The sequence below is a fragment of the Perognathus longimembris genome, chromosome 6 (genome assembly GCF_023159225.1).
Source record: "Perognathus longimembris pacificus isolate PPM17 chromosome 6, ASM2315922v1, whole genome shotgun sequence".
Lineage (NCBI taxonomy): Eukaryota > Metazoa > Chordata > Mammalia > Rodentia > Heteromyidae > Perognathus > Perognathus longimembris.
Genome location: NC_063166.1, coordinates 26,775,332 through 26,919,510, shown reverse-complemented (window position 1 = coordinate 26,919,510; position 144,179 = coordinate 26,775,332). Strand labels below are relative to the sequence as shown.

At 45.0% G+C, this 144,179-nt stretch overlaps 1 protein-coding gene, 1 long non-coding RNA gene and 1 other non-coding gene across 3 annotated transcripts; 1 reads left to right on the top strand and 2 right to left on the bottom strand.

The window, feature by feature from the left end:
- Positions 1–24,848: 24,848 nt before the first annotated feature.
- Gfod1 (glucose-fructose oxidoreductase domain containing 1) lies at positions 24,849–120,472 on the bottom strand. Its single transcript, XM_048348450.1, has 2 exons — positions 119,503–120,472; positions 24,849–26,017 (listed from the first exon to the last, which is right to left on the bottom strand). The coding sequence occupies exons 1-2, from the start codon at positions 119,753–119,755 to the stop codon at positions 25,098–25,100; spliced, it is 1,173 nt and encodes a 390-aa protein (XP_048204407.1). The 5' UTR covers positions 119,756–120,472; the 3' UTR covers positions 24,849–25,097.
- On the bottom strand, positions 89,022–105,107 carry LOC125353018. Its single transcript, XR_007211235.1, has 3 exons — positions 105,096–105,107; positions 98,595–98,599; positions 89,022–89,503 (listed from the first exon to the last, which is right to left on the bottom strand). It is a non-coding gene; the product is annotated as an uncharacterized LOC125353018 (long non-coding RNA).
- Positions 120,473–128,119: 7,647 nt separating the features above from the next.
- LOC125354078 lies at positions 128,120–128,226 on the top strand. Its single transcript, XR_007211460.1, has one exon. It is a non-coding gene; the product is annotated as a U6 spliceosomal RNA (small nuclear RNA).
- Positions 128,227–144,179: the final 15,953 nt, after the last annotated feature.

Here is a 144,179-nt window from a genome sequence, read left to right as displayed (position 1 = left end):
CCCCAGGCTGTCCAAAAAATAATAATTTTTAAAGTCACTACTTGTGGCCAGTTGTTCCTTACTACTTGTGAATTTACTGCCCTCTGGTGGATAACTTCTTATTAAGCAATGGGACTATTTGTAGTGCTAAGGATAGAATCAAATCTCAAGGTAAAAGGGCTTCCATTCACAAGTGCTGCTTAGCGTTACTGGAGGACAATGCAAGTGTCTGTCCACATAATGTGGTTCACCAGCATGCACGTCTCATTTCAACTTCTTTCCTTCTGATGATCCTATATGGTTAATGCCATTTTCTTAGTTTGAGATTCTCTCCCCTATTAGAGTCACTATTCGTTTCTTGCCACTACTAGAGCCAGGAGTTTTAGAAGGATGAATGCATTCAATCATACTGATGGGTTGTTTATGTGTTTACCAGATCCTTCCCAGCAACTACGATTTGATAGGAAGGGAAGTTGTGACGGAAGAGAACTGGAAACATTTATTCTTTCCACAAATAGTTGAGTGTCTACTGTGCCAAACATTGGAAAGACTCCCCACTCTCAAGGAGCTTAGAAAGACAAGTTAATACAGTTTGAATGTTCCCTATTGTGAGATTGAGTAATTGGGGCTAAATGGAGCCATAAAGGTGGAACCCTGGATGGTGGTGTCATAGGAAAAGGAGAGACTAGAACTGAGGTCCTTCTTGCCATGTGGTGCTTGATACCAGGCCAGGACTCTGCAGAGAGCCCCATCAACAGATACAGCCACACAGTCGTGGTCCTATCTTCCAGGGTGAGAGTCAAATACACCGTTTCATTGTAGATTGTGCAGTTCAATTACAGCCACAGAACATGGCTTAGACCAAGTGATCCTGCAACCCACACAGACCCCTGATGGATGCATTAATGTATATAAAAAGTTGTTATATCAGATCAAAGGACAATTCCTCCAACCTGGAAAGGGGGAGGGTCACAGAAAATGAGAAAGAACCATACTTCAGCCATTTTTGCTTTATTTTATTTTTCAGGTAGGGTCTCACTTCTCCCCAGGCCAGCCTCAGATCACAGTCCTCCTACTTCTTTTCCTTGTAGTGGGATTACAAGTTTGAACCACTGTGCCCAGCTTGTTTGTTTGCTTGTTTTTTAATCTGAGTTCTCTCACTTTTTTGCCCAGGCTAACCTTAAACTGTAATCATTATATCTCCAGCTCCCATGTATCTGGGATTGCAGTCATGAGACACTGCACCTAGCCCCATAAAGCATTTTTTGTTGCTTTTATCATTAGCGCACGATGCCTGCACCAGTAGTTTGATGAACCAAGGGCCGTGCAGAAGAACTTCTTCCAGGGTTTAGCAAGAGGGAGTTAGAAGAGGTAAAATGTATGTCCTTGGTTTGGTTCTCAGAGCACAGAGCTATCCCCCATATTACAGTTTAGAGGTGGCTTTGGTACCAGGCATGGTGGCACACACCTGTAATTCCAGCTACTTGGGAGGGGAAGGTAGGAGAATAGAATTTTGAGGCTGCCCAGGAAAAACTTGAAACCCTATATTAAAAATACACTAACAGCTAAAATGTTGTAGATGTGGCTCATGTTAAAAGAGTGCTTGCTAGGCAAGCATGAGGTCTTGAGTTCAATCCCCAGTTCTGACAGAGAAAAAAATGTCAAAGAAAAAAGATGTAGGCTTGGTAGGCATAAGCTTTTTCCTTCTTTTTTGTGGTGCTGCAGATTGAATCTATAGCTAAGTGCTCTAACAACTGAGCTATATCCTATTCCCAAGCATAAGCTGCTGGATTTGTTGTTGTTTTAATTAGGATACATTCATTATTCAAAGATGTTTATTTGTGGCATTTCTACACATCTATATAATGGGTCAACCTCTATCACTCTCTTATCCCATCCCCCATTAAAACAATTTCAGTAGGTTTTATTGTTCTATTTTCATACAAGGCATAAGTTTTTCTAGGAAGAAAAAGTCCGTCTCGGCTGGCAATGTGGGGAGCTGGGAGGAGATGACCACAGGACACTTCTGTTTAGAGTCTTAGTGTTCAACTAATGTTCATGTAACCCCACTCTGATCCAGGGTCTTTTCTAAGAGCTTGTGGATGCTGGGAATGTGGCCTAGTGGCAAGAGTGCTTGCCTCTAAGAGCTTGTGGTGTTTCCAAGGGAGTGAATATATAGAAAGTACGATAAAATGTCCCTGCTATATAAATCATATATCCCAGCAAGGCAAGAAGACAACAAGCAGTGCACATAACATGTATACATTCATTATTTTAGAAGAAGAAAGATGCTGATTGGGAGTTGGGGGGCTGAAGTTATGTACCTGTTGATTCAAAGAATGATAAGAGGCCACTACATTAGGAGTGGAGTGACAGCAGTAGAAATAGCAAGTCATATCAGTCAGTGAGAAAACTCAAGCCATTTCTCTGGGTGACCTGGGAAGTTTTGAACAGAGAATTATGAGATGAGTGACTCCTATTTTCAAGGAACTACACTGGTGGCTCTGCTGAGAATAAGCTTCAGGGACTGATAGGTCAAAGCTGGAATGTATATTAGGAAAATCATGGACATTGGAGCTAGGGATGATAGTGATGACTTGGACCAAGGGTGACAAGTGTCAGAGATACAGTTTTTCTTTTTTGCCAGTCCTGGGGCTTGAACTCAGGGCCAGGGCACTGTCCTTGAGCTTCTTTTACTCAAGGCTAGCACTCTACCACTTGAGCCACATCTCGACATCTGGCTTTTTCTGTTTATGTGTTATTGAGGAATCGAACCCATGGCTTCATGCATGCTAGGCAAGCACTCTACCACTAAACCACCTTCCCAGTCCCTAGATACAATTTTCAAGTCAACTGCCATTTCTCCACAAACTAAGTGCAGTATGAGAGAAAATGGGATTCAGAAATGACATGTAGTACTGGCGCCTGCGTAACAGGTGGCAAACAGAGCCAGTGAGTGAGCACCAGTTCATCTTTGGGCATCGGAGTGGAAATGCCCAGCACCTGTGGGTCACAAACCCTGGAGTTGCCTCCAAGTCTACGCGAACCTCTTGTTGTCTCTATCATACTAGTAAAGCTGGCTCTGTAAGCATTTGGCATGATGTAAAGCATTTTCAGCTGAGTGCACAGAACAGACTCGGCAGGGGGGAAGGGCTTCTGTTCCTGACCCAGTGTTGGTAGGCCATACGGTGTGGTGTCTGCAGTTCCCAGCTCCTGAGTGGACTACAGCAAGCAGGGCAAGGCACTTGCTTGTGGATGGTTTCCTTGTGTGGCTTTGTAGCAAGTTCTGAGTTGCAGCACTAACCTGCTGACAGCCTGAGGTCAGTTCTCAGTCCCGCCAGGGCAACAGCCCAGGGAACTGCATCCCAGGAGCCAAAGCGGCTCTTTCTCCCGCCAGGTTTGGCACTCAGTCCTGGAGAGTAAGTGGGGAAGCCAGATTCCAGATTAGCATTCACAGGTGCTCTCTCTTAGCTGGGCGTGGGGGGGGGGGGGGGCTGTGACTGCTCCCCCACACTCCTGTATTCTTCAGTATTTGCTTTTTTCTCTAATCGCTGCTGGCAGGTCCTCTATAACCCCAATCCCCTCTTATATCAAACTGCCCATGTTCAAATGAATAGGAAGTCCCTGTCCCTCGATTAAACTCTGGCATGGGGCCCAGCAGAGCATAAAAAGTGGAGAGCCATCAGCAACTAAAGGCTGCTTAGAGGCATGGGGTCACCAGTATGTAAAGATAAAGAATAGAGGAAGCTTCGAATGAATTGAATCCCTTAAGAGATTCTCCTGAAAACCCAGGGTTTTTGTTCGTTTTGTTTAGCAGCCCTGTGGTTAGAATTCAGGGCCTTGCACTTGCCAGGCAGGTACTCTACCACTTGAGTTCTGCCTTCCACCCAATGGAAACCAAGCTTTAACCATGGATTGGAGAGAGAATAACCAGCTATGTGGAAAGAAAGGAGACAGAAAACTGAACACCAGTGACCATGAGAGAACCTATAAGGAATGTGATCAATTGACATTATGTAGGCAGACTCAATAGGCTGCTTTCTGTAGGACTCCTTGCTTACTAGGGTTGGTCTGTCGTTAGCCAATGGGGTGAAGTCTCAAGTGTGAATGATGGGCCAGGGCAGTCCCAGCATCTGCATGGCATGCCAGCTGGACTGATTGGTTTCACTGTGACCTAGGGTCTGTTCATTGTAGAATTGTAGAGTGGGATTGACACCTAAGTAACCCTGACAGGATTTCAAGATGTACATATTGTAAAACCAAAGGGTGAAGTTGTCTTGACAGCTACCCTGTCTTATCAGAGTTGAACAGCAGCTACCATTTAAAATATCCTCTCAGCTAAATAGACTGGTACATAATAAATTATATAGGACTCTAGGCATTCACATACAGTGAGACACAAGGAGGATACTCTTAGGGGAGGAATATAAAGGTGTAATGCCTATGTGCATCTGATCATATAAAATAATATTTATCAAAGTGAACTTCAGGAAATGGAAACAAGAGGGTGTTTTTTTTTTAATTTTTTGTCAGTAGCAGGGCTTAAACTCTGGGCCTGCGTGCTGTCCCTGAGCTCTTCAGCTCAAGGCTAGTGCTCTACTAATTGAACCACTGCACGACTTCCAGTTTTCTGGTGGTTAATTGATGATAAGAGTCTCACAGACTTTCCTGCCTGGGTTGGCTTTGAATCGAGATACTCAGATCTCAGCCTCCTGAATAGTTAGGACTACAGGCGTGAGCCACTTGTTGCTCAGCAAAAGCAGCGATTTTATTTTGGTGGTGGTGGTCTTGTTTGTTCATTTGTCTCACTTTGGGAAGGTAAGAGGAGACACAGAAATGGAGGGACAAAGGGTGAACTGATGCAGCAGTGGTACTCACTAGACACTACATTGAAAATGAACTACACGGGGCTGGGAATATGGCCTAGTGGCAAGAGTGCTTGACTTGTATACTTGAAGCCCTAGGTTCGATTCCCCAGCACCACATATATAGAAAACAGCCAGAGTGGTGCTGTGGCTCAAGTGGCAGAGTGCTAGCCTTGAGCAAAGAGAAACCAGGGACAGTGCTCAGGCCCTGAGTCCAAGGCCCAGGACTGGCAAAAAAAAAAAAAAAAAAAAAAAAAAAAAAGAAAGAAAGAAAATGAACTACACAACTTATGAGTGAGTATGGGGGGAGAAACTGGAAGAGCACAAAGGAAGAGTGACTTTGTCCAAAAAGAAGTATACTTGCCTGACTTATGTAACTATACATCATCTTTATAATAAAAATAAAATAAAAAATAAAATATCCTCTCAGAAATTTAATGAAGTGAAGGCTCTTTTTTTTAAAAAAAAATCTATTTAGTCATAATAGAATTAGTGTGTGTCCTCTGCATGCCAAATACTTCAGTGTATCTCTGAGAAACTACCATACAGCTCCCTGGGACTGCAGAGCTGGCGTCCAGAATGTCTAGCCAGAAGCTAGGAAAGAACACACAGAGAAAACAGGGACGACCACCTGGATCCAAACACAGCGGCTCCCCCAGATGGAAAGCACAGCTGTTGTTTCTGGCAGCCTCATTGGGGTCTCCTAAATTCATGCTGGGAGAGGAGTCAGAAGGCCTTGCCCTCCTGGCCCAGAGGGACTGCTCAGTGGCTGCTGGAGCACATCTCCAGAGAAGACATGCTCTGCAGTTGGAAAACTGGGGCTGCATTGGGCAGAAGTAGGGAAGGCCAGACAGCACCCTGACAGCTGATGTCCCCGAGTGACCAGGACCATGACAAAATGCTTGACTGTGTTTTCTGGCAAGCTCCTGGGTTCCTTTGTTGGGTTTTCTCTTTTTAATTCTAAAGGGATTTCTAGACAGGCTTACTAGTATGGTGGACACAATATCAATACCAAACAACTTGCCACCTTCTGATTCTACTCTTGTTGAGGGCTACAGGAGAACATTGAATCTTAATTTGTGGTGTTGTTGTTGGTGTTGTTGTTGTTTTAGAGAAGTAGAAAATAAGTGCCCAAAAGAAAAAGAGTAAGCTGAATGCTAGCAGTTCATGCCTGTAATCCTAGCTGCTCAGGAGACTGAGATCTGAGGATCACAGTTCATAGCTAGCTCAGACAGGAAAATCTATCAAACTCTATCTATAATTAACTGCCCCCAAAAGCCAGAAGTGGAGCTGTGACTCAAGTGGTAGGGCATTAGACTTGAACAAAAATGCTCAGGGACAGTGCCCAGGCCCTGAGTTCAAGCCCTAGGGCTGGCACACAAAAAGATAAATAAATAAAAAGAGTGAGCAACTGCCTCAGTAGACCTATTTGCCATTTGGCAAACACTGAAACACTGGAGTTAATTGTTTGGAGGTAGGGTGGGGCAAAAGTGGGGGGGGGGGAGGGAAGCTGTGTCCTAGCAGGTGAGATGTATAGACTCAGCCATAGGCCGATTACTGCACTGGTCTTAGGGCCAAAAAGAAAAGAGGAGTTCGGAAGGGGGTATGCTGGGACTAGGTGGAAATAGTGAATGACCTTGAACGTGGAGAAAAGTCTATCTCCTGAGATAGGTGCTGGATGCCCACTGGGACACTTTAGAGCACAGGAATATGAGTCATTGTTACAGCTTCATTCTGACATCTGTTTGTCTAAGTGCTAACTCCCTTCAGGCTCAGCTTCTATTTGTAAATATCAGAAAAACACAAAATTGACCTGCTCATATTTTCTGCACGTACTCGAGGGAGAAAAATCAACATTCACCATTTTATACTAAAGACAAGTTCAGACTTTTTTTTTAACACTCTTAGAAGCAAAATATTTATTTTTCTGGTAAAGACTTTAAGAGACCATTCCCAGGCTTTCTAACTTGAGGAAAGATGGGACAGTTAGTCTCATTCCATGTGATAGTTGTGGCTGCTGAGGATCAGAAAGAGATGATTTGATTTCTCCAGACTCTTGCAGCCTGGAAGGGGCCTGTGGGTGAGAAATCCACCTCCCCTCTCCTGTGCTGTCATCCCGCATGGAACTTCCCATCTTGGCTGAAGAACAGAACTGATAAATTACCATATGGAATGCGCCCTCTCTGTGCTGGGGAGGAGATGAGATTGTTCTGTGGGTCCTCACAAGGCTGGGCAACTCTGCACAAGCTCCACCTAAGTGGATCTTAAACCCTTCTCTGGGTATGGAAACCACCTGGGGGGCTAATTGAGCTTCAGTCAAGTGAACTCAGAACCTCTGGGGTGACATGAGAGTTTCTGCTGATTCTAAAATGTACCCAAGGCTGAGAGCCACTTTCTAGAATAGTCTTCTTAACAAGGGCCAGCTAGAGGGCAAACGATCCCGATGAGGGGGAGGTGGGGTGCAGAGAGCGTCCTCTGAGGCTGTGCCTACAGCTGGCCTCACACGCTCATGGAGGACTTGGTGGGCCCACCGCAGCCTTTCTGCTTCCACGGGTCTGAGAATCTGCGTTTTTCAGAAGCTTCCCCAGTGCTGTGTGCTTTTGCTGCTGCTCCAGGAGCCAGGTAAATTCAAATTACACTTGTCTAGACCCTGATTGAAAGTCTCTTGTCTCCTCTGGCAACTGGGGTTGTGCAGATGGGAGAAGTCGTTTGGCTTAAGCATCTCAGCTTGACCTCAGAGCAATGGCATTGGGTGGGACATGTGGTAGCCCTGCCCCACCCTGCAGTGGCTGAATAAAAGAGCTGGTTCTCTCCACTCCCCGGATTCCATTTTTAGAAGACAAGCCAACCCATCACTAGGCCCAGCAAGCCCAGCTGGCTCAAGGGAATGATGTGTGCGCATCCTGTAAAGGGGAACTTGGGACGTAGCTCATAAAGCACAAGCACAGAGCATTGTAAGAGGGGAATGTGCTGGCTGCTAAATGGTGATTGCATTTGTGATATGCTTTCTGGATGGTTCAGAGAAGTGCTTGGCTATTTTATAATGGCTGTCAGGTAAAAAGAAAACTAGAAATCATATCCATGAACTTAGGAGATAAACACAAAGCCAGGCCTCACCCAAATCTATGCATACTTGGATGAAACGTTGCTGTGTTGCTGGATGCAGTGGCGTGGTATAACACTGCGAGGAAAGGCATTAGGAAACTTGTAGATCTCCAGTGGGAAAGTTCTGAGACAGATCCTCCCAGATTCCATGTGGTTTCCCGGACTGGCAGTGGCCACAGTCTGGATTCCATCATAATAGGCCCATGTGTGACTATGGCGTCCATAGTGGGCCAGTCGCCAGGGCAATTCCTCTGGGGCTCCTCAGTGAGAGCCAGCTGAGTGAGATCAGAGTAAAGCTGCCTGTGATTGTGTTGGTGATATGTTGTGGATCAGCCTTTGTTCTCTCAGAACCTGATCTGCTCCCGGGTCTGTAGGTCACACAGCAACACTGAACGGTACAGATTAGACCACCTGGTGCTGGATCGCAGGGGATTTAACTTATCTGAACATATCACTGGTGAAAGGGCCTTTTCTAAGCCCTTTATCTGGGTCAAGGATGGAGAAGTGCCACTAAAGAGAGTACAAGGCATCCTTAACAGGTGTGGGGTGAGGGGAAATCAGTTTCCACGCAGACTTCTGCTATCATAGACTGTGGGCCTTTGTGGCCAGGCTTGAATGGCTTCACAAGCCCTGGCCTCATTTCTGCAGCCCTTTTAGAGCTGAGGATGAAAGGCGTTCAGAGCTGGAGAGGATTCTGTCCTCATGGACGACAAGGGCTGTCAGTGATAATAAGCTATCTTCTGACCCCTGACAGGCCTAGCAAAGAGCCCTTTCATGCACTAAAACTGTGCCAATAGCCACCTGGGTAAAGGATAGGATTCATTGGGATTCAGAAATACAAGTCCTGCTTTTGCTTTTAGGTTTTCCCAGAATAAGAGGGCTCTGTTGTCAAGGCTCAAATTGTCAGACTAGCTGACCTGTAAATGGCCAGCAGGGGGCGCTATAATTCAGTTGTGCTTTTATATATGTAACAAAATCTATCATTTTTAACGTCTTTCAATGTACAGTTCAGTGGCATATTCAGGACATGAATATTACAGTGAATTTTTAATGAGAATCTTAAAATATGCTTCTCTCAACATCATTGTGTTTATAAGGTCGAGTCTCATATGTACAATGTATAATGATCAACTCAGAAAATCTCCATTTTCTTTGGGAACATTCAAATATCTACTGTGAAATGTTCAGTTCACTGTTGTTAACCATAGTTACTACTGTGCTATATTCAACATTAGACGTTATTCATCTTGTCCAACTGCACCTGTTTACCTAACTCCATCCTTACGTTCATACCATCCCCAGGCTCAGATAACCATTATCTTCATCTGTAACACTTTGAGATCAGCATGTTCTCATTCACATATAAGTAAGAACATATGCTACTAGTTTCCATACATGACTTACTTGGACATCACACTGTTTTCTAGTTCTGTTCAAGTTTTGGCAGTCGAATTTTATTCCTCTCTTAGTTCTAATGTTCTATTGTATACATGTATCACATTTCCTTTTTCAGTTCATCCATTGAGGGACACCTAGGTTGATGACTGTCTTATCTATTGTGCATAATGCTATTATAAACATAAGTACAGATGTTTCTTCAACATACAGATAGCTGGGATTTGGATCTGGAATATCCTGAGTATTAAGATTTGGTCTCCACCTGTGGCTCTATTGGGAGATGGTGGAAACTTCAGTACATCAAACCTAGAAAGGCCTTCAAGTTATTGGTAGGTTGTCCTCCCAAGGGATTGTGGGACCTCGACTGCTTTTCAGTCATGGGGGGAGGAGTTCTGCTCTACTTCATTCCTCTCCTTTCCCATCATGCTATGCTGCCTTCCCTGTAGGTCTATGAAGAGTGGGGCCAACTCACTATAGACAGTAACTTGTGAAAATGTGAGCCAAAATAACCCTCCTCTTCTCATAAGTTAATTACCTCCAGTATTTGTGACAGTTACAGATGGTTATGTACTGATTTTTATTTCTTCTGGATATATATTCAGAAGTTGGAGTGCTGGATCACAACAAAGTCCTATTTCTAGTGTTTTGAGGACCCTCAATCCTATTTTCCACAACAGGATTTGCGAGTTTCCTTTCTCCAGTCCCCACTGATCTTTGTTGCTGTTTGTACCTGGTCATAGCTCTTCTAACAGGAGATGATGTCTTGATGAGGGTTTTTGCATTACCCTGATGATTAGTGATGTTGAGTATTTTCTCACACACCTGTTGGCTCATTGTATATCTTCTTTTGAAAAATGTCTATTGAAGTCAGTTTCCTACTTTTAAGTCAGATGAGGTGTTTATTTCTTATATATTCTGGATATTATTCCTTATTGGATGTATACTTTGTGAATATGTTCTCCCATTTTGTGTGTTGTTTCTTCACTTTTTTTTGGCTATATGCAACTCTTTGATGTAATCCCATTTGTCAATATTCGCCTGTGCTTTTGGAGTCAGATGAAGATAAATCTTTGAGCCAAATGGCTCATATCTATTAATCCTAGTTGGTATTGTGGCTCCAGGTCAAGGCCCAGGCACTGTCGTTTTGCTTTTTTTGCTTAAGGCTCCCACTGGATCCACAGCTCCATTCTGGCCTTTTGTTGGTTAATTAGAGAAATGATTGTCACTAGTTTCAAACTTGACTAGTTTCAAACTATGATTCTTAGATCTCCGTCTCCAGAGTAGCTCAGATTACAGGCATGAGCCACTGACGCCACAAATTTGTGTTCTATGACCTTACCAACTTTATCAAGTATAATAGTTTTTGGATGTTTCTGTATATAAAAGATTGTATCATCTGTAAACAGAGATAATTTGCTCTCTTCCTTTCCTAATTGGATATCCTTTATTTTTTACTGGCACCTCTAAGACTTCAATACTGTATTGAATTACAATAGTGAAAGCAGACATCCTTGTCTTCTTCCAGATCTTAGAAAAAAAAACTCAGCCTGTTCTCATTTGCTATAAATATTTTATTTGTTGTATTGAGCTTTTATTGTGATGTATGTTCTTTCTATTTCTAAATTTTGATGGGTTTTTTTTGAGTTCTTGAAAGTTATTGAATACTTTTTCTGCATTTATTGAGCTAATCATATGTATTTTGTCCTTCATTCTGTTGACATGCTGTATCTCGTGTGTTGATTTGGGTCTGGTGCTGGTGGTTTTAATTTCTTAATCCTCACCACTTATGAGGCTGAGAATGAGAGGATTGTGGTTCAAGGCCAACCAGAGTGGAACATTTCTTTTTTTTTTTTTTTTGCCAGTCCTGGGGCTTGAACTCAGGGCCTGAGCACTGCCCCTGGCTTCCTTTTGCTCAACACTAGCACTGTGTCTTGAGACACAGTGCCACTTCCGGCTTTTTCTGTTTATGTGGTGCTGAGGAATTGAACCCAGGGCTTCACGCATGCTAGGCAAGCACTCTACTGCTGAGCCACATTCCCAGCCCCAGAAAATTTCTAAGATACCTTCTCAATCCATAGCTGAGTATGGCTGAGGCTGGAAGGATGGAGGCTTCAGGCCAGTCAGGACAGAAAAGTCTGAGACTCCATCCCCACAGAAGTAGCTGGGTGTGGTGACACAAATCTATCATCTCAGCAATGGCAGAAAAGCCTACGGGGTGAATTGAGGACAAGTGCATGGGAAAAGGGAGCAAGAACCTAGCACCAAAGATAACTGGCGAAAACTGGGGCTAGAAATGTGGCTCTGTGGTATAGTACCAGCCTAACAAGTGCATTCTCCTGAGTTCAAATCCAAGTACCACCAGCAAAAAAAAAAAAAAAAAAAAAAAAGAATTGGTTTGCATAGGTGGAACTGTTCTTGCTTCCCAGGATAATTCTCAGTTGATCATAATGTATGGTCTTTTTGACATACTGTTGAATTTGATTTGCTACTGTTTTATTGAGAATATTTGCATCTATGTTGCTCAACTATATTTTTTGTTCTGTGCTTGTCTGGTTTTGTTAACAGGGCAATACTAACCTCAGAGAAAGAATTTGGAAAGGTTCCTTCTCTTTTCAGTTCTTTGGAATTGTTTGAAAATAATTGGTGTTCTCCTTTAAGGGTTTGGTAAAATTCAGCAGTAAAGCTATCCAGCCCTGGACTTTTCTTGCTATGAGTATGCTCAGGTTTTTTAGACTCATTATGATTCAATCTTGGTAGGCTATTGTGTGTCTGGACATCCATTTTTCTAAGTTTTCCAATTTGGTATACAGTTTGTGATAGTCCTCAATGATTCTTTGTATGTTTATGGTATATTGTTGTATATATGATTTAATGTCTCATTTTTTTTCATTTCTGATTTTATTTGGATCTGTTTCTTTATTGGTTAGTTTAGACAATAGCTTGTTAATTTTTTTGTATGTGTGCTGATACTGGAGCTTGAGCTCTGGGCCTGGGCATTGTCTCTGCTTTTTCACTCAAGGCTAGAGCTCTACCATTTGGGCCACAGCTATGCTTCAGGTTTGGGGAGTCTCTTCAGGGCTGGGAATGTGGCTTAGCGATAGAGTGTTTGCCTAGCATGCATGAAGCCCTGGGTTCGATTCCTTAGCACCACATAAACAGAAAAAGCTGGAAGTGGCTCTGTGGCTCAAGTGGTAGAGTGCTAACCTTGATCAAAAGGAAGCCAAGGACAGTGCTCAAGCCCTGAGTTCAAGCCCCAGGACTGGCAAAAAAAAAAAGTCTCTTCAGAGCTCAGTCTCTTGAGTTGTTAAAATTATAGGCTTGAGCCCTGGGCACTTGGCTGCTTGTTTGTTTTTTAAAGCAGTTTTTTAATTTATCTTTTATATTTTTTTCAATTTCTGTTTTGCTTATTTATTCTCTGATCTTTATTTCCTCCTACTAATTTTGGGTTTAACTTGCTCTTGCTTTCCTATTTTCCTGGGTTGCATCATCGGGTGCTTTATTTTGAAATCTTTTTCTTTCCTCCTTTGGTTTTTGGAGGTTAAACTCAGGGTTTCAAGCTTAGTAGTCAGGCACTCTACCACTTGAGCACATCATGCTCACCCCTTTGTTGTTTAGTTATTTGGGGATAGGGTCTCTAGTTTATGTTAGACCCCCCTAGATCACAGTCTTATTTGAGCTTCAAGTATAGCTGGGATAATAGGCACATGATGGCCACCACATTCAGCTATTCATTGAGATAACCTCTCACAAACTTTTTATTCTGGCTAGCCTAGAACCATGATCCTCCTAATATCACCATCTGAGAAGTTCTGATCACAGGAGTAAATACCACCCTTGGCTTAATAATAGGTTTCATTGTGACGTGTGTGTGTGTGTGTGTGTGTGTGTGTGTGTGTGTGTATGTGTATGTATGGTTTTTTTTGTTTGTTTTTTTGCCAGTCCTGGGGCTTAAACTCAGGGCCTGAGCACTGTCCCTGGCTTCTTTTTTGCTCAAGGTTAGTACTCTACTACTCAAGCCCCAGCGCCACTTCTGGCTTCTTCTATATATGTGGTGCTGAGGAATTGAACCCAGGGCTTCATGTATACAAGGCAAGCACTCTACCACTAAGCCATATTCCCAGCCCCTCATTGTGATATTTTTATACACCCATATAACATACTTTTATAAGATTTCACTTTTAAAAAAATAGATGGTGATTTTTGTTACAAAACAAGATAAGACTGCCTAAGATACACTCTATGCTAGAAAATGTTCTTTGTGCATATGAGAATGTGTATTTTACAGCTGTTGAATGAAATGTCCTGTAAAGGACTGGCCTGTTTATTCTATGGTATTGTTATATATGGTATTAAAGGTCCAAAATACTGAACTAGTGCCTGCCTTTAGATCTAATAATGTGTCCTCTATGAAGTTGGGTGTTTTGACACTGAGTACATATATATTTATATAACTGTGAGTTCTGCTTGTTGATTTGACCCATTGGCCATGATCTAGTGATCTTCTTTGCTTTTATTTTTACTTATGACCTTTTTGTCTCACATAAGCACTTGCTCACTTTCTGTTTCCATTTGTGGGGAGCCTTATTTCCTTCCCTTCATGGCTGTCCTAGGACTTTACTGGTGACATGAGTTTGCTATAGGCAGCATGACACTGGATCATTATCTTTTTGTCCATTCAGTAGATTTTTACTTATGGGATTTCACCCATTTACATTCAAAGTTATTGTTATTGAATATAGATACACTGTCATTTTTTCTTATTAATTATTTTATATACCTTGTATTCCTTTTCTCCTCTCTTATTCATCTTTATTCTTTGGTGGTATTTATCTTGATAGTATTTGGTTCTCTTCTTGTAATTAATTTGAATTTTGAAACAAATTTCTCTCCATAAGTCCTTAAAATGAGGTTGATCTGAAATGTCTATGTGTAAACATGTTAAATCATAAAGAGGAAAACAAGTTGAAGAATAGTGTGGGTAGTAAACATAATGTTAGGGTCTGAGCTTGGACAATGTCAACACGAGAATATAAATCATTGGGGGTTATCTCTAGAAAATGGGAAGGAAAGTCTAGGATGAAAAGGGTTTTAAATTGCACTGTATATATCCTGTACAGTTTGGGTTATTTAATATATATTTATATTTGCATTTTTATTTTTCCTACTTGAAAGGGGAAGAAGAGGAGACAGAGGAGGAGGCAGAGGAGGAGGAGGAAGAAGAGGAAGGAAGGAGGAGGAGAAGGAAGGAGGAGGAGAAGGAAGGAGGAGGAGAGGAGAAAAAAAGGAAAAGGAGGAGGAGGAGAGGAGGAAGAAGAAGAAGAGGAAGAAAGGAGGAGGAGGAGGAGGAGGAGGAAGAGGAGGAGGAGGAGGAAGAGGAGGAGGAGGAGGAAATGGTGGTCATTCTATTTAATCTCCTGGAATAATCGTTGGAATTTGGAATTCATGTTTGGATTCATTTTCCATCTGAAATGGACTCAGATGGTATGCAACAGTGCCCCATACCTACTTCTACTGAGATAGTACCTTTGATTCTCACACAGCAAGTTGTGGAAAATGGAAGGGTGTTGAGTGCATGAAGATGTCAGCTTTGGGAGATCTTCAAGTAGAAAAAGCAGCAAGAAAAGAGGATGGGATCCCAGGTATTCTAGGGTCTTAGGGATGGTGCTTCCCCCCCCCCACCCCCCCACTACACAGTGGTTGACATTGGGAAATTCCCAGCAAATGCCAACAGCTTGATAGCCTTGAACAGACATGGAAGTGAGTCAGCCAGGAATTTTAAGTTCCTGTAAGAATTCCTCCCTCATTCCTCCTCATTCTGCCATCCTCCTCCTCATTCAAGCTGTTCCCAGACTCTGATTAAGGCCTGTCAGCCCCTATTGCAGAAATCGTTCCATCTCATGCCACACTTACTTATCTTCACAACAACTTTCCATGGCTTAAAGGCAAAGCTAGCTCTCTGGCCTTTTCACCGTTCTCTTTCACTCTTCTATTTTTATCCTTGGCATGAACTACCACCTCTGCCACTGCCTCCCTCCCCTTGCTGACCCCCAGGTCCTTCTCTTTCTCCCTAGTGCCTTCCTCCACCATCTCTATGATTTAGTGCTTCACAGCCAGATAAAAATACAGCAAGTTTGATGGGGGCGGGGGATGGGGGCTAACTCTGATTCTATTCTTGTAGCAGAAACCTGAATGTCAAATTCAGGTACCTCAGCCCAGCCCACTGAAGAGCTAGCCTCATCTGCTGGCTGACACAACCCATACATCACCTTGGAGTACAGAGGGGCTCTGGGCTCCCTCCCTGTCCTGGGATTTCATTAGCCATTAATGCCTTTTGATCTCTTGTTTCTGGGGAATCTGGAATGGTTCTCCAATTCCCAAGGGATCTTGAGAACAGGCTTACCTTGACCTCATTAAGACTCTTACCTGAGAGAGAGAGAGAGTGACGGGGTGGTGGTAGGGGGATGTTAAAGACTAAGCCTGCACCTCTGGGCTTTTCACACATGGCCTATCCATCAGCTTCTGTCACACAAGGCCTCCATAGAGATCTTCCTTCCCAGGGCCCCAATAGCCAATGACAAGTGGATCAGAGAAGATGAGGCATATAGATTCCAGGTTGTGATTCTAAGACAGGGCCTCCTCAGTGACCAAAAGTGAACTCAGCTTCATGTAGGCAGGCCATCCATTACCTACAGGCTCTGCATCTGTAGATCCAATAGACCACCAAGTGAAAATATCCAGAATAAGAATTGCTTCTGTACTGAACATGTGCAGTCTTGTCTCCTCCTCCTCATTCCCTCTGGGGATGGGGAACTTCTGGTCTGTGGGCCATATAAGGCTGGTGAAATCATTTAGTGCTCCATGGAACAGATAAGGATTCTTTTTGGCTTCCTATTGGCTATCTGCAGCCATTTTCGTGGACTGATGACTTTGTATGGCCTATGATGGTTTTATAAATAACCAAACAACACTTATGACACTCTTTGATATAGTTCCAACCCTAAAAGTATAACAACTATAAACAAAGTGTTTCCATGGTTTCAGATATTGTAAGTCCTCTAGAGATGCTTTAAAGTGTATGGGGAGATATGTGTAGGTTCTTAGGCCATTTTTTTTTTTTTGCCAGTCCTGGGCCTTGAATTCAGGGCCTGAACACGGTCCCTGGCTCCTTTTTGCTCAAGGCTAGCACTCTGCCACTTGAGCCACAGCACCACTTCGGCTTTTTCTATATATGTGATGCTGAGGAATCGAACCCAGGGCTTCATGTATATGAGGCAAGCACTCGTGCCACTAGGCCATATTCCCAGCCCTTAGGCCAATTTATATAAGGGATCTGAGCATCTATCGATTTTTCTATGTATAGAGGATCCTGGAATGACTATAATTGCTTCATTTTCACAGATAGTTAGAGGAAAAAATATTTGATTTGATCCAAGGTGACATAATTTGAATGAACTAGGAGAGAAAAGTATTTCCAAGGCATTTTAGAGGAAGCCCAACAACTAACTAAATATGGTGCCATTTATCATGAAGCCCTGTGGTTGGGCCACAGTAATGTTCCGTCAGATGTCATAGCTCAAGTCATCTCTCAGGAATTTTCTCAGCAGATGTAGACTCAGAGATAAGATTCAAAAAGAAGCCCAAACTTGAATAGACAGGACAAACCATTTTGGATGGTTTCAACTTACATTTGTCTTCTGTAGTGGCTTTGGCTCAAGTGAGCTCCACACTGTTGTTGCTCAGCACTGACTCTGGAGTGATGGGCCTTTTTCCTCTACCCTTCTTGGACAGCCCTGTAGTAGGAGCTGGGACAGAGCCAAAGGGTATCTAGGCAAAGGGCTCTTCTCTGCTTAGGCAAGAATAAGGTGACTGTGAGTCAAGGAAATAGAATCTGACTACTAAAAATGAAATGTTTTTAATTCTATTTCTATAAAAAAAATTCTGCACACTTTGTACATAGGTAACTCATTCTTGGAAAAAAATGTGGTAGTTATCTTTTTATAAACAATCACTGACTTGTAACAAATAGGTGCAAAAATGCCTGAGAGAAAAGCTGCAGGAAATGAACCTGGAAGGTTCTGTGGGTTTAGAGGATGAGTGAATGGACAGGCGTGGGAGGATACACAGAAATCTCATTTGAGTAGCAAAGAACAACCAGAAGATTTTTGCTGTGCATCTGTGGCTCTTCCATTTAGGCAGTAGTTCAGAATGCATTCAGAGATTCAACATGGTGCTGATCCCATTTCATGGCTTAGTAGGGTAGTACCGATTCCATATTCTTTATCAGAAATGCTTGGGACCCAATGAAGTTTAGATTTGGGCAACATTTTTTTTTAATTTTGCTATACAGAAAATGGATTGAGCAGCCCTAATCTGAAAATCCAAAGTCTTGAGCTGCTCCAAAATCCAAAACCTTTTTGTCAGTCATGGGCACTGTCCCTTAGCTTTTTCACTGAAGGCTACCCTCAACCACTTTGAGTCACAGTGCCGCTTTCAGTTTTCTAGTGGTTAACTGGAGATAAGAGTCTCACAGACCTAACTGTCTGGGCTAGCTTTGAACAGCAATCCTCATATCTCAGCCTCCTGAGTGACTAGGGTAACAGGTGTGAACCACTAGTGCTGAGCTTTCAAAACCTTTTAAACATTATAGTGGCATGCAAAAATTTTCACATTTCTGAGCATTCTGGATTTCAGATTCTCAGATTTAAGAATGTTGAGCCTGCATAACTTCCATTTACCAAGCAAGAAATAGGCCTGAGGTGAAAGGAATCAGTATTTGCAAAAAGAAACCCAAACCTATGAAGAACAACTTACTGCTAGGTTGAAAATGTACAGGAGATTGGCGACCTCCATTGTGTAGTTGGTTCCCAGGTAACTTTGCTGAAACAGAAGAATGGAATCCTGTCTCAGCAATGGATCCTATTTGGACCCATGGTATTTCTAGCTTTGATAAGACACTCCTGTCTCACCTTTTGTCTTGCCTTAGGATGAGGGGTGAGAAAATGTTACATGTACATGGTACTAACCTTGTGTGGACACAGTGATTTATTGCATTCTCAATGACTATCAGGAACTGCTCATGAAGAAGTGAACAATAAGATTGCTGGTTTGGTGGAACTATGTCTTCTTATTCTTACCTAAGCAAAGAGCAGGCATGGTGCAGAAAAAATGCTTGTGTGTATTAGATAAGCAGAAAGTGGAAAGCAAGGGACAACCCAACCATGAGACCCCCATGCTGTGCACACATGAAGCTGAACTCAGTCCATATTGGCCGCCCTCTTGACCACTGCCAAGAAGGAAGCAAAGATAGTCTTTTAAGTGTCCAGTGACTCTGGAAGGTCTTTCAGAAGTTGGTGCGATAGAACCCAGGGTATATGTGGCTTCAAAGGGCCTATAAGAACCACAAAATCATTTGGTACGTGACTAGACAGACACGCATGCTTTTCATTGGCTGTGGCCATCTGCCTATATTGATAATTTTGTGTGGCCTGCAGATGAGTATCTAATTGGTCCTTTGCAGAAAGAGATACCCCATCCCTTGGAATAATATTCAAATAGAAAATGCTCCCTGGTCATAAAACGGTATCATCTTTCTAAATTAGCTTCTCCTCCCCCCTCCCTCCTTCCCCCTCTCTCCTGGGCACACACACACGTACACGTACACACATTTGCTCATGTACTCCAAGAAGCCTTATACAAGTTATTTTCCCTCGATTTCAACATTTCCAAACTGACGATTTGGATGAGATGCCCCTAAAGTGTCTCCAATGCTCACATGCAATAATCTCCAATTAAGTGGAATGTCAATTGATTCCCGAGGTTCAAGTTCTGGGTGCTGCTGACACATGACCATCTCCCCCTCTCCAGTATACTCCTTTCCTACTTCAAATCCATCCAACACACTGGGCAGGAAGTAAATCATGAGCATCTGAGTGTAGAATAAAAAAAGAGACTGAGCTAAAGTGTATCTTCTTTGAAGCCTTTATTTGCCATCTTTATCCCACCAACACAAATTGTGGTGAGCAGCCAGAAGCTGCATTTGAGTAGCACAGGGCACTGATGAGTGAAGTGAATCCCTGGCCCTGAGCATCACATGGGTAACCAAGGTTACCAAGAGCAGGGGGGCGGAGACCAGCAGACCCTGTGCAGCTGGAGCTTAGCAGAGAGGGCCGCCTCCCAGCTCCCACAGTAGTTTGGCCTTTAAGAACAGTTGCATTCACCCCATCCCCATACTTTTTTCTCTTTTTTTGTTTTGCTTTGATAATAAAAACAGAAAACCAAAGCCTTCTATAATTTATAATCTATTTTTACTATCTACATTATATATAAAATATAGACTCTGTTGTATAACACACATCTTTTCCCCCTTGATAAATAACTTTAAAATATCTAGTATACATGCCTTGACTTTATATATATATATATAGGTTTGGTTTTATACATATACATTACATATACCCAGGTTTTGTAAAATACAATAAATATATAATTGACAAACCAACTAATGCAATTTTGGTTAAAAAAAAAAGACTGCTCACACACATACACAAAACAAATGAAGTACTACAAAAGCACCAGGCAGCAACAGAAAGCCATAATTGCTAGAAATTTCTCCCTCCCCTGGGCAAGGCACAGGGCAGAATAAAGGAGTGGGTCAGGTCATGAACTTATGTTCTCGATCCTAGGATTAGACTCAGGATCACATATAAGTCATTGCATTTATGAGGAGAAACCAATGGGCTCAATCAGAAATTTAGCCCTTGTGGTGGCTGCAAGGGACAGCAGAGCTGGATGGGGCAGGAGAGACAGTGACGCTGTGACTCCAGGGTCACTGTGTGCTCTCTGCTATACCTGCCCAGGCGAGCTTTGATTGTTGCACTAAGCATTAAGCGCTTTGCATATAGCATGTTCTTTTTATCACTCTACTCACTGCTGGTGTAAACAGAAGGGCTGCAGCAGATTCAAGAGTATTCAGTAGTGCAATACTTCAGGAGCTAGAAGAGAGAGCTGGCTGCTTTGCTAGCCGCTCTTAAGGGCCCCAGCAAATAAGGACTATGATGCAGGGGAGAAAAAGGCCAGTAGGCTACCATCTTCTATTCTTACAGTCCTCATTCACAGCCACACTCCCAACATTGCTGGACCCATCACTTTCATGGGTGCACGGGTCTTTTCCGCTGCAGGAGAGAAGTCCCGGCAGCCCTAGCCCATCTGGACTGCCTCCCAATACTCAAAGCTCCCAGTCTGCTGGTTCCTCTGCCCATAGGCAAGCAGCATGGCATTTCCACCACCAACAAACACTATGGGACCACACAGCCGACTTGCACAACTTTTCTTTCATTGCCTCCCTCCCTCTTCCAAGAGGAAACAAATAATGAGGTTCTTGCTAGTTGGTGTTTTTCCAACTGACTCTCCAATGCCATGGCTTCTACCCTGCAAATTCCAGGGCTTTTGGTGGCCAAAGAAAGTAGGCAGTGGGTGGAGTCAGAGGTCTAAACCTAAGGCCTGGTTGGAGCCATGGGGGTAGGAAGGGGGAATAGAAGTAGAGTGGGCATTAGCAAATTCCAAAGATGAACACCTGAATTCATGTCTCACATCCTTGCCACATAAGACAAGAGACCATTGTTCACATTATACTTACAATGGAAAAAAATTTAAACAACTAGTTTTCTAAGTACATTCAAGACATAATTGAGTTTGTTTTAAAAAGAAATTACTTGCCACAGCTCAGAGGATCCAATTTAGGTCAGAATTCTAATTTCAACTCTGTGCTGAGTAAGGCAGTGTAAGACTTTAGAGTCAGAAAACCAAGATGGTACGGTGGTGCCTGTGCCACTTGCCTTCTCTGAGATAAAGAGGAAAGGATTTGACTATCTTATATTATTCTGAAGTCACTTTGGATTGATTCTCTGCCTAAGAATATCACTAGCTGATTTCATCTCCTGTATCCACCAAAGTAAAAGAGATCAGAAACCTGGTTTATAATCCCAGGTTAAATTCAAAAGCTGCCAGCCATGAGACAAGGTAGAGTGCAGAGGAGAGCAGAACAGTACAAATACACACCTCAAACAAATGAACCTTAAGAGCCCCACTCCCTGAGAAAAACAAATTACTTATGTTGTGCTCAACACCTCCTTCTCCGGCCCTCCCCCCACCCCCAAGCAAATTCTAAGGCCATCTAATAATTGGCCAACCATGTTTTGAAAATCCCAGACTCTGAGGGTATTTGCAAAGAAGCTCCATGATATTTCCATTTTGGAAGGGGAAGAAAAATGGACTACTTCTATATGCAGCTCTAATAACTTCCTGGCAGAACAACTATGGCATCCTGTTCAACAGGAACCGTGCTGTCTGTGGTTGAGTGGGTCTCAGTCCTCTCCACACACAGTTGCTTGGTGGGGAACTGATGGCTCCCCCTACAGGGCCCGATAGGGAATGCTTTTTCTGTGGGGCAAGGACGGAAGCAGCACAAATTGTGGTTTGGAGAAGGTTTTGGGATTCAATGGAGCCCACTTTTCCTTACTAGATGGATGGGCCAAGCAACTTTCTTGTGTGTAAAAGGGAATGAGCAAACCCAATACTTTAAGGTGTTCTTTGATGGTTTAAGTGAGAAATTGTACTTAAATTCTCTGTACCCAGTGGATAAGTCTTGGAATGAGCCAAGATAATCCCTAGAGTGTGCAGGCAACAACAGACATGGCATTTGCTTCTAGGAAACTTAGGTGTATTGGAGTATCCAACAATGTAATTTTCCCATTGAGGGAAGAAGTCTTAGAGAAAATGATGGTGGCCACAGGTTCTCCAGAAGAGACCATACTTTCCAAACAACCCAGGAAACCTGGTAAGAGCCTGACCTACATTCTTTGAGAACTTGGACTTTAGGACAGACAACCAGTGGCATCTGCACAATGCTGGTGCTGGGGGGGGGCAGAGATAAGCAAGGGGGAACGGAATGGGAAGGCCTCAATGTGCCAGCTCCTTTAACATCAGGCCTTTGAAACATGTTAAAAGAGGAAGTGGCTGGATCGTTGCTGGGACTCAGACCTTGGTCAGTCAGCAGGTAGCACCCAGTTCTCAGGGTACTAGTCTGAATGAAACAAAGCCCTTTCTATAAGATCTGGCTGGACACTTGAGATTTCAGCTTCACTGTGCATGCTTAGTCAAGGGTAGAAGCCCACCAAAGAAGTCTCTTAATAGTTAAGCAATAAACTACCTAGGTCTTGTCTTCCTCTTGTCCCTACATCTACCTACTACATGCATTACAGTAACATTTGAGTATACTTACTAAGATAGTTTCCCATGCTTCTTTAAAAGAATATATACTCTTCCTATACCCCTCTGGCCTCAAATGCACATTTTTGTTTTAGATCCTGAATATTTATCACAAAACGCAGAGGCCTTTGGAAGGAAAAAAAAATCCTCTCAAGTATCATGGCTAGATACAGAAATATAAAAACCAGACTCCAAGAATACACTATAAATAACTTAGAAAAGTGAGCCCCATGGAGTCTTCTAGTTTGCTTCCTTCATTCCTCATGGCTAGGGGGGAAAAAAAACCCTCAGTTTCCACAAAACTTCTTTCCCAGAGGGCAACTCAGGAGACTGGGAACCCAAGCAGTCTACCATTCGACCCACTGCACAAACTAGTACTGGAAGATGTCCAGTCTATCAACTCTCCATTTTGAACTGAATAGCTATAAATCTGGAGTACTATCCATGAAGTGAGTCAACCAATCAGAACCATATGGGACACCAGGAAGTAGTGTGATTTTCAGCAAATCAATTCCTACTTCTTTGCACTAGAACATGCTCACCATCTCTCCTGGTGTTTGGACCTTCCATGACTGCCACTCTAGCCAGGGCCTTGAGGGTATTGACTCAGGTTGGACAATGGAGAACATGCCCGACTACTGGACTATTTTCACTCATTTCCTACTCTGACATGGGGGGAATAGGCTCTTCCTTTCTACAGCCAGATATTAGAAAATGTTAACTCTTAGTCGCAGGCTAAAGACACTGATTTGACTTCAGGGAGTGGATGATTAAGGCTAGAGTCACAAGGAATAGTCTACCTCCAGCCTTGCAAGTAAGTGCCTTATGGAGGCAGAAAGAGTGGGTAGAAAAGATAATTCCCCCATTTCCAAAACACACTTGGTCTCCTGAGAGCAGACCTGAATGTTTCAAAATGATTTAAGTGGTATTTGACGGCAGCATTTACAAATGTGTGTGTGTCTGTATGTGACTGGCTGTTCCTTTTGGCTGAGCAAACTCTGGGCTTGTGGTTGGTTCTCCATCATGTAAGCTCTGAAAATAGAGTAAAAAGACAAGGCAGACAGGGAGTCAGTCAAAGATACCTTCTACAAGTTGCCTTCTCCACTCTCCACATATCCCTTCAGAGAGAGTTCAGAGGGCTCTGAACTCTAAGTTCACAACACTAACATTTGTTTCTTGTTATGCTTTTGTTTTGCTTAATACCTACTCAAAAGCTTTCATGTGTCAGAATCTGGACATCCAAGACCAATGTGAAGGAATGTGCCTTAACCCTTCTTACAGGAAGAGGCTTCTGCCTGAACAGCCTTCCCTAGGTTGGTGAGCATAGGGATGTTAGAGCCCAAAGCAACTCTGAGGCTACACTCATTTTCCCTTCTGTTTAGGAGCATGCTCTGTCTCTCAGTGCTGGAGGGCAGGCAGCACAGCATTTTGCAGTGGAGCCCATACTGAATGGGGTAGGGGGGTATCAAGGCTGCCTGAAGCACAGGACAGGGCCACCTTGACACTCCAGCCTGGAACCTCTGCCATGCTCCAACTCTCTATTTTTGACAAACCCAAAGGGACAGCTTATATTTCATCTTATTTCCATGAAGTGTGTTTGCTCTCCTTTGGTGAGCCTTCCTTTGCCATTCATGACATTCCCCTAAGGCACCAGGTAAAGGGCTAGGAGCTAGTTACAGCCCTGCTTCCTAAATAAAGGGAGACCATGCTGGAAGCTGTACACTCTGCTGCTAAGTATTCTTCCTGCAGACACTTCAAGTTGAACAAAAATTCACTTCCTGGAACAGGAACTTTCTCAACCCTCCCTCCCTAGACTAGCAAGCTTATGTGGGCAAGTGAGGAAAAGTGGCCTCTCCTAGGGGTATGGGGAGTGGGGAGACTCCCACTGAGCCTGCCATCTGACACAGAGCCTTGACCTTGGAGGCCCATTGGGCTTGCAAGGGAGGCTAAGATGTGTGGGTGGATGAGGTAGGGAGGGAATCCAGCCCCTCCTGGCTTCTCACAGTAAAGCCTAGAAAAGGAGAGGGTGCCAAACCTGCTTCCTCTTCATGCAAAGCCCAATGTGGGGAGTGGGGATTGGGGAAGGAGGAGAATTCAATATTCCCAGGTCCTGAGCTCAGCTCACCCCCACTTTTTGTGTGTAAGGATTCTAGAGTTTAAGCTCAGGGTCTGGGTGCTGTCATTTAGCTTTTTTTTCCACTCTAGCCACAGCTCCTCTTCCAGGTTTTTTGGTGGTTAACTGGAGATAGGAATTTCATGGACCTTCCTAGCTGGCTTTGAACTGCGATCCCCAGATCACAGCCTGCGGAGTAGCTAGGATTACAGGCTTGAGTGATCCACCACCCCACACTCTTGATTGGGATCTTAAGGGGGGGGGGGGTCAGCTTTCCTGATGGCATATAACCCAGCCACCCCCTCCTCCCCTATACACGTCCCCTCATTTGGGCCCCAAGCAGAAGGCCTGACTCCCCCCTCCCCTCAGGTCTAACAGTAGAGGGACATCCTGCTGCGGCGCATGGCCTCGCTGATCAGGTAGGCGGGGCTCAGCTCCGGCTCCTCCTTCATGATGGCGATGTTCTGCCACTCGCCGGTCTGGCTGGACCGCTTGATGGTGTCCACCACGCACAGCGCATAGAGGCAGTCGTCAAAGGTGGCAGCCATGGTGAGGGGCCGCCCGTCCCAAGTGCGCCGATCGTCCTGGTCCTGGAAGGCCTGGCGCACGGCCTGCATCATCTTCACGGTGCCCAGCAGGTAGGGCGAGGGGATGTCGCTGAAGGCCTTCTCGGGCAGCCGGGAGTTGCTCACGGGCGTGGCGTCCTGGAGCAGCAGTTCCTGCTCCGGGGCGCTGTTGCGCTGTCCGTACAGGTCGGTGCCCACGGCCAGCAGGCGGCCGGCTGAGCCCACCACCGTCACGTCCTGCTTGAACTCCCCGGGCACGTTGAAGTTGAGGGTGACCGTGCAGCACACGCCGCCCTCCAGCACCATCTGGAAGGTGCAGAAGTCATCACTGGTGATCTGGCGGATGCCCTTGATGTGGTCCGTCTGCTTGACGAAGGTCTTGAGCAGCCCGTGGACCTTGACGGCCTTCTGGCCGGTGAGGAAGGTGAGCAGGTCGATGATGTAGGTGCCCACCGAGTGCAGGCCGCCGCCGCCCATCAGGTCGTCGCAGCTCCAGTTGTACTTCTTGCCCAGCAGGCTGCCGCTGTGCACCTGCACCTCGCACACCAGCAGCTCGCCCACGTAGCCCTCCTCGATCAGCTGCTTCATGCGCACGAAGGCGGGCAGGAAGCGCAGCACGTTGCCCATGATGCTCATGAGCTTGGGGTAGTAGTGGGCGGCCGACATCATGCGGAAGGCGTCCAGCGGCGTGGCCGTGCGGTCGCAGATGACGTTCTTGCCGATCCCTGCGGGCGGAGCGAGAGCAGCAGGTGAGTGCGGTGCCGGGGGTGGGCGGGGCGCCACACACGGGGCGGGAAGCTGGGCAGTTAGGAACCATACCGTCTAATACCTTATATACAGACATACATCCGCATAAGGCATATGTGTGTGTACATATATGTACACATCCCAACACGCTTCAGTAGTCTCTAAATAGGCAAGCCAAAGTCATTAAACCCTTGGTATGGATTTAAAGAGCTATTCCTTAGGTATATGAATATAGGCCCATATTTTAGAAATAATTGATCATTTAATGATATAAAATACTTCCTTTGGTACTTCTATATAAGTGGAAACAGGGCTGCGGGGTGGCTCATATAAGATATTTAAAAATACTCTCTGGTTATATGTCTACAGTGCTTAGTGAAGTATATACAGTGTGCCGGTGACTCGCACTTTTAATTCTAGCTACTCAGGAGCCTGAGTGAGATCTAAGAATCGTAGTTCAAAGCAAGCCCAAGCAAGGAAATCTCCAATTATTTGCCAGAAGTAGAGCTGAGCTGAAATGGTAGGGTGCCACCTAACCTTGAGCAATAAAGCTAAGGGTCAGTGCCAAGGCACAAAAATAAATGAAATATTTAATTAAGATTATCTTATGTGCAAGGCCTTATATAGGTTTAGATGAGAAATATATACCCTCTATAGAAAGGAGCATGGTATCTGGGTAGAAGCAGAGTGTGTATAAAATCTCAAACCCTTGCCCAAGTGGGTCTGATTGTGAGAAGTTTCTTAATGGTAACTCTGAAGGCCTAGCCCCTCATCCATCCTCCCCTTCCTGCTCATTCCCTGGATTAGATGTGGAGCATTAATCTTGCTTATTTATTTTTCATTCTAGGCCAAGGTTTAATGGTCTTTCTCTTCCCATAAAGATGAGGTGAGGTATTCATCACATGGGAGGAGTGGGCACAGCCTGGCTCCTCTCAGCTCCCTCTGCCTCACGGTGGTTTGTTGCTTTTGGCCAGTGACTCTTGGGCCACATAAGAACTAGACTCCTGTGATGTCCTGTAATGGGTGAATAAATTAGAGCCACAAGATGCCTCTCTGAGAGCCCTTTATGTACTAAGTAGGGTTTGGGTATAGAGCAAACAAAGGATCAAAGGGAATAAGAATGATGGGGAATGGGAAAAACACCTCCACTGGAGCAGTCAACTGGAATCTTTAGAAAACGCACTGGTTTTCCCAGTGCTGTCTCACCCCTGTAATCTAGCTACTCAGGATGCTAAGATCTAAGGATCACCAAGCAGATAAATCTAAGACACTCTCTAACCAGCAAAAAGCCAGAAATGGAGGCATGGCTCACATAATGGAGCATCAGCATTGAGGCCCTGAACCAGCATGAGGACAGAGCAAGAGAATAGGAGGAAAAAGAAGATAGGAGAAGTGGGAGGGGTGGAGAGAAGAGAGGGAGGAGAAATGGGGGAGAGGGAAGAAGGAAGAGATAGAAAATGAGTGGAGAGAGAAGAGGACCTGCCTCACACCTATGGGACTTAAGCTCTGGCCTCTGCCTCCAGGATACCTGATTGCCATCTCCTTATCAGTGGTGCTTTAAGAATTACGAGTTAGGCACTGGTAGTTCACGTTTGTAACCCTAGCTGCTCAGGAGGTGCAGATCTGAGGATCATAAGTCCAAGCTAGCCTGGGCAGTAAAGTCTATGAGCATCTCATCTCTAACCATCAAAAAATCCAGTAGTGAAGCTGTGGCTCAAGTGCCAGCCTTAAGTGAAAAAGCTCTAGTACTGCCCCTCACACACACAATTGTGAAAAACAAAAGGAGAAAAGATCTTGCTGAAACTCTAGAAAATGCAAGAGGAATGTGTACTCTGGTCCATCCTGAAACCCATAGCGGGCCCTATGTAGACATGCTTCTCTGCCTTTGGGCTATTTCTGTATGCAGGGGTCCCCTACAATCTAGTGAGTTCCCCGAGGATAAAGGCTGTCCTTTGCAATTCCTTGTCTTTCCTCTGCTCACAGCTCAGCAAATGCCTCCCTTCCAAGCCTGCTTGGTGGCATCCACACTTCACAGATGAGTTGTGGTGATCCCCTCACACCGAAGGGAACAAATCTCTAGGAATCCATAATGAAATAACCTTAGAAATAGGGCTTCATGCCCAAAGGTGCTTCTAGCTGCATTATTTACTAAAGAAACAACTCTTTGAAAATCTGGGAGTGATTTTATTTTAAATGCCCAGCAATACAAGATAGGTGAAGAAAACTGGAGTTGAGCGCACAAAAGATTCTGAATTGTCTTTCAGGCATCTCTTTCCGGGCTGATCCAGTGAGCAAGATGACTGATGGAATGAATGTACATGAGAGGTCTGACTCCATGATACACTCACTATGAGCTCAACTCCGCTAAAGAGACAAAGGAAAAATGCAGGGTGATACCTCCAATGTTTATAGTGGTTGCTTAGAAGGATTATGACTGATTCAGTAGGACCAGTGGATGGTACCCCAGGGCCTTGCACAACCTAAGCCAAGTAAAAAGTTTTTATCATGGAGTTATATACCACTACCCCTACGATTTTTATTTTCTTCACATTTTTACATAATATCTAGAGTGATGAACAAGATATACTGTACTCATAATGTGACATGTTAAAATCCCTTTGTACAACTAAAGAGAATAAAAATAGATGAGGCAGGAAAAGTCTTTGAAGGATGATTATGCTCATAATGACTAATAGGTCCCAGCCCCCATGGATCTATCCCAGTCCTTGAGCCCTGGAGAGCTGTAAGACCCTGACCTTTGTAAGCAAGCAGATTTCACATTGCTGCTCACGTGGAGTAAAATGTGGTGTCCTTGCTCTAAGGCTGAAGATCAGCACCTTTGGAGCTTCAAGCTTAGCAAAGGTGTTTTTCATAGAAATGTGATGGAGAGGATTAAGCAAGTCTTTGGAATAGGTGGGTCCCACTTCATGCCAAATACATAGAATGTCAAACAGAATATCAGAGGGGGAAGTGTCATGGAGTTCTTTCATGTTTCACCAAGCTCTGGGATTCACAGGGATGGAGAGCAACAGGCCAGCATTCTAGGCACTCATGGATGCTGGCCATCCTCCTGTTTGCTCATCACCTTCCAATTCCCTGAGCAGTCCCTGAACCTAGAAATGGGTGTCATGGGATGTTACCTCATTTTTCCACAAGATGGACACTTGGGTGGGTGGCAGAGAACTCATCGGGACTTCCCTTCTATGTATGGAAAGCTTCAGAATCCTCCTCTGCCTTAGATCGCTTTGCAGAAAGGACACAGCACTTTGGGAAGCCTTTGAGCCTGAAACTTCCTTTTTGCAGTACAAGAACCCCCATCAGTAATTAAAGTCAGAGCTATGCAGTCACAAACATTAAATGAGAGCTAGAAACCTTCCCACCGCCTCATGGGGCTGAAGTTGGGAGCCATGTGAGACAGACAGGAGGACCAAGTTTCACCTGCATGACCAGGGTACTTGCTTATTGTCTGAAGTTTTTAAATGAATGTCAGGGGTTGTCATTCCAGCTGCACAGAATGCGGAGATGGAAGGGTGCCGCTTGAAGCCAGCCAAGGCAAAGTTATTGAGACCTCTGCCTCAACCAAAAGCTGGTGTGGTGTTTGCATGGCAGGAGAAGGGTCATAGAAAGACCCTCTCTGAAAACTAAAGCAGAAAAGGCTGGGGATGTTGCTCAGGTGGTAGAGCACCTGCCTAGCAAACACAAGGCCCTGAAATCAAATCCCAAGGACTGCATCAATCAGTAGTTCAGAAGCAGGTTGGCATACTCCAAAGCCCAATGAGTTTTATGTAACTGAACTAAAAGATCCCTTTAGCCTAGGGGGGATTCAGTCCTCGAGAGGGAATTTCTAAACATGTACCCCTAAAGGCACCTCAGACTGCTGCTCCCCTGAACTCCGGATGTCTACCTGTGGCAGAGTCCTGGTTTCAGTCTCTAACCACCAGGAGATGAGGCTTTTATTGCCCTGATACTCCATGCACAGGCTAGGCAAAAGGTTCTCACAGACAGCTCTCCAAAACAACCCAGAGCTCTCTGCTCTCTGGCACAGTGGGTGCCTTGGCTGCCCCGATCAGCCAGTTCAGCCCTTGGTACCTGAAGGCTGACAACTACTTAGGTACCACAGCTATTTCCTAATAAAATCGCCTGGAAGTTCAAAGCTTCCATCCTGCCAGAGCATTGCACTTACACACTCTATCTCTAACCCTGCTGGGACTCTTCCTGCGGTGCCTCCTGCTTATCCCATGCTCTGACAGCCCCTTATCTTTGGCAAGCCAAGTGGATTTGGTCCTCTGGTGGCGTGCAGCTGTCCGAAAAGACTGGCAAAGCCCCTGAAAGATGGCACATCTGAGAGAACCTGAGTTTCTCCTAGCACACATACAGCCTCTACATTTCAAGCAGGGCGGTCTTTACCTTTATTATATGCTGTCCTTTCAACCTCATAGGCAAAAGGACCAAGAACAAACAAGTGAGAAAAATGAGCTAGTTTAGTAGAGAAGAGCAACCAAGATTTGAATGATTACAGCACGTAAATCTAAAAGGATAATTAGAGAGACCATGCAAATTAAGAGGATGACCAATCAGAGATACTATGAAGGAGGGGACTGTCAAACTCATTTTGTTACCTCTGCCACAGCAGTGACATTTCAGCTGGGTTCTGAAGCAGATGTTTAAGTTTGCCTATTCAGATGTTAGATTATATCCCACTAGAAAAAAAGTGATCCAGTGTTGGGAATGTGGCTTAGCGGTAGAGTGCTTGCCTAGCATGCATGAAGCCCTGGGTTCGATTTCTCAGCACCACATAAACAGATAAAGCCAGAAGTGGGGGCTGGGGATATGGCCTAGTGGCAAGAGTGCTTGCCTCGTATACATGAGGCCCTGGGTTCGATTCCCCAGCACCACATATACAGAAAACGGCCAGAAATGGCGCTGTGGCTCAAGTGGCAGAGTGCTAGCTTTGAGCAAAATGAAGCCAGGGACAGTGCTCAGGCCCTGAGTTCAAGCCCCAAGACTGGCCAAAAAAAAAAAAAAAGCCAGAAGTGGTGCTGTGGCTCAAGTGGTAGAGTGCTAGCCTTGAGCAAAAAGAAGCCAGGGACAGTGCTCAGGCCCTGAGTCCAAGCCCCCAGGACTGGCAAGAAAAAAGAGAAAACAAGGTGCTTAATCTGAGAAATGACATAAAACTGAACTGTTGACAAAAATCTTGTGTTATAGAGTGAAGGAAGGGGTGACACTGTCCAAAAAGAAATGTACTCATTACCTGACTTAGGAAACTAACATCTCTGTACATCACCTTTATAAAAAAAATTAGATTAAGAAAATCTGTGCATATCTTGCAATTTCCTGAGACAGATTCCTTAAGTTCTGAAAAGAATATGGCTCAAGAGAGATTGAGTAGACTGGGGTTTACATTTAAGAAACAAGGAAAGTCCAAGAAACACCCCTGGTATTACAGACAGAAGTGGGTACTGTGTGTGAACAGACAGGTTGTTTGTAACCTTGCTGTGCTGCACCCTGAATGAAAGACTTGGCTTTCCCTCCTCATCTCTTGGAGGTTACAGCACTGGAAGACAGGTAGTGCCTCCATGTAAACTAGAAGTGCCACCATAGAGGTGAAGCCAGATCTTCAGTCCCCACATCTGACAAATATCCCCATCTCAAAAGCAGAGTTCCCGTCATAATGATACAACTTCAAATAGCAATGAACACTTTCTGTGTACCCACGTCCAGCCATAGGGGCTGAGTATCTGCCTCATGGGGTGATATAAACAAACAAACAAAAAAAGGACCATGTCTGTAAATGCTAACACTGCTCTCTCCTTACAGATGGGCCTTGGAGAGGATGAGTACAACTCAATGAGAAATCAAGCTGGACCTTGAACTCGGATCATCTCACTTCTGAGCCTGCCTGGTCTCAAGGTTTTGTTCTTCCTGCCTCTGATGATCCTGTCCTAAGGCTGGCTAGGTTCCTCTGTGTCACCCAGAGCTTCATGCTTCCATTCCTACCAGCTCCACACACCTGTGCTGCATGGCAGAATGCAGGATGCCATGCCAGAGTGCAGGATGCCAGAGGACTCAGGAGAGAGCAGAAACCAGGGCAACTGGGGGTGGGGGCCTCAGGCTCAGCTGGTAACATCCCAAGTCCCAAAGTCACTTAAGTTTCTACCCTGATTTTGAACTTGAGATGGAATTGGGTCAGCTCTTTCGTCACTGCAATGGGCTCTGAAAGAGGTCCCAGCCAATGAAAGGAAGTGAGCAAGGCTGACAGCCATGGCAATTGCAATTAACCTAAAATAAAGGTGAAGGGTTTTTCTAGATCTAGGACCCCTGAAAGCCATCCCCATCCCCCCACCAAGGTCTTTCTGGCCCATCCCCCAGGTCAGAAGCCTGTTCTCCCAGCCGTCTCTGTGTGCAGGAGCTCCTGTGACTTCTATACATTCTCACACTGCTGCATGAACATTTCCTCCCTCAACACTGGCCACTGCTGCCATTACATCCAGGCTTCTGTCCTCTACAGGTACCGCCCAGCTCCCTGGGCCCTTCTACCTATGGCACCTATGGGGCAGGAAAGGGCTGCACAGGCTCAGCTACCTGGGGAGCAAACCACTTGCCCAGGGGGCTTTGTCTCCTGCAGACTTCCCCTGGGCAGGAAAGCAATGCTGCGGTGCTCCCAAATAGCCAAATGATACCTGATACCTCAGGGATCACTACTCTAGGGAGCAGCCCTACTTTTTAATTTGGGGGAGGAGGAAAGGTACTGGGGTTGAACTCAGGAGCTTGTACATGCTGGCAAGCACCCCCCCCCCCGGTTTTTTTTGGCCAGTCCTGGCCTTGAACTCAAAACCTGGGCACTCTCCCTTGGCTTCTTTTGCTCAAGGCTAGCACTCTACCACTTGAGCCACAGAGCCACTTCTGGCCTTTTCAGTTTGTGTGGTACTGAGGAAACAAATCCAGGGCTTAATGCATGCAAGGCAAGCACTCTACCACTAAGCCACATTCCCAGTCCCCCCTATCTCTTTAGCTGTATCCCATCCCTTGTGTTTGTAGTTGCCCTTTAAGTTGGGTCTCATGCTTACTTTGCCCCAGACTGCTCATGTCAAAGTCATCATCCTACCACCTCTCAAGTAACTAGAAATTATAGGTATGCACCACCATACCTGTTGTGGAGAAGCTAAGACCACTTCATGCCTGAATAGGCCAGGATTCAATCCAAGTCAGGTTGACAACTTTCCCCATAGAAGTAGGAACCTCCTGTAATGAAGGGACAAAGGGTGGAATGCTGATCCCTTAGTCCACCAAACTAAGAAGTCCATCAACTAAGAAGGACTGAGCTCCTTAAAAGAAAATGGAAATGGTAGAGCTGGATGTGAGAACACTATTTGGGACTTCAATTCCATTCCCAACCCACACACTTAGCAAGAGGGATGTATAGCATTGCCATCAGCTTGGCTAATCAGGAAAAAAACATATGCTGTGTGGAAGGTAGAGATAGGGAGGGTCATGGCTCAAGGCCCACCCAGGCATAAAGTAAGGGAGACCCTCTTTCAATCAATAGTCTAGGTGTTGTGAATCTAGAATCCTAGCCATGTGAGAGGCATGAGTAGTCTTGAGAAGTGAGGGAAAAAGAGACTATCAAAAAACAAAAACAGCTATACACAGACTGGGGATATGGCTTAAGTGGTAGAGTGCCTGCCTAGCAAGTACAAGGCCTTGAGTTTAAAGAATGAAGGGAAAGGGAGGGAAGAAGGAAGTTCCTATCACACAACCCGGAACAGGAGAAGCTTCCTGTGAAATCCCAAAGCCCCCCACAGTCCCAATAACAAAACTCTAGTACTTTGTTATTAATGGAAGATCAATGCTTCCAAGAGAAACTCCATCATCACTTCAAACCAGGCAACAAAACAAATTAAGGAAAATGCAGGAAACTCCTCAGTGAGTAGGACTCAGGCTTTAGTGAAGTACATTTGCCCAGAAGATACACTGTTTGAAAGCAGGATAAAGCTATCTGTCTTTAGTGTCTCTTGAAAAAAATGGAAAGACCCAGAGACATTGGTTTTTCCCCAGAGCCTGCAATACAATTGGTGGTAGTTGTGTTGTGTCTTCTATCATTAGATCTGTGGTTAGACACGTCTCCACAGTCCCCATGGCTTTGCTGCACTCCTTTTCTTTCCATGGGTACTGTAATATACCAGCACAAACTTAGCAGCTTAAAACAATCCTTGAGTGCTGTTTTTCATCTCTCTAGATCAGGAATTCAGGAGGACTTAATCTTCATGAGGTCATTTTACAAGCCCACTCAGGTTATTGGCTAATTTGAGTGCTATGTGGTTGGAATGACTGAGGCCCTCGCTTCCCCACCAGCTTCAAACTGTGCTGACATCCCTGAATGCCATGTGCCCTGCATTTCTAAAATAAAATGTTATTGTTATTATAAAGGTATTAGGCAGGGGAGTTACTGTTCTATAAGTCAGGTAATTAAGTATGTTGCTTTTTGAACAATGTCACACCTTCCTTCGCTTTCCCCCAATTTCCCCACCTGTCCCTGCCCACAAGCTTCATAGTTCATTTTCCCCTTAGTTTATGCCGATGCCCTGTATTTTTAAGCCAATCACAGATCCTAAAAGTCAAGTCCTACTCACTCCTGCCATCTCTCTGACTTCCTCCTGTGCTGCCAGCTAGAATCCTCCACCACTGCTGAGTTTCCAAGGTTAGATTAGTGTAGCCCAGGTAGTCCTGTTTTTGCCTAAAATTAGTCACAGTAATGACAAGTGTGTGTGTGTGTGTGTGTGTGTGTAAAAGTCATTTTAGAATGGCTTCAGAGAATGAGCCTGCTCATTTGCATCACTTGCCTAGAGCTCTAGAAATTACTCCCACCCTCCAAAAAGGAGGCATCTTGTCTCCAGGACGTGTTAGTACAAGGTCTCTGACTTGTCTGCTTTCTCTTCAAACTTCCTTTGTTTCCAGCTCTTTCAGTCGTTTTTTTTACTCCATCAAAAAGAACATCTCAGTGAGGTACTCCAGGGTTTTAAAACCTATTATTAGCCTCTGTGTTACCAAGGCAATTGTGTCCCCATCTGGTTCTCTCTAGGCAGTAGTAGCAGAAGCAGGTATAGCACAGGGTAGGAAGGGGACAAAATTGCTTCTGTGTGGGAAGTTTCCCGTGCGCTCATGCTAGCACCACACCAGTGCCATTTGTTCTATTTATACAGAATGGGGAAGTTGAGGCTCAGATTCTGATTGCCTAAGACCAAGCAGTGTGGCAGGTCTGGGGTGCACCTCAGTGGTACAATCCCCAAACTATTTCCTATTTTCTAGCTAGAGAAGAGAGCTGCATGGAGATGAAATTGAGAAAAGGTGAGACTGTTAGGTAGATATGGATTTAAAAGTGGCAGACATAACACACAGCTGATAACATGTGTTCCATCACGGGTGCTTCTTGTTCCCATAGTGCCCCGGAATCCGGCTCAACTGCTGCTTATTCCCATAATGCCCTGGGTGTCTGCTCCACCAATGAAAAGAGCCAGGGCAACCCATAGGTAACCAATGGCTCAAATCAGCACAAAGCCCAGGAGGAGGTATGGGAGGAGCCCCATACTCTAATCACCACCCTCCAAGAGGACCCCAATTAGGACTTAATCTTTGGGGCCCCTCTCAGGATGGAGGGCTTTGCTACTTCCTCCCATGGCTTCTCTCCATTCTCTTTCAAATAAACTTACTCTGGATACCTTAAACACTTCCCTGTCTTTTAATTCTTTAATGGACAGAGAAATGAATCCATTCTCTTAGAGCACATCAGTGCTATGTGGGAAGGCTTACTATAAGAAAGCTCAAGCCCTTGGGGTCCCTCTGGGCCACAGGCTTGTGTCTGGGAGGGTCAGGGGTAGGAGGTGTGGGGCAGGTTGACTGTCTAGTTGCACCACACCCCGCTGCATAGGCCAGAGCAACCGGAAGATGCTCACCAGGAAGAACAGTGGCTGGGGAAGCCAAGCCAGCATTGCGGGGACATAGTTCCCACTGCTAAACACAAGAAGTCCTCTGCCAGCTCCAGCCTATGGCAAGCAGGCACCATCCATCATGGCTGAAGGAACCAGAGGTCAGTGGGCTTGCCACACAAACACTTCCACAAAGCAGGGGGCTGAAGGGACCCACCGAGGCTCATTCTTACTTCACCCAGAGCAGCCCAGGAACTATGGTCCTTGGAGGAACAAAACCTACCCATTCTCCCAGCTGTCTTACAAAGAACCAATGGCTCCTCCATCAGCCAGAGGGAATGGGAACAAATGCACCAGCTGTGAGAACCTGGTCTATATCTTTCAACGCAAATAACCAGTACAGTTAGAACAAAGAGAAGCCCCCCCCCCCCACAGCCCCAAGGGAGCCAGATTCCACTTAAGACAGGTGTTGATAATTATTAACACATTGATAATTATTAACACATTTTCCCAGTGCCTTCATCTACATTACCACCACCACCACCACCACCACCACTACCCTTCCCCGCCATGATCCTGTCCCAAGTCTGTGACCTCACTCGGGAAGTGGTAGAGCAAGGTGACCACAGTTGGAAACTGACAGGTAATCCATAGTGTAAATAACTGGGTGTGAGCATCTGTTGGGAGGGGGACTAGGAGGGGCCAGTGGGTAGCAGAGATCTGTCATTTGGAGAAGCTTTCCAGCCTCTGAATCTCCCACACTGTGCTGGGAAACTTCTCATAAGCAAGCCTTGGTGGGAGGCACAGCGTCCCACAGTTAGAACCAAGCCAGTTGCTTGCTTTCCCAGAAGCCTTTTCAGTGCAGGCAAGCGCATACATCTGGCTTGTGAGATTTCTAAACGAGGGAAGAAGGAGCAGATCCACGCTGCAGGAGCAGCAACACCCAGGTTCCTGCACTGCTCTAGTGGCAGTGACACCTAGGAGGGGGCTCCCTGCTCAGCCAGGGCCAGCAACAGAGTCCAGCCACCCAGGAAGGGGTCACTGGGGACATTGGAACTGTCATTCTTCATACCCTTTGTTTTCCAAATCATCTTTCCCAGTCTCCCCTGTACCACATCTGTAAAGAACTAATGTCCTTTCCCAAAATTCCATTCTGAAAAAAGTCAGCCTTGTAGTTTCTGTTGTTGGCAACTGAAATCCTACTCTGATAGGTAGCATAGGTTTCCAAGCTTTCAGATCCCTTTGTGGAGGGCTGATTTGGGCATGGGAGAGCCACTGGGGGCTTATTAGGAAAGCAGCCAAGGACTAGCATGACTGGTTAGGGAAGGAAAAGGGAGGCTAGAGGAATGTGACCAAATTTGCAAGCTCTGAGACATGCACCATAATAGCTAAAAGCTGGAATAATAACACTTGCGCTTAGAGGACAACATAACAGTGGCCCAGCCCTGAAAGTGCTCAGAAATGTGGGCTGAGTTTAGTATCAGATCCAAATAAAAGAACCCAGGTTAGCTCTCAGGGCCACTATAATTCTAAAGAAGTTGGTGGCAGGGAGTTGTGTGACAGTACAGGATTGGTGAGGTCAGCATGCAGAACAAGAAAGGCCCTCAGCCTCTGGGAACTGAGTCCCAAGAAGGCTATAATGGACAGAGCATGCTCCAATACCAAGAAATGCTTGCAGACTGCCAAGGACTCTGCAACCATACAGCACTGGAGCAAATCTGGCTGGAGTTTGGTCACTCATCAGCCTTGCACAAGACTTGGGCCAAGCCAGTGAGGACCTTTCCAATGTCTTAGACACAGTAGATACCACTAAAGGTGTGCCAGATACCAAGAAAAAGGACAGAGGCCCATACTTGGCTTTCTCTATGCCTCATCCAACTTCTTCTCATCAACAACTCCTGAGAAAGGCTTGATGCACCCAGGCTGGGGTGGAAATAATGCAAATATCTCAAATATATTGACTGGCAGGTGCACTTCCCACTACCAAGCACCTGGGAAGGTGCTTTGGATAAATTATCATCTCCCAGAAATCAGGCTGCTGTCCTTCCCATTTCACATGCTGCCAGATTCTGAGGAACCCATGGCCAAACTCATTCCCTGGTAGGTGGTGGTGCCAGGACTCAAACTCATAGAAGATCGACTCCATGTACCTGTGCTGTCTCAAAACAACCCAATGCAGTGTTAAATGCAGTCTGTGAGTGGCTAAACATATCTGCAAAGGAGTAAAGTCATAGTGATGTTGGGATTTTTCTTTGCTTGGGGGAATGGGGAATACCAGCACTGAATTTTGTATTTTCCACTACTAATTCTGCACTCAAAAACGATGGTTCCCAACCTGAGAACCTCAGGACCAGAGGGGCCCAGAGATCCCATTGTGGTTAGCAACAAAACAAGAGGTACAACTGTGGTCCCATGATATTATAATACAAGTAAAAGATCCCTATCACTCAGTGATATCATGGCCTGACACACTTCTCACGATTATGTGATGCTAGTATAACAAAGCTATGTGCCTCCAGTGCATAAAAGTATGGTCTGTGTAATCATGCACAGCTCATACCACTCAGCTGTGGTAGGGAAGGCCTATGTTGCTGCTTTATTTATTTACCATGCTAACCTTTTGACATGGTTAGTAAGTACTCCCACTTATTGAAAATCACATCTATTACCAGTCTTCTATGTTCTGAAGGCAGGCAGGCAGGCAGCCTTACATTCTTTGTGTCTAACAAGTCTTTTAAGAGTGTTGAGCAACTGACCTGGACCATCCACATTTTCATGGGTGCTATGTTCCCACAATGATAGAATGGCCTAGCAATGCAGTTCTCAGAGCACAGCCCTACCATCAAGTCACTCATAACTATATTTTAACTTTGAGATGAACATTGTGATAGTTGACAGCTACCGAACACTACAGAAACTAGCTCAAACAAGTTCATGGTTAGAGTACTGGGCTACACTTAAAACTCCCTTCACAGACATCCTTTTTCTGTGAACTTGAGTTTCTGGAAGTTGCTGTGATTAAAACACAGAGAGGGTGCTGGGACTATGGCCTAGTGGTAAAGTGCTTGCCACGTATACATGAAGCCCTGGGTTCGATTCCTCAGCACTACATATATAGAAAAAGCCGGAAGTGACACCGTGGCTCAAGTGGCAGAGTGCTAGCCTTGAGCAAAAAGAAGCCAGGGACAGTGCTCAGGCCCTGAGTTCAAGCCCCAGGACTGGCAAGAAACAAAGCAAAAACACAGACAGACACACATACACACACACACACAGAAGCCAAGGTGGAAACACAACAAGGGTGGTGATATAGTGTCCTCTGAGATGCCAAGTTTGAAAGCTTTCATTCCAATTAAAATCACTGTGATTATGTAAGAATGAGACTCAAGTACTTACATTCTTTTCTAATTTATATGCTATTTGTTAAGCATTGCTAAATAGTTATTAAGCTATTTGGACCTAATAACTTGCTAAATGAAATTACTGAATCGTTCTCTTGGTTTAGGAGCATCAGGAAAAAACGAAACAAAACTTTGAGACACTCATGGTCACAGTGAATTGAGAGTGGGAACTGGCATTCTAGAACATTCTGCACAGCACCCTCCCCACTACCTCAATGAGAAATTCTTTAAAGCGGGGGGGGGGGCGCATTGGTCAATACTTTGGTTTCTCCTCAACATAATACTTGGGTTTTTTGGCAGAGATTTCTAATACTTGTTGACAATTTACAATAAAAGACAGGTCTGACCACGAGAAGCTCTTTAAGATGAAAGGAGCTCTGAGAAGTCTGAGTGAAGAGAAGGTAGAGAAGATAATTTAAGAGACTCCCAGCTGGGAAGCTGAAATGTGTTAGAATCCAGAATCAGAAGTAAAAGAACCACCTGTTGTGGAGATTTTTAATACAAATGCAGGTAGAGAACAAGGTATAAACCAATTTAAAACCCTCTGCAATTCTCTTTTACCCATGAAGCTGAGGTACTGTTCCACTGAAGTTTGAATGGGCTATCATTTCCTCCATCTAGGTTATTTCTCTCACTCTCAAATGGCAGAAATATAGAGGTCTGGAGGTCAGGAGACAGGCCTCCAGAAAGAAAGGGCTTTCAGGATGCTGGGGAGAGCAAGAGAACTGGCTGGAGGCAGCAGATAAGAGTTTACACAGAAGCCTGCTGCGTTATCTCACAGCTGGAATTCTCTAAAACATCAGAGGTCTGTCTTCTGCATCTGCTGATCCAACAAGCACTGATACATATAACCTAGTTACTTAGCAACTGCTGCAACCCAATGCCAGGGGAGAAGGGAGAAGGTGTAGGCTGGGTGCAAGGATGATGGTCTCATCTCAGGCATGTGCCAATCCTCTAATGTGCTACCTCAAGATAGGACAGCTGGAGAAATCCCACGCAGCCACCTATTCTCACGGGCTCTCATTCTCATTAGCTGCAGATGAGATCAGCAGCCTAAGATCAAGCCACCGAGTATCAGCTTTCTGTTACAATAACAAACACCTGAGATAACTTATAAAGAGAAAGTCTACCAATTTGTCTTATAAAAACAAAACATTGTCAGGGACTGGTGGCTCATGCCTGTAATGCTAACCTATTAGGAAGCTAAGAACTGAGGAATGCAGTTCAAAGCCAGCCTAGGTAGACAAGTCCTTGACTCTTATCTCCAATTAACCAGCAAAAAGTCAGAAATGGAGATATGGCTCAAGTGGCAGAGTGTCAGTCTTGAGCAAAAATGCCAGGCAAGAGCTCAAAGTCCCAAGTTCAAGCACCAGAACCAACATACACGCACACACACAAAGACTGACTGTTGCTTTGGGCCTGTGATAGGAGCACATGGCAAAACACAACTTCATGTCTGGGGTGCGAAAGAGACAGGAGGAGGAAGGGGCTAGGGTCCCTCATTTCCTTTCAAGTGCATGCTCCCAGTGCCTGGGCCCCACTTCTATACCACCTCACGATAAAGCCAAGGACTAGAGACCAGGCCTGAACACATGGGTCTTCGGAGGCCCTCTGGATCCAAAGCACGGCAGCCCCAATCCTCTCTCCTCTCCACAGAGAAAGTACTCATCTCTGTGCAGCCCTCCTTTACATTCCCTCTCCTGCTCTTCCCTCCAAGGCCAGTTTGTAAGACTCAGTCTACCAGCTGCCGAGTGCATTAGAGCAATCACCCATATTACTTCAGACCCCAGTTCACAGGTCTTAGCCCTCTCGGTTCCTTGGTGCCCAGGCCCGCAAGGATTGTGACAGGAGATGTTAGCTTCCTGACAGCCATCCCAAGCCTCCCTTCTTCTGTATATCAAGCAGAGCTAAGGGAGTTTGGGTGGTATATTGGTTTAGCACACAGTGAAGGACCAGAAAAAAGCAGCTGTTTGGAGAGCTGATTCTATGTAGCGCCCAGGCCAGTGCAGAGAAACGTTGACTGCCTTGAGAGAACAAGAGACCATACCCTGCTAGCCAGAGTCAATAGAAACTTCATTCACCTGGGCAGCTGGCAGAGCCTGCTCTTCTCAGCCATGTTCTGCTCTTTTACCGATGAGCCGCAGCTCCTCACAAATCTCTTCTCTCAAATGTGATTTGTTCCATGGCTTTCAACACAAGCACTCCCCTCTGCCCACAGGACCCCTTCAGAGGTTGAGGAGGCAGTACATACAGGCAAGAGGTAAGAACGGCAAGGCAGAGACATTATGCAAACGCCTGTTCCTGTCACTGGTGCTTAAAAGCTGCTTTTGCTGAGAAACATTACAGGGCCCATGAATTAGCGGAGAGCAGGAAACAGCACCTGGACATGCAAACACTTTGCTCCAAATTCAAATAAAAGGGGTTTGGCCATGCTAACTGGCAATCATTTCTCTCAAGGTCCATACTGGGCCATTAATTACACACACACACACACACACACACACACACACACACACACACACTTACTGAACAGAAATTTAATCTTCACCATTGCCTACCATATCATGCTTGAGACTTTCCCACCTTGACCTGATTCTATCTCCCAAAGGACCCTCAAGTTCATACAGGATCTGCCTCCCTGTACATACCCTCCCCCTCATACCTTTGCTCCCTGCCTCTCCAGTTCACCCCCTTCCCAATATGCAACCCAAGTCCCACCTCCTCCAGGGCCCCCTTCCAGAGTTCAACCATGGGGTACCTCTCCTTTTCTACCCTCTGCTGCCATGCCAGTTATGACATTTGGTGAAGCAATTTAGGTAAGCTGCTCGGCACAGTGCCAGAGACATGAAGTGATGAATAAATGCTGTCTATTATGAACTTGAGGATGAGACCCTTTCAACAATTGTACCTAGTTGTTGGTGTCTTCCAATAGCCTGGCACAATCACAACCTTCAATAAATCTTTGTTGCTTTAAGTTAACCCAACAGGAGAAGAAGAAAACAAAGCCAGAGAAAGCTCAAGTAATACTTAGTTATAATTTTCAAAGCATGAAGGGTTATTTCACAAAAGATAGTGAATGTTTTTGCATGCTTCTTTGAAGGTTATTAGGACAGAGATGGAATTGAATTGTAATTATCTTGGGTGGAACTTCTAGATGGTGCCAGAAACACATCAAAAGAGAATGCTGATGAAGGATGCAGGAAAGGGAGCCAGACCAAGGGCTGAGTCCCACAGCTTTGTCATGCACTTGGACTTCAGTTTGTTAGGCTGTAAAATGGGCAAGATTAGGGATGCTAACTTCAGCCAGGTGTGATGGCTCATTTGCAATCCTGAGAGAGGGAGGATTGCAATTCAAGGCCAACCTAGGCAAGATAGTTCATGAGACCCCATCAAAACCATAAAAAAAACACACCTGGATATGGTAATGTGTGCCAGTCATTGATTCAAGCTACATTCAAGCTACAGCATAGATAAGGAGGCCCTGTAGCAGTAACAGATGTGGTCCAACTGGATTCTCCATCTAGGATGGAGTAATGGGTGCTGCCCCAAGACCACCTCCTCCCTCTCTCATGTTCTCAAGTCTGGCGATTTCAAATGCAGCAGTCTGCTGATTCCCAGTTTCACTTGCTATGGTTTCAGTCACTTGTGGTCAATCATTTACCACACCCCAAAATATTAAATGGAAGGTTCCAGAACTTGTTCAGAAGAGTTCAACTGCATGCCATTCTGAGTGGGGTGGGTGAAATCTTGCATCATTTTCCACCAAAATGTGAATCACCTTGCTCATAAAACTCATGAGCCAAATAAAGCTCTTTTCTCTCCTACTGCTGTGTCCCAAGGATTGTGCCATAGTGACACAAAATGGAGTAAAACAATGCGCACTTCAGAAGAGAGTCGGGACAGATTAGAAAGGGAATGAGCACATCCAATGATCAGGACAGCTGTGGTCTTTGGCACTGCCCTCTCCAAAAAGCACAAGATCCGCAATAAAGAGCCTATAAGCCACCAGATAAAACTCATAGCATGGCCATGCCTCACTTAGGGGAATCCTGTTCCTCCTTCCTTGTAATATAAGGAATTCAAGTATTTCACTGGTTTAGTAGTAGGTTCAGAAGCTGGAAAGCCAGGCTTGCTCTGTCCTAGCTGGGTAAGCTCAGGTAAAGGAGTTCCCCTCTCAGGGCTCCCATAAACATTAGCTCCTTCCCCATGAGGCCAAAGAGCCCAGAGCCATCATGATCTCTCTAGTTTTTGTTCCTACTGAACAAACTTCTCAGTGTAAATGTCACAGCCCTCTTGACTCCCATGAGTGAATTCCCAGCAAGGGAAGCTAAAGCCTCTCTTCTCCCCCTTTCCCTTTTCTTTTTTTTTTTTTTTTTTGGCCAGTCCTGGGCCTTGGACTCAGGGCCTGAGCACTGTCCCTGGCTTCCTTTTTGCTCAAGGCTAGCACTCTGCCACTTGAGCCACAGCGCCACTTCTGGCCATTTTCTGTATATGTGGTGCTGGGGAATTGAACCCAGGGCCTCATGTATACGAGGCAAGCTCTCTTGCCACTAGGCCATATCCCCAGCCCCCTTTCCCTTTTCTTTTGACTCCTCACACCAAGAGATTCTCCATCCCACATATCAGCAACACCCCCCAGCCCAAGGCATGCAGGGCTGTGCACTCAAGCACCACCCTGCCTGGATGAGGGACAGGCAGGATGCAGGAATACCATCTCAATATGTCAGCAGCACCTGCCCTTTCCTAGTCTGCAGCAGTGGATTTTAGGATCTGAGAGCCAGGAAGCTGTATGTTCCTCCATGAAGGCCCATCCCAAGTACAAACTAGGCTGAGGAATACAAAGCCCTTCCAGATCATCACACCATCATTTATTGGAGCTGTTCTGTCCTGGATGAGAGCCTCACAGCTAAAAGGCTTCCTTTTTAACTTTCCCCCAAACTTACAGTACTGCCTCCATCTCCTTCCTTCCTTCCATCCTCCCTCCCATGTTACTAGTGGGATTTGAACTAAGGGCCTCACACTCTCCCTTGTTTTTGCTTTTGCTCAAGGCTGGTGCTCTTTCTCTAGAGCCACAGCATATTGCTGGTTAGTTGACAATGAGTCTCATAGACTTTTCTTCCTTCTGAGCTGACTTTGAACCACAGTCTTCAGATTTCAGTTTCCTGAGTATCTAGGATTACAGGTATGAGCCACCAGTGCCTGGCCTGCCTCCATTTTAGAGCTGAGGAAATAGAGACTCCCAGCTCCAATCCCAGAGCTAAGGGCTGTGGGATTTGAACTCGGGTCTGGATACCAATGTTCATCCAAAAGTACCTGTACCCACAGCGCCATGGTGACAAAGATTCTGAGTCTAGGTAGAGCCTGCCTAACAATCAAGGCCCCCCTGACCTCACTTTACTTCTCCCCTTTCAACTTCCACCAAGTTCCTTTGTCCACCTAGTGACCAAAAGAGAAAGACAATGGTTGGGGCATGGTGCACGCCTGTCATCCCAGCAATGCAGGAAGCCTGAGTGAGACTGAGTGTTCAGGCCAGCCCCAGAATAAAAACCAGACACTGTATGTGAAAAACAGCCAGAAAAAAAAAAAAGGCTGGAGCTGTGGCTCAAGTGGTACCTTGGCTGCTTAGCAAGCACAAGTTTCTGAGTTCAAACTGTAGTACTACCAAAAAAAAAGAAGAGGGGTAAGAACTAGAGAAAAGATGACATTAATCAAGATGCCTTATACTTACAAACTGACTTGTTGAATTGAAGCTCCTTCATACAATTACTTAAAGATAATTAAAAAAATAATGAAGAGAAGCCTCAAGTCACATAGAAGGAAGAAACTCTACTGCAGGTGGCCGATGCACCTGGAAAGACCTGTCCCACCTCAGTGTCCTCCAGCCTGGTCCCACAGAGACCAGTTACAAACCATCTTCTCCTCTGCAGGCCAGTCAGCCGTGGTCCAGGGCCACCGCATGTCCTCCAAGCCCGCTGCACTCCTCCTAAAACCATTTACAGCTCCCCTAACAGTGGCTCACATCCCCCACTCTCCCTCCCTTGTAGAAAAGGAGTTTCTAATGTTCTCAGTAACTGAGCTGGTAACTGTACAATGTATTGCCTCTGGTACATACTAAATGTTTGGCTTCTCTCTCCAGTTACTTTGTTCAGAAGGTGTAGGGAAACCTCCCATCCCCTCTCTGCCATCTGCTATTGCAGTCCCTGTAAATGTTTCCTTAGGTGATGGCCAAGGGGTCTTTGTGATCAAATGAAGGATGACAGGGGAGGATTTACCTGGTGGCCTAAATCATAATGCTCCTTATAAGACAGGCGAGATCAGGAAGGGTGACAGCAGACGTCATCATGAAAGAAAGAGTTCAGCGTGAGCTGAGACCAAGGTCACAAGCTTCTGAAGGCTGGAAAAGATAGAGGAATGGGTTCTCCCTGGAAACTTCCAGAAGGAATGCAGCCTGGCCAGCACATTGAGTTTGGACATCTCCCCTCCAGCATTGTCAGGAGAATAAATATGTGTGTGTGTGTGTGTGAGAGAGAGAGAGAGAGAGAGAGAGAGAGAGAGAGACAGACAGACAGAGACAGAGAGAGAGAGAGAGAGAGAGAGAGAGAGAGAGAGAGAACTGCTACTGGGGCTTGGACTTGGGACCTGGGTGTTATTCTTTAGCTTTCTCATTGAATGTAGGCTAGCACTCTGCTACTTGAGCCACAGCCCCACTTCTAGCTTTTTGTTGGCAAACTGGAGATAAGAGCCTTGGATTTGTCTGTCTGGGCTATCTTTGAACCATAACCTTCAGATCTCAGCCTCCTGAATAGCTAGGATTACAAGTGTGAGCCACTGGTGCCAGGAAAAATCTGGATTGTTTTAAGCCACTAACTATACTGTGACAGCTGCCAGAGTAAAATCACACACCTGGGGATGTCTCTGGGCAGGAGCAGTGGTCACAGGTGTGCAGTAAGTCACTCAAAGACTACACCCACAGAGCCACTGAGTGGCCAGATGATAAATGTGCTCAGAGAAGGAACAAGGACACCCAGGAGGGTCATTTAGGGAGCTCAGAGTAGGTGCTGGAAGGAGAGCAGATCTGCCAAGGGCTCCCAGAAGTCCCTGGGATAAAGAAGGGGCACGAGGCTTCAGACTCCTGGCCTCCTCACCATAGGAGAGTAGCCTGCTGTGAGAATATACCTGTCCCCACTTCCACTCCTATTCCCAGCCCTTGGCACCTCTCAGCTACCTGAGAGGGAGCCATATCCTGAAAGGGAAGGGGCCCCAGTGGTATCATAAAACCCAGAGACTAGCTGCAGGGGAGACCCCAGGGCCCTGATACCACCTTGTAGGGCCATCTCCTTCAACCATAAAAAGCAGTGCAAACCAGGAAGGAGGGGAAGGGGCACATCTGGCCAAATGCCAACTCCATTCTAGGGATGATTAGAAGGTGATGGTGGCCCACAGGTCAGGTGTCAGAAATCACACATGGCCCTCATGGCTACTCTCTGGAATAGTCTTTTCACTTATTTATTTCTGGTGCCCTCACAAGGGCTTAAACTCAGAGCCTGGACACTGTCCCTTCGCTTTTTCCACTCAAGGCTAGTGCTCTACCACTTGAGCCACACCTCTACTTCCAGCTTTTTGGTGATTAAGTGGGAGTAAGTGTCTCACAAACTTCCTGCCTAGGCTAGCTTCAAACCCATGATTCTCAGATCTCAGCCTCCTGAGTAGCTAGCATTACAGGTGTGAGCCACCGGTGCCCTTGTGGAGCTTTTTAACTGAAGTCTGAGAGTGAAAGAAAAGCAAATGTTTTCCCTTCTTTCCCTCTTTCCTTCCTTCTTTCTTTTCTTCCTTCTTTCCTTTCTTCCTTCCTTCCTTCCTTCTTTCCTTCCTTCCTTCCTTGCTTCCTTCCTTCCGTTTGGTGCTGGGATTTGAACTCAGTACTAGGCCTCAAGTTCAGGTGCCAGTAATGGCTTGCTAAGCAGCTGCTCTTAGTACTGTACCATTCCCCCCAGCCCATAGGCAAATATTTTTAAATTAAATGTGTTTTATATGAAAAGAGAAACAGGTGCATTTGAAACAAAGGCAAACATTGCATTAATTTTTTAAAAGACATTTCTGAAGATAAGCTATGTCCCCTGCCCAAGACACTCTCCCAGGTCCCCTACAGCCACAATGCCTTTTCTCCATCCTTAGCAGAAACCTTGCCAAGAGAATATTCAAGAAGCAAGCTTTGTGGATGGGAAAAAAGTAAGATGCTAGAGCCTTTTGACTCTTGACACAGCTGTGGACAAGCTGTATGGTGTTAGTGATTAGTGGTGCACAGTGTCTCAGGTTTGCATCAGGCATGTTACTTACTGCTTTGGGTCATCACCTGCAAAATGGAAATGAGAATTCTATTTCACAGGACAGTCATGTACACACACGCCTTGCACAGACAGGCATACCTGGTTTTATGTTTTATTGTGCTTTATTAGTCTTCACAGATACCCACGTTCTTTTACAAATTGCAGATCTGTGGGGCTGGGGATATGGCCTAGTGGCAAGAGTGCCTGCCTCGGATACACGAGGCCCTAGGTTCGATTCCCCAGCACCACATATACAGAAAACGGCCAGAAGCGGCGCTGTGGCTCAAGTGGCAGAGTGCTAGCCTTGAACGGGAAGAAGCCAGGGACAGTGCTCAGGCCCTGAGTCCAAGGCCCAGGACTGGCAAAAAAAAAAAAAAAAAATTGCAGATCTGTGGCAACCCTGCAATGAGAAAATGTGTGCATGCCATTTTGCCAACAGCTCAGACAGTAGCCTTTTTAGCAGTGTGTTTCAACTGAGGTATGTATTACATTTTTATGAACAGCACTACTGCATACTTAGCAGACTACAGATAGAGTGTAAACATAACTTTTCAATGCACTGGGAAACAAAAACTTTGTGAGACTCGCTTTACGGCCACACCTTCTTTATAGCAGGGGAGAGGGCGAATGCTCAATATTTCTAAGGTGCCTGCATTCAGCAGTTAATGCCATGTGACACTGGATCCTAATAAAACTTTCTCACCAAAACCTAGAGTAGCTAGGAAAAGACCAAGAAAATGCTAGTTGGCCTATACAAGTCCCGGGGGGAATTCCTTTTCCAAGTTTTATGCTTTTGAACTACCCCAGCCGAGCATGGTGGCTTATGTCTGTAGTCCTAGCTACTCAGAAGGCTGAGATCAGAAGGACAGTGAGGGCAAAACGTTCATGAGACCTCTCCCTTCTTAACCAATAGCTGTACCCAATGGTACATGCCTATCCTCCTACTACACGGGAGGCTAGGACCAGGAGTTGTGAAACTCCATCTCAATAGAAGAAGCTGGACAGGGTCATATGCACCTCTATCCCAGTGTAAAACAGAAAGACCACCATCCAGGCATGTACAAGGGTATGAGGAGAGTTAGACTCTTTCTCAAAAATACAACCAGTGCAAAAAAAAAAAAGTAAGAGTAAGGGGGAATGTAGTAGAGTCTGCCTGGCAATCACAAGGCCCTGAGTTCAAACCACAGTACTGCCACAAAAAAAAAGTCAAGTCTTGATTAGAGTCATGATTCAGGTATATACACACATTTATCAAATTCATTAAGTTGTACATTAATCACCTCCACATTTCACTATATGTAAATTAACTCATTAAAATTGATTTAAAAATTGTGTATTTGTCCTTAAAGCATTTAGCCCAGAATATGTCAGTGCACAAATTCAACATCCAAGATGCCTACATCAGGCATGTAGTTTTGATTAATGAGCTTCCCAGGACTTACAGAGGAAGTAATTCAGGATCCTTCAGGATCCCTGCTTCGGGGAGGCAGAACCGCAGGCTCTGTGGAGCAATCAGCCCCTCTCAGTCCTGCTCAGCCACTTTTCTCTACTGCCAGCCCCTGCCTCCACCTACAGCAACTTCTGCCACAGAAAGCAGGAGGGTCCTCCGATGCTCTCCAATGACTAAAGCTGCTGGCAACACCAATTGAATTTATGTCTCTTTATTTCTTCTAGCACACATCATAAACCAGTCTCTAACACTGGGCATTTCAAAGAGATGGGCTACATAACTGCTTTGGAAAACAGATTTAAAAAAATAATAACAAGACAAACCACATAGCTTCCCTAGAATTCTATTCCCAGAAATGCACCAAAGGGAAATGAAAACGTACATGATACAAATGGGACAAACACAAATGTTCACAGCGCTTGTATTTGCAGTAACCCTGAAGTGGAAACACTTGAACATCCAACACAGCAAATTGTGACACAGACATGAAATAGAATACTATTTAGCAGTGGAAAAATAAATGAACTATGGAGCAGTGTACACTAATGGGAAGAAATCCCCAAGATATTACACTGAGGGAAGAGAGGTGGATACAACAGGATACATACCATAAGCCTCTATTTATGTAAAACTGTAAAACAGGCAAAAACTGTCAGGTCAGAAACCATATCCATGGTTACCTGCCAGGTGGAGATGGAAAGGGGAAAATGGATTACAAGATTACTCCAGATGCTTTCCAAAAAGATGAAAATATTTATATTTGTGGTATGCTATTCACATACATATTAAAACTTACCAAATGATAAACACCTTTAAAAATAGGTACATTTTGCTATCTGCAAGTGACCTCAACAAAATAATACATTTAAAGTAGAAAAGTTCATAGTTCATGATTTCCACAGTTACTGTAAAGCTACAGCGATGGAAATGGTGTGGCACTGACATAAGGATTCATGGAAGAAAACTGAGTTCAGAAATGAATCCTCACTCTTAGGGTCAACTGATTTTCAACAAGGGTCCCAAGGCAATTCCATGGGGAGAGAGGAGTCTTCAACAAGTAAGAGTCAGGACAAGTAGACATGCATGTGTAACAGAATGAAACCGGATCCCTACCTCACACCATATGCAGACATTAACTCAAGGCCAGATGTGGTGCACATCTATAATTTCAGCTACTCAAGAGGCAGATATTAGGACGATTTGGATGGCAGTTTGTGGCTAATCTGGTCAAAAGTACAAGACCTTGGAAAAACCACAAAGCAAAAGAGCTGGGGTGTGGCTCAAGTGGTATAGCACTTGCCTAGCAAATGAAGTCCTGAGTTCAACCCCCAGTACTGCCAACAAAACAACTAAAGAGGGATCAAAGGCTTAAATACAGATATAAAGAGAGAAATGTTGGAATAAGGAGGTTAGCTGATATTTTATGTGGCTTTCCCCTTTTGGAGAGGCCAATGTGTAGCTCTCCATTCTCCTAAAATCCTCCACAAGGCTATTCAAGAGTTCTTAAAAGCTACTTTGTGCTGAGAAATACTGACACAAAGTAACTGGGGGCAGGATGAACGCTAGGCATCACAGTCTCCTCCATTTTGTACCCATGTCCTTTGTCCTGAACTATTCTCTCCTGCAGTCACTTTGCAGCTATCTTGGAATCCAGGAAGGACTGGATCACCTGCCAGGCATCAATGACTTACTGGAACAAGGCCCTACCTGACCAACCCTGAGATAAGGGATGGTCAGACCACCTCCAGCCTCCTCTGGCCACCTCTGAACCTGCCTGTTACCTAGGAGTATTCTAACTATCCATACCTTCTCAACTACTTCTCCAAATTCTCCCTACTTAACCTAAGGCCTTTGTCTGTGCCCTCAAAGACAGCCAACTATGTACCACAGGGCTGTCATCCTGTGGCCTACCTACCATGTAATACATCCCCCTTCTCTGCTCTTCACCCTGTCTCTTTATTTGTTATGGAGGGACATGTGGAGCTCTTAGAGTTTGGGACTCAGGTATAAATTTCTAGTTTTCAGTTACTCACATACTCACCAATGAGCTGAGTTTCTTTCTATGAAACCAAGGTAATACTGGAGTGGAGAGAGAGAGAGAGAGAGAGAGAGAGAGAGAGAGAGTTTAAAGCAGAGCCTGTGGCTTCCTGGTATGTTGAGGTGGAAATAAAGATTTTTAGGAGTAGTAGATTCTCTGGGAAAGACAGACAAGCTAATACATTAAACATGCAGAGTTAGAGGGACCTCAGCCAGCATACAATGCCAGCCACTGGTGATGGGACAAGTTACAATGTTTTATCAGCTGACAAATGCCACTGCCCTGAGGTCCCTGAACGTACCTGCCTTCAAGAGTCAGCATCTGCTGTGGTGAGACCCACCCAGACCCTTCAGCACCCAGGCAGTCTCTGGGGCAACGCATAAGTCCCTGACATATGGGATGAGGAAACACTTTGGATGCCCCCCCCCCAATTTAGGATCAATACACAACAAACAATGATCAAAAGAGCATGCATTTGTGGAAATAAAGTGTGATCCATCAGGGGAGTAGGGCGAGCAAATAAATTGGAAAGCATACACTAAGTGCAAACTCAAGAACTCTGTACTTCTAAGCCCCACTGTGACTCTATTTGAAAACTTATACCTGTCTTCAAAAGCAGCTTTTTGTGTGTGTGTGCCAATACTAGGGTTTGAACTCAGAGTCTAGGCACTGGTCCCTTAGCTTTTTCAATGGAGGCTGGTGCTCTACCACTTAAGCCACAGCTTTACTTCTGGCTGTTTGATGGTTGCTTGGAGATGACATTCTCCCTGGGCTGGCTATGAGCCATGATCGTGAGTAGCTAAGATTAATAGGTGTGAGCCACTGGCACCCCACTCAGCCCTTTCTCATTATTAGGAAGTCACAAAGTCATGGACTCATCGGATAGTCACCTCCTTAAAATTAAGGGAAAGTGCAGACAGCCAGTAAGATGGAGGGATCTGCTCAGCTTGCCGCCTTTTGCAAGGTGTCTGTCTGGTAAGGATCAAATGAAATCATATGTATGAAAACGCTTTTAAATCCTTGAGATTATGACTGTGGCTTCCAAAATATGTGGGCTTCAACCTCAGTTCTGCCACAAGGAGACTTGATTTATCCTGAGCCTCATGTAAAATGATAGAAAGAAATGTATTTTATAGAACACATTATCTTCTACCTAGTACGTGCAAATGTTTATGAATGAACACCTCATCTGTAACAACATTTGAGATATCTTACATCTGTCATTCAAACCACATCTTGGAAATCCAGCGTACATTCCCACTTTCTCACAGAACATCTCAACATGGATAGCCTCACGGGCTCAGTAGCCACATGTGGTTCCCAGCTACACAGCACAGGAGACAACCAGTGACTCACCAGACAATATGAGGTCTTGAAAGAAGACCTGAGGTTGTGTAGGAAACCAAACCTGTGCATTAGAAACCTGTGCATGAGCAGTGGATTTTCAGGGTCTTAGTCCTCTGATGGTGACCATGGTTATAGGGAAACTTAAGATATAGTACAGTTGTGTCACATGATCTCAGGAAGAAGTAGAGGTAAGGGACCTGGTGTTCAGGGTTTCTATTTGTTTGTTTGTTTGTTGTTGTTGTTGTTGTTTTACCAGTCCTGGGGCTTGAACTAGGGGCCTGGGCACTGTCCCTAAGTTTCTTTTGCTCAAGGCTAGCACTCTACTGCTTGAGCCACAGCTCCACTTCTGGCTTTTTCTGTGTATGTGGTACTGAGGAATCGAACCCAGGGCATCATGCATGCTAGGCAAGTGCTGTACCACTAAGCCACATTCCCAGCCCCTAAGGCTTTTATTTGTACTGTCATCTCTCCTCTATTTTTCACATGATTTGTGGGTGGAGGGAGAAGGGAGATAGGGCAGAATTGAAGTCAAAGAAAAATAGCAGTGGTGTTGAGAGTTTACCATTTCTAATTAAAACTTCAATCTCTAACTCCTTGGTAGTCTAGAGGATCTGGGGCTGGGAAGGGTATGGGAAATAGCAAGGAGGCTAGTTCTTGTCATGTCTGGCCTTCTTTCCCAACTTCCAAGGCAGTATACCCTCCCTCTAGAGAACAGACCTCCCGTCTCTGCTATTCAAGGAATATTCTCTTCTCCCAACTGTGAGATTTTGGGCTTTTTGGCAGGAGGTGGGATGGGCAGGGGTGGAAAAAACTCCTGAATGTTCTCTGAACAAGGAAGCAGTAAAGTACAGACATCTGGCTCTAGGATTTTGCTGGCTCTGGGGACGTCACTGTAAACCCACTAACACTAATTGCTTTCATGTCTGCTCCCGTTTCTAGTGGAAATAAAATGCCTCTCTGGCTAATGGAAAATGAAACACCCGTTTGCTGCTTGTTTACCACATTGCATAAGGGCTCTGTGTACCACCTCTCCTCCTCAAGCCCCTGCCCAAAACCCTTTGAAGGACATCTTGTACTAAGCCTGCAAGAGCTCCACATGTATCAGGGAAGAAGGTCCCAGAAAAGACTTCTTCTAGGACTTGGGGACTCCTGAATCCTAGTCTACACAGATGGGAGAGGGAAACAGAAAAGAAGAGGGAAAAAAAGAGGGGGTAAGAACCCTATTTGTTTTAATCCATGCTTCCAGGAATATTTTGTATATCCTTATTTTATCTTAAACACAAAGACTCAGGGTGACTCACTGACCCTCAACTTCCAAATTCAGCTCCCCTGGCAAAGGCTGAGTAATATAGGTCCATTTGGAATTGGTAATTAAGAAAATAAACTGGGGCTGGGAAGGTGGCTCAGTGGTAGAGTGCTTGCCTAGCATGTATGAAGCCCTGGGTTTGATTCCTTAGTACCACATACACAGAAAAAGCCAGGAGTAGAGCTGTGTGTCAAGTGGTAGAGTTGTTAGCCTTGAGCAAAAGAAGTCCAGCGACAGTGCCCAGGCCCTGAGTTCCGGCCCCAAGACTAGCAAAGAGAAAGAGAAGGAGGGAGGGAGGGAGGGAGAGGGAGGGAGGGAGGGAGGGAGGGAGGGAGGGAGGGAGGGAGGGAGGGAGGGAGGGAGGGAGGGAGGGAGGGAGGGAGGGAGGGAGGGAGGGAGGGAGGGAGGGAGGAGGGAGGGGGGGAAGGAGGGAGGGGGGAGGAGGGGAGGAAGGAAGGAAGGAAGGAAGGAAGGAAGGAAGGAAGGAAGGAAGGAAGGAAGGAAGGAAGGAAGGAAGGAAGGAAAGAAGCAAGGAAAAGAAACTCCTAGTCCACTGGGCCTAATACAGTGGTCCTTGAAATGTTTTATGGCGGAACACTGGGAAGCTTTCATGGGCAGTCCTGTCATAGTGACTGCTTTGATGTTGCAACTATGTTAATTCTTACCACACAAGGTGATAACAACCTCCCAGAGGTCCTTGTCCCTCCTCAATCACTTCTCCCCTCCTTTCCTATTAACAGCATGGCTCATTTTTAGCTGGACCTATGGTTGCAAAGAATCGAAACTACATTGTCCAATTTCCCTTGCAATTATGGGTGGCCATATGACTATGTTCTGGCCAATGGGATATGAGTGCTAGTGCCATGTAAGCTACCCATGGTGCAACTGTCCAATCTTCCTCTTTCCTGTGTGAATACTGCCACAGGAGAAGAAGCTATATGAAACCTTGTAGGCAAGAACAATACCCTAGGGTTGTGGAGCAACATGACAAGATCCTGGATCCTGGATGCCAGGGAGCTATCCAGACTGCTTCCAGAAACACTGCTATTCAAGAGAAAAACTGTGATTTGGGATCTGGATTGCAGTTAGTTGAAATTAAAAAGAAGGAGCACACTCAAAAATAGATTATCTTACCATCTGGCTTTTCCCAGCCTCTAGCTCTCCTCTCCCTGCTCCTCTCACTGATAAAGCATCTGACATCCTTACTAGCTCCTGGGCTGTAGAAACCACGTACTTCTTGTCCTTTTGTGTTTCTACCTCCCTTTGTACACTGTGACTTTAGGGCTGGACACTGTAGGAACAGCTCTCATTGTCTAGACTAGCTTGGGTACTTGGAATAAAGGAGCATAATAAAAACAAAGCCCTTTGTCTAATGTCTTTTAGAGTGCCTTTGACAAACCAACTGTTATCATGGCCAAGAAAATTGTCCAGGATAGCCAAGTTCAAAGAGCTTATCTTAGAATCAAAACCTTCCTCAAAGCAGAGACTGGGTTTTTATGTAAACACTACCTACCTTGTACCCGGCCCTGAGGTTCTAGGTAGCGACATGAGGAAAAACCGAGATCAAATGCAGCTAAGGGCATCAGCTTATTACAACAGGACTGGGTCAGATGGCTTTTCTTGAGTCACTGGATTTCATCAGGAGACAACTGCAAACACAAGCCCTTTGTCTAACGTAGCTTGGTGATGAAATAAATAGGGTGACTCCAACTCCACCACTCTTCTCCCCATGCTCACTACACCCACTTCTGGAGATTGCCTAACCATGGAGCAGAAGTTCACAGAGGATCTCTTTTTGGGTCAGCTCCAAAAGGATGGGAGTACTTGGCTTGGCTCCCAGAAAAACTCAGAGCTAACGAAGGTATGTGAGAACCAACCTTCCCTATTGAACACAGGAGAAAAAAGCGGCCAGCAACCCTGTCAGGAGGCATTGGTCCTCCATATGGAGAGTGTGCAAACTGACATAATCTCCCCAACTCAGGAAAATAGCTGCCTGATCACAATATGACTGGATACAACGTCAATCTGGCAGGCAGAGGTTAATTTCTTTTCCTTTTGAGGGTAGGAGTAGTTTCAATGGTCTTGTGAGAAAAACTCCTTATTCTACCCTGTGGTGTCAGGTGGGAATCTCACAAGAAGTACATTTTTCTGTGAAAACACCATTAATTGGGAAGAAAAGGAGTTTTTCTATGAGTGTTGCTATTCTAGTAAACAGTTGTATTGGGCTGTGAGGGCTTTCCCAACAGACCTGCCGGGGAGAAGCCATGTAAAGGAGCTCAGGTCAGAGCCTAGACTCTGAGTTCAAGTCCCAAAACCTGCACAAAGATAAAACAAGAACCCAAAACTGAACATGTGCTACTTCTTGAAAAGCAATCAAGTTATTCCAAGCTAAACAGAAGTAGACAAAGCCTATATTTCCATGTGAGCCAGGTGAACCCTGAATCCTCATCCATAAAAAATCTCTATAGGTCAAGGGCCTTGGGGGCTGTGCTGGCCATCAGATTATCTCCTATTTATTAAATCTTTTGTTTGCTGTGGCCGTATTTCACTTCGACCCACTAGCCTACTTTTCCTTCAGGGCCTGAGCTGTTGACATGATAACTGACTATAAGCCACGGAGAGAGGCCTCAGTAGAAACTAACCTATGCCACCTGGGTCATAACCAATGTAGGAGCCCAGCCAGTGCCAATTCTAATGGTGCTATCAAGTATAAAACATTTCAAGTATCTTTAATATCTGTCTCCCCCACTCACTCTCTTATTGTAGTGGTGCTGACTCTAGGGGGAGAGAAGCAGCTGTGGGCTTCAGAAATCAACTGAACATCTTCCAGATTCCGTATCTTACCTTTCCTTCTGGGCTTATCACAATTCAGCACTTCATGTGCTCGGAGCATGTTCATGCTCCCAGCCTGCCATGAGGCTACAATGAGCAAGAACAATGAAGGGGTGTGTGTGCAGCTACTCTGAACAAAGCCATGATCAGATCTTCATGGGAGAAGGCCTTGCTTGGGAGTCCTGTCTGCTTGGAGACTTTGTGCTTGGAGGACTGTGACAGGGTTGCCATGATGATAAGCACACCAGTGGTGTTTGCTCAGCACGGTCCTGGCTTTCAGATGGTTTCAGCGGCATTCTCTGTATACATGGAAAACCCATTCCCAACCAAAGTGGGAACGAAATGTTTGCGCAGAGTGCTGAGCTAACCCAGGAAGAGGTCTGACACCCTGGGTGGCCATCATGCCAGCCTTTGCCATTACTACATCTGAAGGTGAGATTTGAGCGCCACTTGTTCTGACACTCTCCTTTGTAAAATGACCAACCCCACGATTTGGTGGAACACTGGACCACAATGCCTTGCCCCTCGTGCTTTCTTGGATAGCATGCGGAAAGAAGGGAGGTGACTTGTCAGTTCTAAAAGTCCACCTGAGGACAGAGACCATGAGGACTAGGACATGTCATAGCTAGGGATCCTTTACCTTGTCACTGTTCTACAATTCTACCTCCTTCAGCTATAATATGTAATGACAAGTAATCAGTGTGTATTCTTCATCCAAAGGGTAAATCAAAAGAAGAGGCCGAACCTGAGAAAAGCCAATAAAATCCTTGTTGACGGATGGTAGCCACACTGACATTTGGCCCCAGCAGGCTAAGGAGCTCCAAATTGGGTATGGTTTATCCCTTACTGTCCTTCCCTAAAGCAAGCCATGGGTGGGCTGAAAAAGAAGCATCCTTCCTTGGCCAGAATAGGGGGAGAGGGGCATCCTCTGAAGCATACCCTCTTTATGCTACTGTTGTACCAGCTCCAGGCCCTGGACCATTAGACAGGCAGGGCTGCCTTCTCAAACATGCCTGCATAAAAGTAACCCTCAGCAAAGCCGAAGGAACCCCCAGGCCTTCCCAAACCAACCTAGTCCAGTCACAGAGCTCAGTCTGGTTCTATCCTTTGTACCAACTAACAGGAAACAATGGTTCTTTAGGAATTAACCCAGAGCAGAAGGTTGCCTGCTAGAAGGAGGCCAATATGAAATGCACAAGATAGCCAAGCACCTGAAATTCTCCCAGAAGCCAGGTCCTGAATTCACCAGATGATGTTTTTCACCTGCCCCATGGTTGTCAAAGCCAATCATTTTTGTCCTCGAAAGAGATAAATGCTTGTTCCCAGAAGCCATTGGAAGACAAGCTGGTTGACCATTTCCAAGCTGGCACTTCTATTTCTCCTCCTCTTCATCATCATCTCCCACTCAGAATTATCATTTAACCAAACAACAAGATTAAATAAATTAGTTACTTAACTTCCTTATATTGGTGTTGCTGTTAGTTTTGTTTTTTAAAATTTTTCCTATGGTACTAGAAATTGAACCCAATGTTTTGCACATATTAGGCAAGTGCTCTACCATTGAGCCACACCCAGCCTGCTCAACATCTACTATAACAGGGCTGGGAATATGGCCTAGTGGCAAAAGCACTTGCCTAGTATACATGAAGCCCTGGGTTCGATTCCTCAGTACCACATATATGGAAAAAGCCAGAAGGGGCGCTGTGGCTCAAGTGGTAGAGTACTAGCCTTGAGCAGAAAGAAGCCAGGGACAGTGCTCAGGCCCTGAGTTCAAGCCCCAGGACTGGCAAAAAAAAAACAAAAAAAAAAAACATCTACTATAACAATGAACTATGTGTTCAATGAGAAGCACATGCCTTTGCTGGTGTAATGATGCTTGCCTATTGGCCCAGATACTTGGGGATTGCTGCAGAAGACTCTCTAGAGGTCAAGATCAATAGTTCAAGGTCAGTATGGGCAAGGCAAGGAGATTTCCTAAAGGAAAAAAAGGATAAAGAAGTACTTGCTAAGTTACTCTACACCGTGATTCTCCCATATCTGAGGGAGATTTATTCCAAGATCCCCAGTAGATGTCTAAGATTCCTGTACAATCTCTACTTGTCCTTTGCATATTCTACATTTATGATAAAAGTTTCATTCCTATATTAGGCACCATACGGCATGGATGCACTAAACAAAGGGGTGAGCCACATCCTGGGTGGGAGAGAACAGTATGGTGTGAGACTTCATCACATACTGAGAATGGTGCACAAGTTAAGACTTAGGAAATGTTTATCTCTGGAATTTCCCACATAATGTTTTTGAACTGCAATTGACTGTAAGGAACCAAAAGTTCAGAAAGTGAACACTGGATCCGGGAGACAACTGTGCTCTAGAATTCTCTTGTACGTCATGTTGGATACTCATTCTTTATCTTCTTCAAATAGTCAAATCCAGGGGAAAAAATTTCAAAGGACCTGACAACAACTCAATGATCCAAATGATTTAAGTCACTCCAAGCATAAAACCAAAAAACAAAAACAAAAAAAGAAACAATGTGTTGGACCCAGGGGCATTTCTCATACTTGCAACAGGAAAAGAATTGGCAGAACACAGGTTCTTTCAAGCACAGCCTGAGTATCAACATCAGTTGCCATGTTATTGTCTAAACAATAATGCATGTCTGGACTGAGAACCTGCTGGGAAAAGATTAAGCAGAAAGTTTAACCCATCCCTTCAATGCACATGCATGCGCATATGCACATAACAGCATGCACGTGAGCACATATTTCAATAATAAAACACAGTCTGGAAACACTGGCCACTTTCACCAATGCACAGATGAATTTCACAATATGGTAATTAATATGTAGTGAGAGGAGAGACATTCTAAAGGTTAACACAGTACATCCTCAGGACCTAGGAGGTAAGGTAAGAAGAGAGAATGGTATCAAGATTATTTAACCTGGTTGTAAGCCCCAGACCTAAACTAAGGTTGTCATTTATGGATGCTGGCCACTCACCCACTCCATAACCTTACATCAAAGCCCCTGCAAGAAACAAGCAAGACTATAAACCACAGGATGAAGAATGGATCAAATAAAGTAAGGCAAGGATGGAGGACACAGAGCTGTCCTGTAGGAGGCTCTCCCATCCAGCTCTCCCACCCAGCTACATGGTAGGAATGACACAAGACTGATCAAACAGGGTCCTTCAGCAGAAAGACACAGAGAACAAGCTGTGTGGGTTTTCTTTTGGGGGTCAGTGGTGGGGCTTGAACTCAGGGCTTACATGCTATCCTGGGCTCTTTTGCTCAAGGTTAGCACTCTACCACTTTGAGCCACAGCTCCACTACTGGTTTTCTGGTGGGTTAGTTGGAGATAAGAGTCTCACAGGTTTTACTGCTCAGGCTGGCTTTGAACTACGATCCTCAGACCTCAGCCTCCTGAATAGCAAGTTTTTCTCACTGCAGCATTTAGTTTGCTCTTCCTCTCAACAAAAGAATCCAGTCACAAATGCATCTTAAACACAATATCATGGTGGAAAAGTAAAGGGTGGCACACAGGAGACCATCCATTCAGACCTGTACTACCACAATGGGCGAGTGGGTGGGGGGTCTCCCAACACCTGGAGTGTTGGTTTTACCAACCTCCTCCACCCCTTATTTCTTATTCATACTCTTCACCTAGAATTATAAGATGCTGAAGCTGACAATGTCTTAGTAATCTACTTGGCCCAGGAATCATATGGAAGTTAAGATCCAGTCCTAACAGCTATGAATAACACCAGCTATGCACAGGGCCAATAGCTGAGCTGCAATGAAAACTCTGATCTCCAAAGACAGGTGCAGAGAGGGCCTTCTCAATGCCTCGGGAGATGTCTCTCAGCCCTATGTACTAATGCTATTGATAATGCAAAACCCTTGGAGGGAGGAAGTGGGACAGGTGTGGAAGCTGCCAGGCGTTCGCCACCCATCCTGCTGATTGTCCCCTCTGCTTCCTCCTCAGGCCATTTGGGAGTCGCAGCAGCAGGTGGTTCCTGGCTTTGTGGGTTGTTGTTTTTTTCCTAAGTTCCCATCCAGCAGAAGGCTTGGCATGGAAGAAAAGAAACAGATGGTTCTTGTACAAATCCAGGTTACCATGTTGGATTTCTACTGTGTTTCCTGTTGAAGTAAGAATGGGGCAAGGGGCTAGGAATATGGCCTTAGTGGGCCTGGGTTTGATCCCAAGCACCACATATATAGAAAACGGCCAGAAGTGGAGCTGTGGCTCAAGTGGCAGAGTGCTAGCCTTGAGCAAAAAGAAGCCAGGGACAGTGCTCAGGCCCTGAGTCCAAGGTCCAGGACTGGCAAAAAAATAAAAGAACTGGGCAAGGAAGATGATATGTGCCAAATGGAAAAGGCGGGTGTCTTTCCAGAAGGAAATCGGTACAGAGATTATTAAAAACTGGGATTGAGACTTGAGGCCAAGAGTCTAGTCTAGAACTTTCTATTCTTCTGTGGGGAGGCAAGGATGCCGAATGCTGACAAGTCTTTCATCAGCTACAGTGTCCCTCCCTAGGTACTGAGTTTTAAAAGCCAACGGCATCTGATCCCCTTACACTGACTGCCCACCAAATGGGTCAACAGCCTCTCTCGACTGCATGGGAACAGGAATCACTGTTCTGTTGCCACCCCTGCCAAGCCAGAGTCAACTTCTTCAAGCAGGACCTCCAGTCATGTCACTGCCAGCTGACAAGCCTCCAAGGGTTCTGCCATCTATGTAAACACAAACTCCAAGTCCTTGTCGGACTTATCAGGGCTGCCAGCCACCACCCTCTCTCCATGAGTCCATTCCCTTCCCACCTGAGCACCTCCTCACTACAGAGGACATAGGGACACATGGATGGATAGATGGACACACACACACACACACACACACACACACACACACACACAAACTACTTTTATGCTTAATACTCCCACCTGCAACTGTTGACTGCAAATATCCCTACATCTTCCTCACTGCCTTCAAAGCTCCATCTTTTCATTAGCATTTCTCTTTCCCCTCCCAGAAGATGTGTGTGAGACTTGGTCTGTTTTGTCTCTGCAGCAGTACCTGGTACCAAGCAGGTGTTTGCTACATACCTTCTGGCTTGCACGGAACTGACCCTATGCCTTGAAATCAGGTCGGCATGAAGGGCACACATCTTCAATGGGAAAACCCATGGCCAGTAGGCTCTCAGGTTTCCTTGCATGCACAGGTTAATGTCAGAATGGAAAACCTCCTATTTTTCCACATAGCCCATTTCTAAAGGGTGACAACTGAGCCTCAGGACACACTACAGAGGAGCCTGGCAGGAGACTGAGAGTAAGGGAAGAGCTGTTGAATTCCCAGAGGTGAAGGGCTCTTACCTCAAGAGTGGCCTAGATTCTCAGGCATCCTTCTGGGGAGGAGCTCAGGCCTACGCCGTCTAGCTCAGCTAGCTTAAGACTGCAATGCTTAGAGGAGTTAGCAGAGGAAGAGAATGACATTGAAAATGGAAAAGCTTTCACAGACCAGGATGGGCATGCTTTCTAATTGCAGTACAATGCCTGGCCTTGCAGCTGATAGAATCCGAATGAAAGTGCGGCTCTCCTTACTTCTAAGTCTGTAGCATAAGCTTTGGTAAGTATTTACCTTAAATCATCAGAACTTTGGATTAGGCAGCCAGCCAATGCCTCTGAGTCTACACCAACAAAGGGCTGCTTTTTCCAGGTCTTTGAGAGGAAGTAGGCATGGCATGTACTCCTTCATGTGGGAAGGGTCTGATGTGGCATTAGAGCAAAGCTGTTATGTGTTTCAAGTGCACTTCTTAAAAATTCCAGGCCTAGTAATTGTGCTTAAAGAATCCACTCTAAACAGGATGTCATAAATCACACAAATGAAAAGATAGTCATCTATGCACTATTTATAACAGGGAATAAAACTCAAAACAATCTAAAACATCTAATATCTACTATGGTGATACTGGTAAAACTCCTACCCCAGTACCTGGCACACAAGGAATCCCCCAACTTCTGATTTTGACAACTGAACAAACGGAATGTGCCACCCACCAGATCTATTCTCTCCACCCCAGTTCCTGTAGTCTGTGTTACATGTCTCCCTCTAAGAAATATGTAACAAATAAAAAAGACCTATTTTGTAATCTAATTGTGTTTTTCAGCATCTATGAGTTTCTGAGTGTTGACTGTGAGTAGAGCAACTGTTCAAATGATCAGGCTAAAGGCCATACTTTTCTCTGGAAGGTCTGAAGGCCTTGAAAGATTTGCTGAGCAACCCTGGACTTTCCCCAGGGCTGCCAATCAAGTAGAAGCAGTAACCTGTGACTGGCAGGACAATGGCCATTCCTTGGACAATAAGCTACAACCCCTTTAAAGGAAGAAATGCATCCAGAGAAGGAGGGAATCTATAGATTGTCCGAAAACTAGGGATTGGTTGGGACCTCTCCCACCCACCTTCCTACCTCTACACCTATACCTACACACACATACACACACACACGCCTAAACACACAAAAATGAGTGTACAGAGACACACACGTGCACATGAATGCACGTGCACACATGCACACACACATACATGCACGCACACATATCTTCTATTTCCTCCAATCTCTAGTTCAGGCTGTCATTCGATCATGAGGCTCTGGTGAGCACAAAATGGACATGAGGCTGACCCAGACAGTGTGTGATGTTGTGAAAATCCCACGTGGAACCCATGGAACACAAGTTGCCCAGCTGAAGCTCTCAGGAGAGAGATGCTGTCCCTGCCCCTGCAGAGAGCTGAAAGGGACCTAAAAATTCACACACACACACACACACACACACACACACACACAGTGTAGAGGAGGAGATGGAGCTTTACCGCTTTACGAAGTGACACTACCTCCACCTGATATCAAGAGTGACTTGCTTGCAGCAGGTCCCGCTACAGCCTTGTAGGCATCTCCTCAGCAAGGGAGTCACTAGTGACATCAGGTGGGTGCAAGGAAAGCAGCAGCAGCCCGTGTTCCTTTGTATTCAGATCATTTCCATCTGGATCAGAAGCTGGGATCACCCAGATACCAGGGGAATAGGGGGGCAGCTCCTTTGTTTAAACAAAAGTCTTTCCTGAGACACAGGGCAAAGCAAGGCAAGAATGCTCAGCAAGAACATTCTCTTAGTGAATGGGGAGAGCCCTGGTGGAAATGCTTTGGCCTGATTTCACAATTCCAGAAACTCGGGGCAGCTTTGCATCGGTGACCAACAGGGACAGAACTATGCTTTTTGTTTGTTTTTCTTAACCACCATTTTTTGGTAATGCTGGGATTTGAATTCAAGGCCTTGCTCTTGTTAGGCAAGCACTGTACTACTCAAGTCATGCCCTCAGCTTTTAGTGCTTTAGATAGGCTTCTCTGCTTTCACCTGGATGGCCTCGGACCACAATCTTCCTATCTCTGCCTCCCAAGTAAAATGAACATGGCAGGCATGCAGAGCATGCCAGGTGCTCAAGGGTGTCAGATTGCCCAACCGTGGGCAATCTGAGGAATATCTTTCAGGGTGTCACACTTCCACGATAAAATGATAAAAAGAAAATCAAGTGTTGTATTTGAGATTAAATCTAAGGTGCCCTGCATGGGACCCAGCATAGGGGGAAAAACCATACAAATACCAGCACCCTGCACCCCAGCATTCACACAGGATCATATTCCCACAGACAGCTGAAACTCATACCTAGGTACACAGAATGGCCACTCCTGAGTAGGACAGGCTGTGATCTGTTTGTTGAACACTTGCTAGGTACAAAGCAGGGGGCTAGTGCTCTTTGACCCAGTGGGTCAAAGTCATATGATGGCAATCTGTCACCCAGGGTAGAGGGGGATCTTTCTGCCATAAAAAATCTCATCTCAATGATTGAGAGTGTGACACACACTCCAGTCTGTTCATCTGTCTTCCTGACTCGATGGGTGTCCTGACTGCCCCTACCCTGGCCACTATCAAATATCACCAGATAAATGAAACATGGTCCCCATGGGGCCACAGCCTTGTCCCCCAGCTCTTTCCAGGAGGAGGAGGAAGAACTGGGACATCTACCCTAAACAGCAACAGGCACAGGCGAGGAAGCACAGTCTGGTTTGCTGTCACTGTCAAGTGGAAAGTCAGCCAGGGACATGACAGGGCTGCTGGAAGCGGGCAATCAGCTGAGATTCCAGCGCTTTGACTTTGGTTCCCTCTTGACTTTGTTGTACTTCCTACAAGTGAGTTCCACAAATACATCAAGGCAAGTCACAGCGCAGCTACCTAGACCTACTGTGCCAGGAAACTACAGAAACAGCCTCCAGTGGGGCTCCCCTGCCCCACCTCACCTGCCCAGTGATTCTACTGCAGCCTGTGCTGTGTCTTCAAGGTCACATGATCACTGGAAAGCAGAGAAGTAGCATCACTACTGAATCTCTGACCTGCCCTGTTTGCACTAAAAACCTTGACTTCTCCATCTTCCTGCAGCCCAAGGCTATGTCTTTTGGGGGTCAGTCCTGGGGCTTGAACTCAAGGCCTGGGCACTGTCCCTGAGCTTCTTTTGCTCAAGGCTAGCACTCTACCACCTGAACCCCAGCTCCACTTATGGATTTTTTTTTAGTGGAAATAAGAGTCTCACACATTTACTTACTGAGGCTGGCTTTGAACTGTGATCTCAGCCTCCTGAGTAACTAGGGTTACAGGTGTAAGCCACTGGTTCTCGGCTCCCTTAGCTTTTTTCCCTTCAAGGCCAGTGTTCTATCATTTGAGCCACAGTTCTACTTCCAGCCCTTTAGTGGTTAATTGGAGATAAGAGTTTCATGAACTTCCCTGTCTGAACTACCTCTGAACTGAGATCCTGAGATCTCAGCCTCCTGAATAGCTAAGATAATAGGCGTGAGCCACTGGGGCCCAGCTCCAAATCCATCCCTTAGAAACCTCGAATGGAGCTCCCCTCCTAGAGAAGGTACATGGATACCCACTGGGGTTCTGTAAGGTCACAGCAGAAGGAAAAAAAAAAAACCTCCTGTGGACCCAGAAACAGTGTTTTGACTCAGTAGGAGAGGCAATTCCTGAGCAAAGTATAGCAGAATGGGGACAAGGAAGCAAGGCCAGATCACAGCTAGCTAAATTCTGACCAGCTTGCTTTCACTTTGCCAATGGCTAGTTGTATCCACTGGGAGAAAGAACATAGCAGGCCTAGTGCCAAGTGGGCTAAATATGAGTCTCCGCTCCTTGTCTCACTACCCGTGTCTAGGCCACGTTCCTTCTCTGACCTTCAGTTTTCTCCTCTGTAAAGCAGGAGAACAGTGTACTCCATAGTTTCTGTGATGAGCAAGAAATACAGTAAATCAGTTTTTATAACCCATAAGGAAGGCGGCAATGGCCTTGATGCTGTGTATCATGAGAACTCACCTTCAAGTTAACAACGGCTCACAACATAGTGAGTTTTCTCAGCTTGACGTATTCATCTTTTCTTTTAAATTTTAAATAACTTTTATGACAGCATAGTATGTTAAATAATTATTAGAAGCCATGTTTTAGGCTAAGCTCTTGAACTGGGCTCCAAGACTAGACTAAAAATTAAGATGAAAACTCTCACACTAAAATTCCATGAAAAAAATCTGTCTCCATCTGTCTGTCTCCCTCTCTCTCTCTCTCTCTCTCTCTCTCTCTCTCTCTCTCTCTCTCACACACACACACACACACACACACACACACACACAGAAAAACACCTGTCATCTAACCTCAACAATCTGGAGAGATAAGAATCAATTTTCTCAAACAGGCCAGTTACCATAAGCATGGATACTGAAGTTCTCTCTACTATATGATCCTGCCAGGAGCCAGAGGCTCATGTCGGAAATCCCATTTCACCTGGGAGGCTGAGATGGGGTGGGTGGAGATTCTGATCCAGCCTGGGCAAAAAAAAAAAAAAAGCAGAGATTCCATTTCCATGGTGGAAACTGGGCTTGGTGACATGTGCCTGTCAACCTAGACAGGAGACTACATACAGGAGGATCACGCTCCAGGTACTTTCTGGGGCAGGAAATCACATTTCCAAGGCCATCCAGAGTCTTCCCAGAGCCCCAGGCATGTGAATTTGGTGTTGTTCAAGCCTTTGAAGATAGATCATATATGCAGAAGGGCTTGACTCTCAGAAAACCCAACAGTGATGCAAAATGTAATATTGACACAGGTGCTCAAGCATGAAAGCAGACAGGAGCTCTGTGAAGTCTTCACACACAATGATAAAAGGCACTGTCATAGTCAATTTTTCTAGTGTTAGTCTGCACTGAATTCACACTAACATTGGGATTCCTTTATTTCACGAGGTAATGTCCCATGGGATGGAACAAGAAGATCTGTTCCCGTTTCTGCTGCCTGCAGCTTTCTTACATTCACACATGTCGATGGATGCACAGTGGGTTATATCTAGATTCTCATGAATCTTTAGCAGGCCCAGGACACCAGGCTGACACTGTCAAATAAGATGCTACACTCTGAGGTCAACTCTACCCAAAGAGAAAAGTGATTGGCTTAAGGGAAAGCTTTGATTGCTCCTTTTTCATAGGGCATCAGGCCAGCCAAGCACTGAAGCCTGAGCTACAGCCACACAATGTTCAAGGATTTACAGGACTGAGCATGATGGCCCTATAGAGAAACAAAGTTCGGATGGAGACAAGCAGCCCTTCCCATCAATCATGGGTGAGCTCAGAGCTCCTTTTCTTCTTAAGTGTCAGAAAGGGAAAGGACAGTCATTCCACTTTGGTTTCTCTGTAGCACCTTTAGGAGGCAGGGGCCCTGTGAAATGCCTCTTAAGCTCACACTGAACTTTTCTGCTCTCATCCTAACATCCCTTTTGACCAAACAGGAGCCTGTGGGTAGCAGGCACTGGGCTCTGTAAAAGGACTAAGATAGTGCTAAGTGTACACTTGTAAGTGGGTTTATTTGAACAGTCTCTAGAACATTCTTTCTGTATAGTAGCTGCTTAATTAATGCACAGACCACAAAAGGACCTCAGAGACTGAAGAGTAGTAGAGTTCTATGTTTTCCTCAGGCTGAAAGATTTGAGGAGCTGCTTATATAAACATCCTGAATAGAAATGTAGTCAAGTGGTGTCCTAAGCCTGGGCACAGCCAAAATACTAGGCTCTTAGAAACAGCTTTTTGCCCAGGGCAATCTAGAAGACACAGAATGGTCCCTCCACCACCCTCCAACAGTGTGTCAGGAATCCAATGGAGTGGGTTGGCAAAAAGCACCTATCTGAAGGAATAGAAGCCGAAAAAGAATACATGTGCAATAAGCACATGTAAACTGTGTTTTCTTTATATTCCTGTATAAGTATGTTATGTACAGGTACATATGTGCTAGAGACCTGTGTGCATATAAATGTAACCAACTGTCTTCTTCAAAAGGGATCATGGTATTTTCTCATCTCAAAAATTCTTTCCAAACTTTGTCACTGCTGATGAGGAGATGGAATCTATTCCCTTCTCCTTAGGTCTCTGTGGCTCTTTGAGACAGATTTAATTTTTTAGCTCACACTTGTAATCCTATGTCAGGATGCTAAGATCTGAGGAGTGCAGTTCAAAGCCAGCCCAAAGTCCCTGAGACTCTTCTCTCCAATTAATCACCAAAATGCTAGAAATGGAGCTATGGCTCAAATGGTAGAACACTAGCCTTGAGCAAAAAAAAGCTCAGACAGTACCAGGCCCTGAGTTCAAACCCTAGGATTGGTACACACACACACACACACACACACACACACACACACACACACACACTGCCCAAACCTTAAGTTCAAGCCCCAGTACCAACACAAAAGGGAAAGAAAGAAATGCAGTCAAGATGACACTATATGACTTGCAAAAAAGTGGCTATGAAGGTATCTTACAGCTTCCAATCTAGAAATGCCTACATTTAGATTCCAGCTATCATGCTCCCACAAAACAGGTGTCCCGGTGAGCAGGTCCCTTCACACAGCTCAACTGAGGTCCCAGGGAAAAGCCAGTATCTACAACACACAAAGGAATAAGCAAAACTATCCCAGGGTCTCAGCTCCTCACCATCTTCCAAACCACCAGAGGATACAGCATTCAGTAGACAAGAGCTATCTCCAACCAAACTTACCCAAACTACCGAGAAGAGAGCTAAGACTGTGAGCATTACTGTTTTCAACCACAAAATTATGATCTGGCTCCTTAGACAGCAACAGATAAGCCAAATAATTGGGCTGGAATAGGGAATAAAGCTCTCTGTGTGGGCCATGTTGGAAAAATTTTGGGAATCACTGAGCTAGACCATCTGCACAAGCAACAAGCCTTATTTATTCATTCATTCATTTACTCCATAAATATTTACAAAGCCTGGCACTGTGCTGGGCATGGTACATCTCATTCATGCATTCACCCAAGCATTTCTCAAAGGGCCAAATTCAGTATTATTCTTGCTTTACAGAGGAGGAAACAGGTGGGCCCTAGATAAGGAGCAGAATCCCAGCCTGGTTCAGGGCAACAGCAGGGCTAGGGAAGATGTGTGACGTTCAGATGAGGAGGTGTGACGAGCAGGGCTGCTTCTGATAGTGACACCAGCTCCCAGGGTTGGGCCTTAAAAATCCTCTAACACAACCCATAACACATCAGATACCAAAAAAGAGAAGTGACATGCCCATGTTTATAAACTAATAAGTAGGAAGGAGAGGAAACAAATCCCAATTCTCCAATGCCCATGCCATTTCTCTACCCACTACACCCAGCACTCTGTGATTTGCCTCAAGGACCCAAGTAATTTTCTTCTAAGAGGAAGAGTCACCATAGTACAGAATGTTGACCATCAAGAATAGACACAATGAGCCAGTGGTAGATCATGCCTGTAATCTATCTTACTCAGGAAGCTAAGATAGAAGGATCTTGTTCAAATCCAGCCCTAGACAGAAAAGTTGAAGAGTCTCTTATCTCCAATTAACCAGCAAAAAGCCAGAAGTGAAGTGTGTGGCTCAAATAGTAGCTGCAACAGCCTAGAGTGAAAAAGCCAAGCAAGAGTTCAAGGCCCTGAGTTTAAACCAGTACCAGTACCAGTACAAAAAAAAAAAAAAAAAAGAATAGAGAATTTCATTAATGTCATGAAAAGTTCCCAAACAGTAATCCAGGACCTAAACATGCATGTGATGACCATTTACACTTAGTTTCTACTAAGTGTGAAACATCACCAACTAAGTGTGAAACATCACCAACTAAGAAGCTGTAATGAGACTCTACCCCTACAGCAACCCCTCCCATTCGCCTGCCTTCCAAACCCAAAGTGTTGTAGAAGCATCTACTTCTCTAGAACCTGTGCTTCCACTGGGATGGTCCATTGATAAACCAACTCTTGCCAGGCATGGGTAGCTCATACCCATAATCCTAGCTACTCAGGAGGCTGAGATCTAAGAAATGCAGTTTGAAGCCAATCCGGGCAGGAAAGTCTATAAGACTCTTATTTCCAATTAACCACCAAAAAGCCAGAAGAGGTAGAGTGCCAGACTTGAACAAATAAAAGCACAGAGATGGTGCCCAGGGGCTGAGTTCAAGCCCCAAGACTAGCATGCATACACATGTATGCACTCACACACATGCACGTGCACACACGCGCGCGCACACACACACACACACACACAGAATTCTTTCCACCCCCAATACTCAAAATCACTATGCAGTATTCTGGCCCTATCCAGAAGATGCTCCCTCCTCTATGAGTAGGCCTCCTTCCTGCCTGGTCCATGCTGTACAGTAGACCATGTCCCTCTGAACCCATCTAAGCAGCAAACATCCAAACCATAAGATACAGGATCCGTCAACAGACAGAAGATGGCCATCACCACACACTGTGTCACTAGATTTCATCCGGTTACATGATGTTTTAAAGAGATAAAAATCTTCTGAAGAAAACACAAAAGAGACCAGGCCAAACTGCAATTTCCAGGTTAACCAATGGTGACACTGCTACCAGTGTGAAACTTCAAGGAAGGAAATGTCAAAAGACAAAGTAACTCCATCCTGCCCCCTCACCCTCCTCTGTCAGGACATCCTCCTGCAGTTTTCCTGTGGCTCTGATATGTCTACACACACACACACACACACACACACACACACACACACACACACACCCTGACCAGGTGGTCCATCAATGTGGCTCTGATATGTCTACACACACACACACACACACACACACACACACACACCCTGACCAGGTGGTCCATCAATGCAACAGCCAATAAGGAGAAAAGGCTGAAAGTACCAACAAACCAAACAGCAAACCCACTTCCCCTCCTGTATTTCTGGTCATTAAATGTTGCCTTATTACTCATGTATACCCACAAGTTAATTAGAAACTTTGCACACACACCCATGAAGCCCTAGCCTACATAGGGAACATATGGCTCACCCCCTCCGGGGGTTTATGTATTCAAGGCTTGGTCCACACACAGCACTATGAGGAGGTGACAGGAACTCTAAAAGATGGGCCTGAGTGGGAGATCTTCCAGCCACTGGGCTCTTGCCTTCCATGGGCATTGGGGGGAGGGGGGACGCAGAGCATAAGCTTCTTCCTTCCTTTCTCTTTCATGTCCTCTCATAAAGTGATGTTTTCTTCCACCATAATGCCCTGGGTCCCTCACCAGAGGCCCCAAAGCAATGGGCCTACCTGATCCTAGACAACACTGATAAATAACATATAATGTGGTTGGATGACTATGGTATGTGTTATATGTGGAAAATAACATGCATTAATAACATATTATCTACCAGTATGGTAAATGTCTCCAGACATTTCCAAATATTTCCTGACTGAACAACCACTGGGCTAACTTGAAGGAGGCTTCCACAAGTGAAAGTCTCCCAAGGGTGCTTTCATAGGAGGCCCACCCTTTGATTCCAATCACCACATGATGCTCTTCCTTTCTCCAGTGCAATCTATCACCTCCAATTGCCTATGACTTCCTCTCTACTGTCCCAACTCGTGTAAGTCAGCCAGCAGACAGATTCATCCATTTAGGCTTTCTGAGTTCCTCCAGCCCACAGAGATTCTTGCTCCTAAAGGTGCTCAGATGAAGATGATTACAAATGTTTTAAGTCTTGTATGTACTGTACCATGCCCTGAATGTTATCGCGGAAAAGCCTAAATAAACCCTCTTCGTTTGCTATAACCTGGCAAAGGTGCCTGCTGTGGGTTATAACAGTTGCCTGGGTAACTTTCCAGTGTCTCAAAGGCCACCTTTGCTATAAACTAATACTCCCAACTTAGACCTGCAGATGGCCAATAGAATCAAATAAAATCAATGGACATCTCTGTCTTCTTAGGGCATTAAAAATACCTAACAGCTGCCATGACCATAAAGACCAGATTGTAAAAGGAATGAAGAGAGGTAGTAATGGGACTTTCTGGATTATTTCACCTATTCCTATAAAAGATGTAGATATTCTATGTCTTTCTCTCTCCCCCCCACCCCCATTTCCTTCCTTCTTTCTCTCCTCCTCTCTCCCCCTCCCCAACAAGACAGACAGACAGACAGACAGACAGACAGACACACACACACACACACACACACACACACACACACGGTGGTGGTGATGGGTTTCTCCAAAAAAAATCAATGCATGGTTTCTTGCATATTCTCCTAGAATACCTATTTTTTTTTTAAATAATCCAAATGGCCAGATGTGAGGGCATAAAACTGTAATCTCAGACTTTGGAGGGTGAAGCAGGTGGATTGTTAGATTGAAGCTTGAGTCACATTGCAAAATTCTGTCTCCAAAAAAAAAAAAAAACAAAGTAAAAATAACCCTAATGGATCATACTCTACATCGGAATTTACATTTCTCTTTTCATCCTTTTTTTTTTTTTTTGGTGTGTGTGGGGGGGGTGGTACTGAGGTTTGAACTCAGGAGTTGTCATGTCCCTCACCTGTGAATCCACATCTTTATTCTTCATCTTAATTTTTCATATTCATTTCACTATAGCTTAGAGATCTTTCAATATCAGCATATGCAAATCTAAATCATGGTTTATAAAACTGCACCAAAACGTTGGATTAATATGATACAGATTATCGAACCCTCTCCCCTACCTTTAGCCACATGGGGGAGCATTGCTCACAATTATCCAATATTATAATGAATGCTTCAATAAACACTTGTGCTCTTGTAGCTCAATAAATTCCCAGAAGGAGATTTGCAGGGGTAAAGGGTGGTGTGATTTTCAGCTTTGACTGCTTTTGCCGAACTCCCAGCCCATACATACTTCATCATTCTAGTGCTTTATTTTCTCCATCTGTAAATTACACATGTTTTCATGAGACCAGGATAAGAGAATGAGACAGGCTGACCCCAGAACACAGGACCAAAATAAAGGCAGTGTCCAAGGGCCAGAAAGTTCCATGCCAAATCCCCATAGTGGCACCAGATTTCTGCTACTATCTCTTCTCCCCAGGCTGTCGCCACATTTCCAGGATGGCAACTCCAGCCTCACCGAGGCTTTATCCTTAACAACGTTCTTCCTCTAATCTTGGCAGATGGACAAGATCCAAGGACTCTCTCATCTCTAAGTCACTTTCTTTTCTTTTTTCTGTGCCAGTACTGGGACTTGAATTCAGCCCCTTAGCTTTTCACTCAAGGCTAACACTCTATCACTTGAGCCACAGCTCCGCTTTTGGATTTAGTGGTTAATTGAAGGTAAGTCTCACAGACTTTTCCTGCATGGGCTGGTTTTGAACTGCGATCCTTAGAATAAATAGGATTACAGACATGAGACACATACTCAGCTTGAAAGTCACTTTAAGTCTCTTCACGTCCCCTTCTTCCCTCCAACACTACACTGTCCAACAGAGCCTTCGGTGCTATTTGAGCTGTCTATCGTGGGACTCCTCAAGCCATGATGTACTTGGAATGGGGCTGAGAAACTGAAAATTTCACCTTTACTTCCCTAATTAACGTAAGTGTCATTAACAAGTGTAAATAGCTCTGTGTGGCTAATGTTGAGCAGAGTAGCTGTAACACTTTGTAAAGTACAGGTGCCGTGTTAGTCCAAATATCTCTCAGTGCACCTGGAAAGGCAAAGCAACCTCCAGTGTCCACATAATGAAGGAGAGTCTGAGTGTATAGCAATGTGGGCACCATGGGCCAAAGTATCCAGCGTGACCTTAAAGGACGTGCTACTGGTTCCTCAAGTCATCTGACAAACATCCACCACAGCTGTGCTGTGCTGAGCACCTAGGGTTAAAGGGAAATAAGACTGAGGGAGAAAGGGATGGAAGGAGGGAGGGAGAGACAGACAGCACATACGGAACACACAAACTAACAAATTGCAGAGAGCAATTTACAAGTACTTTCATATGTTCAGTGGATAAGACATGCAAATACAAATAACAACATGGTCTGTAGGAAGTAGGCTATGTATAGGAAACACTGAAGGGTACCCACTGTCTGAGTAAAGCCACCAACTTAGATTTCAAAGTGCAATTTTGTAGAGTTGAAACTGATAAAGCCAGCCCTGAGCACCCTCCCCCAGCTGGGCCCCACTTGTAACCATTCTTTGAAAACCAGCAATAAAAGATAACTATGTACATCACTGTTACGCATGACCAGGCAGAAAAGAAAGTTCCAGAAGACAATTAAAAAAAAAACATAGAGGAACTGAGGATGGGATAACCTCTTAACAAAGAAATACACTCGGGATCACACATAGCCTTTCACTGTTGCTTAGGACCACTCAATCCCAGTTCCCAAGCCTCAGAGAAAATTCAGTGCCATCAATGTACAATCAGCTCATTTTTTTATTGCTACCTTCAAATAAGTTATACAAAGGAATTTTGATTAAACAAGTCCATTTATGTACAATAAATCTTGATCAGTGTCACCCCGTTCTCCTGGAAAAGTCTGAATTTTAAAACATAAATGGAACTTTATCCAAAATGTTTGAGACCAGAAATTCTCCATGTTTTTCCTTTGTTGGAATATTTATATAAGATTTGACTTGCATAGCAGATGGGAGGCCCTGGGTTCCATCTTCCACCACAAAACAAACCACTCCAAGTCAATGGAGGAGGCAGGATTGGTACCCAGGCCTCTCTAGTCCTAGAATCTGTGGTTGTAACTCTTTGTCCTCTACTACCTTCCAGGCTGAATGAAGAACAGTGGGTGTTGGCAGTCACTAACAATTGTACTGGGAAACCTAAACTAGACCAATCCTACCACTCTAGGCCACCTACCTCTCCCATAAGTTTCTAGATCTTTCCATGAAAGAGTTAACATGATGTCTTCCTATGTGAACTAGTCCACTTCCTAGAAAGCCACCCCCCTCCTGCCTCCGCCCTGGTCCCGTCTTCCAGTGACAGCTTCAAATCCTGCAGCCTTGCCTGGCACTTTTCATTTCTAGAAGACCACAAGTCCAAGCTTCCTCCCATTCCAGGGCTGTCTTGGCCTCCTGGAAGCAATTTTACGAACACATGTTTTCAGAAATCAAAACCAGACATGCCTTCTATTCAGAGAACAGCTTTCAATGTAAACAGCACTTGGGTTATTATCCAAACATCCTAAGTTCATTTCAAGAAACACAGAGCCTTTTAAATACTTTAAAATAAGTGCTGATGTTGTCTTTTACCAAAACGGCCCTGCTGTGTTTAGGTCCTGCTCTGGACACATTCTCTCCTGCTCTTCTCTTCTCCACCCCACAGATAAGAATTGCTTCAATTGTCTGCATGTCTGGGTGGACAGGAGAAAACAGAACAGGGTTGGGCCGGGTATTCTGGTTCCTGCATCTGCTAATCTAAAAGCAATCAGAGTGGAATGAAAAAGCCATGGCACAGCCCTCATCTGCTAGGGTTGATAGGATTTCGTTCTATAACGAGGGCTTAAGGTTAGGTTCTCTCCAGCTCTCTGCTGGGAGGCTAACACAGTGGCTAAGCCCATGGAGGAGAGTGGGTGTCCAAGTATTTTTTATAGATTCATGCACACACACATAACACACACACACACACATATATACATTCTCTCCTTCCCCTCTGTCCTCTCTCCTCTCATCTCTTCTCTCTCCCTCACTCTCCTTCCTTCTCTCCCCTTTGGCTCCAAAGATTCAAACAGGTCCACCATGAACATCTATCTGCTCTTCTTCATTTTGCCATGCTTAGGCTATTACACTATAGCTATGGATTCTGACTTTGTTTCTGAGCTCATGGGATTTGTGATAAAAAAAAAAAAGTTCCCTAGAAAGCACAAATCTGAATTCATCACAAATGACAGATGCCTTTCAAATCAAGTGTGTTCCAGGCCACCAATGAACATATAACCAACAGAAAAGGAGAAAAGATCCCGAGTTTCTGCTTCTCCCCACTCTCATACTTGCTAAAAGTATCCCTTCTTGAACATTGCTAAAACAGATGTTCAGTGTTCTTCCCATACACCCAAGAAGATGAGTGCATAAAGTAACAAAAATTAGCTGGATTCAACCATTCTGCAACATATACATACTCCAAAACAACACACTAGGATCTACCTAGTAACTACTGCCAGTAACATGCAAAGGAGCTAAAAGTGGTAGACTAAAGAGATATCTACACATAGAATAGTATACAGCCTTTGAAAAGAAGGCAATTCTAGCATTTGAGACAACATAGGTGGGCAGACTATAGGACACAACACTGAGTAAAATAAACCAGACACAGAAAGACAATACTGCCTCATCTCATTCCTCTATGGAATCTACCTCTGGAATGGCCAAAGGGTCATTTCCAGAAGCTAGTAGACAAGAGGAGGAGTCTAGAAGAAAAAGGGAGCTATTGATCAAAGGATACAAAGTTTCATACAGACTGGAAGAGTAAGGCTTAATCTCTTGATCTCTTGAACTGCTGGTAACCTATCAGTAATATTACATATTTTGAAATTGTATGAAAAGACTTTTTATGAAAAGCACTGATGACTCACACCTATAATCCTAGATACTCAGGAGGCAGAGATCTAAGGATTATGGTTCAAAACCAGCCCATATTTTAAAAAGTCCCTGAGACTATCCACAAAATAACTGACGAAATATTGGACTGGAGGTGTGATTCAAGTGATAGGGTACCAGCCATGAGTGGAAAAGAAAAAAACAAGCAAGCAAAGTCCTGAGTTCAAGCCTTGGTACTGGCACACACACACACAAAGATTTTTTTTTTAAATAAACATCTGTGGGCTGGGAATGTGACTTAGTCATGGAGTGCTTGCCTAGCATGCATGAAGCCCTAGGTTCGATTGCTCAGTACCACATAAGCAGAAAAAGCCGGAAGTGGTACTGTGGGTCGAGTGGTAGAGTGCTAGCCTTGAGTAAAAGAAGCTCAGGGATAGTGTCCAGGACTGGCAAAACCAAAAAAAATATTTTTTTACCTCAAAAAAAAAAGATAAGGTGGTTAAGTCGATGGACATTTTAGTTTGACTAAATCTTTTTATAATGTACACATAGATCAAAATATCCCATTACACCCCACAAATGCACAATGATATTTGTCAATTAAAAATAAAATGTAAAGGGATATATATATATATATATATATATATATGTCAATTAAAAACAAAATAAAATCTGGGTATGATGCCTCATTTCTCTAATTCTAGCTACTCAAGGGGCTGTAACTTGAAGGAACTGAAGTTTAAAAACAGCCAGGTCATCTCCAAAGTAACCACCAAAAAGCTTGGCTAGAGGCATGACTCAAGTGGTAGAACTCCAGCCAAGCAAGCAAGCACCAAGTCCTGGTACCATCACAAATAAAATAAGTTTTGTAATCTATCTTTTCACTTCGTTGGCTCTATCATAAAAATCAGCCTCTTCAAACTATGAAAGGGAACCTCTCTGGGGAGAAACTTGGTTCAAATACAAATACCAGTTATGCTATATAACAGCACAATGATTATCAGTAACACGGTGGTGACATCTGGCTTCTACACACACTAGCAGAGACCAAACACTGCAAAGGGAGAGTGCCCCAAGCTAATCGAGGGCGACCTAGAGAAATCAGGGAGGAGAAAGTAGTTAGCATTCCGGAGAGAGCACACCAGCTCGAAGCCTTCCAAGCAAATCCTGCCTTCCTCACCGAGCCCCACTTCCCATACAAATATTTGAGCGCGCAGAGCACCACTTCCCATACAAATATTTGAGCGTACAGAGAAGGGTCCGCATCTAAAGATGAGCTCACGATCCAATCCCACCTTTTCCCCTCATCCAAGTAGCCACGGAATGAAAACAATTTAGGGAAATGAGCTCTCTGTATTTCCAGAGGCAAAGGCAAACACATCCTGTCCCCTGGCAACACCTGCTTCTTCCTCTCCAAGCTGCAAGGAGCCATCTCAATGGCTCCTAGGGCTAGTGGGGTGCTGGTGGCTCATGCCTGTCATCCTAGCTACTCAGGAGGCTGAGATCTTAGGATCATGGTTCCAAGCCAGCCCAGGTAGGAAAATCTATGAGAGTCCTATCTTCAGTTAACTCCCCAAAAGCTAGAAGTGGGGCTGTGGATCAAATAGTAGAGTGCTAACCTTCAGTGAATAAAACTAAAACAAGAGTCAGCACTCAAGCCCTATGTTCAAATCCCAGCTCTCTCTCTCTCTCTCTCTCTCTCTCTCTCTCTCTCTCTCTCTCTCTCTGTCTCTCTGCCCCCCATCTCCTCTCTCTCTCTCTCACACAAACACACACACACACACACACTACACACAATCAACGGATGCCACTGTCAAAAAATGTACTCTTTTAACCCCTCTGTACATTTCCTTACAATTTAAAAAATTGTAAATAAAAATCCTATGGCCAAAAAACAGAAGGGAAAGGCATCTGGGTAGTTCTTAACAGGCTTGCTTTCAAAGAGAGAAAGGTCCCTGATTTCTGCAAAAGAAAGAGCTTTACTCCGCAGCAGTAATCATGCTCCAGTCTGGAGGAAGTGGAAACAGATGAATGAATGGCAGGTCTAATCTTTAGGAAACCCGTAGCCTTAGGGCATATGGAATTCAGGCTCCTTGGGCTGGGTTGCATGGTCGGTCTGTCCAACCCTGAGCTGTCAGGATGGCCACTGAAGTGTAGATTTGATCGCTTAATACAACACCCCATCACAAGCCTAATGAAGCACTGTGGTCTTAATGAAAAGATATGCATGGTAACCATATCAGTCATAATGACTGCATATTTTTAAACTGCACAAGGAGATTTTTTTAAGCTGGCTTAATGGCCTTAGACCTATAATCCTAGCTACTTGGGAGGATGAGATCTGAGGACTGCTGTTCAAAGCCAGCCCAGTAGAAAAGCCCTCAAGCTCTATCTCCAAAATAATCGGCAAAATGCTGGACTGGAGGTATGGCTCAAGTGGTAGAGTAACAGCCTGGGTAGCAGAGGAAAAACTGGAGAACATCTATCTGTTCAATCACAAAAGGAGAACAGTGCTGCTGAAAATGACAAAGATGATGAGCAGAGGGAGAGAGGAGGTAAGCCCACCATGCTAGAGTTTGTACCCACCATATATCTACCTTGCTGACACACATATATGTAGTCTTAGCTTAAGGAAACCAGGAACTGGATGCTTACAAAGTCACATTATCAAATGGAATTCATTTCAAATTACCTTTAACACAAGTCTCTCTAGTCCTGGTTTCCTGGAATCCTAAAACCAGTAGCACTGGCCTCCCCAGCAGGATAAGAATGAAGTGCCCCAATGGAGAAGAGTGAGCCTAGTGGTGGGTGACTGATGAGGAAAGGCTGTGACCTCTGATCTAGAGGCTGCTACAGAATGGGAGGACTTGTGAAAAAGCCATTCTGCAAGGAAGCCATGCACAGGACAAGGTGAAGGAGAGATAGGTGGTGGCCTGGGGTCAAACCATTCTGCTGTGGCTACCTGCTAATATCACAGTGCCCCTCCCAGGCATGGCTGGTGGATACTTCAACAGGCAGTGAGTCAAACCCAAACCCAGTGGTCTAGAACAAAGGAAGCCTTAAAAGTAAATAGGGTCCTAAGAAAGACAGGGAAGGGATTCCTGAGGCTTGGCACACACAGCCCTTATCCCCATCAGATTCTTCTCTGCCACCTGCTAGATGCTCAGAGTAGAGTCCCCGTTCCAGCTGTACATATCAAAGATTGGCACATACTTGCTCTTAATCATGGAACCTACATGCTACTACTTTTAACCTACATGTTTAAGAAGATCACTGACTTTGTTATCATTACAGATTTGAGCTAGGGCAAAGGAACACAAACTGGGTGGTTCACACACCAGTTACTAGCTCACAGTTCTGGGATACAAGATCCAGGTATGGGCAGGGTTAGCCCCTGCCAAGCACTTGGGGGAGGATGTGATCCAGGCCTTTCTCTCCTGAGCTTCTGCTGCTGGGCTAGTGACCTTTGCTATGCCTTGGCTTGTAGACACACACCCTCATCTCTGCCTCATTTTCATAGGGGGTGTTGTCTCTGAATGAATGTTGATGTCCACACTTCCTCTTTGGATAAGGGGATCACTCATACTGAAATAGGGTCCACCCTAGTGAACTTAACATGATGACCCCATTTCCAAATAAGATAGGGTAGAACCCTGGTATCAGCAGGTATTTGGCTCCCCAGCAACACCACTACTAGGAAACACTGCACATGCTTAAGACACAGTACTATGGATGCTTGACTCACTTCCCCATAATGCCATTCACCTGCTGCTCACCAGGCTGCCTTTTAGTAAATCTTAGATTTTCACTTTATCATTTCAACTAAGTACATTCACTTTGACCTTGCTTTTGGGGGGGGATGGGAAGGGTGCATTTGCCTTTTGGAGAGGCACAACATTAAGGGTTGGGAAATACTCAGCAGATCACGCAACAATTTAAACACAGCTGACAACAATACAGGCCTGACTGAGTGTTTCTGTGCACCAACTGGGCTGTGTTACATGTGCATGGGAATTTAAAATTGGGGGTCTGGAAGTTTTTTGTTGTTGCTTACTTTTAATCACACTTAGTCAAAACTGCATTTACTAGGGCAGGCTTACTGTGTTTGAAGGAACTGGGGTTTGGTGATGCTGACACCATTTTTATAGAATCAGGGCATAAGAGTCCATGCCAGAAAGGATGTGAGAGAGCCTGGAGTTTCCAAGCTGTGTTATGTGGAGCACCAGCTTTTAAAAGTGTCTTCAAACAGAAGGCTCTGGTCCAGCACACCTAAAGAAAGCTCGAACCCTGCCCTACAGATGTGCTACTCGAACACACATTTCAGAAGTGCCTACTGAAAGTTAGACATGGAGTCTGAATGTGTACAAGTCTCTGAAAAATAAGAGCTGGTGGTGGATGAGCTAACAGGTTTTCTGGGGCTCAGGGAGGAGTAAATGTTCAGTGTACGGTGGTAAGTGTGGTGACTGAGCAGGTCCAGGTCACTGGGCCCAGAGGAGCCTACTCAGCCTTGGGAGAGAAGGGGAAGGGAGTGAAGAAGGCTTGGGGCAGGGAGGGGGAGGAAGGAAAGGGGGAGGGAGGGAGAGTGTGTGTGTATATGCTAACACCTGTGCATGCACATTTTAATGCATTATTCTTTTTTAAAATGTCATTTCTTTTTTTCTTTAATTTTTTTAATTTTATTACCTTTAAGTAGTTGTACAAAGTACAATTCAACATATCAGTTTATGACTACACACATGTCATCCCTTCCATCATCTCTCTCAAGGTTCTCCTTTCTCTTTCCCAACCCCACCCATCCCCTTGGTTTCCTAGTTCCCATTTTCACGCATACACATTGAATACTATGGCCACCTCTCCTCAGTTCATTCATTTACCCGCCCTACCCTTGACCCACTGCCTCAAAGATGTCTCACTGCTTTGTGTTGGGAGCATTGAATTCTTTCCTAGGTAGCAATTTTGATCTACTCAATAGCCAGCCATAGCTACCCCATTGTGCTATAGAACATAAGAAATTCTACCTCCTATTCAACTGCATTGCTGACCCTATTCACCATGGTCTCCCTCCCTCCTTTCCTCCACCCCAGCCTCTGCTAACCACTATTCTACTCAGTACATTTATGTGATCCACATATTTTGTTCCTGCATGTAAATGAGATCCAGAAGAATGTGTGTTTCTGTGACTGGCTTGATTTCACTTACCATCACATCATCCAGTTCTGTGTTGCCACAAATGACAGACTTCATTCTTTTTCTGGTTGAATGAGTTTTAAAGGGTGTGACGGAACATTCCTGGCAAGGCCACTGAGGGAAAGGTACCACGGTGAAAAAGGAAAAGGGGACAGAGGACGGAGCAGACTACATTGACACTCATGTCACATCACGAGCCAGGTTCTGTCCTGCCCAATGATGGACAATGAGGCATCGGGGGAGGAGGTCAGGGAGCAGCCGGAGACACACAGGGGACCCAGCAAAGCTTGGGCTTCACCCTGGGGGGAAGAGAGGGGAGACACAGAAGTATTTACAACAGCTCCCACCCCACCCCCCAAACACGGCCTTATCCGCAGCTTGGTTTCTACAGTTTCACTTACTCATGGTTGGTTGATTGCAGTCCAAAAATATTACATGGAAAATTCCAGAAATAAACAAGTCCTAAATTTTCAGTTGCAATGATGTGACGAAATCTCGCGCCATCCTGCTCCATCCCACCCAGGACATGAATCATCGTTTGTTCCACACATCCACGCTGTGCTCACCAACCGCACCTGGTGGTCTCAGGGAAAGTGAGGACTCCTATTGGTCTTCACTAAATAGGGATATTGTGAGCAATGTGGATAAGGAAATGGAAGTTTCCAGATGCCATAGCAACCCTCAGCCTTCCTCACAAATGCCAAAAAGGGGCAGAAAATCTGCCTCCTCCCTGGCCAGGGCTCACAGTGGCTGCCTGTGACACCCAACACATCACAGTCCTCCATCCTCATCCTCATGAAGAGAAATGCACCCCAGCTCCTTGCAGATCAATCCATGTCACCTAGCTCTAAAATGCCCTGGAATTTATAAACTCTCCACAGCCTGAGAGGGAAGGCTTTAAGCAACCTGGTGGGTAAGGACTTGGCTGTGTTTGTGACACGCTTTGCTCTGAAAGCAGCTGACATTTGTCCCTGCCAACTTCTCCCTACAGCAGGGCTAATTTTAAATGCTGGAATATCAGGAGTGGTAGAGTGACCTTTTCTGCCCTTGGAGGACCAAATACTCATGTACCACAGCAGCCAGGGCCAAATACAAGCAGAAGACAGTTGGAATATCATAAGTTGGAATATCATATATTGAAAACACACTTACTTTTGCTTCCTACCATCCATCCTAGCTCAGCAACATGGCTCACTGTGCAGTGCGTGTGCTGATCTCAGAGCTAACAGGGGGCTCATGCCACTGCCCAGCACTAACCTGAGAAAAAATCCAACTTAAAAACAGTTCCAAGTATATAGCCAGGCATGGTAGTTCATGCTTGTATCCCAGCTACTTGGGAGACTGGGAGGACTGTAATTTGATGCCAGCTCTGCCCACTCCCCAAAGTTAATGAGATCTTATCTCAACAAATAACCTGAGTATAGTGGTATGCTTCTGTAATCTTAGCTACAAAGGAGGCTTAGTAGGATTGTGCACTGAGATTGGCCCCAGACTAAAAGCACAAGATCCTATCTAAAATATAACCTAAAGGAAAAAGGCAGGAAGTGTGTGACTCAAGTGGTAGAACATCTGCCCATAAAGTGCAAGTTGCCCTGAGTTCAAACTCCAGTACTGACAAGAAAAACAAAAATAACAGAAAACCTCTCGATAGGATTTCTACTGAGTGCCTATTGCTTTTGTGCCATGATAAAGTAAAAACTTCATTCAGCTGAACCACCATAAATTTGGCACCATGTGGACTGTCTTTTGGGTTTTTTGTGGCCCACAAAGGGTATGACGGGCCCTGGTGGCTCACGCCTATAATCCTACCTGCTCAGGAGGCTGAGATCTGATGATTATGGTTCAAAGACAGCCCAGCAGGAAAGTTCATGAGACTCTTTACCTCTAATTAACCACCAAAAAGCAAAAGTGGAGCTGTGGCTCAAAATGGGAGAGCACTAACCTTAAGCAAAAAGGGCTCAGAGACAGTACCCTTACTGACTCACAGTTGCTACTCCAGCTGCAAAGCCCCTCCCTTCCCAGAACAGAACTCCAGGGCAACCTAAAGCATTCAGAGGTATGTGGTTCCCAGTTTAAGTTCGCAGACAGTGCAAACATGCTGAGGTCAAGAGCTTGTACTTTCTCCCAGATGACCTTCCTCCCGCAGTAACTTTTCCTAATTTGTATAAGCAAGGGCTTCCTTGACAGAGCTGTGTAGCACATGGAACCACCGATCCATTGGGAATCGCCTTGTCATTCTCCCAAAGCAAGCTAGTAGTCTGCCATATCAGATTCTCGTACTCTAGTTATCTCTGAGATAGCCCTTGCTTTTTTCCCCCAGGCTAGCCTGAAACACAATCTTCCTAACTGCACTTTCCACCACTGCTGGGATGACAGACACAGCCTACTATACCCCACCTTTTCAGTTAAGATAGAGTCTTATAAAGTGTTTGCCAAGGTTTGTCTCAAGTTGCAATCCTCTCAGTCTCTGCCTCTTGTGCAGCTGGATTTACAGGCATGAGCCAGTGCACCCAGCTGGGTGTTCTTCAGCTAAACCCCCACCTACCAGGTGAGAGCACACCACCCCATGTGTCTTAGTCTATTTGGATTTCTATCACAAAATGCTGTAAACTGGGTGGCTTGCCAAGAATAAACAGGGGAGTTCAAGATCAGGGTGTCTGGTGTGGGCTGTGGCCTCATCACCATCTCCTTCTACAGAAAACACAGGGCAGCTCACTGGGACACTAATCTCATGGTTGAGATTAGGCCCTACTCTAATATAATCACATTTGACATATGAATCCTGAAAAGAAACAAACACCCAGACCTTAGCATCCTGGATCCTAACCAGGTCTCGCCAAGCCCATTCGCTTTTAGTCACACTGACAGCCAGCTGCTGGACAGAGGATGGCTGTGGGGGCGCTCTAGTTGAAGGGGATGGAAAGAGACAGGGTGGGAAGAGCAGGGTCCAACAGCTAGGAGGGCTAATAGGAAGTCTGCCCTCAGCAGATTCTCACCTCCAGGCCACATAATGACTGAACACAGGGCCTAGGAGCCAACACAACAGGCACTTGGAAGGTCGATGGTGAGCTAGACGCTACAGAACCCTGGGCACTGTTCTTTTCACTCCTTGGAATTCATGTTCCTTCCCTGTAAGGTATCTATCTGACTGTACTGCCTAATGCTTCTTCCCCCAAACCCCTGGGACCTAACAGGGGTTGCAATACTCCCAGATTTTAGAAAGGCCAGGTGGAGTCACAGAGGCTGAACTCAAGGTCTCATCTCCTGCGGCTTACTGCAGGAAATGCTGTGGATGGGCACATGATGTGGGAAAGGCGGAAACAACAGAGGGCCTCATTATCAGTTCAACACAAGTTGCATGAGCAACTGAGAGTGCATCAAACCTTCTACACAAAGACTCCATTTTTCAGGGGTCTTTTCAGTTGGGTTTTCAGTGCACCCGCCACACCGGGCTGCCTCAAAGCTCATACAAATTCTACAGGTGTGGGACTTTGCAGAGGGCCTGCCCCCTGCTCTCACGGAATCCCATGATGGCTCTGTCTCTCATCAGGCTGTGCGTCCTCCTGCAGCTTGGAGATACCAAAGTGCCGTGAGCAGAGCAAGGCATGAATAAATGTTTAGTAGAGGAACAAGTCTCCCACTCAAGGTAAATTGTTTTTGTTCAGTCTTCAGAACACAATGGATGCTCAAAGATTCTCCAGAGGGCAAAATTATTTAGTCACTTGAAGACTTATAAACCTAAAAATTCAGGCAGTAATGTTCATGCTGCTTTCAAGTCAGCCCCTTCTTTTAAAGTATTTCCAATAAGGCTGTGTTATCATAACATTAAACAACAGGTGAACTAGGAGGGAGCGAGGCAGTGACAGGAGCAAGTCAGACTTAATGATAGCTACACAAGATAAAAGAATAGTTAAGGAGTGATGTATGTGGGCAGGCAAACACATGCACGCTGATATAGCACACACGTACATACCTACACACAGGCACATACACACAAATGCATGTGGGCACATATATCTACATGCACACATACATATATGCCCACACTTATGATCCTGTCGACCATTTTTCTTTCTCTTTTGTTGGTGATAGGGCTTGAACTCAGGGGCTAAGCCCTGTCTGTCCCTAAGCAATTTGTGCTCAAGGCACTTTGAGCCACAGCACCACTTCAAGTTTTCTGGTAGTTAATTAGAGATAAGACTTTCACAGACTTTCCTGCCCTGGCTGGCTTCAAGCCATGATCCTCAGAGCTCAGCCTCCTGAATAGCTAGGATTACAGATTTGAGCCGCCAACACCCAGTTCTATTTTTCTTTTTCATCTGCTCACTTCCTGGCATGGGTATGGGACACGTACACTGCTCAAAGACACAGCAAGTCAGTGGCACCCCTTTCCCTCCTAGGCCCACAGATCCCATAAGTGATGACCTCAGACTCCTCACATAGGAGAGCACAGAACTCTCTCCTGCCCACATTATAAATTGAACTTCTAGTGGAATGTTGATATCCTACCCCCCCCACACACACACACACCAACACCTGTGGCTGCCATTTTACTTGAAAATAAGATTTTTGAGGATGCTAAAATGAAGTCTTAAAGGTGGGCTTGGGCCTTACCCAATACCAAGTTCTTCTACTAAAGGGGGAATTCAGAGGCACATAGATACTGCACTGAGAAGACATGAATAAGCAAGAAGGCAAGGGATGAGGCATGGTGTCCACAGGGTAAGGCACACCACAGAGGGTCGGCAAGCACCAGAGCCGTGGGTGGGGAGGTCCAGAACAGACCCTCTCTCCATCCTCAGAGGGAACAGCCCCCACCAACACCTGCATGTCAGAGGCCTTGGGCCTCTCAAAGTAGAAGAGAATCCATTTCTGTTGTGTAAGCCAGTTGGTTTATGGCTTGTTACATCAGCTCCTGATAATGAATACAAGCCTACCCAGGGCTAAAAAAAAATTTTAAATCAGCAAAAGTAATAAATAAGCCCACAGAAGGCACAGTCCATGACAATAATTGCACCCTTGTTAAGCTCACAAGATATAGGACATTGATGGGTTTTCAGTCCCTGGCGCACCCCCAAATCCTACTTCCTGGCCTTTCACAGTGATTGCTTCTTTTAAAACAAACTGAAAAGAAACCAACAGCCTAAGAGAAGGCACTTTCCAGCTACACACCAGCACTGTGCCTGTGCCAGGGTGTATATGCGCACACGTCTCAGCTGCAGACACCGGCCACTTGGCCACTTTGCAGTCGGTGGCAGGTGTCTGTGATTGGTCCTCCCTGCCCTCCCACTCAGAGAGGACAGACAGACAGCAGCCAGGGACAGATGTCGATGCTTCCAGTCCTGTGGGTAGCCAGGGGCAGGAAGAAGTGGCCCAGAAGGGCATAAGAGCAGGAATTGGGGTAGGGAAGGTATCTTCAGACACAAGGACTTTAGCTTTACTCTCTAGCTTTCACTTAGAGCTCCAGTTTCCCTGATATGAAAAAAAAAAATCCTCAAACCAATGATAAAGGCATCTCAGTGAGATGCCCTGCAGAATCTGGTGCTAGATCTGGTTTCAGTCATCTAAATCCCTCTGCACACAGGTGCCACAGACCTGACACCCCAGCTCCTGTCTGGTAAGTTCCTAGCAGAAGCACTGGCTTTCTGGAGGCTTTGCAGGGAGCAGAAATACACCCAGAGAGGTGCGTGGTGGGTCAGGTTTCTGACCTGATAGGAACTGAGTACTTCGCTTAGGATCAGCTCTTTCAGAAGTCCCTATCACTAAATCACTTTGGTAATTCCAGACGCTGGCCCTTCGAGGGTTTTGTTTCCTGAAAGGAGAGCCCGGCTCAGGCACACAGGAACCCTGAGAAGGGTGCTCAAGGAGAGGCTACCAGGAATGGCAAAGCCACCCGTTGGTAATTTGCAGAAACTAAGGACACAACGACATGTGATTCTATGAGGAAAACCTAGGCTATCTCACCACAGGTTGACAGTTTGACAGGTTGCTCAAGATGAATGTGAAGAGGTATCATTACGCCATAGCGATAGCAAACCAGGGGTCCTGCGGCTGCCCATCAGCCGTGCCCATCACAGGTCACATGCCATCCTCCCTCAACCTAGGCAGTCAATTTAGAAGAGATTAAGCCCAGACACCCATACAGACAGACACATTTGATTGGGGAAAGCACAAAAGGTCAACATGGCTGCGTCACCTGCCTGCACTTGTGTGTCCCATCACCCACACACTGCTTCCCTGCTATCGGGGATCTTAGTTAATCACCCAGAGCATCTTCACCTGAGCTCCGGGACGCTCAGCGTGTAACAGCTGCCTGGTCAGTATCTTCCCAGGGATACAGCCAAATTGATTCAGTTTCTCCTGCTCTCTCAGCACACTCAGACTCCAAGCTTGTGGGAGGCTTCACCACCCACACATAGGCCACAGCTGCTGCGGCGAATGCCAGCTGGGTGTCTTCTAATGTAATTAAATTCCGACACTCCCATCCTGGAATTAGTGTCAGTTCCCACAGGTGTGAGGGTTCAGCCCCAAGACCCCCATTATTACCCCCCTCGCATGTGCACATAATCCCCCATGCGATTTGACCTGTGCTTCTCACTAACCTGCTTGCAATAAGCCAGGACTACAAACAAACAACCCAAAACAATGTTGCTAATTCTACTTCTGGGGGTGGTGGCATACACCTGTAATCCCAGGACTCAGAAAGAGGGAGCAGTAGGATCAAAAGTTCAAAGTCAGCTGGGACTATAGAGACCCAACCTACCTCAATTAACCAATACATCAATAAATAAACAATAAAAACTAGGGTTCCCACAGCCTACCTCCATGGAGTTTAATTAATGTATTTGTATAGCTCACAGAATTCAGGGCAACATTTACGTTTACTGTACGTGTTTATGTGTATGTGGGGGTGTGGGGGGTGTATCTGTGGTATGTATGGTGTATGTATGGTGTGTGTGTGTGTGTGTGTGTGTTGTGTGTGGTGTCCATGGTGTGTGTGGTATGTGTGGTGTATTTGTGTAGTATGTGGGGGGGGTATGGGGTGTGTGTGTGTGTGTGTGTGGTGTGTGATATGTGTATAATGTGTGTGGCGTGTGTGTGGTATGTGTGTTGTATGTGTGGTACATGTCTGGTGTGTGTGGTATGTGTGGTGTGTATGGTACGTGTTGTGTGTGTTGTATGCTGTGGTACATGTGGTGTTTGTGCGTTGTGGTTGGGGTGCTGTTTGGTATGTGTGTGTGTATGTAGTGTGTGGTGTGGTGTATGTGTGATGTGTATGTGGAGTGTGTGTGTTTCTACTACTGAGTTACACCCTCAGCCCTCATTTATTGACTTCAAATTCAGAGAATCCCAGGACACTATTGAATAGAAAAAAGTTCATATGAATTTTCCAGGTGAGAATAAGAAGCCCCAAAGTCACTTTACCATTTTGTAGAAAGCTTTGGGCCACAGCCCTCTCTACTTGGAGATCCCTAAGCAGAGAAGTTGACGATGTCAGTCCAGAGACTCATTCTGCTGACATTCCTGCTCCTCTGGGGTCCCCTAACCAACAGGGCACTTAGAAGCCCACATGGGAAACTCCAAAGATGGAGCTGTCCTCTTGTGCACAGAGAAACACACGGACAATGCTGCCTCTGGCCACAGCTACGCAGAGCAAAGCCCCACATGCCCAGCACAGAAAAGTGGCAAAAACAGCCAGGGGACCATAACCCTCATGCCACCCCCGGCCACTCTCCCTCTTGCAGATCCCAAGTCAGCCTTTTCCAGAAGCAAATGGGAACCTGCCAGGAATCTGAGCAGTGACCTGGACTTTCTGGAAATTTCCAGAGTCTAAAATGGAGCAATGGTAACTAGAAAGCTCTACAACATCCAGAAGTGTGCTCCATAGATAGCAGATATATAGATACAGACAGAGATAGATAGCAGGCACTTTATTATAATAAACATTGGGGAGCCACGATAAATCAACCTGAAACAAGGAAAAATACAACCAAAGAAACTAGCTTCTCTGACCCCACAGGAACACTTCTTCGTGAAGAAGTGCTCAGAGTTACCTGCTGGGTGTTGTTGGCTCATCTGCAATCCTAGCTACTCAGGAAGCTGAGATCTGAGGTTAGAAGTTTGAAGCCAACCCAAACAGAAAACTCTACAAGAATCTATCTCCAGTTACCCAGCAAAAAGCCAGGCTGGAGGGATGATTCAAATGGTAAGGGGCCAGTAGCAAGCAAAGACAAAGTGCAAGACCAGTACTAGAAAAACTAAAGGGGGAGGGAGAAGAAGAGAGGGGAAGGGAGAAGGAAGCAAACACTGACTCAGATAAAAATAAAAAAAAATCACACACCCAGGAAATGATGGAGTTGGGACCAGAGACTGGTCTGAATAAAGCTACACTTGGATGCCTCTCTTCCTAGGCCATAAACATCATTCATTATTAATGGCGCTCAGGTATTTCCTACTGAGTACTATCAGCCATCTGTAATGAATTCCTGCAGCAGGACCAAATCAGGAGGACACCATCATCCTCAGCATAGTTCTAAACCGGACTCCATCATTGTTCTGTGAAAGTAGCTAGGGACCTGTCATTGCAAGATAAATGACTGGCTCGGTTCTTGATTATTTTCTTGGGCTGATCCAGCATCCACTTTCAGTTGAATCCAAGAAGTGTCTTCTCTCAAGGCAAGAGCAGAGGTAGCCAATAAGACTGCAGGAGCTCTGCCTGGAGTCCATGCATCAAATGGTTGCTTTGTTCCTTCTGATCCGCCTAGCCCATCCTGCAAATCTAGAGCCTTCAACTCCTTCCAAAAGGGTGTTTGAACTCAGGACAATTAAAATCCAAATTTAGCTCATTGTCCCTTTGGTCCTATTTCCCTCATTTAGATATTCTAAGCCCCTCTGTGTAATACATCATCTTACAGCCCATTTCCAAACTCCTTTGAACTGAAGGCAGTCAACACTACTTCCCAATGAACTCATCAGGTGATCCTGCTTGGGGGAGCCACATTGACTTTGGTCTCAGCTTCTTTAGCTGTGTGTGTGACCTTTCACCCCTGGCCCACATGCACACTCTTGATTCCAGGTCTGCTACAAAGTGGCACTAATACCTGCATTGTAGGGTTACTGTAAGAATAAAAATGAGATGATATAAAAGGGGCTTCCTGTGGCTGATGTGGTCATTGCCGTCATTACGTCAACCGGTGGGTGGGGGCAGTGATCTCATTTCCCCCTCAGGTAAAAGGAGACGGAAATGAAGAAGCACTTCTGTTTGATTTCTTATAAGAAATTATGGTGGAGGGGGTAACTTGATGAGATGGGTGGGATTGGGAGAGATGGGGAAGAGTGACAGAAGGGGTAACATTAATCAAGAGGCATTGTATTCATAAACTGACATGCTGAATTGAAACCCCTTTGTACATACAACTACTTAAGTTGAAAGAGAGTATTTTAAGAAAAAAGGAAGTGATGATGTGATTATAAGAAAAGCATGAAAGACAGTCATGATGAGAACCAACAGATTAGACCAGTGCCCTTTATCCATGGCAGGAAGAAAGGCATATGCAGGAAGGACCCAGGATTTGTGTCCTATTTTGACAGGATTTGAATGTTCTTGTTCCACCTAAAATTCATGTGCTGGAAACTCCATCTCTGGTGCAAGAGTGTTGGGACCTGGGGTGGTGTTTGGGTCTTAAGAGGCTCTGCCCCCATGAGTGGATTGATACTTCTATAAAACGGGCTTGAGGAGAGAGTACAGATCCGGTCTCTTCTACTCCACGGCCATGTAAGAACACAACATTCATCCTGCCTGTCCTTCCTCCCCCCACCATATGAGGCCAGACAGCCCTCACCACCGAGCAGATGCTAGAGCCTTGACCTTGGCCTTCTCATCCCTTCAGAACTGTGGGAAGTAAGGTTCTGCCTGTGATAAATTCCCCAGGTCTGGCATTCTGTTACTGAAGCACAAAATAGACTAAGATATAGCTTCATCCCTTGGCGTGGGTTGGAGTGTGAGTGTGATGCCTATTTTTTTTTGTCTCCCAAATGGACTCCTTACAAGTAGGAGCCAGGTTATGGATCTATTTTTCATTCCATGGAACAGTATTCTGCATATGGTGGGCCCTCAGTAATGTGGCATCGCTCGCCTGACAAACAAGAACAGCTCCCAGTCTGTCATGTCATTGAGCCAGGGCATCTGGGGAGGAAGGAGGGCACTGATTTCAGAAGAGATGGAACACACATAGGTGCCTGTCCCAGGCTCAGCCCTAAACAGAGCCTCTGTGCTGCCTGAACCATTCAGGCGCCCACATCACCTACCACAGCTGGGACTCCTCCACTATCACCTTGTCACTGTGATCACAGCCCCCGCCCACTAACCAGCTCCAGCAGCCATCAGCCTCTTGCTTTCCATATCCACTGGCAGCAAGTCACATTGTCCACCCACCCCCAGGAGGGCAGCATCACTCTGCCCCCACATCGCCCATGTCTCCTCCAGCAGCTGTTTCCTGTCAGCAAGGTCTGCAAGCCATTGTCTCCTTTATCTGGTGTACCTTGGGGTTCACTCTTCCATCCGCTGACTTAAGTCTATCTCCACCCCTCCACCTTGCCCCACACCAGGCTCAGAAGTTGAGTTCTGCCTCCCTCAGGTCCGGTGTAATCCTGGGTAAGACACTGTGGGGGCCCCACACTCCCCCTCCCTAGCTGAAGGCTCTCATCTGCCTAATAAACTGCCAATAAGCAGGCTGCCAAGAGAAAAGTCAGCCAGCACCACCTGTGGGGACACACAGTAACCCAACACAACTCAGAGATGCCCACTCTGCTTCATAGGGGAGAGGGAAATGTAGGCCATGTTGAGGGGTAGTACATGATTGCTAAAGGAACCGATTATGAATGAAGAATAGACAATAAAATATAAATGGCTGCCCCCCCCCACCTCCCCTGCCATGGCTAATGCTATAATCCTAGATACTCAAGAGGCTGAGATCTGAGGATCAAAATTTGAAGTCAGCCTGGACAGGCAAATCCATGAGACCCTTTTCTCCCATTAACCAGCAAAAAGCCAGAAGTGAAGCTATGGCTCAAGTGGTAGAGCATCAGCCTTTAGTGGTAAAGTCTCTGAGCCAGTGCCCAGGCCCTGAGTTCAAGCTCTGGTACTGAATTTTTTTTTTTGTGTGTGTGTGTGTGTGTGTGTGTGTGTGTGTGTGTGTGTGTGTGTGTATGATTCTCTTTGGAAACTGGAAACTGAATGGGCACAAAGAGCAAACAACAGGTTATAACAAAAGTCTGCTAGTGTGCTAGCCTTCTGTTTTCCTTCCCTGTATGAGGGTTTGTTTTTGGCTGTTTTGAGACAAGCTTCACTAGTTTGGGGTATCATTTTTTTTAACTCTAATAATGCCTAACCTTTGAGTTTCTCCCTCTTTAAGTAGAGACTATGAGCTCCTGAGACTGGCATGGTAAGAGAGAAGGAAGATGCCTGGCACATGGCGAACAGTCCAGTTAACACGAGTTTGTATTTGTGGAGTCAGTTGGTGATTAGAGATGACATATCACACTTTTTTTTTTTTTTGCCAGTCCTGGGCCTTGGACTCAGGGCCTGAGCACTGTCCCTGGCTTCTTTTTGCTCAAGGCTAGCACTCTGCCACTTGAGTCACAGCACCACTTCTGGCCATTTTCTGTATATGTGGTGCTGGGGAATCGAACCCAGGGCTTCAAGTATACAAGGCAAGCACTCTTGCCACTAGGCCATATCCCCAGCCCGACATATCACACTTTTAATGCTATCGTTATACCATTTTCTCAATGCACAGAGAACAGGAAGCACAGACAATCCTTGCTCCTAGCATCTGGGACTTCATACAGACTGCTGATCTTTGTTCCTAACTGCTGAGTATCAATGAGGTAGCATTCTTCCTAGAATTCCTGTCCCACTTTCTCACACCTCCCATCAGAACCAAAATGAATTGTCAGACAGCTGGTTCTCTTCAATGGGTGTTGGGCATCACACCACCGTCAGCGTGGCCTCCGCGATCAATGGTAAAGGCCTGGGAGAAGAAACCAGTCTCGACAAAGTCAAGTACATGAAGACTAAACCACATGCTCTGCCAACCCCCCCTCACTCCCCCCCACCTCCTCCCCCGCCATGCTTAAGGCTGGCTGTCATTACTGGAATTTTTTTGAAAGTGAGAATGAAGTCTTCCCTCCCTTATCCTGTCCTGAGTTCCTTACTGTCCCCAGCCAAATCCTGGGATCCGTGAAATAGTGGTTCTTTTCCAGTTCCAACTGCTGGGATTTAAACAAAGTCTGTCCACCCATCACAGCTCAAACGGAACCACCCTGGATTTACAAACAACAGATACACACACCAAACCAGTCTGATGGTTTAACCTATGCACCCAATTCCCACCATTATCTTCCCTCAGGCTGTTCCACCCTGTCTGCCAGAGAGGTTTGGTCTCCTTGGAGGAGAGATGGCGCAACCTGTGCCAGCCAAACATCTCCACCAGCTCACAGTCAGGCTGTCAATGCACCGTGGGGTGCTGCTTGCCAGCCAAGGTGAGCTGCTAAGATTTCACTAGGTCTCGCAGAGTTTCTATCTACAAACCCCCAGCTCCCATAGGTGAACGAGTGTACAACTTGGGGGAAGTAGTACAACTGAGGGAAGAAGAAAAAGGTTTCCTAAGGAGTGTTTAAGAGTGCAAAGTTGGCCAGGAGGCTCACGCCTATAATCCTAGCTATTCAGGAGGCTGAGATGTAAGGACCACAGTTGGAAGCCAGCCCCAAAGGAAAGACCGTGAGACTCTTATCTCCAATTAACTACTAAAAAACAGAAGTGAAGTTGTGGTTCTAAGTGGTAAAGTGGATAGCCTTGAGCAAAAAAGCTAATGGACAGTGCCCAGGCTCTGAGTTCAAGCTCCATCACCAAAAACAACAAACCAAAGCTGCCAGACTCTGGTGGCTCATGTGTATAACTCAGGACACTGAGATATGAGGATAGAAGTTCAAAGCCATCAGAGACAGGAAAGTCTGTGAGATTCTTATGTCCAATTAACCACCAAAAAGCCAGAAGCAGAGCTCTCGCTCAATCAGTAGTTATTTATCTTGAGTGAAAAAGCTTAAGGACAGTGCATAGGCCAAGTTCAAGCCACACTGCCAGCATGAGGGAGGGAGGGACGAAGGGAAAGGGGGAGAGAGAAAGAGGAGGAGGAGAAGGGAGGGGAGAGGAGAGAGAAGAGAGAGGAGAGGGGAGGGGGAAAGAAAGAAAAAGGGAGGAGAGGGGAAAGGAAAGAGGGAAGAGAAGAAAGAAGGGAGAGGGGGCAATAGGAAAGAAAGGAGAGGGAGGAGGAGAGGGGAGAGGGAAGAGGGAAAAGAGGAGAGAGGAGAGAGACACAAAGCACATTATCTGGAACTCCACCCAAAACACTTATCTATTATCCCTATGAGCCTTCAGCCAGTCTTTACACATACCTCCAAATGAGAAACCAGGCACAGACAATGTCTGTGCAGAGAGCTCTGCTTATAGATGCTGGGGACAGGAGGGTGGAGGCTTAATATCATTTAGCCAAGTGTCAGGGCACAAGTAGAGCAGGAGCCACAATAACATGAAATAAAATTGTGACTCAGCCCCCAATCTCCCCTAGCAGAGTAGATGGGGACATTTTCACAGGCTCAGAGACACCCACGGCAGGGCTGGGCCCATGACTGCTTTAAAGCCCTCCCATCCCATCCTGTGACTCTGATTTCCTGGGTACTGATTTCCCAAAGTCTCCCTCCATTAAGCATGGTGGCATCTTCTCAGCACATCATGGCCACTGAGCTGGCTTCTCTTTAATGAAACAGAGAAGAATGTGCCACAGGGCCTCTTGTATCACAAAAACAGTGTAAGTGCCTGCCCAAAAGCCTGCACTCCGTTTGCTTTTGACACCTCTAGTTTATCTAGTTCCCTACTTTTCGAGGTAAGTGGTTAGAGCTCTACTGGGTCATAATATGAGCTGTGTTTCTTCCCCAGAGTCACAGTTAGAAAAAGTCAGGCCCTGCCCAGTACCTGCCGCATGGCTGCCAGACATCTGGGAGATTTTTGGGGGGTTTTCCCAATGTTCCAGATGACTCAAATCACAAAAGGATGAGGCAGGCACCACACTGGATTCTCGCAGGAGATGATTTTCTACACACTTCTCCCTGCAATCCATTTCCTCTGGGCCCAGAGCCAAGCAACTGGGTTGGGTGGCTCCAGGAACTATCTGCAACTATCTGGGTTCCCCATGCCTGCTAGGACAGACAGAAGGTGAACAGACACATCTACAGCTGGCCCACACTGGGGCTTCTGGGGAGTGTGAAATCCAGCCCTCTGTCCTGAGAGCATAAGGGTAGGACATGCTGACCATGCGCAAGGCCCCCGGTTCAAGGCCCAGCACCCCCACCCCCACACAATGAGGCACCCACACATCATTCTGGTTTCCTTGGGCTACAAGGTCTTACCTTGCCAGCTGCCTTTCCCTTGTCAACTATCTATCTACTCCTCACTGTGATGGTTATTTCTATGTATCTGCTTGGCGAGGCCACCGTAGTGAGGTGTTCAATCAAACAAAGGTTTTTCCTAAATGTTTCAGCACAAGTATTAAGCTAAGATTAATATTCATGGGATGAGAGGGGGGAAAGCTAGGAGAAAGCAAGGGAAGGGGTGACACTGTGCAAAAAGAAAATGTACTTTTTACCTGACTTAGGTAACTATAACTCCTCTGAACATCACCTTTATAATAAGAATAACATTTTTTAAAGATCAATATTTTAGAAACTAATATTCCAGATTTGCAAAATTAAAAGACGCATAATTTAATTTCCAAAATAATGTTTTCTAAGCTTAATAGTACTTATTTTTTTTTTTTGTCAATATTGGGGCTTGAACTCTGGGTCTGGGCACTGTCCCTGAGCTCTTCAGCTCAAGGCTAGCACTTTTACCATTTTGAACTACAGTGCCACTTCCAGTTTTCTGGTGATTAATTGGAGATAAGAGTCTCTCAGATTTTCCTGCCCAGGCTGGCTTTGAACCATGATCCTCGGATCTCAGCCTCCTGAGTAGCCAGGATTACAGGTATGAGTCACCGGCTCCGGCTGCACTTATACTTTTAACAGCTATCAAAGCTCAAAATTCCATTATCATTTTTTGCTACCTTTTATCTCTGTAGAAGTACTCTCCTGTTTTTAAAGTAGTTCTTTATAGTTCTATAGGACCATCTGCTTTATTCACCTAAATGTCTTTCCTCTAGAGTCAGGAAAGGATGATTATGAAGAGCAATGTTAATTCCCATGTAATGAATAAAATCGAGCTGGATCCCAATAGCAGTGGGTAAAATGGAAGTGTTCTTCAAAATCTAGGTGTTAACCTGAGTGTACTGGCTCATCAGTCCTTCTTAAGAGGGAACTTAAAGGCACCTTAGGTACCCTTACTTTAAAGGGCAAGAAATGAATAATTTTAGATTGATAACAGTGCTGCTTAAATTTGAAATAGTGAAGAAAAATAGTTTTCTCAACAATGTGAAATCTGTCTTCTCAAATGTAATCTTAGGAATCTTGCCTGTACACCAGGCCTCTCTGGCCAACAATACTTTTTCTCAGTACAGCAATTCTTCACAGGGCATTGAATGCTGCAGGTTCCACCACTTTAAAAGGACAGAGACAAGCCAGGCACAGGTGACTCACACCTATAATCCTAGCTACTCAGGAGGCTAAGATCTGAGAATGAAGACTCAAAGCCAGCCAGAGCAGGAAAGCCTGTGAGACTCTTACCTCTAATCAGACACAGAAAAGGACAGACTGGCGCTGTGGCTCAAGTGGTAGAGCACTATCCTTGAGCAAAAAGAAGCTCAGAGACAGTGCCCAGGCCAAGAGTTCAAGCTCCAGGAAAAGAGAGACAGACAGAGAGAGATAAATGATCAGTAATGATGTGTGAACTACTACAGACTACCACCTCAAAAAATAAACATCGTGTATGGAAGTCAGAACTTGGAGATTCAGATATTTCTTGCAGTTTTATTTTGAAAGGAATGCTACAACTTAAATGTTTTTTTTCTTTCTCAGATTTATATTAAAAGAAAAGCTAATAAACTATTTTAATTTTTTAAAAGGTTAATATTCATGAGGAAGAAAGATGGCGCCGATGGAATAGGGAGGCATCCCGACTCGCTCCAACGGCATAGTGAGCTGGGAACCCCAACACCCAACACCCCATCAAGAACCCAGCAAAACCAGCAGCCAGAAGCAGTGGAGAAACGCAGGAAAACAAAAAGGAGCAAAAAAGAAGAACCGAAAACCTACACGGAGCCGGAGATTCACCGGGGCACCCTCCCCCCTCCAGCCGACCCTGGCACAAACAGGGTCAGGCTGGGAAAGGGGAACCCGGCGATCGGCAGACAGGCTGCCAGGAGCGCAGAATTCATATAGGGGGAGACCCCACGGACACAAGGCAGGGTGCGGACCAAGACACACCGGCAGCGACGAGAAGTTCGGGTCCACACCGGGTTTGGACAAGGGAACCCAGCGCGGCAGAAATCGGGAACCAGGGAAGCCACCACGACACTTAGCCAACCCCTGGAGGGCCAACGGCGGGCGGCGCGGGACACACACACAAAGCAGCAAAAGTGAGTGCCCTCCCTCCCCCCTCCCCCACCCCTGAGGGAACAAAGAACCCACAAATCAGGCGGGGGAAACCCCCATCAGGCGCTGGGAAGTCAGTTTAGCAGGGGAAGGGCTCAGCAGCACCAACACCCCACAGGTTCCTGAACTGGCAGAACCGGCCCCGCCCCCTTCCCAACAGGGGCCGGGAGACAGCCGGTTGTGCAAACCCCACCTGAGGCGCCTGGACCTCGCAGACTCTTACAACTAAAACCACAGGCGCTGGTGGGCAATACCAGCCCAGCAGGGTCACTTGAGCCTGATCACGTCCCCCCTCCTAACAGCGGAGGTGAGGTCTGAAGGTGCCAAGCCACACCCGGACAGTCGATCCCACTGGGCCCCACACGTACCCCCCCCACACACAACGGACTCGTGGGAGGGCGCAAGCACAACCCAACAACCCAGGACTTGCTCTGGGAGGCATATCCCGCCGAAGTGCCTGTTGCACTGAACGCACAGCGCACAGGAGGGCGGGGCCCCCGGCGACAGCGCCCGCTCTGGTAGGCGTGCCCTGCACTGGTGGGCGGGGACACAGCGACAGCACCTGCTGCCCGTAGACACGTCTACACAGGAGGGAGGGAGGAGCTACAAACCAAACCTGAGAAGCCATCCAGATCTCCAGATGCGCAAATCACAAAGAAACATAACTCAGTTCATCAAAGGGCAAGCCAACTCGCCAGCTCCAAAAAGCAGCACGACTGAAGAGGAGATGGAGACTAAAAAAGCAAATGAGGCCATGTTAACAGGAATGATCGAAAGCGTCAGAAATGAAATCAGAAAACAATTCCAGGAATTTAGAGCGGAAATCTGGAAGGACACCCAGGAAGCCAAGAAAGAAATGGAAGCAAAACTGGATACAATGCAAACCTGCTTTAAAGAAATGGAAGCAAAAATGGATACAATGCAAGCTGCCTTTAAAGAAAATCTCCACATCCTAAGAATTGAAATGCATGAAAAAATAGATTTAAAATACAACTCTTTAAAGGAAGAAATCTCCACGATCAGAGCTGATATGACAACCATAAATAGCTCTCTGACATCCATAAACTCCGCAATTGAAACCATGACACAAAGAGTAGACCATATAGAATCCAGAATCTCTCGCCTGGACGATGAAGCAGCTGACAACAACCAGAAAATGACCACACTCCAAGAAAAGGTGAAGCTTCAGGGAAGACTAATCCAGGAACTAATGGACAAAGACAAGAGATATAATCTGCGCATAATTGGAATAGAAGAAGGAGCCGAATACCAGAGCAGAGGGCTTAATCATGTTCTCAATAAAGTTATTGCAGAAAACTTCCCCAATCTCACAGGGGACCCCATCCAGGTAACCGAAGCCTATAGGACACCTGGCAGGCCAGACCCCAGGAAAGCCACCCCAAGGCACATAATATTCAAGACTTCAGACCTCAAGATTAAAGAGCAAATTCTGAATTCAGCCAAAGCGAAGAAGGAAACTTTTTTCAATGGGAAGAGGATTCGAATAACATCCGACTTATCCACACAAACTTACCAAGCTCGAAGCGAGTGGAAGAACACCATCCAAGTACTCCAGAATAACAATTTACAACCTCGGATCAAATATCCAGCGAAATTGGAGTTCACATTCGAAGGGAGAACCAGATCTTTCCACACCAAAGAGGAGCTAAAGGAGTATGTGAATAAAAAACCAGCCCTACAGCGAATATTAAGAGGGGAACCCCACCCAACAGAGATCGTAAAAGACACACAGACAGAATCAGAAAGAAACTTCAATAGCCAAAGCCCAGCAGAAACACAAGCTCACTAAAGACAAGAAGAAAAAAAAAAAGAAGAAAAAACAGCCCACCAAGAAAATGGAAGGAGAAAAAACACCCTTATCCTTGATCTCTTTAAATATAAATGGTTTAAACTCCCCGATAAAGAGGAGCAGACTGGCAGAATGGATTCGCAAACAAAAAGTTGACATCTGCTGTCTACAAGAGACCCACCTTACAGCAAGGGACAAAAACAGGCTTAGAGTGAAAGGATGGAGCAAGATCTACCAAGCAAATGCATCCACCAAAACGGCAGGTGTAGCCATCCTGATCTCAGACAAGCTTGACTTCTCTTTAAAGTCCACTCAAAAAGACAAAGAAGGACACTACATATTAATACAAGGAAAAATCCAGAATCAAGAAATCACGGTGATAAATGTATACTCACCAAACAAAAGAGGCCCGACATATGTCAAGCAAATTCTCAAAGAATTACAGAGCAAGATAGACGCAAACACAATCATAGTGGGTGACTTTAATACTCCTCTCTCTCCAAGAGACAGATCCAACACTCAGAGGATTAGTAAGGGAGCTGAGGACCTAAATAACACCATTTCCCAAATGGATATAACAGACCTATATAGAACCTTTCACCCCACAGAGACCCAATACACCTTCTTTTCAGCAGCCCATGGATCATATTCCAAAATAGACCACGTCATAGCCCACACAAAGAACCTCAGCAAATACAAAAGTATTGACGTCATCCCATGTATTATATCTGACCACAGTGGATTAAAGGTAACCCTCAACAACAAAGGATACCACAGAGCCTATACACACTCTTGGAGGCTAAACCCCACGCTGCTATCCAACACTTGGGCCACAGATCAAATTAAAGATGAAATCAACGAATTCATAAGCCACAATGACAAAGAAAACACATCACAAAGAAACCTATGGGACACAGCTAAGGCAGTTCTGAGGGGCAAGATCATTGCACTCAGCACCCACATTAAAAGAATGGAAGCAGAGCAGGTGAATACCCTCACGATGAAACTAAAACAACTGGAGAAACAAGAAATGACAGAATCTAAAACGACTAGGAGAGGAGAGATCACAAAGATTAAAGAAGAGATAAATCTGATTGAAAATAGAAAGACCATTCAACAAATAAATAAGACTAAAAGCTGGTTCTTTGAGAAAATAAACAAAATTGACAGACCCCTTGCAAGACTTACAAAAAAAAGAAGAGAAGAGACTCATATTCGTAAAATCAGGGACTCCACAGGAAAAATTACAACAAGTACACACGATATTCAAACAATCATAAGGAGCTATTTCCAAAACCTCTACTCAGCAAAAAACAATAATTCTACAGAAATGGATCAATTCTTAGAGAAGTACAAACTGCCCAAACTGAACCAAGAAGAAATAAATCAGCTAAATAAACCAATAACCTACGGTGAGATACAGGAGGTAATCAAGAACCTCCCTACTAAGAAAAGCCCAGGCCCAGATGGATTCACCAACGAATTCTACAAAACCTTTAGTGAGGAGCTAATTCCAATACTCCTCAAACTCTTCCGCGAAATAGAAATGGAGGGAGAAATTCCAAACTCATTCTACGAAGCTAATATCATACTAATTCCCAAACCAGGCAAAGACCCAACAAAAAAAGAGAACTACAGACCAATATCACTAATGAACACAGATGCAAAGCTCCTCAATAAAATATTAGCTAATAGGATCCAGAAAGTGATCAAGAATATCATACATCATGACCAAGTAGGCTTCATCCCTCAGTCACAAGGATGGTTCAACATCCGTAAATCAATCAACGTAATTCACCACATAAACAGAACTAAAATCAAGAATCACATTGTTATCTCAGTCGATGCCCAAAAAGCCTTTGACAAAATACAACATCCATACCTATTAAAAGCTTTGGAGAGAACAGGAATAGATGGAACATTCCTCAAAACAATAAAAGCCATATACAACAGACCAACTGCTAATATCATATTAAATGGAGAGAAACTTAAGTCATTCCCCCTAAAATCAGGAACAAGACAAGGATGCCCACTCTCCCCACTTCTGTTCAACATAGTGCTGGAATCCCTAGCCATAGCAATAAGGCAAGAGGAGGACATCAAAGGGATCCACATCGGCAAGGAAGAAATCAAGTTATCCCTATTCGCAGACGACATGATCTTGTATCTGAAGGACCCAAAAACCTCAGTACCCAAACTCCTACACCTAATAAACCAATTTGGCAAAGTAGCAGGATACAAAATCAACCCACAAAAGTCAGCAGCTTTTCTGTACACCAGCAACAGACAAACAGAAAAGGAAATTATGGAAACAATTCCATTTACAGTAGCCAAAAAAAGAATAAAGTACCTAGGGATCAACTTAACCAAGGACGTGACGGACCTATTCAATGAAAACTACAAAAATCTAATAAGGGAAATCAAAGAAGACACAAGGAGATGGAAAGACCTCCCATGCTCATGGGTAGGCAGAATCAATATAGTGAAAATGGCCATATTGCCCAAATTGTTATACAAATTCAATGCAATACCTATCAAAATCCCAGCCACATTCTTCACTGAAATAGAGAAACCGATCCATAAATTCATATGGAACAGCAAAAAACCTAGAATAGCCAAAGCAATTCTAGGCAAAAAAAGCAATGCAGGAGGTATCACAATACCTGACTTCAAGATCTACTACAAGGCCATCATAACAAAAACAGCATGGTATTGGTATAAAAACAGATCGGAAGACCAATGGATTAGAACTGAAGACCCAGAAATAAAACCGCACTCTTACAGCCAACTGATATTCGACAAAGGAGCTAAAGATATACAATGGAATAAACATAGCCTCTTCAACTACTGGTGCTGGGAGAACTGGGCAGCCATATGCAGAAAACTCAAAGTAGACCCAAGCCTATCACCATGCACCAAGATCAACTCAAAATGGATCAAGGACCTCAACATCAGACCTGAATCCTTGAAACTACTGAAGGACAGAGTAGGAAAGACACTAGAACTTATAGGCACAGGAAGGAACTTCCTGAATAGAGTCCCAGGGGCACAACAAATAGGAGAAAGACTCGACAAATGGGACTACTACAAATTAAAAAGTTTCTGCACAGCTAAGGACATAGCCACCAAAATAGAAAGACAGCCAACGATATGGGAAAGGATATTTACCAGCACAGCAACAGACAAAGGCCTGATATCGGTCATCTACAGAGAACTCAAAAAACTAAGCCCCTCCAAGCCCAATAAACCTATTAGGAAATGGGCAAAAGAGCTAAAGAGAGACTTCACAAGAGAAGATATAAAAATGGCAAAGAAACATATGAGGAAATGCTCAACATCCCTGCTAGTAAAGGAAATGCAAATAAAAACAACCCTGAGATACCACCTCACCCCAGTTAGAATGGCCTATACTCTGAACTCAGGAAACAACAAATGCTGGAGGGGCTGTGGGGAAAGAGGAACCCTTCTCCATTGTTGGTGGGAGTGCAAATTAGTACAACCACTTTGGAGAACAGTATGGAGGTTTCTCAAAAAGCTCAATATAGACCTACCCTATGACCCAGCCATACCACTCCTAGGCATCTATCCTAAACAGCAAAATCCAAGATATCAAAAAGGCATTTGTACTACCATGTTTATCGCGGCACAATTCACAATAGCTAAAATATGGAAACAACCCAGATGCCCCTCCACAGACGAATGGATCCAAAAAATATGGTACTTATACACAATGGAATACTACATAGCGATTAGGAATGGTGAAATATTGTTATTTGCAGGGAAATGGTCGGAACTCGAACAAATAATGTTGAGTGAGACAAGCCTAGAACACAGAAAACAAAGGGGCATGATCTCCCTGATATATGACTGTTAACAAAGGGAGACGGAGAGACAGTAGAGACCAAGTCTGTGAATACTGTATATGTTCTTGATACATTGTATATTGCATATATGTCAACCTGACCTAGACAAGGGATAGAAAAACAGGTTGTAAGATATCATAAGAAATGTACACACTGCCCTACTATGTAACTGCACCCTCTTTGCACAACACCTTGTAAAAAAAATTTATGTCCAATTAATAAAAAAAAAATAATTAAAAAAAAAATAAAAATAAAAAAAATAAAAGGTTAATATTCAAATCAATAAGACTGAGTGTGGTTTGTACCATATAAGTGAGCCACATCCAATCAGTTGAAGACCTTAATTTAAAAAAAAAAGACTGCCCCTGAAGAAGAGGAATTCAGCTAGCAGACTGACTATAAATTTGAACTACATCATCAACTCTTTCCCCAGGGTCTCTAGCTGCTCACTCACAAGCTCACTTGCTTGTATGTGTGTGTACATAGATATACATATACTCTCATCATATAAACAGTATGTTATATATTACATTATATATTCCTATATCATATAAGCATTTTGTGTACACCTATGTCACATACATATATGACATAGGTGTGTGTGTGTGTGTAAATATGAGAGCTCCCTTTGTTCTGTTTCTCTAGAGAAACAGAAGTTTTCTTGATTCTTCATTTGAGACTCTCCCAAGTGTCACCTCCTTTGTCCAGCCACCCTGAGTTCATCTGTCAGAAACAACTGTTCTTTCTTCTGTGCTCATTCCTGTAATAAGTTGTGCGTGCCACTATTTTTTTTTTGTAAGATGCTGGGAATCAAACCCAGGGCCTTCCACAGATAGGCAAGACCTGTACTTGACTCCCAGCCCCTTGTGGCTCACTTACTGTGCCTTGAACTATGGTTAGCTGATTCCCTGAAGCTTAGATTCTAAGCCTGTTTCTCCATGATTGGGCCATGCAGTGCCAGCATACCCTGTAAAGTTTTCTAGACACATGGACTGGAGGCCCCGCCTGAGACCTACAGAACCAGAATCTTCATGTGAACAGAGCATCCGGGTACTCTGGATGGATGTCACTGATGGGACTAGCCTAGGCATCTGAATAGCTGGAACCTTCTCAGGTATTCCTGATAGCCAGCCAACTGTGAGGACCATTGTAAATAAAACCTTCATTTGTTGTTTTTTGTGGGGGCTTTCTTTTCTGGTAGTGCTGGGGTTTTGAACTTAGGACCACAAAAGCACCCTACCATTTGAGCCACATGCCAAGTCCTTTTCCTTTTTGTAATTTATTTTTCACATAGGGTCTTGTGCTTTTGCTCCAGGCCAGCCTTCAACCATGATCTTCCTCCTATCTGTACTTTCCTAGTAGCTTGTATTACAGGTGTGTATCACCATGGCTGGCTATGAACTCTTCATTTATAAGAGGAACGAGGGATAGTCAAATTGAAGTCCTGTATGAGGTGAGACAATGAGTTAAGTGTGATAATCAGAATCTTTCCTATCTAAGTTTCCTCTCTTCCTAAAAAGGTTTTTAAGGGTGGGGGGGAAGATCCAGGTTACTATCATCAAATTTAAAATGAAACCTGAGTCACCCAACACCTAGCCAAAGTGGGACATTGTCACCACACCAAGTGTCACCTTACCACTTGGATAAAGAACAGGATACTCTATAAATAAAAGTGACTACTCCACTGAGCTTGGCTCCTCATGTATAAGGACGGCCAAACACTGAAACTCAGCATAGAGTTGGTGCTGGGAAAGGCTGAGATACCCCCTGGCTCAGGTTGACCCAAAAGCATCCCCTTGTGGAGGCGGACAGGCCTCTATTTGCTCCTTTATTTTCTGCTGATCCTGTGGTTCGGGTTATGTAACTGCTTTGGAAGGGAGGGACAAGCGGATATTGTGCCTTCTCTGGGTGGCCATATGGCACTGATTTTTTTTAAATCTGAGTAGGTAGCAGGAAGAAAAGATGAGACAAGTAAACAGGTTTTCTTTTTCCATCCAAGACCCCCTTTCTGGATCTGTTTTATACTGGCTCAGTGAAGCTGACTAATTCCTGTCAAGGTTATAATCGTAAGGACAGGCTTTCAGCCCGGAGCTACTATCAGCCCTTGGAGGAGGGGCGATTACATGCCGAAGGAGCCTGTCTGTGACGAGCGCCCACGTGCAAAGTGGCTCAATTACTCCAGCTTGACATGGGTATTATTTTCCTCTCACCTCCCTCCCAGTGGCCTCCCACACACCATCCACGGTACAATGTCAGTGAGTTGGTTGCTCAAGAAGCTGATCAGCCCTGGACTGCTATTTCTTTCTTTCATTTGGTGGAGCACAACTAGCTAATGGGGTGCCTGTAGATGTTAACCCCAAACACACACCCGGCTGATGGACTTCTTATAGAAGTTAACCCCCCAACACCCACCTGGTTGATGAACTTCTGCCTAGAAATTATACAAAATCCTGGCGAACTTCTGGCTTGATATTTGGTAGAAAACTGCTACGTACACCAATCCCAGGCAGTGTCATCATCAAGAGTACAGCACATGGGGGCAGGTACATTATGTACCCATCTCTACACACTTACCTAGGCATGCATGTGAACAGACACACGCATGTGAGCACACATACAAACACACTCTTTACTGACAAGCAGCTTTCCCATACCTCCCCAGCCATGTTCCTTTGCCCCAGGGGGATTTGGCTCCTCCCTGGCAGATAAAAGAGAGATAGCAACCTTACAGAAAGCAGAACTGTGTTTGCATAACTGATTAGAATAAAAAACACCATCAAAGCAGCTGCCAAGCTAAACTGACAGCAATGACACTAAAACAATGATTAAAAATAGTGCAAACCAAATAATTTGGTCCATTGGTGCCAACCTTTTTTTCTCCCCCCCCCCCGTGTGTGTGTGTGTGTGTGTGTGTGTGTGTGTGTGTGTGTGAGTGTGTGTGTGTGTGTATGTGTTTGATTCCTGGGCTTGAACTCAGAGCCTGGGTGCCTCCACGAGCTTTTTTGCTCAAGACTAGCACTCTACCACTTGAGCCACAGCTCCACTAATGACTTCTTAGGTGTTAGATAGTCTCACAGACTTTCCTGCCTGGGCTGGCATCAAACCATGATCCTCGGATCTCATCCTTCTGAGTAGCTAGGATTACTGGCATGAACCACTGGCCCCGGTTTGGTGTCGTCCTCTCAACTCAAGTTACTGTCACATACGAAGTAGGAGCTAGAAGGACCTCTTAAAAATTGACTATAGTAAAGGAAAAAAAAAGAGTAGCAAGGGGAGGTCATTTGCCCAAGGTCATGCAGCTAATGCACTGTGGTACTGGGATGAGAACAGCCTGTCTGTGTTTCCAGGTCAGCCTCCTTCTTGGTGATTCTTCTCAGCTGCTAATCATTTACAACAAGATGAGTTTGACTAAAAAGAAACTTTCTTGCAAAGAAAGAGGGAAATAAACCTTGGAAATATGATTGGAACTGTTAAAGCCATCAAGAGCTTCGTTTCCCATCTGAGGTCAAGTTTAGGAGACAGATGGTCCCAGCAGTTTGGACTTCAGCCATACAAAATTAAGATTATAAATAAATGTCCCTACAGTCAAGAGCCTATAGCTTCTCCGCAAATATGGGTCATATCCAATTATTCACCTAAACAGTACAAAAGCCCTTCACACTGATTCTTGCCTTCCTTGTAAAAGGTTCCCTTTTCCCTTTGGCCAACGTAGAACATATTTTTCCTTCACCAAACAGAGGAACACACTTGGGGACAGCCATTCTGGACCCAAAAGACCACAGGGCAAAAGAAGTAGAGAGTCACCCAATCTTTGCTACACTTCCAATAATATTTTCCCTCTTCCTTTTCTTCCTTTTCCTCTCCCTTTCAGGGCTCCATGCATGCAGGGCAAGCAAATGCTCTACCACTGAGCTACATTCCCCAACCCAAAAGAAGTCGATTTTTCCCACTGTGACCATATTTTTAAGATGGAAACTATTTTAAAAAATTCAGTATTTTACAACTTCTCTAGAATTTGGGCTTATTGCCTTACGAGGTTCATATTTTAGGATAAGGCTGTAGGGGTGTGTGTGTGTGTGTGTGTGTGTGTTAAACAAAGCTGTCAATATAACACAGAAATAATTGTGCACCATTTTTCTTTTCCTATCATTACAAGCAAATCCTCCATTCTGCTATGATCTTTGTAGACACAATTCCAATAAGTATATTTAGTATCTAATGGACTGTATTTCCCAGATTCGTTAACTTGAAGCTGGAACATTCATAATTAATGCTTCACTAATTATAAATATGGTTTTGCTGAACATGATTGTGCACTTTGACGTTTTCCTTGTTCTTATTTCATGTAATTTCCTTCAGAGAGCTTTCTCGAAGTCATCTCCTCACTGGTGACTAAATCAGCACACAGGTGTGAAGCCCACTCCCCTGAGGCCTGGCTTTGCTCCTGACTTGACTGTCAGTGGTCAGCTATCAGATGGCCTTCCCCCTTCTAATTCTCTGCTTTCCATAGTCTCTGGTCAGGAACAGGAGACAAGGCCCCAGGGGACCATATTCATTTAAGCACTTGGGGGCAACGCAAGCCAGTGGTACCAAACCTGCCTGTGGAAGTGGCAGCTGCTCCTCCCCTGTGGCCCTTACCACAGCTTCCTGAATCTGGGAATTGAGCATGGGATTCAGAACCTCTTCTAGTCCCTAAGGCACTGCAACATGGCAACAAATAGACAAAGGCCTGTGGCTGGGGAAATCCCAAAATTCAAGCATGCATGGGAGGGAGCTGCCTGCATGTTCTAATATGGCTGTGTGTCCTCACAGTGGCTATGTGTCCTATTATGGCTATGTGTGCTACCATGGCTGTGTGCACTACCATTCCCCTCCCATCCAGGATACTAAAGCAGCCATTGGTTACCTCACTAATGACCCCTGAAGGTAAAAAGGGCACACTTTCTCTAGAACAGACCAGAACAAAAGGAAGAGTACATCACGCTTCTCCTTTCTATTATCTGTAACAACAGCTGGCCATTTATTTTAGCTTTTAAAAAAATGAATTATAAAGCCATGCACCAGTGGATTCACACCTGTAATCCCAGCTACTTAGGAGGCTCAGATCTAAGGATCAAAATTTGAAGCCAACCTGGGCAAAACGAAACGTTGGTGAGACATATCCAGTTAACCACCCAAAAGCCAAAAGTGTAGCTATGGCTCAAGTAGTAGAGCCCAGGCAATGAGTTCAAGCCCAAGGACTGGCGCACAAAAATATTTTTTAATGAATTATAATCAATAGAGATCATTAAATAACATTTCCTTATTTTGCCCAACTTCCTGTTAGATACATGTAAATCCTCTCATTTGTAGAGTTTGATGGCACAAGCTCTGATTCTATTTTCCTTTCCTCTTTGGTACTACGTATTAATAAAGATTACATGGCCTTTATGGCTAAACCAATAATTCGGCAGCTTGTTGCTCTGGCAAATGCATGTGCTCTAGAGTCAGGCCAACTTGAGTTGAATTCTGATTCTATTTCTTTTTTTTAATTTTTAATGGTTATTTTTCCTCCTTTACTAATTTTATTTACTATTTATGTGGTACCAAGAAATTGAACTCAAGGCCTCCTGCATTCTAGGCAAGCATTCTAACATTAAGCCACATTCCCTGGCCCTGATTCTATTTCTTCTCAGCTGTGTGAATCTATCAGAATACAGAATAATTCCCCCCTCAAAAAGCCCATGGCATAACTGTGAAACCTAAAATGATTTTCCTTATTCCCAAGAAAGAAAACCATCTTAAGACCTATCAGATTTTAGATGTTAAGATGTATAGAGAGCATGTGACATGTCTTCAGATCCATGATGTGATATTTAATCTCTCTACAGTTGAGGTTCTTACTTGTAAGAGGAAGAGGCCCAATATCTACCTGGGAGACTGGCCATGAGATGTAACACACTTGTACCACCGCCAACCTCACACCTGCGCTTTGAAAGAACTCTTTAAAATGCTAACTTCTCTTTTCAAAGATGAGCAGATTCTGGGTAGATTATAAACCCTGGAGGAGATTACATATCATCTTTGGTGCTTTGACCTCACAGCACCTCACCTCCTGTGACCTCGAATGATACCTTATACTTTGTAGGCACTCAGAAAATGTGTGGGGAATAGAAAGGTTGGAAACTGATAAGTAGCCATGCTTGCTAATTCTGCAGAATGCAGCTGATGCTTCTGCCCTTCGTGGAACCTGAATGTGACCACATACATCAGTATAATGCAGTCTAGATCTGAGGGCTGGAAAGAGAAAGGCACATTAACAGCTCTGGATAGACATCCCTCCTGGAATACCCCCAATACACACACACACACACACACACACACACACACACACACACACACACACACATTGTGGGTGGGAGCAGCTGCCTTCAGGCAAGAACCAGTTGAGTCTCGAGTCACTAAATCTCACTTCCACAAACAAATGTAGCATTGTGGTCCCCAGGAGAAAGCCAGACTGCCTCTGTGCTCTGAATTTGTGAAAGACTGCATATAAAATCAGACGGGCTGCATCCCTCAGGGCTCCAAACTTGTCCCCCTGGGACTCTGTGAGAACAGCATCTTGGGGTGTAAACAAATGTCCCATGTGGGTAGTGCTAGAGAGAGCAGGAGCTCATACAAACAAAACCATGTGGCATTCCCTCCCCCTCCTACATTTTTATGCCTCCTCCATGCCTAGCTCTATTGGGAAGGGGAGGGAGACAGAGCAGGGGAACACGTCTCATGTTCCACCACCCACTTCTGATTATTCATATTCATGTGGGAGATGAGCAGAAGCTTCTAGGGATACATTTAAATAGCAAGAGACCCAAAACCAGTACCTTGCCCTTGATTTCAGTAAAGAGTCATTCGGCAAAAGCACACACTGGCACGTGTGCATTCACACTGACACACACACACACACACACACACACACACACACACACACCTCTCCCTCCAAGCCACAAAAAAGCTGGAATCTAGCAGTCCTGGTTCCCTAAGGAGCCCTTGCACAAATGGATATTGCTTTCACAGTATTAATGAGACTCAAAGGGAGAAAAGCAATAACAAGTAGCAAAAGAGTAATCGTCAAAGCTTCAGGCTCTAATGTTTGTCTTTCCCCTCATGAAGGGAAGGATGGGAGTGAGGGGTGAAGTCAGGGCCCTCCTTTCCCTTAGAGCTGTAGCAGATGTTGGTAGGACATAAAGAATAACCTTGCTGAGAAGCCAGAATTCTTCCCCTTGTGCCGGGATAGCATCCTATGAAAAACCTTTTGTTTCTGTGTTTCTACTCCACATTGACCAAAAAAGCCAATCCCACACAGGATTGCTCAGGACCTCACTCAGAGTTCCTGCACATAGCCTGTGGGTGAACAGCTCATTCAAAAGTGCAATCACACATCTCAAGTCCTGTAGGAAAATTAAGGGATGGAGCAGCAGGAAGCACAGGGTTGTCTGATTGCTTTTTCCTAACATCTCAGGGAGAGTACGGGACACTTCCATAGCATGTCTCCCCATTAACAATGCAGTCCACCATGTGGGTGCTAGTGGCTCAAAGCTGTTATCCTAACCATTACTCAGGGGGTTGAGATCTGAGAACCCAGCCCGGGCAGCAGAAGTAAAAAAAAAAAAACTTTTTTTTCAAATTGGTCATAGGATTTGAACTCAAGTCCTTGCACTGTCCCTGAGCTATTTTGCTCAAGGCTAGCACTCTACCCTTTTGAGCCATAGTATAGTACTGCTTCTGGTTTTCTGGTGGTTAATTGGAGAAAAGAGTCTCACGGACTTTCCTGCCTGGGCTGGCCTTGAGCTGCGATCCTCAGCTCTCAGCCTTCTGACTGGCTAGGATTACAGGTGTGAGACACTACCAAAAAAAAAAAAAAAAGCCAGAAGTAGAACTGTAGCTCAAATGGTAGAGCACCAGCTTTGAGCAAAAAAAACTGAGAGACAGCATACAGGCCCCAAGTTCAAGCATCAGTACCACCACAAAAATAAAATGAATCCAGTCCTTACTAAGACATTAGGAAGGCTGTACCCAGACCTTGTAAAGCCTGATCTACTGATTAGCTCTGAGACACCAATACCTCAACATCTAGACACCCCATTGCTCCCTCAGAGCAAATGAAATAGGCCCAAAGGTTTGAGTTTCTCAAACGCTTGTGTTTAGATCAAGCACAAAGGAGCTTGTTGCTCACATCAGTTCTCTTCCACCCCAGTTTGAAGATTAGCACTTGCAATGTGGCCAGGGAAACTGAGGAACTCAATTTTTCAGCATATTTAGTTTTAATTTATATATAAATGTGCATAGCCATGTGACTAGTGGCTACCATATTGCATAGTTCTAGAGAGTGGCTGGTTACATGGGGGACAAAAGCTTATTTAGGCCAACAGCTTTTTGAGCAAGGTACTTTCATTGTCTCTAAAGATCAAGCCAGGCACTGGTGGCTCACATCAGTAACCCTAGCTACTTAGGAGGCTGAGAATGAGAATGTCAGTTTAAAGCCAGCCCAGAGAGAAAAGTCTGTGAGTCTTCTTGCCAATAAACCAGCGTGCGTACACACACACACACACACACACACACCCCACACACACACAGAAGAAGCCAAGTGAGAATTCAAGGCTCTGAGTTCAAGCACCCGTACTGGGAGTGGAGGAAAAGCTCAATAAACAACAACCTGAAGCTCAGAAGAGTTAACTAAAGGGTCCCCAGCCATACAGTGAGGGTCCCAGGCTGTGTGACTCCCACATACCCACTGTCCTGGCCTCTCAGGCCTTCCGAAGCCTGATGGGCCGACTTCTAAATGAAATGATGATGGACGAGAGGCATACCTTTACTTTCAACAGGATGACATCAAATTCAACAGGACTTTTTTTTTTGAGGCAGAGCCATGAGGACACACAAGGTTAGTCGTGATGATCAGGAAGAAGCTTGTCCAGAGCAGCTAAATGAGCTGAGGCTGTTCCCAATGGAAGACATTTCTTGATTTCTATAATATCCAATGACTGCCTCAACTCACAGTGGATGATAGACTGAAATCCTTTCCTCCAGTGCCGGGGGGGGGGGGGGGGGCGGAGAGGAGGGAGGGCGGAGGGGGAGCCCCAGGAGAGACATAATCACTTTCTGTACACGTACTATTAAGATAGGAAGAGATCCAAAGGAAACCTCCAGTCAGAACTGGAAAAGCAAGGTGTGCTAGGATTTGAGAGAGGTTCCCAGCAAGACCAAGTACAGACCGGTGGCTGTCTGCAGCTGGATTCCACTGAGTGACAATGACAGCCCATGAAGTCAAAATCCTCCACCCTCAGCCCTCTGTCCTTTCGGCTCTCAACCCTGTCCCAAACACCTGTTGGGCAACTCGGCTGCTGTGAAATAGAACAAATGGGCACAAGGTTGACCAGGCCCTTGGCTAAGGAAAGCCAAACAAGTCAGGGCAGGTAAATGTACATGGAGAAGAGAGTTCCAGGAAAGCCTCACTTAGCACCCCACCCCATGGGGCCTTCCACACCCACAGGGACTTCACCAAGACAGCCTGCAGCTGACTCCAAAACCAGGACACGGATCATGAAAACTGACCCGAGCACATGTTAGGTAAGGCAGTGGATACTGTGGCATAGTTCTCCTGCCAGCAACTATCCATGGTAGAAACCACCCTCTGTCTTAAGAGCAGAAAGCTATCTCAGCTCTAGGATATGGTCATTCCATCATTCCACCACCCACACTGGCTGAGAGCTAGACAGAAAGCGTACATCTCAGGTGGCACCCAGAATCTACCTTTTTCCCCATCAGTACTAGGGTTTAAACTCAGGGCCTTCTGTTCGCTAGGCAGAGGCCCTACCACTTGAACAAATCTACCTCCAGTCTTTTTCTTTTCTGGTTGTTTTTCAGGTAGGGTCTCACTCCCTCCGCCCCCGCCCCCCCCACCCCAGTCAGTCTTGGACTAAGCTCCTCCTACATATGCCTCCCATATAGCTGAGATTACAGGTGTGCACTACCATATCCAACTTATTTGTTGAGATAGGTCCTCCCTTTTTGGCTGGACTGGGCCTATGTAGCTGGGACTATAGGTACAAGCCACTAGGGGCTAGGAATCTGCATTTTTAAGAGCTCTCCAGGGGATGTAGCTATATGTTAAAGCTGAAAAGGTGGCAGGCCCGTGAGTACAACATAAAAACATTGTGTGTGTGTTGATGGACACATCCTGTTTAAATTCTTGTTTCTTCCCACAAGCATACGTTCACACAATGAGAATGTACCCTGCGCTCCTTCATCACTCAACAAATATTTATAGCCTGTCTACGAGATGACTAGGTGTCTGGCGCTGTGTAGGGAAGATAAGATTCCCTGGGGGGCAAAAACAGACAAGAGCTCAACCCTCAAAGCATTCCCCTTCCAGCTTGGGGGGGGGGGGGGATGGACGAACAGCACCTAAGGAGACAACCACACAAGTGAAAAGCAAAACAAAAAGCTTCCCAAACTGTGAGCATGCTCCCAAGGACAGACGACCACAAACAGGTCCAGGATTGGGCCCACTCGTTCCCCAAGGTACAGTGAAGGAGAACTGGACAGTGAGAAAGAGCTGCCAAAGAAGCAAGGGACAAAGGCGAGAGAGGCAGATTGAAAGCCCTGGGGTCAGCAAAGTGGGAGGGGGAATCTGAAGAACAGAAACCACCCAGAGAGGGCACAGCTACTTTAGTAGCAGGATCAGGCAAGGTGAGTTCTATTCAGGCTGAGCAGATCATGGTACAGAGCCTGCGTGTTAGCCAAGAGCCAGGGGAACCATAGAAAAGAGTGATGGCGTGGAGGTGGTGTGTGAGGTATGATTGATATGCCCACATATACATATTTTTCCATTATTTAGAGAATAGACTGGGACAAGGAACAAGACGGGAACGAGGCAGGCAGCTGTACAGCTAACTGCATGACTTAGAGTGGGCCATGACAAGTTTTTGACGACCCATGGCTGGCCTAGGAGAGGTGAGGTGGTGGCCTGAGCTCTGAGACATACAATGTGAGCACAGCATCTTTACCGCCCCCCCCCCCCAAGCACCTGGCAGTCAAGGGCCATGCAGGGAAAGCCCCCGGGGACAGTGACAAAACACAAGGTTGTTTCAGGTACCAGTTAATGTGGAAATATCTTAAATGAAATAAACTCATACTCTCTGACCAGCCTTCTATTCATGCTTTTGTCTTTCAGAATAGTATGCAAAAAAATGACGCATGCTTTCTTCAATTCATGTATGCATAAGCCAAAGAATGAAAAGAGCCCAGTGCTTGTGCCTCACCCCTGTGATCCTAGCTACTCAGGAGGCTGAGATCTGAGAATAGTGGTTCAAAGCCAGCCTGGGCAGAAAAGTCCATGAGACTCTTATCTCCAATTAACAAGCAGAAAAAGGTAGCAGTAGAGGTGTGGCTTAAGTGGTAGTCACCAGCTTTGAGTGAAAAAGCCAACTGAAAGCACAAGGCACTAAATATTCAAACATTACCTACACATATCCTCCCACAACAACCTTAAATCCTCTCAAGATGACATACAATATTAAAACAATGAAATGCTACTCAGACACTCATCCTGGTGTCTTCTTTAGGGGATAACAAGAGGAGGAAAGTTTGCACATGTCCAGATAAGATAACTGTTTCAAGTATTTTTGGTTTACAGTTGGTTGAACCTGCAGATGTGGAACCCACGGGTATGGAGGGCTAACTGAATATGTGTGTGTATGCGTGTATCATATACCTAAATTTTAGATATTAAATGACTGCAAGATTATATAAATGTTTGTGTATATATTCAAGATAACATTGCATGACAGAAGCAAAGCATAGAAGAATACTGTCAATGGAACATTATCAATTATGGAAAGAATGACTTAAAATTTTTTACACATGTATTTGCCATTATATACATAGAAAAACCTTGAACAGGAGATATTTTAAAATGACCTTGACATCCCAGCAACAAAGGGAAGCACAAATAGGAAGCTCACAGTCTAGGCCAGCCAGGGCTGACAGCATGACCATAGCTTGAAAATAACCAACAAAAAGTGTAGAATGACTGCTCAGCACCCATGAAACCCTAAGTACAAACCTTAGTCCTGCCCAAAAGGTGGAAAACAGAGACATAAACATGATTGCTTCTACTAGCAACATGTTCTCTTCGCTGTAGACTTTCATGGTACTTGGAATTCGTACTGTGTGACTATATAACCTATTCAAAATAACCAAACAAAATTTACATTTTTAACAAATTATTCAAATAGGTGCAGAAGAAGACGGAGTACAGGATGCTGAGAACCTAGAAGGGAAACCTGGGGGCTGGGAAAGACAAAGGATTCTGGCAATGCTAACTCAGGCTGCATTTAGGAGGACCAGTAGTTGTTGATTGCAACCACAAAGCACAAGGAGGCTCTTGGCAGAATAGCTCCTGATGTTTCTTTAAAAGGTCCCACAAGACATGAGACTGGGCAGGGGCCACGGGCCAGTTAAGGGTTTGTTGTTGTTGTTGTTTTCTGAAAGCTACTGGGAGCCCATGACAGGGCCCAGTCTGTACTCTCTAACATTGCTGGTGCCATGAGGAGGGTTGTACAGAAGCAGTAGGGGCTGGGATAGTCTGAAACCTAATTCAGAAATTAAGTGAAGACCTAGACTTCTCTGAGAAAAGCAATGTCATAGAAGGGGAAACAGATTACAGAAGAATTCAGGAGATGGCATGGACCTGCTATGGGAACCGATACCCTGGGTAGTGTAAATGAAGCCCAGGATACCGTGGGTGAAATAAGAAGGAGGGAAGGATATAACCAACAGAACTGCAGAAAAGGACCTGACTTAAGAGGTGGGGAGGAAGAGCTGAATGCTGGAGGCTGTGTGTCCCTGGGCAGCTCAACTCAACTCTCTGAATCTTAGTTGCCTTGTTTGTTAAGTGGGGGTAGTGTCTAGCCACAAAATTAAATTCTTTCAACACATAAATCTTTCGACGACCCCACACACAGTAGGTTCATCCTCCCCTCCCATCCACATATATAAGTAGGTCTTTCATAGGTCCCAAAGGTAGAAATTTCAAGGACATTTCTGGAAACAAACAGGAGGATGTGTATGATTCAATGGATCCAAAGACTCATTCTTCTACAATCCCATGCCATCCCTTCCACAAGCCTGAGACCAGACATAGGTATGGATCAAGGGCCAGAGATCTACCACAGTAGCTGGGCAAGTAACTCAACACCCAAGATTTTGCTAGGAGGAGGGCAGTCATCCTGGCTACTCAAAGCTTGGCTGGTTTAATTCCTGGCAAACACTAATATCTATAAACACCCAAGGATCCAGCCAACCTGATAACAGTTTGGAGATTTTCACTTCCTGAATTGTGTATATCGAGCCTCTAACCATGACTGTGAAGCCAACCCTGAAAACCTCCCAGTGGACACTGGGTCACAAGCAAGGAGAGCTCTCAGAAATCCTCTAGAGATGGTGATGCCTGCCACAAGACTGCAGTCTAGCCACACTGAAAGCCAGGGCGGGCACATTTTTTTTTTCTATCATTACATACTACCTTGAATTATCTGCAAGAGGAGGGCTTAACTAAGAGGATAAGCACCTGAAAAATGTGAAAACATGAATAAACCTCTGATCTCTAAGCCATACTCATTAAAATAAACCCAGTATGTCTCTTATGGTTGGTTCTTGAAGAGGTAACCCACTAGTCTTTCAATAAAAAAGAAAAACTCAATTATTCCAGGCTGGGGATAAGACCTAGAGTCTGGAGTATGCTGGGTAAGGGCTCTCCTGCTACCACTGAGCTACAATGCCACTCCTCACAGATTTTTTTTTTTAATAAGCACAGAACAAGAATCTGGAAACATCTCTTGAGGCCAAACAGTTTCATAGGCAAAGGGCCCAGAGACGGTGGGGACACAAGAACAACTTTGTTCTCCAAACCACCCCTTCCCTGCTGTGGGGCTGCTCTGTGGGTCTGCCCTTCAGGGCTGGTTCACCAGGAGGCCTCCCTGACAAGACCAGTCCTGAGCCTCCTAGCACAAGCAGTGTTCCAGAAGGGCTAGTTTTATACAAATTTCCCAGATAGATTTATACTACTGCTTGGTTATACTTTATTAGATGTACACAGATCCAGTATAAACAAGGGAGTTAGCCACCCAACAAAAATGCCCCATTCTTCACACAGAAAAGAAATATTGACCAGAATTCAATGACATTCTGTTCAAGGCCAAAGAACCCAAGCATCCATGGCCTAGAAGCTTAAGAAAAATAAACATTAAAACTGAACACCTTGACTAGCCTCCTTACAAATCCATCAGATACTGCCATCCATCTTACTGGAAGCTTTGTCTCCCTTTACCAGTAAAAAACAAAAAACAAAGAAAAACCTCCATCTTCCAAGGCTTCTAAATTTTTGGGAAGAGTAGAGAGTGAGCAATCTTCCTGGGATTGTTCTAGGTATGTGTGTGAATTGCGGATGGGCAAAACACGTGTTTCTCTTTCCTGCCAGCACAACAGAGAGGCTGATGCTCAGAGAGACTAGTTCAGACTGCCTGGGTGGGGGTAGAGGTGGGGATGGGGGGACTCACACACACCCCCTTGCTTGCCAATGCTATACCTCAAAACTCTTCCTAAAAGGAATTAAGGCAATTCCACCACATGCTTCCAAATGAAGCGCATAAGAAGGTCTAGCCTTTTCCAAAACAAAGCATCCATACCTTTTAAAATGTACAGGCTCTTATTTCCAAGCAATGGGAAGGCAACCTGGGTGGGTTAGTTCAAAGGTTAAACTCCTCTAGTTTTACCAATTCGGTTTTCATCAACCCAGGACCTCTCTCATCTACCTCCCTCCCTCCCCCCACCCCGGGCCATCCCAGGCCACCCCCCCCCTTCCAGCACAGAGTAAACAACCCCAGCTGATTCTCACAACTCTAAACTAATTCACAGTGAAAAGAAATAAATGACGGGGCAAGTAGCCTCCACTGCTGACAGCAGGTCCTGCTACCGCCTCCAGGAACACGGGAGACACACTTGCAGCCCTTATTCGGGCATTCTCGACAGCACTCTCGCCTCCCTGTACCTTACACACACACAGCTGGGGACCACGTTACTGTTTTCCCTGCCTGAAGCAAAGTGTCTATCTTATCCACCTGGTTCTTGCCCATGGAGTCCACGCCTCCAGCTGCAACCTTGCGCCACACTTGTGGGAAAGCGCGTCCAGGTGGGGCCAGGAGCGAGGAGAGAAGCGTGGATGTGGGGAAGGCCGTGGACTTGGAAGGAGGAAGCTTGGAGTAAGAGCTCCGATCCCCAGGGCAAGGCAGAAGCAATGTGTGGTTCTGGGGTGTGGAAATGGCGAGAAAGACCCAGGGAGGAACGGAGAAAAGACTGGGGGGGGGGGGGGAGGTTGTCGCTTACCCAGGGTCTTGACCGCGATCTGCCTGGTGAGGGGCGGCGGCAGGTTGATGCACACCAAGTCCACGTCCTGGTGCAGCAGGACCTCGTCAATGCGGCTCGTGTAGAAGGGGACGCTCATCTCCTTGGCCAGCTCCTCGGCTTCCTCCTGCGTGCGGCCCCACAGCGCCTTCACCGCGAAGCCCTCGTCTTTGAGCAGCGGGATGATGACACGGGCCGTGAGGCTGGTGCCGAACACGCCCACCCCGGGAAGCATGGCTGCTCAGATCCACACGGCGCTGCTGCTGGCTGCCCGGTCGCCCCCACGCGCGCACACCTCTCCTAGCCTAGTCCCGCACTGGATTCCCGCAGCCCAGTTCACTGCGGCGCGCCAGGTGCTCAGAGCGCACCGGAGCAGCAGACCCAGCCGGCTCGGGGCGCGTCAGTACGGTGAATGCTGCAGTGTCCGCCACGCGGGGTTCCCGTCCTTCCCAGAGACCGCGTCAGGGACTCCCCCGGGGTGTGCGAGGCCCCGGAGCCCCGCGAAACTGGGTCTCAGGCCGCCTTCCCGCTGCGGCGCCGGCCGGTTCCGTGCGCCCCGCCGAGGCCACCCCATGGCCGGCTCATGCCGGCGCGCGCGCCGCCGCAGCCCTGGACCCGTTCCTTCCCGCGTCGTTTCCGCAGCGAGCGAGTCACACGCACGATTCTCCACCCTGCCAGCCGGAGCACCGACTCGCTCGGCTTCGGGGGGGGGGTCCTTTCTTCCTTCCCACCCTCCGATCCGAATGAAACAACCCAGCGGCCACCAGGAGGCCGACTAAGGATGCGGCTCGCAGCGCGCCCCGCGCGGATCCCCGGCTCCACCGCCACCCGGCGTGGGCCTCTTCATTCTGCTGCCATGTTCGCTAAATTGCAGCTCGGCACGGGCGGCCTCAGCCCCAGGCCGGCTCGGGCTCCCGGATCCCGCGGGGATCAGGGCGGAGTTGGCGAGTTTGGCTGTCAGTGGCCGGGGTTCCTGCACCGCCCTCGCCTCAGCGCCGCGCGCCATTGGCCACCGCGCGCCGCCCCCGCCCCCGCCGTGGTCACCCGCGGCTCCGGTGCGCGCCGCGCCGGGGCTCCGGGAGCCCCGCCCGACTCGTCTCCAGCCCCGCCCCGCTCCCTCTGGCCCCTCCGCGGCTTCCCTTTCTTTACCCTCACCTCCTCTCCTTTTACCTCCTCCTCCACGCTTTGGTCCAAGCCCCGCCCCAAGCAAGCAAATAAATCTATCAAAGCAGGGCGCGCCCTAATAGGCTGAGAGCCAGTCCCCTGGAAGACAGCCGTGGACGCCCAGGCCCTGGGGACGTCAAGGGACTGGGGACAGGTTTGAGCATCAGGTAATTACAACCTCCGCTCTGGGAGTCTGGAGAAGCTGTCCAGGCATTCTCCCTTGTTCATCCTTTTACTACCGCTATGGTTATTGGACACCCATTTTACCGATCCTAAACATGGGTTCTGGCAGTGGGTAAGGTGACACACCTAAGCAACAGGCATGGGATCTGACTCTGTGCTCCAGAGAGATGGCCCTGTACCCCATCGTTGCCACCTGGATTCAAGCCAGTTGTGCACACAGGGGCCAACTCTCTCCCTAACAGTCTCTCTGGTCAGGTTCCACTTTTACTCACCTCCACCCCAGGCGCGTGCCCACGCTGACCTTGAGGTGCAAGTGGCTGCAGTTGGACCTGAAGGTCTTCAAAGCGGCACAGCACGTGCGTCTCAGGTCCACTTGTGTAGCTCTGGCCAAATGACATGGTTGCCTCTCTACTTGGTCTCTTGGCCTCCTATCTTGTAGTCTTTGCTGCCCTCACCTTGTTTGTTCCCCTACCCAGGAGCTAGGAGGGTGTTCTGAAGCCAACAGTCCAAGACTCTCCCAAGTCCCGGGGAACCCTGCACTTCCTTGGCCTGCCCCAAAGGTAGTAAGTGCTCAATAAACACAGTGCTAACACAACAGGCAGATATTCGTTAGGTTCTGGTTTTGTATCTATTTCAAGCTAGGAGGAAGGATCCAAAGCTGAAATGCAGGGGCCCTGTCCTCCAGCTGAATGTGTGAGGAAAGATAAGAATTCATGTGTTGGTCATCTCTTTCCTTCAGTGCTCAGCTCTGTGTGCCATGTGGTCTGTTTCAACACAGGAGTGGAAAACATGATACTTGCAAAGGTTTGAAGCAACTGGGAACAGCTAGCCAGGGAGGTGGGGCATGTGGAGGGAGCTGAAGACCAAAAAAGCCTGTGGGTAGCAATGCAGGCCAAAAGCCTGACCTCAGGACATTAGAAGAAAAGGATACTGAAAGAAAAGGTGGCTGGCAGCAGCCTGAGGAGCGTTGAGACCAAGGGGGTGCTGCCATCATTCCTGGCAGGCTTTGGCCAGGCACCTATGGCTCACACCTGTAATCCTAGCTACTCAAGAGATTGAAATCGGAGGATAACCAGTTCAAAGCCAGCCCAAGCAGGAAAGACCATGAGACTCTTATTTCCAACCAACTATCCAAAGCCAGAAATGGAGTTGTAGCTCAAGTGGTAGAGCACTAGCCTTGAGCAAAAAAAAAAAAAGCTCAGGGACCACGCCCAGGCCCTGAGTTCAAGCCTCAGGACCAGCACCAAAACAATAACAAAAGGCAAAAACAAAACAAAATAGGGAACTGGCAAGCTTTTGCGAACAGAAGTTTTGTAAGAACTCAAGCAGGAACGCGTTATCAGTCTGGGGTGCCAAAGACAGGCATGTTCAAGGTCACATGACAGAGGTGGGAAGGTTCACTCAGCCTAGAGCAGAGCTTCTGCCTCTGCCATTTACTCTCTGTGGCACTTGGAACAAATCCCCTCTCTGGACCACTGATAGACCTGAAAAACCAGGTTGAGAGTATGATCTACAGAAGACAATTGCTTTATAAAATCCTGAGGTATTTATAAAGTCCTAAAAACAGGATCTAGCTCACCTATAGAAATGCTCTATAGAAATGTATATAACCTATGTTTTGATTGGTCATTACATTTATTGCCCATAACCTAATGTTCCATGTAAATGTTAATCTGTGTATGTAGCCCATATAAACACTCTATCACAAATGTTAAATAAACATAGAGTGTTCTTATTTCCAACTTCCTTCCTCAATGGGAGAGACAAATGCAACAATAGCTAGCTAACCAGAGGGAGTTTTCTTGGTGTTCTTTTAAAGGGAGCTCTACCAGGAACTTTCATGTGGCTGAAAACAGACCTGGCATCTAAATAGCATCAAAAGAAAATGATCCCATTTGAGTCTCACTAAAAATGTGTAAAATAAACATTAAATCTAAATTTAAGAGAAAACAAAACTAAATCCTGACAGCCACTCGGGCCTATAGGAGTAAAATAGAAAGTTTCACTTTGAGCCTTGCCCCCAACCATTCCTCCCTCATCAACAAATATCACCTCCAGCCAACCTGGTAGTCAAATCCTGAAGCCATCCAGCCCTCCCCTTTTTCTCCATTTGCACAGACTACTCTCAGTAAATCCTCTACTCTGCCTGACGAATGGCCTCTATGTCCTGATAGGGGTATCTTCATCACCATTAGCATCAGAACCACTCTCTTCACTGGTCTACCTGTTTCCAGCATTGCTCTTCACAGCCACAGTGCTCCTTTAAAAGGTAAGTCACGCCATGTCCACCAGACTCCACACCTAACACTGAATGCCACTTAAACTCCAGAGTCCTCGGGAAACCTGAAAGGCTCTACTTGACCTAAGCCCTAGGCTTGCCTACAACTTTACCGCCAGTGCATGCCCTGATTTCAAGCATGCTGGTGCACTAGGCAGGCTGAGCCTGCTGCTACCTGAGGCCCTTTGTACGAGCTGGTCACTTTACCTAACACCCTTTCCCACTCATTGAGAAGATATTAGAATTTGATAAAGTCATGGAGTGGAACCTGCATAACTGAAGCTTTATTGAAGAAGAGAGCTCAGGAGGCATACACAGGGGACACACTCCCTTTCTCTTGCCAGGTGATATCTGACACTTCCTTGGGTTTCTGCTGGCAAGAAGGCCATCCATCCCTCCATATGGGCCCTCTCCCTTAGACAAGACTCATGAGCCAAAATAAACCTCTTCTCTTTCTGTTTACCCACTCTATGAGATTGTGTCATTAGCTACAGAAAACAGACAGCTATAGTTAATGTTTATCAAGTCCTTAGAACTATGCCAAATGCCATATGCAAGAATGATTTGGGCACTAGACGTGCCAGGGTGAGCAGAGCAGAGCCTGGCCCCGGGCTGCATCTACTTGGAGACCTGTTGGTTGGGGCCATGAATGGAGACAGCACAATGTACTTGTGGAAGGGACTGTGGGGACTGACTTGGGAGCAGAAAAAGCCATGGAAACCAGAATGGAAGGAAGACTATGGAGCTGTGCAGAGAGAAGTGAGCAGGACCCAGGTTTGGAAACCTGCTGGGGGTTAGCCAGAAAGAGAGAAGGAAGAATTTTCTAGACTGAGGGAAACTATCCTCAGGATAGCTCAAAATGGGAGGGCCTGGAGGTAGCCAGAATGTGATGTGAGATGACTGGAAGATTTAAAGCAGAGCGGAAAATCAGATAGGTGTTTTAGAACCAGCATCACTTAGCATCCACTGTGGAAGATGGTTTGTGACATGGTTCCTGGGGAGATCCAGGCAGTCACCCCTGAGGGAAAGAGGAGGCACTGGACATAAGCAGCAGCTGAGGGAAGAGGCAGGCACCGCATGTGGGATAAAATGGGGCACTCTATCAGAGACGACTCTCCCTGTGTGCTAGCTGATTGGACATCGAAGGTGCGTGTAAAGGAGTTGGGTAACTTCTCGGCCAGGGCCAGCAGGTTTGGCTGGCTGTGTTGTGTCTTGTCTAGCTCATAGGGCTTGCTTCACCTGTCCCAGGCTTAAGGGATGACTGAGCACACATGCGCTCTGAGCTCTGCAAATACAGGCTCTGAAACGCACCGTACCTGTGCAAGGGAGACCCCCAAGAACCACTGGGCCTTACTCCTCACATGGTTCATGTGCAGCCTCTTCAGTCTTGGATGCCCAATCCTGCCAGATACAATCTGACATTTAGACAGTTTGAGAATGAGCCTAGGATTTTCTTTCCCCTTGCTGTAGTTTGGATGCAGAATGTCCTCGGTGTCTTAAAGGCTTGCGCCCAGAGTGACACTATTGGGTATGGAGGAAATTTTGCAAAGTGAGGCCCAGTGGAAGATTGTAGGTTTTGAGTGCAGGAGGGGAGGGGATGAGGGTAAAAGACACTATGGGCCCCCAGCATATTTTTCATTTTACTCCCTCCAGAAGCCCAGAGCAATCTATCTGCCCCACCCCAAACTGGAGCCTCCATCATCGTGAGCCAGATTGACCTTTTTACTTTAGTGAGCTACCTCAAAAGTTTTGTCCTAGTGATGGAAAACTAAGCCCCACGCCCCTCAGTCCATGATGTAACTGCCAGCCAGCCTCCTACTTCGTGCATATGGGGTTTTAGGCCCATTTGAACTTAGTTTTTAATTTAAATTTGAAATAATTGTCTGCTAAGCATGGTAACTCACATCTGTAATCGCAGTTGTTTAGAAGATGGAGATCAGGAAGATCTTCATTTAATACCAGCCTGGCAAAAAGGACAGCCTCATCTCAACAAGTGAACCGAATGTGGTAGCTCCTGTGGTCCTGGCTACACAGGAGGTATAAATTGAAGGATCCTAGCCCAAGTCTGGCTGTAGGCAAAAAGCATGAGATCCTATCCAAAACAACCCAAAGCAGAAAGGACTGGAGGTGTAGCTCAACAAGTGAAGCACCTGCCTAACAGGAGTGGGATCCTGAGTTCAAACTCCAGAACTGCAAAAAAAAAAAAAAAGATAAAATAATTATCAATGTTTAGGATCTCTGAAACCATTTAGAAATAAAAATAGAAGGGTTCATATTTTATTCCTATATCTCTGATTATTTCAACATGAAATTTCTCATCACAATCATTTGGTTCAATGCTAATTTAAAAGTCATTTGTACATACAAGAGGAACTTCACAAAATGAGAAGGTATCAGGCTTCATCGCTCCCTCCTGCCATCCATGGCTATTGTCAACAGTTTGGTAATATTTCCATAATTTTAGACAATGCATTAAAGTACTTTTAAAAAAAACACAAAGGGGAACATTTAGCTATTTCAATCTGTTTTTTGTTCTTTTTAACACAAAGTGGAGACCGCTTTGGATATTTTTAACTGAATTCTATAAATACCCAATGTCCTTATAAATCTGAATATCTGTGGAATGCCATGCTTTGCCCTTTGTAGACTCATGCCTTTGCTAAACTGAAGCACATCAGTGGTCAGAGCTCTGCAGCAGTTCTACCAACACTTCTGACATCTGTCCTGTATTTGTTTGTAGTAGTTGAGTTTTTGAAAGAACCCTCTTGCCATTATCATTTCAGTTCTTTGCTCTTTCTTGTTCAGGTTCAAAATAGCTGCCACTTCCCAAGTGCTTGCCTACCAAGCACTTTGAATACATCATGCCTCCTAGCTCTTCCAGGAAGGTACAGTGATCCATTCTCATTATCAAAAAATAAAGGAATAGATTTTAAGAGCCAACTTCCCTCAAGTTGTAAAAGCAAGCATTTGACCTGAATCTCCTGAGTCATAAATCAGTAAGCATTGCTACCTTGAACTTAGACACTGCTATTCTCCTACACACACACACACACACACACACACACACACACACACACACACACTTTTGCCATCTCTTTTCCAAACAAATGTTTGTTATAAAACCTATGCACTTGAGAATATTCACCAAATAAATAAAGATACCTTTATTTTATTCTTATTTTTTTAGTGCTGGGACTTGTGCATGCTAAGTACAAGCTCCTGTGGCTTACATCTGTAATCCCAGCTACTCAGGAGATATGAATAAGTGTGGAGGCCAGTCCAAGCAAAAAGTTAGTGAAACTTCATCTCAACAAGTAAGCTGAGCATGGTGGTCTATGTTGGCAGAAAGCCTAGCATAGGACCTTACAGTCTGAGGCCAGCCTAAAGAACTGAAAGACCCGACAAGCAAGCATGAGGTCCTAAGTTCAACTCTCAATACTGAAAAAAAAAGCTCGTGCTCCATACTGAGTCACACTCCCAACCAACACATGTCAGTACATACTCATTCTTTAAGCCCACCCAGAGCAGTTCCACAATTGAATGTTTAAGCCACAAAGGAAATCACAAAAAAATTCCAAAGGAACAAGGTAACAAACAGTACAAGAAATGTATCCAATGCCTAACGTATGAAACTGTAACCTCTCTGTACATCAGTTTGATATTAAAAATTAAAAGAAAAAAATTCCAAAGGAATGATACCATCGGATCATAGTCTTCTACCAATCACAATATACCAAAAATAGAAACCAACATCAAAAATGTATTCTCCCAGCCTATAAATCAGAACATAAAAATATCCTAAGTAATCTCTGGATTCAAAAATAAACTATGATGAAACAAAAAAGATTAGAAATGAAATAATGCTGTTTAAAAATATAGAAGGTACAGCTAAAAAATGATACATAAGGAATCATTTTAGAGCTTAAATATGTTCCTTAGAGATTGGAAATTTAATGAATTAAAAGTCAACTTAATCTAAAAAGAGAAAATGCTAAACAATCCAGCAAAGGGCCTAGGGTAGTATTGTACACCTGTCAGTCCAGCTCCTGGAGAGATGGAGATAGAAGGACTGAGCAAGTTCTGAGGCCAGCTCCTAGCAAAAATGTGAGTCCTTATCTGAAGAACAAACCAAAAGCAAGAGAAATTGGTGTTTGGCTAAAGTAGTAGAGGACTTACTTAGCAAGCTTGAGGCCCTACCAGAAATAAAATAAAATACAGGAGTAAAAAGAAATAAATATAAAAGCAATAGAATTGAAAACCAAGAATATAAAAATTATCAGTAAGGCAAAAATGTTATTATTGAAAATACCAAAAAGAAGCCTGGCCTTGTTGGCTTATACCTGTAATCCTAGCTACTCCAGAGGCTGAGATCTGAAAATCATGTTCAAAGCCATCCCAGACAGGAAAGTTCTTAGGACTCTTATCTCCAATCAACCACCAAAAAAGGCAGAAGTTGATCTGTTGCTGAAGTGGCAGAGTGATGGCCTTGAGCACAAAAGGTCAGGGACAGCATCCATGCACTGAGACCAAGGCCAAGGTCAGGGACAGGATCCATGCACTGAGACCATGCCCAAGTCCCAGGACAGTCTCTCTCTCTCTCTCTCTCTCTCTCTCTCTCTCTCTCTCTCTCTCTCTCTCTCTCTCTCTCTCTCTCTCTCTCTCTCTCTCTCTCTCTCTCTCTCTCTCCCTCTCTCTCTCTCATACACACATACAATTTCTGGAAAGACTGTTCCAAAATGAAAGAAAAGGCAAAATAAACATCAGTGAATAAAAGCTGTAACTTCTTTTATATAATTTTGAAAACTTCCTTAAACAAGCTTTATAAAAATATATAAATTATAAAAAGAATGGAAGAATAAAGAAAATGTGCTTATTGTCTAATTGAACTCTAAGAGAAACTTTAAGCAAACAAATTGTTAGAGAGGTTTAGCAAGGGTACTGTACTGGATACAAAATAAAGCCCAATGACACTTTGTGCTCACTTCAGCAGCACGTGTACTAAAACTGGAACCATGCAGAGAAGATTAGCATGGGCCCTGTGCAAGGATGGCATGCAAATTCATGAACCATTCTGTATTAAAAGAAATATAATGACACTTCTTATGCCATCAATAACAAACTCGTAAATGTAGGAGGGAGTGCTTCATCTATAATAGCAATAGAAATTGTATTGATCCTATGTGCCAGTTGCCCTGCTGTGATTATTATCACTATGGATGTATTGAGATGTCACACTGGACCCAATGTAATTACTATGTGTTAATTAAATTTTTTTTAAACATTTGAAAAATGTACTTGTGGTCCATGCCTATACTCCTACTCAAGAAGCTCAATGAAATCCTGAGGGTCACAGTTTGAGGCCAGTTTGGGGCAGAAAAGTTGGCTAGACCTCAACTTCAAAACAACCAGCAAAAAGCAGGAGTGCTGGAGGCATAGAACAAGTGATAGAGTGCCAGGCCAGCAGGCATGAGGCCCTGAGTTCAAACCTTAGTACCAGCAGAAAGAAGGAAAGAAGGATGGACGGGAGGGAAGGAAGAAAAAAGGAAGGGAAAGAGGAAGGGGGAGGGAAGGAAGGAGAAAGGGAAGAGGGAAGATGGGAACAAAGAGAGGGAGGAAAGAAGAAAGGAAGAGGAAAAGAGGGAAGGAGGAAAAGAAAGAGGAAGGAAGAAGGGAAGGAATGAACAAAGGAAGGAATGAAGGAATGAAGGAAGGGTATTAACCTTAAAAATAAGATAAATGAATGATACTCAGAGCATTAAAGGAAAAACTTAAAAATAGTTGTTTAAAAAAAAAAAAGCTAGCTGAACACCAGTGGCTTATGCCTGTAATCCTAGCTATTCAGGAGGCAGTTCAAAGGCAGCCTGGGTAGGAAAGTCTGTGGACTCTAATCTCCAACTAATCACCAGAAAACTGGAAATGGAGCTAAGGCTCAGGGACAGCGCCCAGGCCCTGAGTGCAAGCCCACAAGTTCTTGGTCTCCAGAACACAAGGGTTAGAATCACCACTGCGGTTCTCCATCTGGAGTGGGCATGGTGACCAGGCTGCTGTTCTTACAGGTGATCAGTGGTGGCTCAGGTTTGACTCAGTTGCATGCTAAGCTGCTTTGGGCTCTGTCCCCATACTGTGTCTCCCTGGGGGTCCCAGCAGGAGAGAAGCCAGCAGATTATTCAGCAGCAGAAGTTCACAGGCCCAATGTGTAGGCTAAAAACTAACATCATTTTACTTCTCCTGACTGTGAAGTCAGAGGCCAGCCTAGAATCAAGGGGGAAAACCAGAGATTTGTACACAGGAAATGTGGCTCATAGGTGACCTACCACAAGGACTGCTCATATATCAAGATTCATTTAGAACAGTCTTGGTACAGAGCTAAATAAATACCAGTGGATCAGAACAGAGAGGCCCCAAATATGTCTATTCTTGTGGGAACCTGCTAAACGGTAAAAGTGTCATGAGACATCAGAAAGGAAAGAGTCAATTTTCAAAGTAAATCGAGGAGGGATGGAACGAATGACTTTTTACACCTATAAGTGGGTTTTCACAGCCACAGTTCTTAAGTGTCCCTTCCCTTTAAGATGTGGGATGGAATTTCCCTCCCACTAGACTTCATGACTCACTTCTGACACACAGAAGGAAGCGGAAGTGACAGTGTATGACTTTAGAAGGGATGTCATAAGGCCTCCTCCTGGCACTCCTTCTTGCAGGGATGACCCCCTGGGGGAGGCCAGTTACCAAATCCTGAGGACTCTTGGGTAGCCTTGTTGAGATTCCTCCTGGGGTGGGGAACAGAGACTTCCAGCCCACAGCCATGTGAGTACATCATCTTGGAAGCAGAACTTCCCCCTCAGTCTTCTCAGGCTGGTCAACAAAATGTCACAGACCAGGTGGCTTATAGCTGTGGAGGCTGAAAGTCTGAAAGGAAGTTGCTCTTAGATCTAGCATCTGGGAAAGGCAGGCTTTTTGACTTGCTATATGCTTACATGTTGGTGTCTGGGATGGTAAGTCTCATCCTCTTCTTTTTTTGGCAGTTTGTGCTCAAGGCCTCTAACTTGTTAGGCAAGGGCTCTCCCACTCAAGCCATGCCCCCAGCTCTTGCTCTTTTTATAGGGACATTAAACTGTGATTTCAGTGTCATGACTTCATCTAAACCTAACTACCTCCCAAAAATCTCCATCTGAATAGCATTACACTGAGGGTGGAGCTTCAACATACGGGCTTTAGGAGGACACAGACATTCAAGCCATAGCATGGTGGCTGCATCCTCTTGAAAAACTAAGCCAAGACCACCAAGATTTCTGACTGTGGGATAACAAATGTTGGGGTTCTATGAAGCTAAATTGGGGTCTGATTATTATGCAGCATTAAACAACTGATAGGATACCTCACCATTCCAAAAGAAATAAAGCTAGATCCCTACTTCATACCTCAAGCACAAAACTTTAGAACACTTGAGATAATAATATGGGAGAATATCTTAATGCTAGGTACTGGTGGTTCATGCCTGGTGGTTCTAGCTACTCAAAAAACTGAGATCTGAGGATTGTGTTTCCAAGATATCCCAGACAGAAAAGTCTGTGAGACTCTTATCTTTAATTAAGCAGCAAAAAGACAGAAGTAGAGGTGTGGATCAAGTGGTAGAGTACCAGCCTTGAGTGTAAAAGCTCAAAGACAGTGCCCTGGCACTGAGTTCAAGCTCTACTACTAGCAATAAAAGAAAGAAAGGAATATATCTTCAATCAGATATGTGCACACTGTGACCAAAATACCTGAGAAAATCTTCTTAAAGGAGGAAATATTTACTTGGGTTCATGTATCAGACATCTCAGTCCACAATCCTTTGGTCCTATCACTTTGGGCCTGAGGGAGAACATCTTGGCAGCGACTGTGGGGTAGAGGAATGCTGTTCATCTCATGGTGGCCAAGAAGCAAAGAGAGAGAAGAGTGAGGGGAAGGGGGATGAGTGGGGAGAAGAGAGGGAGGGGGGAAGGGAGAGGTAGGGAAGAAATGGGGGGGAGAGAGTGAGAGAGAGAAGGAGGAGGAGGAAGAGGAGGAGGAGGAAGAGGAGAAAGAGAGAAAAAGAAACAGAGAGGGAAAGAGTGGAAGAAGCAGAAGGAAAGAGAGGAAGGAGGGACAGAGATAAGGAGGAAGAAGCAAGGGAAAAACAATGCCCTACAAAGTAGGTCGGCAGTGACCTAACTTTCTCTAACTATACTCCACCTCTGAATAGCCCATTAAGCGCTGAAGTCCTCAATGGCCAAACCCATTGAAGAGGTCAAAGCCCTCAGGATCCAATCGCCTCTCAGTGGCTCTATTCCTGGACCCTGTGACTTGGTAGACCAACTGTGCAATGCATAAGTCACTGGGTAGTACTTCATATACAAACCACAACACACACACACACACACACACACACACACACACACACACACACACACTATAAAGGAAAAGACAACATAACCAAGTTTAAACAGATAATAACCAATAGGGAGAAAATATTCACCATATCTTACCCATATCAAATAATTAAGTAAAAGATAAACAACAGAAAAATATGTAAAATACTGGGGATGCTTTGGGGGGAGGAAGGTGGGCAAAGAGCATGATAGAAGGGGTGAAGTGGATTAAAATATACTGTAAACATGTGGAGATGTAACAACAGAATCTCCCCCTGTATAACTAACATAAGCTTTAAAAGAAAAGATGATTATGTACAAAAATGGACATATTAAAATGGAACCCCTTTGTATAACTAATTGAGGCTAATGACCCAAATGATCACTAGCCCATCTTGCTAACTAAGGAATGCTAATTAAACCAGGATGAGATTCTGTTTCCCATCTATGAGATGGACCCAAACTGACAAATCTAAAACTATCAGGGGTTAATCAGAGAGTAGACAAACAGAAATTTTACATCACTGCTGGTAGGAGAACATATTTTTACAGCCATTGTGGAAATAATTTTGCACTCAGTAGTGAAACTGAATTATGTACATATTCTGCGATATCATAATTCTACCTTTAATAGTGCCAGACATTCTAATGATAATTTCTGGCCCAGTTACTGAAGGCAGTCTATGCAAGAATAGCTATTGCTAAATTGATTGTAGCAGACAAATACTGGAATCAACAGAAACATCGATTAAGAAAATGGGCAAATAGAAGATGATATGTTTAAACAAATACTATACCACCACAGAACACACTGAAGTTACAGATATCTATATGGATTGCTCTCAGGAATGTCACTTGCCTCCCCTAGATTGATAGAGGTCTAATTAACAAATAAAAATTAGACATACTGTTGGTGAAAATAAAGTATATGAGTACTCTTATGCTGATTTTTAAAACACATGCAAAGGAGTTAGGTGTGACAGCATATACCTGTAATCCCTAGGTCTCAAGCCTGCTGCCTTCTGACTATAACTACACTATAACTGATTCACAGGCTTTCTGTCTCATACCATCAGGGCTCTATAACTGTATGAGCTGCTTCTATAGATTTACTAAACACACACACACACACACACACACACACACACACACACACTCATCTCTTGATATCCATAGGAAATTGGTTCAAGGATATTGAAATCTGAGGATGTTCAAGTTCATACTATTTACTTAGCACCTTGACACACATTCCTGTCTACTTTAAATCCTGTCCAGATTACTTAAAATGCCCAGCACAATGTAAATGCTATGTAAACAGTTGTTATACTCTATTGTTTAGGAAATAAAAATCTGTTTAGCAAAAGAAAAATATTGCACATTATTTGGTATTCACAGCAGGTTAAATCCACAGATGTGAACCCCACAGACACCGTATGTTTGTATGCAGGCTAACTGTACATGCATTCCATTGGTTCTGTCTCTCTGGAATATTTTTTACTAATACAAAGGACATACAGCACATTCATGAGAGTGGTCAGAACTTCAGATGGGGAGGGGGAAGTGGGAACAGCAATTCTAAGTTCAGTGTTTATTTCTGCTATTTAAAACGGTCAAAAACAGATGGGTGCTGGTGGTTCATGCCTGTAATCCTAGCTACTCAGGAGGCTGAGATCTGAGGATCATAGTTCAAAGCCAGCCTGGGCAGGAAAAACCATGAGACTCTTATCTTCAATTAATCACATTAAAAGCAAGAGGTGGGACTATGACTGAGGTGGTACAGTGCTAGCCTTGAACAAAAAGAAGCTCAGGGACAGTGTCTAGTCCCAGAGTTCAAGCCCCAGGACCAGCAAAAAAATTGTTTAAATAAATAAAAAGCCAAAAAAAACTGTAACAAAATACTTGCAAACATCATTTCTGGTTTGTGAATATATGGTCATGTTATTATACATATTTCCCTTCAGTTTTTTAATTTTTTTCCAAAAATAAAACACTACCTATTGTAGAAACTTCAAAAAATAAAGTACAAAGAAGTAAATATTACTCATCATTTCCCTTTTTGGCATTTTGGTGCACATACTTCTAGACTTTTCCTCACATGTACATAGGAGCCCATTGCATATACATATACTCCTATTTTATGAAAATAAATGCATCCTATTTCTAGTCTGCTTTTCTCACAATATTGTTAACAAATTTCTTTCCATGAATGGTAGAAGTCCATTTGATATTAACTAAGCCCTTCTTTATATGCTTTTGGTTGATTTGCTCGCTTGCTTTTGTATGTGCCAGTGCTGGGGGCTTGAACTCAGGGCCTCACACTCTCACTCACTTTCCCCCCTCAAGGTTGGCACTCTACCACTTGAGCCACAGCTCTACTTCCAGTTTTTTGCTGGAGATAAGAGTCTCACCAACTTTTCTGCCCTGGATGGCTTTGAACTCCTGTCTTCTGATCTCAGCATCCTAAATCGCTAGAATGACAGGCATGGGTCACCAGTCCCCAGCCCCCTTCACATATATATGTATTTCCTGGCTGGGCTGGCTTCAAACTGCAATCCACAGATCTCAGTCTCCTGAATAGCTAGGAATCCAGGCATGAGACACCAGCACTCAGCTCAGGAGTCATATATTTTCATTTTACTCTTGAAAAGGCACCCAAAGCAGCTAAACCAATTGTAGCTGCTTTTCTAAAATGAGACCTGCATGTGAATTACCTGGGCACCTCCTGCCAGTTCTGCGACCACTGAGCCCCTAGATTAAAGACAGGGTTTGTCAAGGGGAGGAGGAAGAGGAGGGAGGAGGGAGGAGGGAGGAGGGAGGAGGGAGGAGGGAGGAGGGAGGAGGGAGGAGGGAGGAGGGAGGAGGAGGAGGAGGAGGAGGAGGAGGGGGGGGGAGGAGGAGGAGGGGGGAGGGAGGAGGAGGAGGAGGAGGAGGAGGAGGAGGAGGAGGAGGAGGAGGAGGAGGAGGAGGAGGAGGAGGAGGAAGAGGAGGAGGAGGAGGATCCCAGAAGGAAGGAGGAATGGCATCCACTCTCCTCTCCGAGGCCAGCTGCTGTCAGCTGCTCTGCCCTACATGTCCCTTTATCTGGAAAATGAGGGAATTGTGTTAGGAGGGTCCCAAAGTCCTATCCAGATTTCATAAATTAGGGTCCACTTATTCTATGAACAGGAAGCACCTGGCTAGTCCTGTGCTGGATCATTCTGAAACTCTAAGGCCTTGTCTAGGGAAAGAGAAACTGTGAAAGTCATTGACTCAGTCACTTTTTAAACACACACACACACACACACACACACAGTCTGAAAAAAATAGCTGGGCAGGGTGGTGAAAACTGTTGGAGATTCATTCACATACTAATGACTAGCCATGGTTCATTTGATGGCTGTGTAATATTCCATCCTTTAACTGTGGCAGCTTCATTTATCCTGCTATAAATGGCTAGTTAGGTTGTTTACAATTTAGGGTTGTTACAAATTGTGCTGGTGGAATATTATGGTATTTTGATTTTTTGATAGCTAGCTTTGCATAGATTCTTCTTGTTGAGTATATGTATATGGGGAATTAAATTGCAGGGTCATAGGTTATATGAATGTTTGATTTTTAGACAAAATGCCAAATAGTTTTACAAAGTGGTTTTAAAGCTTCATTTATTCTTGGCAGCCACCTTTTCTATTTCTGGCAAGGATAAGCAGAGTGTGTAGGATTTTTAATATCTTACAGCTTTCTTGGAACAAAGTATCTTCTTTGCAAGTGCTATTTGAGTAAGTCAAGTTTAAAGTAATAATGGAGCTAGAGGTGAAATTTCTTTCTAAACTCCAGAGCTGTTTTTTTTTTCTTTCTTAAAGAAGTGTTAAAGTGCTTGGGACAAAATACACTGGGGATTTCCTTGTTGCCAAAACATCTGAAAAGTAATTCCAGATGCTCAACTCAAATATACACAGCTTCCCTGGCTAGTCTCTGGCCTGATAGCATCCCGGGGATTTCAACAAAATAAATACAATACAGAGAAAAGCTATAATCACCAATATCAAAGCCATGTTGCTCACCGTGAAATTAGATACATGTAGAAATACAATCATAGCTTCACCAAGGACGGCTTGTGAAATTTAAAAAATAAATTAAAAGTAAGCCAAACACCAGTTGCTCATGCCTGTAATCCTAGCTACTCAGGAGGCTGAGAACTGAGGATCCTGATTCTAAGCCAGCTGGGGCAGAAAAGTCTGTGAGACTCTTGTCTCCAATTAACTAGCAAAAAGCTGGAAATGGAGGTGTCGTTCAAGTGGTAGAGTACCAATCTTGAGCAGGGAGAAAAGCTAAGGGTAAGTGCTCTGGCCTTAAGTTTAAGTCCCAGTGATAATACAAAAATAAAAGCAAATTAAATTAAAGAACCAGGGTGCTGCTCAGTGGTAGATCACTTGCCTTGCTTTCCCTGAATTTGGTCCCCAGCATTAACAACTATCTGAGGCTGGAAATTATCGATTCACTTATCGGGAAAAAGAAGGAAACAAATGTTGTTGTTGTTGTTGTTGTTGTTATTTTTTTTTAAAGGATTGTTTTTCAGAGCACACTAACCTGCTTATCATGCTGCCCCGGAAGAACTTGGTTTATTTTTTCCCTTGTGTAGCAGTCATTCTTGCATCAATAAGGCTTTGAAATCATTCTTTAGGACTGTTCACGAATTAGCTCTCTAGCGCCCCCTAGGTTCTTTAACATGTTTCCTACCAAGATCAGCCTGATTTCAACTAAAAAAAATTAAGATTTTTGTGTGTCCAAGGATATGAAAGTTAAATAACTAGTTAATAATATTTTTCAGATCTCCAACATCAAATATCAGTTTCAAGAATTTGTGATGGCAAGCATTCCTGTCAGGAACAGTAAATACTTAAGGAAGTGTAAATGAAGAGATTGCAGCATATTCACACAATGGAATACTAGGTAACAATAATAATAAATGCAATGCAATTACACAAATATCACAAACCTAGACGCCACTCAGAATGGAGCCAAAGCTGATAAAGGCTAAGTAATTTGCTCAAAGCTAAACAAAACATGAGTAATGAGAGAGCTAAATTCAAGGTAGAACTATGATTGGTTGCAGGAAGCATGAGTGGACAGAAGGGACAGTGCTAGGCAGGTGTTTTACCAGTGAGCCATGCCCTCAGTACTTTTTGTGCACTAATTATTTTGAAGTTACTGAGTTATTTAAGCTCTTGTTTCCTGCCCCAATATGCCCCTGGATTGCAATCCTCCCATTTTCAATTTACATGTGCCTCCATGCTCAGCTTCTCTCACTGATTTTCATTTATTTGGCTGTACTGGGTTTGAACTCAGGACCTCTCACTTTTTAGACAGGTGTTTTACCACCTGATCCATGCCTCTATCTCTTCCATAAAGATAGGGTCTCTCAGACTTTTTACCACAATTTTCTCCATCTCAGCATCCCAAGAAGCTAAGACTATAGGAGTAAGCCCCCAGCACTGACTTACTTTTTTGCTTGATTAAAGAAGAAGCACCTTTTTAAAAGTCCTTGAGTGGCTGCCTTGAGTTACTCAGAGCTAAAGAGATTTCTAAGTTACTGAAAGTACTTCTAAGTCCTCAGCACTATTCCTCACACCTAGAAGCAGTGGCCATCATAACATGGAACCAGGAAACCAGGTGTGGTTTCTAAATGTCCTTCTCTGGAAGAGAAATCTGGGATCCTTGCAGAAACAATGAACTCAGAATCTGAAGCAGAATTGTTCTGCCTAAGACTAGAATAAGTTATTGTACCCAAAAGCAAAGACATGGTCAGAGATTGTGGGGTTATGGCAAGAAAAAAATGAAGAAACCAACCTGAACAGCCTCTCTCTGGCAACTATTGGATCGTTTTGAACATCAAACAAGATATAATGGTTGGGGCTGGGAATATGGCCTAGTGGCAAGAGTGCTTGCCTTGTATATAGGAAGCCCTGGGTTCAATTCCTCAGCACCACATATATAGAAAATGGCCAGAAGTGGCGCTGTGGCTCAAGTGGCAGAGTGCTAGCCTTGAGCAAAAAGAAGCCAGGGACAGTGCTCAGGCCCTGAGTCCAAGGCCCAGGACTGGCAAAATATATATATATATATATATATATATATATATATATATATAATGGTTTATATGTGACATGTAAAAATTCAGTTGCTCCCATAATGATAATTAGTAATCAAATCAGCGATCATCTATGGAAGCTGCAAGCTCTGCAACTCTCAGTAGGCTGTGAAATTAATAAACTGAAAAAGAATGTTATTTTTCCTTTACTGTATAAACTGAATTTCAGGGCATATTAATTTTCTGTTGATATTCCCAAATGTGTAGGTCTTGTTAAAGCCTGATTGGAATACACCAACTGCTTAAGAAGATATGTCTTGGAAAGTCTCAACTAGTTGACCATGAAATGTGTTAGATCATACCACAAATTACTGTTGGTCTTGTTGGGGACAAGTACATGGAATTCTGTTTTGGCTTTGTGGTCCTCATCCGTATTAATCAGCTTTTTTTGTTGTTGTTGTTGTTGCTTTGGCATAATGCCTGACCAAATAATTCAAAAGGAGGGAAAATGTACTTTGCTCACTGTTTTAGAGATTTCAGCCCATCATGGTAAGGAGTGTGTGGTGGCACCTAGCAGTTCACATCATGGTGGTCAGGAAGGGGGGGGATGGGCCACACAGGAGGGAGGAAAAGAGGGAAGGAGAATACCTATGCTAGTTACTTTCTCCTTTCATTCCCTCTGTGCCCCCAACCACTCTGGAACCTCGCTCACAGACACACCTGGAAGTGTACTCTACTAATCTCTTAGGTGCTTCTCAATCCAATCCACTTGACAATCAAAATTAACCATCCCAATCCCATCCCTTGTCAAGCTAATACTCAAATATATCTTCATAAATCATTATCTCCATGGCATCCAAAAGACTTGTATCCATCTCATAATGCAAAATGTATTTAGTCCAACTCCAAGAGCCCCCATAGTCTCAATAGATTTAACATTAGTCCAAGTTCAAAGTCTCCTTTGAGGCTTAAGGCAAAGTCCTAGCTGAGAAACCCTTTAAATTCAGCCTCTAGTAATGTCTCGGGACACGCACAAAATGTAGACAATGTCTTTGGCAGGATGTAACATGAATGGCCTCTAGTCCAATTCCCAATAGTCTTCATTTCCATGTGAAACCTCATGAGCCTGGCCTTTACTCTTCACATTCTTGTACTGTGGTGAATGGTGTCACCAGAATCACCCATTCATCTCTGCCTACAACATCCTAGGGCTGCTGTAGCTCATGTCTCCAAACTCTTGAAAATGCCCCCACAAAGTAGCTCCAAAGTCTGAAGAACTGTCAAGTAGCCACAGAAATAACCCCACTTCCCATATCTACTTTCTCTATTGTTTACCTTTGCATCTCTGTGACAATATACCTGACACGGGCTGGGGATATATATGGCCTAGTGGCATGCTTGCCTCGTATACATGAGGCCCTGGGTTCAATTCCCCAGCACCACATATACAGAAAACGGCCAGAAGAGGCGCTGTGGCTCAAGTGGCAGAGTGCTAGCCTTGAGCAAAAAGAAGCCAGGGACAGTGCTCAGGCCCTGAGTTCAAGCCCCAGGACTGGCCAAAAAAAAAAAAAATACCTGACATGAACACCTTGGGAAAAGCAAGGATTTACTTTGGCTCATGATTTTAGAGTTCAAATCACAGTCCTTTGCTTCTTTGATTCTGTCCTCCTGTGAATCAGATCATCATGGTGATGGGAGCATATGACAACACTCCTTACTGGGGATGTCCAGGAGGAAGAGGAGGCAGAGACGGGACCAGAACAAGATAGGGCCTACAAAGATATACCCTAGTGGCCTCCATCCTTGAGCTGGGCCCCACCTCCTCTTCCCAAACCTCCCCAAATAGTACTACTAGCTTTTTTTGTTGGTGGTAGTGGCAGATGTTGTTTGTTTTTGCTTTTTGCTTGGCTTTTTTTTTGTGGTTTGTTTTGCTTGTTCTTTTATGTCTTTTGAGGTGGGCTGGTGGGAGGGAGGATGGGGGGAGGAAGGGTAAGCAAATGCAGGCATAGTACTCAGTATACACTATATGGAAATTAAATGCGGCAACCTGTGGGAAAGGATGGGAGGGGGAAACTGGAGGAAAGCAAAGGAAGGGATGACACTGTCCAGAAAGAAGTGTACTTATTACCTGACTTATGAAATGGTTACCCCTCTACAAAATACCTTAATAATCAAAACAAAATTACATAAAAATATTACCACTAGCTGTGTACTTAGCCTTCAACACATGAGTCTTTTTTTTCCTGTGTATGTGCTGCTGAGAAATCAAACCCAGGGATTCATGCATTAGGCATGCACACTATACTAAGCCACATTCCCAATCCAGAGTCTTTTTTTTTTAAGGTGACGGAGAAGCACTTCATATCCAAACCAGGCCATTTAGCTATTAAAAACATATATTGAAACATTTTAAAGCACTGATAAAATCTAGGGTTTGCATTATAATACCAGGGGAAAAAAATCAAGGGGAATGGCTGAAATACAATGAAAGGATGTTACTAATTGTGAGACTTGGCCAATAGTGTAAGTAGAGATTCATTACATGATGATCTGAAATTTTCCATCAGAAAGCATTTAAAAGAAATGATCAGGAGACTCTCATGTTTCCAGCCCAACAATGGCAGGAGACATTCACACAACAACCTTTTGTCCTCTTTCCAAGGAATTATGAAAACAAATGTTTTAGTCATGAAAAATGTTAAGTACTTTGGCTCAGGTCTGGTGTATAGCTTCTGTTTCCCATCTGGCAAGAAGGGCTCATTAAGGTGTGAGTCAAGGACACAGAGTTCATTAAAAGGATTCTCAGGTCAACAGGGGGAAGAACACTAGGAAAGCCTCACTGTGTCCACAAGGCATGTCTACCAGGGTTTATAGCAAGTCACAGTAGCTGGAGGGATTTGTGGTTTGCCTCCCATATGTGGAGTGAGTGTGTGTGTGCGTGTGAGTGTGTGTGCATGTGTGTGTGTGTGTGTGCATGCCTGGAGCTTGAACTCAAAGTCTGGCTATTGTCACTGAGTTTTTTTGCACAAGGCCAGCACTTTACCATTTCAGCCATAGCTCCACACCCAGCCTTTTACTGGTTCATTGGCTATAGGAGTCTCATGGACTTTCCTACCTCGTCTGGGTTCAATCCATGATCCTCAGGTCTCAGCCTCCTGAGTAGCTTGGATTACAGGCCTTAGCCACCCATGACCAGCCATGGGGCTATGATACCACATTATTCCAACCTGATGGTGTCTCAGTGAAAAGCAACCAGAGGCCATGTGGTTATTTGGGATCTTTTTAATTTGGGGAAGCCTTTTCATCTAACAATAAGGCAGAAGCATTTTATTATTTTTATTATACCCTACTAGGCGTAGGGTGCCAGTAGCTCACCTTGGTAATCCTAGCCCAGACAGAAAGAAAAGTCTGAGAGGCTCCATGGCCAACTAGCCAGGAAAAAGCAGGGCTCAAGTGATAGAACATCACTTGTGAGCAAAAATTCACAGTCCTGAGTACAATCTCCAGTTCTGGCTCACATACACATGCATGCACGCACACATACACACACCAACAGGCATTTACTGAAATGTTATCTCTACATTAAAATTACAACTTTAAAAAAAATCATGAAAAATTTCCTACCCAGCAGAACTACCCCAAAGCATGTAGAAGGGAACAGGAAGGAGAGGGAAGAGTCCACTGGGTGCTCTGTGCCCTGAGTAACTCAAAAGTGTGACCAAGTAGAAGATGAGACAAGCCTAGTAGTTCCTCCGTGAGAGTGGAAAGTAGAGTAGAGGAGGGAAGTGTTGAAGAGGCCCAGGTGATTCCAATGAACACTTCAGTCTCCTCTTCCATATCTGGTTGTAGCCTGAATATGGTGATAATCATGTCCCAGGTCACCCTGACTAGGACACAGGCAACCTACTCAGGTATTTGACTAACTTCATGACAGACTAGGTGACCAACACTTGGGGCCCCGCAGATGTCTCAACCAGAGGGGAAAAAATAAAAACATTCTAAGAAGGAGAGAGAGTCAGCCAGCTTTCAAAAAATATCTAAATAGAGGCCCTAATACATCACAGTGTCCAAGGAAATCCAGAGGAAGACACAATCAGAAGGATGTTCTTGGCAGTAAAAAGAAGGAAAGAGGGCCTAGGGACAAAGAAAATATATATTTGGGTCACTCAGATACTGATGGATAGCCCCAAGGAGACAGGAGCTTGCTTAGCTGCATGTACAACCTTTTTTGATTCATTGCCAGCCGCAGTGTTTGCATCAGGCCACCAAGGCCCAGCGGCAGCCAGCCAGGCTCAGGGACAGCAGACAGGCACTGGAAGTCCCACAGGCCTTGACTCATGGGATGGGAAGCCAGCAGGATCATTGAAGAGCTGAGGTAGCAGCTGTTTGTAAGCCATAGTTCCAAGGTCATCTAGCTACTCCACAGCAGAGCTGAATTCAAACCTTATCATTTAATCCAAAGCCAAACCTTTTCTTCAATAACATAATCGGTATAGCTCCTCATTTATTGAGTAATTCCTATATGCTTAAGTATAACTCACATGAAAGTCCCACAGCTATACTCATTGATGCCAGAATTTTTGCTACTACTCCCTCAGAACAAGCAAAAAGCTTAGATTAGGAAATATAGTAACAAACAGATGAGCACCCTAATAGAAAGTTTAGAAAGTACACAGCCAACAGTTAGGATCCTGGTAAAGGGGGAACTGTTCAAAGTCTCAGCCCACAAGCAGGAAACTGTAGGTATTGACTACTAAATCCAGTAGACAATTATCTCCAATTTAATATAAACCTAAACAGTGCACTCCAAATCCTAAACAGACAGTGTTCAACTAAGAAAGACTTAATCAAGGAGCTACTTACAAGTATGAAGTATACAAGACTCTATGATGAGGCTGGGAATGTGGCTTAGTGGTGAAGTGCTTACCTAGCATACATAAGGCCCTGGGTTCGATTCCTCAGTACCACATACACAGAAAAAGCCAGAAGTAGTGCTGTGGCTCAAGTGGTAGAGTGCTATCCATGAGCAAAAGAAGCTCAGGGACCGTGCCTAGGCCCTGAGTTCAAGTCCCAGGACTGGCAAAAAAAAAAAAAAAAGGTACATGCAAGGAGGTTTGGGGTAGACAAATGAAGGTGGAAAAGCAGGAAGCAAGCTGTCGAGAATTCATTGTATATAACACAATGGGATGGGTGGAAAGGGGGTAAGAATGTTGAAGGAGCTGACGCTGATCAAGATGCATTGTATTTATACACTGTTTTATTATGGCACTCTGTTATACAACTAAAGATAATAAGCATTTTGTAAAGTGTGAGCAGAACTCAAAAGGAGCTATGAGGGAAAGGAGGCACCAGAGACAACAGTGCTGGGGTTTGTTATCACTGCTAGAATGGAAGAGACTGTGCTGACTAGCTCTCTGTCACCATGACAAAATGACAGACCTAATCAACTTATAAGGAGAAAAGGGTGGTTGGGGCTCATTTCAGAGGTTACAATTGATCGTTGGTTAGCCCTACTGCTTTTGAGCCTCTGGTGAAGGATATGAAGAAGCAAAGCTGCTCAGCTCATGGCAACTGGAAAGCCAAAGAAAGAGACCAGAGTCCAATGCTTCCATTTGTGGCCATGCCCCCAATAACCTAAAACTTCCCACTAGGCCCCACCTCCTAAAGGTTCTAGTACCTCCCACTAACACCAACTGTCTATAGACCAAGGCTATTCCACATGGGCCTTTGCAGGAGCTCAGGGTCCATAGGAGCTGGGAGAAGAACAGCTTCCCAGGCACTTCTAGCAGTGCTGTTCCACCCTTCTGTTCCCTTCAGGTTTCCCCACCAGCAGGAAGCTCCAGGAAGCTAGCATCCCTGAGATGCATGGCCTGGCCCATCATCATCACAGAGAAGAGAAGAGAATGCTTGTATGGGGAGGAAAGGTGAAATAAGAACATGGTAGACCCCTCTCATGCCAGCTCTGCTCAAGAAATGGCTTAGCTAAAGCCAGGCAGTGCCCAGCCATCAACTCCTTCTTGTGCAGCACCAATGTACCCTGGTTAATGTTTTCTCTAAAAATGAAATGATTTTAGTGCACTAAATATTAAAGGGAGTGTTCGTATCTTCTGCATTTCTTTACCCATGGACTTCAGTTTTCCCCAGCCATGGGGAGTTTTACCAGTATCTGCTGGGCTTTCCAGATAAGCCACATAGGGCAAAGGAAAGCTCTTCCCCCACCTTACTCCCACTTCCAGCTGCCATTCAAGGGGCCCTCTGGCTTCTGGGTATACAATGCTTCTTTATTTATCATGCAGTTGGGTCCCGACAAATGTATGGTCGGCTGGAATTATCCTAAGATGAGAACAAATGCAACTCACCAAACCAACTACCAAGCATCCTCTCTGAGCAGCACAGCACACACATGGTATGGTTTACCCTCCTGATCCCAGGGCTGACTGGAGATGCAAATGCCATAGGCCATGGGGGAACATCCAAATTCAAAATTTGAAATCATTTGTCTTCAGTGCTTCTGACTTTTGAGTCATCATATCAAAGTTGCAAACATTAAGACAATGCCTTGTATGTCATGAATCATTTG

Coding starts and splice junctions, on each gene's coding strand:
- Gfod1 (XM_048348450.1), bottom strand. CDS start 119,755: ATGCTTCCCGGGGTGGGCGTGTTCGGCACCAGCCTCACGGCCCGTGTC. Junction 26,018..119,502: donor GATCGCGGTCAAGACCCTGG/GTAAGCGACAAC, acceptor CTCCGCCCGCAG/GGATCGGCAAGAACGTCATC.